Source organism: Zea mays, chromosome 4 (assembly GCF_902167145.1).
Source record: "Zea mays cultivar B73 chromosome 4, Zm-B73-REFERENCE-NAM-5.0, whole genome shotgun sequence".
Classification (NCBI taxonomy): domain Eukaryota; kingdom Viridiplantae; phylum Streptophyta; class Magnoliopsida; order Poales; family Poaceae; genus Zea; species Zea mays.
Window position 1 is genome coordinate 7,046,019 of NC_050099.1, and position 143,743 is coordinate 7,189,761.

Sequence of the window (143,743 nt, forward strand, 5' to 3'; positions counted from 1 at the left end):
CTTATTCGTTGTCGTAGCCTTGATGGCCACACACATGTTGACGCCAGATACACTGGAGCTTGTACTCGCGTGGAATGTGGTGGATTATTCGAGCCCCTGAAGTCACAGCATAGCGCAACCTTCGTAAACAATGTTGTTTAACTCTATATTTTATTTGATTGTTTTGTGTGGCATCATATATTTATTTATATTGGCAAGTGGCCATAACAACTATATCAAGCTCTATAGTGCTTGAATAATCTGGGAAATTAAATTGAAATACAATGAAACACAGATAAGTTAAATCTCTGCTCTCTCCTCGTGCATAAAGTTTTACCCGAAGTAACCTGAAGAAATTCAATATTAGTGCATGAAAGCCTTTTTGGCACAGAAAACATCACAAATTGGGATTCTATTAGTAAGCAAAAGGCCTTACTAAATAATTTAAGACTATAAATTTCAGCCATATATTGCTCAACCAGTTGTTAGCACATTGCTCTCTTTGTCGCTAAATGACATGAAGCAAACTATGAGATAAAAGGACATGTAATCGCCAGCAACACGAAGTTGCGAGTATACCGAGAGGTTATTCTGAGAAAATTTTCACTATGTTGGTGTGAAAACCATAGTGTGTTCCCGTCGAACCACTTTACTCGTTCTATTTAGAACCTCTATGCTTGTGTCGCATACATCTCTCGGAATTGTAAATACTTATAGTCACTGAATTGACTCGGGATAGTCCTTTGACAAGTTTGGTATACACTATAAACTAAATGGTAAAGGTCGGTCCTGAATGGACACATACCTGGGGTTTATGTAGCCGAACTACACTGAATTCCACCCTTTGGCATGCTTACCATTATCTACCTCCGATCTACCAGAAGTGAGAAGAGTAGACAAATAACTATGAAATCCCACATCACCACAAAGCTTGTAGCTAAATTAGACATTAACATATTCTTGGTCCTCGATCCAGAAGAGACATATGTCTTGACCACTAGACTACTAGTGATGATAATTTGTGATAGAAATATGAAGATCTTGTAGAGACCTGTTGTATCCTCTCTACTCCTGATGATTTCTTCGTACGAGAGCAGTACTATCTGGTGTTGAAGATGGATCCTAGGCGGATACCAGTATTGTTTCGTTCTTGCCAAGCAGTTATCATCATTTGCTTCATCAAAAGCTAGTTATATGGTGATTTTCCCAGATAAAATGAATTCTTGGCCTTGTCTGTTCTATTCCAAAGCTTCTCTTTTTGTCGAACAACGAAGAGATCGAAATAATGCTTTATAGAACAAATTGGTATATAATATGAGGAGAAATGTTTGTCCTGCTGGCAGCATCACAAATTATTAACTATTGTTATAAATTCTCTCTCAAAATTATCATACCTAAAAATGTTGCATAAATTGATACCCAATTTCAGATCGGTATGAGTCATTGGGTAAACCATGGGCAATAATAAAACGAGCTGGACTATACATCTCTGCATATAAAAATCTCTGCTTGGCAGCATTGGCCTGATGTCATGCACTTTACTACCAATATAAACACACATTTTCCTATGTGCCTCAAAGCACAATGCAACCAGTGGATGTCTTTGTGAGCGTTAGACCCTGATGGTCATTTTACTTGTTGATCTGAAGTCAACTAATGGCTCCAAATGACGAATGGTATTCATGAGCCCCTGAAGAAGCCTTATGGATAAAATAGTGTTGTGCATGTTAGTCTAAATCTTAATGATTGACTGTGCATTTGGTAATAATAACAATAAGTTTGCAGAACTGTAACCATGAAGCAACTTGTTGTTGTGTGTCTCGCTGGATGTTGAGACTAACCCTTCATGTGAAGGACAAATATGTAGTATTCATGCCACTACATTAATCTAAGTCCAAAGCTCACTGCATAAAACCCCTATCTGTAATGTGCGTAAGATTTCCCAAATAAATCACCACAATAGCATACATTGGCCACAACTAGATGATTGTGGTTGGGGATTTTATATGTATGCTTTTAGAACATCTCGGCATTAGGGGGAGGAATGCCCATATAGTGTAATGCCTCAATATTCTATTAAACACACAAAAGTCAAACTGAATATGTCGTTCGGTGTGTACTCCTGTGTATATGGAGTCTGCAGAAATCGTTGAGGAGTAACCATATTGGTTTGAATGCTTCTACCAGATGTAGATGTGGATATACCCGGGATTAATATCGTATCTACATTTGACTTATTGGTATTTGATCTATTCTCGGGGACGCCTGCGAATATGATCCATCAGCCTTAGTCAAAGCATATGTTCTGATTGCATATTCACGTGGTCTGTGATAACTCTCCTTCGATTAATTCACCCTGATGGTGATTTGCCTCACGAAGAGGTTCATCTTGATGACGAAATTCCTAGCAATGCGCACAATATCATTGTGCTGGGAATACGGAACAATGCATCTTTCGTTTTAGGAAATGACGAAGATCATTATTAAATGTGGGAGACAAATATGTCGACACTTATCTTGCCTCTCTAGATTGCAAAGGGATCCAAAACAAAGTCCTAGGCATGAGTGCTTTAAGCTCTCTTATCGGGTCATTGATAAATGCAATCGAGGCTGAACCAATAATCGCAAAATGAAAGTCGCGAGCTTGAAGTTCGGACATTTATGGGCACTATTGAAATAATGTGTGGTGAATGCGATGGTTCAAGTGGTCTTGTGAGAGACCCATCCCACGTATGTGTTGAATAAACACTGTTCCACTATGTAATATATCTGGCAAATGGCATGAATTAAAATATGCAGTTAATAGGATTCTGAAGATCCGTCATGAGATCCTAGGAGGACTCATATCTTTGAATTATAAATATGCAACATATAAATCTCATACCGAATAATACATTCCTGATGAATGATCACTCTCCTATGTAGGGAGAATATCTCGTAGTTGAGACTATCGTTCCCAGATGGAACCTATCCAGAAGAAACAAAGTCTGTGTTGAACACCAAAGTTTGATAATCCTTATAAAGGGATAAAGACCCATACAGACCCGAAAAGGAATAAGATGAGGTACCAAAGGACTTGAAGTTCACCGAATAAGAACATGTGCATTCCATGAGTTTTACTCATGGTAATTTCCACTAGATGTGGAATTACGGTATCCTCTAAAGCCCTGATGGTAGAAACCTATAAGGTTTAGGTGTTACTGGCAAAATATCCCCATTGTGCCAGAATGACAGACTATAATGATGTATCTGATCGATGAAAAATCCCTGATGGATTACGATCTTAGATGGACTTTTGTGACACCATCATAGATGTTGCAATGGATGAACGACTCGAGCGATGTATCATATTTAGAATATGTACTATTGCAACTATATTATCTCCTAAGTCCTATTGAAGGACATGTTATTTGCTTTGCACAACTATGTATAAATTGTGGTGTAAGATAGAAAATGATAGCACCCCAACCTCATCCATTCTCGTTATTCCAGATGAACAATGAGACATATATCTTGAAGAATATGCTTGAGTTACGAGGGATAACAACTTTAACAGATGTCATCGTCAGGGGGAGCGAATGCTTATATTGATCACAACCGTGAGACAATAAATGGCATATTCTATGCCCTGAAGGCGTGAGCTTGATGATCAATATGTGAACCTTTATGGAACTTTCTATCAAATATATAGATCTAGTCGATCGAACACCATCAGTCAAAGTAGCTTATTTATATTGATACGTGCACTTACCTCGTATATCCTAGAAGTGAGTAGAGGTAAAGTTCCTGAAATAGTCCTTGCAAGGATATGCAATCCGTTTGCTAAATCTTTATGTGCATATACTTCTAGAAGAAGATGTTTTGCCTTATTGATACGGTTTTGCAAGGATCAGGGGGAGCACATTTCTAAAGTTAGCCCTTCTAGAATATTCGATAGAATCTAGATCCCAAAGGATCGGAATCTGTCCTGATGACAGTTGTTGTACTATTTTTCCCTTGGTGAGTTTTCTTGAAGTTTCTCACATGAGGTTTTTAACGAGGCAACAAAGTGCAAATGCAATTTGTATCACCATGCACTCTTTCTCCATATTTTTTCCACTGGGTTTCTCGGAGTTTTAACGAGGCATGTGTTGGTCGCGGTATTCGCCCAAGGGGGAGTGTTAAGTAACCCTAGTTAGGGTTATGTGGGCAAATACCTGCTTTGCCCCTGAGGGGTCTCACATCTCTATATATATAAGGAACATGTACACCCCTCATAAGATAGAGATCAGAAAGAGGCTAGAGGCCCAACCCTATATCCAGTGTCTCGTGTGTTTCCTCTGTCGTGCTTATGGGAAGGGAGACGGGTTCTCTACATCTTATTACGCCTATACTGCTGACGGGAGGGAAGGGAGCGAATCTGGTGATCTGTGGTAACGTAGTTCTCAACATTACTGACTTGTGGGTGTGGGACCCGATGGTCAGCTGCTGGATCCAAAATGTGCGCGCACACTCTCACCTCCGCCCTCTGGCATGCGGGCCCCAGCGCCTGTTCTTCTTCCCCACGGAAGATCTCCACCGAATTTGTGCTTCTGGCCGTAAATCTCGGCAGCCACAAACTCCGCAACAACCTCATGTTGCTCGGCCATTGTAGGACCCTCTCGGTGTATATATATATATCTCCACCGAATTTGTGCTTCTGGCCGTAAATCTCGGCAGCCACAAACTCCGCAACAACCTCATGTTGCTCGGCCATTGTAGGACCCTCTCGGTGTATATATATATATATATATATATATATATATATATATATATATATATATATATATATATATATATATATATATATATATATATATATATATATATATATCGGTCGACGTCATGTGGTTTCGTCCACTCATAGACCAGCAAGAACGAGGGCGCCACTGCGAACCAGGAACCTCACGCCGACGCTGGGGGCACTCACTAGTTGTCGTGCGCTGCTTTGAAAGGGGGGTAGAGGGTTCGTCGTAACACCACGAAGGTAGTCGTGACCCTAGTGTCCGAAGAAGGCCCTCGGAGACCACCCAATTTCTCGTCGGCGACCCTAATTCGCCATAAGACCGCCACCTCACGACGCCTGAGATCTACATAATCCAATAACTGGTAATAACCCCCCTAACCATTATCCTTAATCTCTACAACGTGTAGCATCTAGCCGCGCTTGAAATAGGGTACCGACGTGCGTTACCAGAAACTCCGACCATGGCTGCCGCCGTGCAAGTACTGTGTGTCGCCGTCGTGCGCGGTTGGGTTGGGGGGTGTTCGGTGGCTGTTGATCTCCTATGCAACGGTGTAGATTAAAACTCTGCGCCAGATTGAATGGAACCAATGGGAACCATCCGATCTGGAACGGGTGTGCATCATTAGATCTGGGTATTTACAATCGAAGCCATCGAAACCCAATCCTATGACCGCTATTACGTACCGGTTCAGAATTGGGCGGATTTAATCCGGGCCGCGAGTTTCTGATCGAGTGGCTGCAATCGTGTACCAAATTGGGATCGAATCCGGGCCGTAGGATCTAATCTGATCAGTCAGGAATCATGCTTACCCCTTCGGCCGGTGATATTACAAAAGAGCCCTCGGGTTTATGCCAAATCAACCCGTCGTCCCCCTTTGTGTAAAAGATCACTACACTTAGGTCTTGTTTTAGCACTTTGGCCCCTGGTTGCTTCAGAAATTGGAATTGCAGCCAAAGTTCTCGGTTATTCATAAACTAAATAAAGAAAATGATTTTTAATATGAAAATAATTCCAAAAACTTATTTAATAAATATTTAATTCATTTTAACTTCAAATTGATCCATTCCAGTTGCATTAAATTCATAATAATATTGTTTATCATTTGGTAACCTTAGTTTGTTATGAAACCTAGATTAAAAATTAGGCACTTAGTTCTTTTATATCCAACACATAAATCTTCAGAAAACCATAACTCTTTAACCGTAACTCCGAATTTAGTGGTTCTCGATCATGCGATCTCGTAGCAACGCGTAGATTATTATTATGCAGTTTGTTCTGATGTTTGGTGTGATTTAAATTTTGCCTATACTATGTTTGTTTGTATTGCTACGACTAGTAGTGAGGTTCCGAGAATCTGAAGATCATCCTAGTACCTGGAATCTTGAGTCCCAGGCAAGTTGTGTTCTTGATCACTCCTTTTTACATAATAATGTTCATATTTAATCACTGTGACATGCTCAGGTTAATTTGATGGGACCTAATAGGTTTCCCTAGCATTGTTTATTCCCCACCTTACAAACAGATGAATTATTGGGAAGATTTGTTATTGCTCTACCTGGTTTTGGGAAACTAATGTTTCATTATGATCATGTTCCAATTATGAGGTTGTTTAATCATTGTTCATGATAAAATCATATTATTAATTGGAACATGGAGAACCACCTGGGAAAACAGTGCTACCACAAGGGTGGTATAGGACACCCTTGGCTGACTAATTAAGAAAGCTAGTGGAGGACTACCTTACCCAAAAGGTGCAAGGGCGGTAGGGGAGTGGTCAGTGTAGGGAGGTCCTTGGGTTGATTTTGCTGCGATGGCGGTCAAGCGAGGGATCCCTGCATTGGAGCTTTCTAGAAACTGTAGCGGGTTTTCTGTAGCGGGTTTTCGTAGTGTTACCTTGCCTCGCTTCCTTGGTAGAGGTGTATGGGGTTCATGACCCCTTGGCAGATTGGTAACATGACTTGTGGGTAAAGATGCACAACCTCTACAGAGTGTAAAACTGGTATATCAGTCGTGCTCACGTTCATGAGCGGCTCGGACACTCACATGAGTAATTTATGGAACTAAATTTAATTTGTCATATGCATTGCATCGCGGGTGTTGTTATCAATTTTGATCTATTACTTATTTGGGTTGGTATCTACTTACACTTAGTAACTGCTAATAAAATTTTAACCAACTTTAAAAGCAGAGCTCAGCTTTAGCCATCCTCTTTGGTAAGCCTTACACTTCACATGAGCTCCCACCTTTGGTGAGTTCATGCACATTATTCCCCACAACTTGTTGAGTGATGAACGTATGTGAGCTCACCCTTGCTTTCTCACACCCCCCACAGGTAAAGAACAGGTACCACAGGATGAGGCGCATGGAGGATGCTGTGAAGAGTTCGTGGGAGGTCTAGGTCATCGTCTACTAGTCAACTTTGGGTTGCTGGATCGTTGTCTCCACATGATGTAATTATTTATTTATTTTGTACAGAACTCCTATTATATAGTAAGGATGTGACATTCATTTTTGTACCATGATTCATCATATGTGTGAGACTTGGTCCCAGCACACGTGGTGATTATGTCCACGCCGAGGTCCCTAAAACCCGGGTGTGACACTATATGCCTTCATATTTGCTGTCGACCACTACCTCTGGACTCCACACCTGTGCACCATAAGCCAAGAAACATGTTGCACACAATCACACACTGGTTAGTCTAGAAAACTTAACCCAAGACACTACTCTATCAATAATGACTAGTCCTAAACACGAACCATAAGGGCACATATCACACTTATGTTTGCTGTGTAGCTTGACACCACTTGCAATTAGCTTAAGGATAGAGCGATGAAAAATTTATGCTAAAACTTTTTTCCTTTTTCATTGTCTTTTGATTTGTTTGAGAAATTCATGCACGTCATTAATAAGATGCTTTCACCATCATTATGTTCTTGGTGCATGGGATCAATGTTGTGCATCAGAATCAACACCTTTGCATAAGAAGCTTTCATAGTCCACATATTGATCCAAATCCTGCTGATCCTTTCATTCTGGGAGTTAGAACCAGTTCATTCAACATATCAGCAAAGTCTGCTCCACTTAGAGGCTTTAGCAGTCTCTTTGTGATGATAATATCCTTCATAAAAGTGTTCCTCTCAAATCTATAGTGGTGATTCTAGGGTAATAAATGTCTATGGTAATCAAAGTAAGATATCTTCCCATCAAATTAGACGCAAAAAATAATCAGCGCCTTTACCATATACGGGACACGTTAAATTTCCCTGAACACTTCATCCTAAAAAATACCATATGCCATCATGGAGCAACCACAAATATGCAAAATGAAAGCTAAATTTCTGCTCTTATAACAATCATATGCTTTGACTCAGCTGTTTCAACTCATTGATCAATGGTTTCAACATCACGTTAAGCTACTTCTAGGATGATCTTGACCATGTATAATGAGGCACAAAAAACATAAACTCATATTTAACGCAAAGAGAAGGTTTACAGTGTAGCGTTTTCATTGAAAGGCATAAAGCCATCTATGGCCAACCCGATGCGAACAATTTCTCGCGTATCTAACAATATTTTTGCCCACAAATTTCCCCATTTTCCTGTCAGTATGTATCGTACACAAGTAAATCTGACAAACCCCAGATTAATTACTGAAGCATCACCAATCAATATAAATTGATTACATATCGTAAGAGAAAAGCTAGGCACAACATCATCATATGACACCTTCACGGTGCATGCACAAGGATACACTGGAATTTGAGCTCTAATATAAACATCGTTGCTAGACGACATCCTCAAACAAGACTTTGGAGATGTGATGCTCAAGTGTTTCCGGCGAGCAGAGTGCAACGTAGTAGTAACTCTTGGTCACGTGGAGAAACGTCTGCCTCGTCTCTCTGTCCACGGAGCTGCCGCCGCTGCGGAAAACACATTGAGCCAGTTCTCTCATCTCGAGTCCAACCATCCTGTCCAGGGCATCAACCTTGTCCATGGTTTCTCCATTCTGTTTGAGGACGTTTGATTCGATCTGTAATTAACAAACATCTATCATACGTTGAATACATACGACCCGACCGCCATGCATATGACCGATGAATACAGTATACATACCAGAGCAGGAGCTTCAGTGGCTAGTCTGGAGCATATGCATCTAGTGAGCTGCTGGAGCTTGGAGTAATCCGGCAGACGTAGCTCGAGATCCTGTTCCGTACCACGGAGCCTTCCTGAGCATATCTCGACTGTGCGAGCTAGCAGCAGCGCTGTATCTCCTGCGTGTGACGCTTCTTCCGTCTCCTTTTCAGTCCATGCCATGAGCCATTCCATCCACTGCATGCAATCATAGGAACAGATTAATTCAATTTACTACGTGTGTATGGCTGTATGCGTGTGTGTGTGATGAATGAGCTAGCTAGAGGCATTGGAATTTTTACAGCTCCACGAAGACATTCGGCGACAGCAGCATTCCCGGACGCCTGCAAGTGGACGAGCTCACGAAGAACACCGGCGAGGCTGCTGGCCCCCCATGCTGGTGAATTCGGCTCGTCGTCGTCTCTCCTTGCTGGGTTGTAGTCGTAGTAGTAGCCAGCAACATTGTCACCATTGGTGAATTCCCGGACGAGCCATTCGGCCGTCGTCTTATTACAAGCGCATGTGTCGTTGTTGCTCAACAAGCAGCACGAGATGGCCTTGGCGAGCACCGCGGCGCGTGCCCAAGCCAGGCGCTCTGCTGCTTGGCCCGGCTCGAAGATGCAGGCTGCCGCCAGGAAGTAGGCTCTCAGCGCGCCGCCCGGAGCCACGCCGTACGTTTCAAGGTCGCTCTTGTCACACCACCTGTGGTGTTCTTGAATTCGTCAATAATGCAGATGCAGCATGCATGGTTGAACAAGCTAATAAGGGCATGCATGCTGCATGATGAGTACCTTTTGAGGTCGTGCCACTCTAGTCGGCATAGTCTCTGAAAGTTGCTGAAATCGACTTTCGCCACCTCGAGGTACATGTCGTTGCTCACCATGTTCATTCTGTAGAGAACCTTGCCGATCCATACGTCACGACTTCCACCGTATTGCTCAAGATACATTCTCGTCTCAATACGTGGCAGGCTTGCTCCCCAAGGGAAATCCAGACCATAGCCAACCTGCTGGGAAGAACGTCAAGTGCGTATATGCAGTGGACGTTATTGGATACATAGCCCAACCAAACAACACATGTGTTAGTTACCTCGTCGGGCAAGCCCTCGGAGATGATCCACTTGTCGTTAAGCTGGCCTGAGGCTCGTCTCTGCCGGAGGAACGCACGGCTGTAGCTCCTGGCGCGCCGGAGGACATGGTCGTCGTCGTCACCGGGGAACGAGGCCTGGTCAGCAGCTCGGTACAGGTTGTACATGGCGCTTACCGACTGGCTCGATTGCCTTGCGTAGCACACGAACTGCCCGTCGCCATTCTCGAACCGCTTGAAAACACCTTCATATACATTGTTCATATCAAAACACACGCTTCAGCATATTAAGACATATAGGGGGCTTCATTTTTCAGTTCCATGAGATGACGGATGATGCTCTATCTGCACACAAGTTTGAGTAGTAGCACTTACAAGGAGAGACATGGTCGTAGCCGTGCAGTCGTAGGAGGCGGAAACCCATGGCCGTGTCATCGATGTCCTTCACCAGGCAGCCCTTCGTATAGGCCAACCCTTCCTCACTCCAGTGCCTGTTAATAATAAGGTAAGAAGAAGAATATAATGCTCTACTACTCCTGATGAATATATAACATAAAGGATATGGCCATGGGTTAATGCTTACCTGTAAACATAATCTAAGTAGTCCTCAATTTCGCTCTTGAAATAACCTGATATGCCCAGCCTCTCCAACCGGTCCACAGCCCATAAGCGCCCAAACATCTCCATTGGGTAAACAAAAGGTACTGAAAAGGGTTAACAATGGAGGCACATTCAATTTTGGGTTATCTTGGAATTCAATGCTTTCTCAAGGCACCATTTTAATTAGCTAGGATTGTTTGGAGTTAAAAAAATTTGTCTTTAATTTGAACAACATGTACTATCTTTTATTCGTAATAATCAATGAAATTCTATAATGTGAATATATTTCCTATCTTTTCATGAAATGTGACTAGCTTATTTGTGACGAAAAGGGTACAATATATGAACCATAAATGATATATGTAGGGGGTATGTAGTTATCTTTCTTATTAGATTCTTCATTTTTTTTCATTCATACAACTACTTCATGCAAGCTTAAAAATGTCATGTGTAAAAAGAACACGGGAAGTATAGTTTCTTGTCAGCATTTTATGTGCTCTTCGATCCATACCTCCTCCGTTAAACTTGTCGATCAGTTTATCAAGGAACTCAAAACACTTGGCATCCCCAGTCTGCATTAGAGCATAAGCTGTGGGAGCAGGCGAAGACATGTAGGAGCCATCTGGACACTGGAGCTTACGTAGCCTTTTCCAGTCCAAACCTGGCATCCCTTCTATGCTTAGAAGGAAAGTTGTTGGTTCAGCATGAAGTGCTTCTCTTGGGATCCTACACACATAAATAATTGAAGTATGTAGTACATGTGTTCAAGTTTTAAAGTGATGATATCAGAAAAAATATAGAATGAAGCAGCAAGTATATATATACATACTTGTTTAACTTGAGTTCTCTTTTGGCTCGTATAGCTTCCAACATGGGATCATCCAAAGGTATGTCGATGCCTAGGTGTTTGGCCTTCTCTAGCAACATAGGGAATATAATCTCGAAGCCTGATAGTGCCCAATTCTCATCATCCCTGGTCAACCTCCACATATTTTCAGTGATGAATGATAGACCTGCAACAAGTCAAATTATTATTCATGTCGTCGTCGATGTTCACTAACCGCTACAAAGAATCCTAGCTATATAATAACTTAGCGATGAATGTTGATAAATTAAGTTGGATCATTATTGAAAAGAAAACAATAAATATTTTCCCTCCATTAATTTAACCAACAATGCATCGTTGCTCTATATACATTTGATGTTCAGAATTATATCCTAGAATAATACATGAGCCCTCTATAATAATCATACCTTTTGTGCACGCATCATCGTGGATTTTCCATGATTTCAATGCGATGACGCAGGCTAGGGTGTTGATGATCCGATCTTGGGCTAGGAAGAAGATGTCATGACCCCATGATCCATCGGGAAGCTGGTTTTGAGCAATCCAATCAATGCAAGATGGGAACTCTGGTCCATCATCTCCATTATTATTCAAACTCCTTACAAGTGCAACCCATGCCGTGTCATATGCTGAAATGCTAATCTCACCGTCTCCCATTGAACGAAGGGCTACTCGGATGGCCTCAATCATTTCGGGCATGCCACTTTGTTTATCCTTAATTTAGAAAGATTTCGTACACGCTGAGTTCACTAACACACTTTTTAATGAATAGATGTCAATCAAGTAATATATGTTCACCTTGTGTTGAGGAGTGGCAGGAACAAGTAAATCATGACCGAGTGTTTTTAGTTTTTCACCCTTTGTGGCACCCATGGCGCAACCTAGCTAATAACAAGACATGGTTAAAAGGGTGAGTTTTTTATTTTTTTTAAAAAGTCAGCCTTGTTTGAACATGACATATTTTTATGTCCTGTCCACTCAAATAAACACTGTTCCGCTAGCCTCTACACTCAAACACAGTGTACAATCATTGGTTTCAAAGCCTAGGGGGCATATATAGTGGCCACGTACAATCAACATTGAATACTGTTTTTAGTGTCAGCTCAAATAAGTATGACCCATGATCAGTCATAATTTGGGTCATTATGTGTTGGACTATACAAGTATACATTGATCCAGCTATGAGAGTAGGATATGCCGCCATGATCAGTCATAATTTAGATCCTATATATGGACTAGCTACAGAAGAAATTACAAGGGCCACAATAGGTTTGGGGGTTCTTCCCACGATGATTATTTGGTTCGTTGCGGACAGGACAGAGATGTGGATAGTAACAAACATTTTTACCAACAGTTGGACAGGACAGGCTAATTCTCTGCATCTTTGTTTGAAAAAATAGTTGATGGATCACACACCTGGACGTGGTCTTGGATTTGGAGCATTTAGGTGACTGAACCTGATGGGCGGCAGACGCCTTGTTGCATCTGTTACCTGATGGACGTGTAGTAGTGTTGCAGTCGACGGCATGCACTGCCAAGGACTCATCGTGGTCGTGGCTGTTCCTGTTCCTCCCTAAAAGTCTCCTTCCGCGCCCTCACCTCCACAAGTTGGTAATGTATCGTCTATCCATCGTATTAACCAATCTGAAAGAAATATATATAATCATCTAGCCATATATAATCATCTAGCTAGAGAGGAATGCATCAGCAGGTCAGATTTTTCTTTCTCACCTCCCACGAGACAGGGACTGGTTGTCTGAAAGAAAGACTCGCTATCGCGTGCGACAAAATAAATAAATAAATAAACCACATACATTACCCTTCCACAAAACGTAAAATCCAAAGAACACGAAAGAACCTTTCACTACCGGAATCCGAGTCTTTGCCGAGTGTTGGATTCTTTGCCGAGTGTCTTTTGTTGGGCACTCGGCAAAGAAGGCTTTGCCGAGAGCCGCACTCGGTAAAGTCAGGCTCTCGGCACAGAAACTCTTTACCGAGTGCTGAACACTCAGCAGAGCACAGCACTCGGCAAAGACAGGTTTGCCGAGTGTCAAACACTCGGCAAAGGGGGCTCTCGGCAAAAAGCCGTCAGCAGCCGTCCCAAAGCTGACGGCCGTTAGTCTTTGCCGAGTGTCAACCATTGGCTCTCGGCAAAGAGGCTTCTTTGTCGAGTGCCACGCAGCTGGCACTCGGCAAAGGAAGCTTTGCCGAGTGTCTTATTCAGACACTCGGCAAAATATATTTTCATTTTTTTGATTTTGTCTCCCAAACTTTTTGTGGTATGTTCCTACACTATGTAGACCTACATGTATCATTTGTGGACAATTATAACAGAGTTTTCAATCGTTAGTAGATTTAGTTCGTTTTTTTTGAAATTCTTCGGAAAATTCAAATTTGAACTGCAGGTCACTCGAAACTTGGAAAACCGTGCATGAAAAAATGATATTCATGTTACTTAGCATAAGTTACGACCGATTTCAGAAGCGTACCGGAAACTTCGAGCAACATGCTCACTAAACATGGTCGTCAACTTGGCATCCACATGTTTAAAAATTGTATAAAACACAAACAAAGTCAGAAAATCATGAAACTTGTCCACGTGTCATGATATCATATGTAGAGGCTGTGATAAAAATTTTAGAATGTTTGGAGAAAGTTGTGAGACACTATGTGTAGAAACCTAAGAGATTCACATTGAAACTCTATGATTTCATGTGTAGTCCTCTATGATTTTAGAATGTTTGGCCGTGCCCTCGCGCTCGCCGTGTCGTGCCTGTCGTGCCCGCGCTCGCCGTGCCGTGTTCGCGCTCGCCCTCGCGCTCGCCGCAGCCGCGCCTGCCGTGCCCTCGCGCTCGCGACGCCGCAGCCGCGCCCGCCGTGCCCGCGCTCGTCGTGCCGTGTCCGCGCTCGCCCTCGCGCTCGACATGTCGTGCCCATCGTTTGTCGCGCCCTCGCCCTCGCCCGTCGTGCCCCTCGCCTAACCCCTCGCCCTCGCCCGTGCCCCCGCCGCGCCCCCGCCCACCGCCCCCGCTGCACTCCTCGTCGTGACCCCGCCGTTTCCCCGCCGTGCCCTCGCCCGCCCGGCGCCTCGCCCGCGCCCCGTCGTCTCGCCCACGCCCCGTCGTCTCGCCCGCGACGAAACCTCCAAGGTGATTGCTTGATTTATGTTATACGTGTATGATTTATATGAAATGATTAGTTTTAATATTGAGTTAATTATATACGTGCATGATTAGGTTAATATGTAGTATTGTTGATTGTCGGCCATCGTGCCGTTGAATTATGCGTGGATGTCAGCCATCGTGCTGATAGTTTTATTTGCAGGATTTTGAAACCTCCCCGTGCAGGGGAGGTGCTGCCGAAATTTTCTGTTGCTAGGCTTCTGTTAGAGGATGGAGGACCGTGAGTGGATGTACACGGGCCGTAGAGGAAGGAACGATGTCACCACTGAATGGATTAGAAAGACCGATGATTTCGTGGAACGGGCATATGGCGAAGCTGCTAAAGGGGCGAAGCTAGTCCCATGCCCGTGCAGCAAATGTGACAATCGAAAAAGAAAACCAAAGAAGGCCATGGTAGAACATATTTGGAAGAATGGATTTACGCCGGGCTATACTCGGTGGATATTTCATGGTGAAGCGCATCGTACGAGAGAGGAGGTGTTGAGACAACGTGTCGAGGATTATGACGCGGATGCGGGGGTAGCAGATATGTTGAACGACTATCAGGAGGCACAGTACACGGGAGGATGTATGGATGACGAGCCAGAGCCGACTGCAAAGGCGTTCTACGACATGTTCGACGCGGCACAGAAGCCCCTTCACGGCCAGACAAAGGTTTCTTAACTGGATGCCATTGGGCGTGTAATGGCGTTCAAGTCGCAGTACAGCATGAGTAGAGACGCATTCGATGGCTTGTTGACGGTTATTGGGAGTCTGCTTCCGGATGATCACGTTATGCCAAAGAGCATGTACGAGGCACAAAAACTACTTCGTGCACTCAAGATGACGTATGAGCAGATTCATGCTTGTCCGAAGGGTTGCGTGCTATTTAGGAAAGAATACGCGGAGGCAAAGTACTGTCCCAAGTGTAATTCGTCTAGGTTTATGGAGGTAGACTCTGGTGATGGACAGAAGAGGCAGCTCGACATCCCCTTGACAATCCTACGACACCTTCCGTTCATACCGAGGATCCAGCGTATTTATATGACAGAGGAATCCACGAAACAGATGACATGGCACAAAAATGGAAAACGATACAATCCTGACAAGATGGTGCACGCATCAGATGGTGAAGCATGGAAACACTTTGATGACATTCACCGTGAGAAAGCCGAAGAGGCTCGTAATGTACGTGTTGCGTTGGCCACAGATGGGTTCAATCCCTATGGAATGAGCGTTGCCCCGTACACATGTTGGCCCGTGTTTGTTATCCCAATCAATCTCCCCCCTGGTGTGTGCTTTCAAAGGCAGAATATATTCGTGTCGTTGATAATTCCAGGACACCCGGGCAACAAAATGGGCGTGTACATGGAGCCTTTGATCGATGAATTGGTACGTGCTTGGGAGGAAGAGGTATGGACGTATGACCGAGCTACGAAGACAAACTTCAGAATGCATGTTTGGTACCAGTACTCCATGCATGACTTACCGGCGTATGGGCTATTCTGTGCCTGGTGTGTTCACGGTAAGTTCCCATGCCCAGTTTGTAAGGAAGCTCTTAGGTTCATTTGGTTGAAAAAGGGTGGCAAATATTCGTCCTTCGATAAACATCGACAATTTCTTCCTGCTGACCATCCATTCCGCCTAGACATCAAGAACTTTACGAAAGGTGTCGTAGTGACAGACCGCCCACCTGCAACGATGACTGGTGCCGAAATTCATCAACAGATAGATGGGCTCATGGCCAATACAGAAGGTGGTTTTGTGGGATATGGTGAGCAGCATATGTGGACACATAAGTCTGGCTTGACTCGGCTCCCCTATTATGACGACCTGCTCCTTCCACACAACATTGACGTGATGCACACTGAAAAGAATGTTGTCGAGGCACTGTGGGCAACAATTATGGACATTCCTGATAAGTCAAAGGATAATGTGAAGGCAAGAGTGGATCTGGCAGCGTTATGTGATAGACCAAAACTAGAGATGAAGCCGCCAAGTGGCGGAAAGACATGGAGAAGGCCTAAGGCCGATTTCGTCCTAAGCAGGGCCTAGAGGAAGGAAGTACTTCAGTGGATCAAGATGTTGATGTTCCCTGATGGGTATGCAGCTAACTTGAGTAGGGGGTGAACTTATCAACTATGCGAGTCTTAGGGATGAAGAGTCATGACTTCCACATATGGATTGAACGGATTCTTTTTGCGATGGTTCAAGGCTATGTCCCTGAGCATGTCTGGCTAGCGCTTTCAGAGTTGAGCTATTTCTTCCGTCAGCTTTGTGCAAAAGAGTTATCTCGGACCGTGGTTGCAGACTTGGAAAGATTGGCCCCCGTGTTACTGTGTAAGCTTGAGAAGATATTTCCACCCGGCTTCTTCAATCCAATGCAGCATTTGATTCTTCATCTCCCCTATGAGGCACGAATGGGGGGCCCCGTGCAGGGACGTTGGTGCTATCCAATCGAGAGATGTCTAAAGACTATTCAAAAGAAATGTAGAAATAAATGCAAAATCGAGGCTTCCATTGCAGATGTATACATTCTAGAGGAGGTCTCAAACTTCACAACAACTTATTATGGTGACAAGCTGCCGAGCGTGCATAATCCAACCCCTCGTTACAATGATGGCGACAATGAATCGAACCTTAGCATATTTCGAGGCCAACTCGGAAGCGCAAGTGGCTCGACCACCAAGACCCTGACACATGAAGAGTGGCGACATATCATGCTATACGTATTGACCAACCTTGAAGAGGTGACGCCATACATGGAACAATTTCTTCATGAATTCTGGCGTCGATCAAGGGACCCCACTCCACAGGAATATGACGCTCTTCTTAGAAAGGGTGCGAGAAATGGGTTGCCCGATTTCATTTCCTGGTTCAAACGTAAGGTACGTGTTTAGTTTGTAAAAGAGATACGTCTTTGAACTCAATTTAGCGTCTTTTAACTTGCGAATACTTGCAGGGCCAAAGAGATCCGTCTATGAGTGCCGAGTTGAGACAAGTAGCCAACGGCTTTGCTTATAGGGTCAAGAAATATTCTGGGTATGACGTCAATGGATACCGTTTTCGCACAACACACTACGACAAAAGTCGGCCCAATCGGAAAACAACGTGTTCTGGAGTCTTTACGCCGAGCCTTGACAATGTCGATTATTTTGGACGAATCGAAGAAATATATGAGCTCAATTTTTATGGTTCCAAACCTCTTACTCCAGTGATATTCAAATGTCATTGGTTTGACCCTCAAGTGACGAGACGGACACATTCTAATCTTGGGATAGTCGAAATTCGACAAGATTCCACCTTAGCAGGAGACAATGTCTATATCGTGGCCCAACAGGCCACACAAGTGTATTATCTCCCATATGCGTGTCAAACGAAAGAACATCTTAAGGGTTGGAATGTTGTGTATAAGGTATCGCCGCATGGGAGGTTACCTGTTCCTAACGATGAATATTACAACTTAGATCCGGACACATATGATGGAGAGTTCTTCCAAGAAGATGGGCTAGAAGGGCGATTTGAGATAGACTTAACCGAAGCTATCGGAATGGACGTAGATATTGAAATGGTTGTTGATGAGGAGGATGATGAGGTGCAAAATGATAATGACTTAGTAATCCTTGAAGGCAATGACATTAATGACGAACTTGCGTCTTCCGATGGTGTTGAGATTGAAATGCTTGATAGTGATGATGAGAGTTATGATCCGGCTAACCCCGACACATATGAGGATTATTTTTAATCGATGTAATGTTATATGACTTTTTATTTCGCACCTGTTTTTAAATACATCTTTTTATATGTGCTTATTTGTTTACTCTTAATTGCAGGTTGTTGGACAAATATGGTGGGCGGTTTCCTGAGGAGGAGGAGGGGGAGGAGGAGTAGGACGGCGGACGATGCAGAGCAGGCAGCGCAGTAGGACGAGGTAGAGCAGGCAGCGCAGCAGCAGGCGGCGCCTCAGGATGACGACAACCAGCAGCAGGACGCCTCAGGTTCAGGCGGCTCTAGTTCGAGGAGCATCTACCTGCGAGGCCCCGCGAGTCTCCCGCCGCGTCCCATACTTCAGGACAGACGGCCGCTGATTCGGCCGGAAGGGGAGAGGTATGTAACTTTATGTTCTTCATTCTTGTTCATATTATGTGTTCAAAATCATAATATAAACTAATACTTTTTATTTATCACTTGGACAGGTCTTGGACGGTTTTGGATTATGCTGGGGGTCATCGTCGCCCCCCCCCCCCAATAACATCCTCGGCCTGCTGTGCAGGGAACACTTCCCTGGACTTGTGGAGTACGCCGGAGTGACGGGCCCAGCCTTCACCTTCGACCACTACGCCGTCGCCCCCGATGCAGTAGATCGGGACGGCAGGGAATTCAATAACAAGGCGGAGCGGGTGAAGCAAGAGCTGTGGGTAAGTCTTAGTATAATGTAAAATATGTCGCATTCGTTGCAAATTCTTGAAATAATGTATGGATACATCGTTTTTGTATGCAGGATTTCTTCAGATGCGATGCTGGATACGAGGCTAGGGCGGATGTGGTGGCCACCACGAGCTGTAAGAAGCTCGTCGTGGACATGCACTATGAGGCCCGCATCCATGCCATCATCACCTACCACGGCCCCGTCCTTGGGGAGAAGGTGACCAAACCTCAAGCTCGAACCATGTCGTTGACCCGGGAGCAATACCTGCAGGTAAAGTCATGCATGTTTGGTACCAGTACTCCATGCATGAATTTTATTTTATCTTTTGATATGCACTTTATGTGTTTACTTTGTAGGTGATTCCACATTGGTGCGCCGCACATCCTCTGTGTTGGGAGCAGATGGTGGATAGGTGGTGTTCGGCTGAGTGGGACGAGGCGCACACAGCTAGCCGGGAACGGCGTTTGATGATGCAAGGCCCCTCCCACCACCAAGGCAGCCGGAGCCTGGGCCAATATGCCGAAGCATGGGTGCGCCACCATTTTTATTTAGATATATAGCACTAAGTTAGATATTATTTCTAACTATCTCGTTGGTTTTTGTTGCAGTCGGCGTCACATGGTGGCAGGCCTTGCTCCACCTTCTCGGCCTATGCTATGGCCCATAAGGGTAAGGCGACGTCCGACGTCACCTACAACCCGGATGACGGGCCCGAGGCCTACACCAACCCCGCCGTCTACAGCCGCCTCCATGACTACACCGCCATGGCGCAGGAGGTCCATGGCCCAGACTATGATCCGTGCACCGAGCCAATCGACCCCGATGTGCTGATGAGGGTCAGAGGAGGCAAGAGACATGGGCGGTACTGGATTGCCGACGGGGCAATCGACTCGTCCTCCACTCCCACTCTGTCTCAGGTGAGAGCAAGGAGCAGGGGTTCGAGTCCAGCCATACGACCTCGGCACGACAGCTCACAGCATCGCATACAGCAACTCGAGGTTAGTGCTTATGTAACTCGTCCTTTCTTGAGTTATATACCTTCTCTTTGAGTTACTATAACGTTGGCTTGTAATATTACAGACCCAACTAGAAGAAGAGAGGAGGGAACGTCAAGAGATGGAGGCGAGGATAATGGCGAAGCGGGCAGCGGCTGATCAGAGGATGGCGGAGATGTTCCAGTACATGCAGAGCCTTGGCGCCGCACAGGGCATCGCTTCGCCACCTCCATTGTTCCCCCCAGTTGACCCTACTCTCTTCCACACTCCTGTGAGTATCAAAATTGTAGTTACATGTTTGTAATGCATCTGGTATAACACATGCAATCTATTCTCTGTGCAGGGCCAATCTGGGGCGGCATCCAACAACCCTCCGGAAGGGTTCAGCCCAACGCAGCCCCGGTCAAACCGCCCACCTCCATGAGTGTTGTGTTTTCATTGTTTTAGACTTCAAAACTTATGTATAATACTTATGTCTGTGTTTGATACTTATGTGAGAGCTTGCGACGTTTGAGACTTATGTTTGTGTTTAATACGTGTGTTGAACACTTATGTTTGTGATGGATATTTATGTTTGTGTTGGCTATTTATGTCTGTGATGATATCTGTGATGTATATATATGATATATATATGTGATATCTTCTGTTTGTGTGGATGGAATACAAAAAACAAATAAAAAAGGTATATACTGGTCACTTTGCCGAGTGTTACACTCGGCAAAGAGGCTCTTTGCCGAGTGTCTGGGTCATAACACTCGGCAAAGAGCATAGACCTGGGCACCGGCTTAGGTTCTTTGCCGAGTGTTATGTCGCTGGCACTCGGCAAAGAGGTCGTCTTTGCCGAGTGCCACTTAAGGCACTCGGCAAAGAACCTGACATGGGGACCCTCCCTGGCGGTTTCTTTGCCGAGTGTCTCTTGTGACACTCGGCAAAGAAGTATTCTTTGTCGAGTGCATGCTGCCTGGAAGGCACTCGGCAAAGAATACTTCTTTGCCGAGTGTCACAAGAGACACTCGGCAAAGCTGCCGTCTCCGTCACCCGGCGCCGTAACGGCCACTTTTCTTTGTCGAGTGCTCTCTGGCACTCGGCAAAGAGTTTTGTCGAGTGCCCGACAAAAAGCACTCGGCAAAGGAGGCTTTGCTGATGTACTGTTTGCCGAGCCTTCTTTGCCGAGTGTTACACTCGGCAAAGCCTTTGCCGAGTGTTTTTAAGGCTTCGCCGAGTGCTTCAGGCACTCGGCAAAGCTATTGATTCCGGTAGTGTTTTGATCATATAGATTATTAAGTGATACTTTACCGAATCTAGAATGTTAAAAATTTAATTAGACATTATTAACCATAAGCTCTCCATGATAAAAGAATAAAAAGAAGTACCCAACATAGACCAACGTTATAATTAAGGCTGGTTCCAACCAACAGTTGCACGTACATTGTGCCTTTTTTGTTTTTTTCATTTTAAATCGTAGAACTTCCGAATTTTGTATAAAATCAATGAAAACCCATAAAATTCCAAATCCAATTTCGTTTGACTCGTAAAACAGTATGTTTGTATACAAATAGTATTCCAACATTTCTGATATGACACCTTCGACCATTTCGTGGAAGCAAGAAATCCCACAGGGGTGATGAAACATGTCTCCTCCTCATCTTTCTATTTTATCTCGATCTGGTGATAACTGGAGAACGAAGCAATTAGTGAAAGAGAGATATTAGTTTACAAGTAGCTAAGGCATCAAGAATTGTAGGAATTCTTGAGTGAGGGAAATCGTCATTGGGACAAGATTTTATCGAGGATGGTGAAGTCTACACAAATTCAACATTTTCTACCCTTTTCTTGATGAGTGCCACATTGCACAACCATTAGGGGTATTTTACTGGGCAGATGACTATAGCATGGAGCAATCGCTGAACCTCACCCTTGGCTGCTTGGGATCTTTCATTTGACATATGTTTTGCTAAATTTCTGCTTGATTGGCTGTAGTGATTGGGGTTGAGTTTGATGAGGGGTCCATCAACACCTCCTGCTAGGTCCTCTACCATCCAAGCAAAGATGTTATTATACTAGTAGCTGGCGCGCGCCCTGCGCGCGCAGAGTGATTTAAACATATACATCTAGGCTTCTTGAGGTATCCTAAACTCAGCAACCTCATTCATAACTTCTTTGAACCATTCGAAAGATCCTTGCTCTCTAGTGACCTAGTAGAAGAAGGCCCTCTTGAACCGTTGTACCTGAAGTTGCCTATCTCAGAGCCAATGCTTTTCACCTCATGTTTTACCAACTCAGTCAGTTCTGAGCTATTAATTATCCTGGAGTTTCTTAATGGTATACAAAATGCATTATAAAGGAAAATTACTTTGTTGGATTTTAGGTTGTTCAACATATTCTTCAATACGCTGATGAAAGGAGTTGCTCTTATTGCAAGACCAATAAGCAGAAGAATGTCATATTTCCTGTAATGTTGTGTTGGTGCACGGTTTGGCCCATCTATATAGATCTTATAGGAAACACAACAAAGTTGGCCATGGTAATAATTCTTAAAGTTGCAGGAACTTCTAAAAACGTCGAAGTGTAGGGTATGCAAAAAAGAAGTTAAGCACCTAGAGTCCTCTGTCTGGGCGTCTGCCACAACTATGTCTGTAGTTTAAAGTCTTGCAAGAGCCTCTTGGAAGTTACTTGTGCCAGACAAGCCTGTGAGAATAGTCCATTTTTTATTTGTGGTAGTCCCCATTATTGTGCTACTTTAAGAATAGTATTGCTACTCTTCCAACTCTTAACACTTTTGCTGCCTCAAACTAATCTTCCCAAAGAATTGAAAGTTCGGATGTTCGGTCACCCAGCGTGCGGATATATGCACAATCAAGTAGTTATTTCCTGGTGCCAGAGTTATAGAGAAGAGGTGCCTGCATATATGGGAAAACTATAAGCAAGAACCACAGATAAATTACTTCTTGGATATGTGTGCAATAATTAATAAAAATGATACCAGTCGAAAGGCAAGAGACTTGGTATTTACAAAAAAAAGATGCATTCCACTCTTGTACGTGAAACCCTGTGGCTTCTTCATGTGAATAGAGAGCACATCTCCCAGATAAATTGTTGCCTACATGTATATAATAGCATTTGATTAATAACTGACAATCTGAAACTCTGAATGAGCCAAATCAATATAGTTCAATAGCTTACCTCACAATACTAAATGGTAGTTGTTCTCATGAAATTTCTGATGACTCTTTCACAGGCATAGAAGAGGGCAGGGAAAATCGGGTGCATCCATGTCTGAAACGAACAATTGAGATCATATGTTATTTTGCTCGCGCCTTACAGAGTCTTTTACTGATGCATTTATACGTTCAACAGAGCGTTAACATGAATTATAGAATATAGATTTCCAAAATTTCTATATGCAATAGTAGCAGGAAGGTAGCAAAAAGCTTCCCGTTTGGATGCATCCTATGAAAAAATGGAAGTAAAGAAGAAGGGCAGAGAAGAGAAAAGGGGAGAGGAAAAAAATGAAAAAATGATGTAGTTAGGAAATCTAAATTAGTAGTAACCGATAGCTAAGATACGTACATATATTCTATATCTCTGAATATACAGCCTGTATTCCCCACGAAAACATGAACCATCTATGTCGTTGACATTTTCCTCCTCGTGCTCGGCTCTAGGATAGAGCATGCGAACAATTCCGGCTAACATATATAATGTAGAATTCCAAGATGCACGCATGCACAGACGCCCTTCTCCTATATGTGCATGTGCGGCCTTCCACACAACAGCAACTTTCCTTTGTCCCCACACATCGGCTAGCAAACCCGTCTAGAACCAAAACTGAACCCTAGCAGGAGATTGAAAATGATGGAAGGGAAGGCAACGCAAGGGGGCAGTGGAGGGGGAGCATACCAATCGTGGCTTCCGTGGAGAGTGACGGCATCGCCCGTCTCCTCGGCCACATCGAGGACGCTGTCGCTTTTTCTGTTGGGTGCGCCTTCTAGAATAGCCTTGTTGCTTTATCCGATGGGTTGTATGAGACGTGTCTGTGACCGTTGGATTAGGATCATGCGACTGAAGCCAAAAGCGCAGACGTGGACGCACCTAAGGGTTGATTTGCTCCCGGCTTTAATATATAGAAAAAACTCCTTAAGGAAAGTGATGAGTTTTGCTTTGGTGTCTTTAGCGAGCTTGACATATAGTACGTGTGACTTGTTTATCGAGGTTTCCTTTGAAAATGGAGAGTTTTTTGGTTTATTGTATGGGCTTAGCTTGACTCTTTAGCGACTTTATGTTGTATTGGCAAGATTCACTTGTCTCTTTATTTCTTGCTTTAGAGGCTCTGTACACTTCGTTGACCATGTGCACGTTGCATGGCCCAAGCAGAGGCTTTCTCATTTTTCTTACTTCAGCCGCACACTTCTAGAATAAAAAATGGCAGCTGCATGCACGCAGCTTCTCAAATGAAAAATAACAGTGCTTCTTTTGTACCGGCGACTCCATGATCCAACACGAGCCGGAATCAAGGTATGGGCGAGTCCGCAAGTGTCATACATCGCCGTAGAGTCCTCCGCCGCTGCGGGTTGTCGTCCACGAGAGCGGCGCCACGGATGACCAGCGCGGGGTCCCTTGCCGCGCATGGACTCCTCCATCAAAATTTGCAAGTCAATATCACCAAGTACGTACAGTACAGAGAGCACTAGCTAGCTACTTGAGCTGAATGTCTGAATGGAGTATGAAGACAAAGAGGAACTGATCAGTTGACCCTCTTGTCTTGGGAAAAGCAAAATTTGCTGTCAAGCGCATGTGCTCTTCCGATGTGCAACATTTAGCGCGTAGCAGACAATTCATAGAATAGGAGGAAGAGTCAGCTGTTATGTACACAGTACACCCAACCCCATGTACATCTCATCATTTGAGGAATCAATCAACATCTAGTTTGACTATATTTATAAACAATAGTAAGGTCCTCTTTGGTAGGACTTTTCCTCTCCCAGCTCCAGCTCTGCTAGTTCTGTGACTTCTCTAATAAAACAGTTCATTCCTTATTTTTAGGAAGAGCTATTGAAATAGTACCGTATTTGGTTAGAAATATAGCTTCTCCGATCCTGCAGCTTCTTCTACAATGTAGTGCCGACGAAGAGAAAAAATGTAAGAGGAACCAATAGAAGCTACTTTTTCTGGCTCCCGGCTCCTGTTGGTTTTTTCGAGGAACTACTCTCTCTTTTCTAGAAAGAGCCTATTAAAAAACCTTCTTTTGATAGATTTTTTGAAGTAGCTGTTGGAGGAGCCTACGAGGGCTCACATTTGAAAAAAAATCCATTTTGACGTCATCTAAAAAACATTTTGTATAAACTGATCATGTGGAAGAAGCATAAGCTCAGATAATCAATGTTATCACCATCATCCTAGCTACTCCAAGTCTCCAACCATCCACCCAGATTTTAATTCTGCGCTGGTGTTGGGGGTACCATGTCTAACAACAACAGAGACCGTCACAATATTAGACTAATTGAAAAAAGTATGCACACTTGCTAACGATAAAAGTCAACATCGTCGTCTCATATCTATCTACCAAAAAGTACGCAAGCAAGCCAAGTGCTCACCGTTGATCGATAATGCTAAGCGCGACGGCCCTCCTCCTCTTCTTGCTCCTCCTCGTCTCTGTGATTGCTCTTCTTGTATCATCAAATCATGGCAACCACAATACTGGAACGAAATCAAAGAAGAAGCGCCCTCCTGGCCCATGGCGACTCCCGTTCATCGGAAGCATCCACCACCTGCTCACCTCGCAGCCGCAGGCCACTCTCCGCGACCTGGCCCAGAAGCATGGCCCTGTGATGTACCTCCGGCTGGGCCAAGTGGACACCGTGGTGGTCTCGTCGCCGGCGGTTGCGCAGGTGGTGCTCCGTGACAAAGACATCAACTTCGCGTCGCGGCCGTACCCGTACCTGCTCGCCACGGAGATCATCGGCTACGGCGGCCACGGCTTCGCCTTGGCTCCCTACGGGGCCTACTGGAGGGCGCTGCGCAAGCTGTGCATGCTGGAGCTCCTCAGCGCGCGCAAGGTGAGGCAGCTCGCACCCATCAGGGACAACGAGACCATGTCCCTCGTCAGGGAGATCCGCCACCGTTCCTGTGCTAACTACATCACTGGGCTGGCGACCTTCGGAGACCGCTTCAGCAGCGAGCACAAGGCGAAATTCCTGTCAGTGATGGCGGTCGTGCTGAGCAGCGGCTCCGGTTTCTGCGTCTCCGACCTCTTCCCATCGATGCGGTTCCTGGACGTCGCCACCGGGATGCGACGCCGCCTGCAGGTGGCGCATGAGCAGCTCGACCAGGTGCTGGACCAAATCATCGAGGCGTGCGAGGCGAGGCAGAAGGTCAAGAATGCTGAGGCGGCGGAAGACGACGATATTGTGAGCACCATGCTTAGAATCAAAGATGAGGAGGAGTTCGACTTCCCGTTCAACATCACACACATCAAGGCAGTCATCATTGTAAGTGTTCTTCTCCGATCTGATCCCTTTGAATGGAACCTTATAAATCAAAGATGAACCTCCTAACTCCTATATATGTAGGATTTATTCATAGGAGGCACCGAGACGACTTCGTCTATGGCTGAGTGGGTCATGTCCGAGCTCATGAGGAACCCGGAAGCCATGGACAAGGCCCAAGCAGAGGTTCGGCGAGCACTCGACAGCAAGAACCCAGGCGACCATGAGTCCCTCCTGGGCTGCCTGAGCTACACCGGTATGGTGATCAAGGAGACGATGAGGCTGCACCCATCACTCCCGCTCCTGCTTCCCCGCCTCTGCCGCGAGGACTGCGACGTCGGCGGGTTCGAGGTGCCCAAAGGAACCAGAGTGATCGTCAACTCGTGGGCGATGGCTAGAAGCCCAGAGCTCTGGGACGAAGCCGAGGAGTTCAGGCCCGACAGGTTCGTGGCAAGCACGACGGATTACAAGGGGACGCAGTTTGAGTACTTGCCGTTCGGCAGCGGGAGGAGGATGTGTCCTGGCATGGGCTTCGGACTGGTCACGCTCGAGCTCATCGTGGTGCGCCTCCTCTACTACTTCGACTGGAGCCTTCCAGCTGGGATCCGCGCCGAGGAGCTGGACATGGACACCACGGTTGGAGCGACAGCAAGGAGAACAAGACAGTTGCACCTTGTGGCGATGCCTAACGAGGAAGCCATGGAAATTTGAAGATTGGAGTCCAAACTGCATTTCGTTCTTGGCATTGTGCCCCTGTCAAATAAGATTAAAACAGTCTTACTTACGATAAAAGCTTCCGATCGAGCTTAGTAACGATGTTGGATTCAACTTCTCACTTGAAAATGATGAACAGTTGCTCTGTTAATACTTTGCAATTGCTTAGTCTCTGCGACCTGATGCTCTTCTTAGTTCTGCGTGTCTGTTGGTATACGGATCTTTGGCATGAACCTTGTTGTAAATGACTGAAAACGAGATTTGGGAGGGAAGTGACGGCCACTATTATTGCAAGGGGTATATATATAGAGAGAGAGGGATGTAAGCCAAGGGACTGGCGGGATAATTGTTGCACCTCTTAGGATTGATCACATGCCATATTTTTTAACACTACTTCTTGATCAATTTCAACTTTATTTTATCATCTTTCAGCTGTTCTTCCAAGATCTACGGTTCACTTACAACGATCTACAGTTGGTAGTTAAAAGCGTCTTCATCGATCTACGGTTGGTCACTAAAAAATCTTTAGCGACCCATAAAAATGGCCGTTGTAAGGGTCGTCACTAAAGGCTTTAACGACTGAGATCTTTTTAGCGACCGGAAGCTAGGAGATAAAGAGAGAACAGTTCTCTTGCGTGTATCATAAATCCATAGGTCCCAACCTGATGTTGGGTGTCTAGCTATTCAGTCGTGAAGCCAAGCAAAATGTGGAGCCTGGGCACCGTGGGAGCGGAGGCACAGGACAACGACCTGCAGGCAGCGCAGCAGGCTAGGCATCGTGGCCAGTGCCTGGCCACAAGCACCACATTCAGCAGCAACATGTGCCCTCGCTCAAGTGGGTGCACGCGGCCACGCGGGGCATGGCCTTAGACGCTACTGTACTACTGTAGTGTAAGTCTTGGCAGCAACGTTCTCTAAATTTTATCCTTTCAAGAAATATTTTTTATCTTTTACAGCACACTCTAAAATATTTTGTCATCTATATTTTCTTCATGTCCAATAATTTCTTCTAAATTTCGTTCTCTTTATCTCATTTTCCATAAAACTATGAAACAGTCAACGCTTAACGTCAGCGCAACTGTGGGCCCGATCCATGGGGACTCTCGTCGCCTCCTATTGGCTCCTAGTCTCACGGGTGCATGCACTACAGTAAAAGAGGAAACGTTCGACGGCCACATTATGTCCGACGGCCCCCTAGGCCACCGTCGGACATAAGGTTATGTCCGACGGCCAAAGGCTGCCGTCGAAAATAATAGCAAACAGCCGACGGCTGTCAGGCTGGCCGTCGGACATAAGCTTATCTCCGACGGCCTCCTGGGGCACCGTCGGAAATAAGGAGTTTTAACCGACGCCACCGAGCCCGCATCGTTTCATTCTACCGCGCGCAGCCCATATGCACCCAAGCCGCCGCCACCGCCGCCGTGACTCCGCCACCGCCGCCAGGCACCACCGCCCAAGCACAGCTCGTGCCCGACGACCTCCCCTCCCGCCCCGACGCGCAGCCCGAGCACGACGCCACCGAAGCCACCCCGACGCAGCCCGACGCCACCGGAGCCGCCCCGACGCAGCCCGCGGCCGCCGGAGCCTCTGCCCCCGTCCCCGACGCCACCGGCGCCCGCCCCGACCCCGCCGGAGCTCGCTTCACCGGTTCATCGTCCGGCAAAGTGAGCAATTTTAAAAATTTTAGTATAATTTTGTGTATAAATATATATTGTTTGCTAGTAGCAATGTTTAGTTTTGTTATGTCCGACGGCTTAATTTAATTATGCAATTAAATTAGCTTGTTTTAATTTATTTATTAGTGGCTATATAATTTAAACTTCTAATTTCCGAGGGTAATTATTAAGCCCTCGGAAATAAGGTTGTTTTATTTGATTTAGGGTCCCGTGAAATGATTTTTTGTAGTGCTATTGTATTAGTTTGGTTAATTAGTGGCTATTGTATTAGTGTGGTTAATTAGTAATCATAACTAATTAAGTTAACGTCTCGTATCTAGTATGGAGGAGAATCGTCGATGGATGTATGAAGGTTGGAAGAAAAGAGGTGCTCTATCAAGTGAGTGGGTTGCCAAGACTGATGCTTTTCTCGACCATGATTTTGCTCGGTCAGAGACTGGAACCGATGTTAGGTGCCCTTGTAGCAACTGTCGGAACATTAATTTCCTTGACAGGAGGACTATGTCGATACATATTTGCAAGAATGGTTATATGCCAGGCTATGAGGTGTGGGTGCACCACGGTGAGGATCCACCTCCTCGTATTGTATCGGAAGTTCAGTCACATGAAGAGGAGGACTACGATAGGATGGAAGAGATGCTTGACGATGTACGCCATGAGCTTCTAACCGTCGATTCGGAGAACCCCGGTCAACCCACCGAGTTTGAGGATCCAGCTACACCTGAGGTTCAGAAGTTCTTCGAGCTCCTTAAAGCTGTCGAAGAGCCGTTGCATGAGCACACAAAAGTGACCGTCCTTGTATTTGTGACTCGACTTATGGCTATTAAGTCTAAGTTTGCATTCTCAAACAACTGTTACAAGGAGCTTTTGAACTTGATCAGTGATGTACTTCCGGAGAATCACAAGATGCCAAAGGACATGTATCAGTCTAAAAAGTTGTTATCTGGGCTCAGTATGGACTACGAAAAAATCGATGTCTGTGAAAATAATTGTATGCTTTTCTGGAAGGAGACCGCGGGTGAGAAGAAGTGTACTGTATGTGGTGAGCGTAGATTCGTTGAGGTTGAAAACGACGATGGTTTGACCGTGACTACGAAGATTGCACGTAAGCAGCTTCGTTACATGCCTCTTATACCTCGGTTGAAATGTTTGTTCATCCCCAAGAATATAGCCAGACACATGAGGTGGCACAGAGAAGGGGTACGTGAGAATCCAAATGTCATGGTGCACCCAGCTGATACAGATGCATGGAAGGCACTAGATGCTTTTGATTCCAGCTTTGCTGATGAAGTGCGGAATGTTCACTTCGGTTTGGCAACAGATGGTTTCTCGCCATTCAATCTAACTGCAACGTCCTACTCATGTTGGCCCGTCTTTGCTGTTCCATACAACCTTCCACCAGCTCTTTGCATGAAATATGAATTTATTTTCTTGTGTCTTGTAATACCTGGTCCGGATCATCCTGGAACAAAGATCGATGTGATGATGAGACCCCTGATTGAAGAATTGAAATTTTTGTGGGAAGGAGTCGAGGCGTACGATTGTTACAAGAAACAGAAGTTCAACCTGAGAGTCGCGTTTTTATGGTCTATTCATGATTTTATGGCTTATGGTATCTTTGCTGGATGGAGTTGTCATGGGATTTTGACATGTCCGATATGCGTTGAAGACACTTTATGCTTTCGACTAAAGTTTGGTGGAAAGATATGTTACTTCGATTGCCATAGATGTTTTTTGCCAGAGGATCACCCGTTCAGGTTCGATAGGAACGCTTTTAAAAAGGACACGATTATGACGAGGGGACCACCCAAGCGTCTAAGTGGTCCAGAGATTCTCGCGAGACTTAATGATTTGAAACTAAACGAACATGGAAATCGTTTTGAAGGTTATGGAACCGAGCATAATTGGACTCACAAATGTGGTCTATGGGAACTCCCTTATATGAAAGCCTTGATTCTAATGCATAACATTGATGTCATGCACCAGGAACGAAATATGGGTGAAAGCATTATCAGCACTTGCATGAATATCACTGACAAAACAAAAGACAACCCTAAGGCAAGGAAAGACTTGGCCTTAATCTGTAGAAGACCAACTATGGAGATAGGAGAGAATCAGAAGAAGCCACGTGCTCCTTTCAGTATTAAACCTAAAAGGAAGAAACAATTGATGAAATGGTTGAAAAACTTAAAGTTCCCAGATGGTTACGCCGCGGGCTTTAGAAGGTCTGTGAATTTGAAGACGGGCAAGTTTTCTGGGTTGAAGAGTCATGACTACCACATAATAATGGAAAGACTCCTTCCTGTTATGTTTCGTGGTTTTGTAAAAATGATGTCTGGAAAGCATTAGCGGAGCTAAGCTACTTTTATAGACATCTTTGTGCCAAAGAAATAAAGAAAGAGATGATGGAGAAGCTTGAGCAACAAATACCGATTTTGGTATGCAAACTTGAAAAAATATTTCCACCAGGTTTCTTCAATCCGATGCAACATCTACTTGTTCACCTACCATACGAAGCTAAGGTAGGAGGTCCTGTGCAATATAGATGGATGTATCACATCGAAAGGACACTAAAGAAGCTACGTGCAATGGTTGGTAATAAGAGACGAGTTGAAGGGTGCATCGCTGAAGAATTCAAATACAAAGAGATAGCATTGTTCACGGGCCTGTACTTTGTAGAGGAACACAATGTCAATGCCCATACGTTGCGGTATCATGTCGACGAGCCCCCTATTAGTGATATTGAAATTTTTCAATGGAGGGGCAAAACTGTAGGACCCAGCACAACATACTGTTTCACCAACGACGAATGGAAGATTGCTTTACTCTACATGTATAACAACATGGAAGAGATGAGTCAGTTTCTCCTGTAAGTGTAAACTTTATTTTAGTCATTGCCGCTAGAATTTTTGTTGTGATACTAAAAGGTTTGTTTCCTTGTACTAACAGGGAATTTGATTCTCAAAATTGCATCTCTGGCTGTGAACGTGACCAGATTCGTCGAGAGGGAAAAGATGGGGGACTTAATTTCTTGTGTTGGTTTCGAGATTATGTAGATAAAAATGACAATATACACCCGGACCTTCGACAATTATCCCTAGGAGCAGTAACTGGCAGACGTTATGGTCGGTATGATGTCAATGGTTTTAGATTCCGTTCCACAAGGTTCGAAGATGATCATCCTCTAGCAGCCACGACAAACTTCGGAGTTGTAACTAGAGCTGTCGATGATGAAGGGAAGGTGACTAATTATTATGGAGTCATTAATGATATAATCGAGTACAATTTTTTTGGAGATAAACAACTCAAAGTGGTGTTCTTCGATTGTGATTGGTTTTCTCCAAATACAACGCGAGAAAATCAATATGGCATGGTGGAAGTCAAACACAACGATAGATTAAAAGGCCACGACACTATAATCCTTGCCCACCAATGCGAGCAGGTGTATTATATGACATGTCCATCTAAGAAAAACGGTTTGGTTGATTGGAGGGTAGTGTACAAAGTTAATCCTCGTGAACGACTATATGCTCCTGGTGATGCTGGTTATGTTGAAAGTCAAATCGAGCAGGAAGTGGGGGCTGCTGAGATTTTCCAAGACGAAGAACTTACAAGCACGTTTAATGTACAAACTAAAATGTTGGAAGAATCTTTATTAGGCGATCAAAATGATGTAGAGGTTCCTCCAAAAAGAAAACGAGTGACGAGAAAGAAGAAAGCTACTTGGCGTCCATTAAATCGACGAAAGCAACTAGATCCTGATTTTGATTACGATTGACGAGTATGGATCATGATTTTATTGCATATTTTATGATTTTATTGCATATTTTATTATTTTATTGTCGATTTATGTACTAACTTGTTTTTGTTAAAATAGGATGTCAAAGAAAATGAAGTCTTTTGCTCGTAGTTTGCTTAGGTCGAGGAGTAGCTCGAGGAGCAGCTCGAGGGGTGAGGATAAAGTTTTTCAGGGCACAGGTTCTACCATGAGCAGACGGAGAGCGCTGGCAGAACATTTGCCTCCACAAGATGTAAGTTAGTTGTTAAATTACATTATTTGAGTTACTTAATATTGTATGATGTAAGTTATTTGTTTCATAGGATGCTGAAATTGAGGAACCAGTGGTAGAGGATCATGCAAGAGATGATGTTGAAGATGATGGTGGAGATAATGTGGGAGATGATGCTGGAGACGACGCTGGTGGGGATTCTGGGGATGGGGATTCTGGGGCTGGTGGAGATTCCGCAGCTGGGTCTGGAACTTCTCGAGTTAAGAGAACGAGGAAGCTGCATTTTGTTGGACCACCTCCAGAGCTTCCACCCGAATCTCGGGTTTTGATAAAGCCTAGTGGAAAGTGAGTGACATATCTTTCCTTAAATGTTATTGAAAGTTATGTTTTAATTTCTACATTGTTTTCTGTTTGCAGGACTTGGATCGATGACTCGTTCACAGGCACATGACACTACAGGCTGGTGAACATGGTCCTTGGTAATCTTGTTCGTCTGCACTGGCCTGGTCTTGTGACTTTGCCTACTGGCGAGTCTGTCCCCGCCACCACTTGGGAGCATTATCGCTATGGTGTCTGTAGAACGTTTGGCAACACACAGGCACTAGTTTGGGATGCATTCTGGGTATACTATTTTAGTTATTCCATATATGTTTGCTTTTATGATAACACTATTTTTTTGCAGAAACGGTACAAGTTGCCGGACGATGGATCATATGATATGAACGCTCGTTACGTGTTTGAGTATAACGCGAATGATGTCGTTGCAGATGCAATGTACTATGCACGAATTCAGGCTATAAAGGCATGGTACAGAGCAAATGCTGATGATCGACCGATGCCAAATACCAAGGCCGAGTGGTCATCAATTTACTTGACGGAGGAGCAATACCTAGAGGTAAACAGGTTGTTGCCTCTCATATCGCACGAAGCCATGTATTTGCTTGCTTTATTTAAAAAATTTCATGTAGGTGTCGGTGCCGTGGATGGCCACCCGATCAGACGGTTATCGGGCATTGTGCAGATGGTGGGCTTCCCCTGAGTTTTGTGCCATTTCCGAAAGGAACAGGGGAAAACCGTGGGAGTTGGGACTGAGTCGTTCCACAACTACGGCGGTGATGGTCATGTGCGCTTGGCTAAGCGAATGGTAAGTCACAGTTTGTCGTAACTTTGAATCACATAGAAATGTGTCATTATAACTTTTATGTACAGGAAGTCAAATCCGGTCGTACGCCCACGGATGTGGAGGTGTATATGCAAGGGCATAGGGGTTCTGATCCTCAGAATCCTGATGTGTTATGCACTCAGACGACCACCGACCGTCTAGTGAGTTTTTGATACTCTATTATGTGTTTGATATTGTTTGCAAGGGCATAGGGGTTATGCACTTATATTTGATATTGTTTGCCTCCAGGCTTCGTATGGGCAGGAGATGGTTCAACGCCATGGGGAGGAGTACGATTGGAGGAGCCAGCCAATCGACCCTCAGGCAGCATATGCTAGTGCAGGAGGACAAGCCCATGGATGGTGAGATTATTTTATTTGGTTTTCAAAATTGTCATCATATGCTTGCGATTCAACTGAGCCATGAGTTACTATACTAAGTGCATGGTTCACTCTTGTAGGTTGGGTATTTTTGATTCTACGATTGATTCCATAGAGCTGAGACGTCATGGACGATAATCCACATCGTCGTCTTCACAGTCGTCCCGTTCACGATCATCCGCCCATGAGATAGAGCTTGCAGTGTTGCGTCAACAGGTAGAGTACCATCAATCAGTCTTGAGGGAACAATTGGAGTACCAGAGGCAACAATCTGAATACCAGAGACAAGCAGCCGAGTACCAGAAGAAGAGGGACGAGTATTATGCAAGCCTCCAGGCCCAAAATCAAGCTCTTCTCTCGGTAAGTTGAAGTAACATTTTGTAGCTTATTTTGCAAAACACTTGATGTGTATCTTATTTGCTCAACAATGACTTGTATATAATTTGTAGCAACTAGCCCAACAAGCGGGCGTCCCGATGCCGACATATGGGATGCCGCCTCCGGACTTTGCACTGCCAATGCCAATGTTGGCGCCTCCACCTCCGCCTCCTTCACAATTCCCTATGGTATGTACAAATATGCGTGTGTGACGTGTTCATAGATGTCTTATGTGTTTAAATGAACAACTGAGTGGTTACTATTTCATGTGCTTGTGTTATAGGGATTTCAGACACCACCCGCTTCAGTTGCCGCACCTGGAGATGGGTTTGGTCAAGATGACACAACACATTCGTGGGTGAACAACCTTTTCAACACGCAGAGTCCAGCCGGAGGAGGTGGCTACTCGAACCATCCAGGCGATGGATATGATTGATGTGTCGTGATGTTAATTTATGAAACACTTTGCAACACTTGTTTGTGAGACATAATGTCAGTTTGCAACAACCGTCGGACCTATATGTTGATGTTAAATTTGTGAATGTTAATATTTATGTGAGAATATTTGTGATTGTGAATACTTATTTGAATGTGTATATTTGTGATTGTGAATGTGAATGTGTATATGTGCATGAAATCTGTTTTTGTTTTGTAAATGTCAGATTTTTTAAACAACAGAATTTTGTGTAAATTCTGTAATTTATTATGTCTGACGGCCTAGTGGTAGCCATCGGACATAAGGCCTGGTTATGTCCGACGGTTTTATAAACCGTCGGACATAAGTCCTGGTTATGTAAAACCGTCGGACATAAGTCCTGGTTATGTCCGACGGCCTAGCGCCGGGCCGTCGGACATAAGCCTGTGGGCCCCACAGGCTGACCGGTAAAACAGTTGGTGTTTATTATTTCCGACGGGCAGAGGCGGCCGTCGGAGATAGCTTATGTCCGACGGCGGCCGTCGGACATTACGCTATTTCCGACGAATTACCTCCGACGGCTTAAAACCGTCGGAGATAGGTTAATGCCGTCGGACATTACCTATTTCCGACGGTTTGAACCTTATGTCCGACGGTTTTGGCCGTCGGACGTTGTTCCGTTTACTGTAGTGATGTGGGCGCTCCTCCATGTAGTGTTACCAGTGCACCACAATACCCATGCCGGCCAACAACAATACATAGCGGACACACAGTAGAACACTAGACATAGTGTGCGCGACCAATGTTCGCTACTTTAATGGTTCGTTTACCGTTTGTTGTTAGAGCACATACCGGACTCTGGAACCGCTAAATTTAGAGTTCAGGAGCGTTTAGAGATCCTTGTTGGAGACAACCTTAGCACCAATCGGAGATCACCCCGCCGTGTGTGTGGAAATTAGGCCTGTACGAAATGATCGTGCGCTCGGTTCATGTTCAGCTCGGCTCGAGTCGAATCGGCTCATTTCAATTTTTTTTCACGAGCTGAGCTGACATCTTAGTTTGGTTCGTTAACGAGCCAGCTCGCGAGCTAAACAAGCTACCACATTCCAGCAAAACAAAACTATATGCATATCATTTACAGAATAATTGATGAACATGTTATATGTACGTGAGGTGTCTATGGCCTATGAGTTAAACTAATGATTAATGAACTAGGTCTATGTGTTAAATTGGTATACGTAAATATAAATGAGTTAAACTGATGAACATGTATATGAATTATGAATTAATGAGTGATGAATTGTGCTAATTTGGTGTTACATTGACGTGGTTTGTGAAACTGAGTATAATTATTATTTTATATTGTTAAATTAGTTTGAAATTAATTATTATGTATATATTTTTTTCTGCTTTGATTCGCGAGCTAAACGAGTCAGCTCGAGCTAGTAAACGAGCCGAGCTGACTCTGTGGTTCGTTAAGTTAACGAGCCGAGCTATCTCGTTAACTTAACGAGCCAGCTCGAACTCAGACGAGCCGAGCTGGCTCGTTATCCAGTCCTAGTGAAAATGGAGGTCGCGTGCAGATGGGAGAGGGGCACGCGGGATTAGGAAAATGTTGGTCCAACCGTGCCCAACCCTAAACATATAGGCCCAAACTTTTTTAGAGACCAACCGTATGTCGCTACAGTTATATAGTTTTAGCGATCAATAGGCCGTTGCTACAAATGTCTTTAGCAACCAACTATCCGTCTCAAACATTTAGCAACCAATAGTTGGTGTATAATAAGGGTCGCCGTGGTGTAGTGAAAGCCCATCTTTTGCAGCAAGTAGTCCCATCTCCATCTGACAGTGTCAAAAGCTTTTTGCCTAGTCAATGTTGACAAAAAGAGTCGGAGTTTTGGCTTTGTAGTCCAAGTAATTAAATTAGTTTTGGGTGGCTGGCGCGTGGTTTGGTGGGCTGGTGCGTGGGGGGTTTTTGGTGTCTCTGGCAACTTGCTTGTCGACTTGTCGAGACAGAGCAAAGCAACTAGCTGCGAGCCTGCGACTGCACATGTGTGTATTTGCTTGTCGTCGTCGTCGTCGTAGGGGGACACGCCGGGGCCGGGGGGGCCCTCCATACCTTTGACCCCCGCACCGATCGAGAGCGCTGTTTCTGCGCCGCTTCCGCCTCGATTTAAGGACCTGCAGGTTCCGTGTATGCGGCCGCCTGCCTCCGACGTCGTCGTCGTCGTCGTCTTCTTCTTCTTCAACTCCGGCGGCCGGTTTTTCCTAGCTGCGTGCATGCCCGTGGTGTGCTGCTAGCGATCTGCTCCTCCGTCACCGTCCCCTCCCGTGCGATCGATAGTCGGACGTGCAAATCCTCTGGTGGCGAGGTGAGTCCGTCACTACAACAGCTACAGTCATTTTCGGCGGCCAGAAGCCGCCGAAAATAAGCCAGTTGCCGCCGAAAATAGGCTATTTTCGGCGGCAATTGACTTATTTTCGGCGGCTTCTGGCCGCCAAAAAAACCTGGCCGAAAATAAGGCTTTATTTTCGACGGCCAATGGCTGGCCGCCGAAAATAGCTTATTTTCGGCGGCTGGCTTCCTGGCCGCCGAAAATAGCAGATTATTTTCGGCGGCCAGCCAGTCGCCGCCAGAAATAGCAACTGCCGAAAATAAAACAGCTATTTTCGGCGGCCAGAGGGGCCGCCGAAAATTACTAATTTCAGAGCAAAAAAAATTTGAAAAAAATGCGAAAAATAACAGAATTTCATACAAAATTCATACAATAACAGAAATTCCATACAATCACAGAAAATTTATACTTGAGTTCACAACCTAAAACTTGATTGGTACATGTCTTTAGGCAACTTATTGGGCTTTGGGAGCACATCTCCTAATAACTTTAAAATCTCATTGTAACAATTGTTCGAGAAGAAGTACTTGGACTTAATGGCCATGAGCCGAGTCACAAAAGCGAGTATACTCACATCTGTGTGTTCATGCAACGGCTCTTCAGAGTCTTTTAGTAGTTTAAAAAATCTGGAAACCTCTGGTGTGGCAGGATCCTCGGAGCTTAGGTTGAATTCTGGACGTAGCGAATCTAGCATCTCATGCATCGCATCATTGCCAGCCCAATCATTGTTCTCCTCCTCTTCTACATTCCGGTTGGGTACTACCTCACCATGATGTTCCCACACCTCATATCCGGGCATAAATCCAAACTGACAAAGATCTAGGCTAACTCTTTCCTTATTAAGAAATATACTGTTTTCGTGCCGCCTACAAGGGCATCTGACAGTGCCGGTTAAGGACAAGGCGAATACGTGGTCCACAAAATCTTTGGTCTTGGCTACCCAATCATCAGAATGACGTCCATTCCTACTCCAACCATTATACATCCATGCACGATCGGCAGCCATTCCTGAGACTGTTAAACGGAACCATATCGTGAAAAAATTATTCAACTTCGTCAAGTGTATCGGTCCTACATGTATAGACAGGGATAGGTTCTAAACCCACATGAACCTAGCAGGACCCAAAAAAAATTTGGCAGCATAAATTCGCTGCCACTAAATAATATTACTTACATACAAAACAAACAATGATATAATACTAATCAAATCAAACTAAGTACCACGTACACTAATTATGCAACTATTATACGTACCAATATAATGTACTATTAAAACTAATAATATAATTATTACCACATATTAATATGAAATTAATGCCTAAATACACTATACCTCTAATCACTAAACCACATATACCACTATAATACATTAATGAAATCGAACTAAACAATCATACTAATCACACAACTAATCAAACAAACACAATTATAAATATATACTAATTTCGGCGGCAATTAAATAACGGCCGACGAAAATATGGAATAAAAACGCAAAAAAATACCTTACGATGGGGAAGAGCTTGGCGACGGCGGTGGGGTGGTTCCACGACTTCGGCGGCTCGGGGCTTTGAACGGCGGCGGTCGACGGTGGCGGCTCGGGGCGGCGGCGCGCAGCTCGGGGCGAGGGCGACGGCAGCCTCGGGCGGGCGTCCCAGCGCAGGTGCGGCCGGGGACCGGCGGCGCGGGGCCGGCGGGGCAGCGACGGCGCGTGGTCGGCCGGGGAGCGGCAGCGCGGGGGCGGCAGGGAGCAGCGGCGCGGGTGGGCAGGAGAGCGGCGGCGCGGGCGGGCAGGGAACGAAGACAGAAAGAAAGAGAAGAAGGGCGACCGGGACCGTTTTAAACTTTTAGTTTTCGGCGGCCAGGGCTAGCCGCCGAAAATAACAGCTTATTTTCGGCGGCCAGGGCTAGCCGCCGAAAATAACTGCTTATTTTCGGCGGCTGTGTCAGAAGCCGTCGAAAGTAACGTTATTTTCGGCGGCTGTGTCAGGCCGCCGAAAATAAGCAGTTATTTTCGGCGGCCAACCCCTGGCCGCCGAAAATAACAGTGGCCGCCGAAAATGGTGCACAGTGCTGTTGTGCGTCGTCCTTCACATCTTGTTTTAATTTCTATAAGCGTAGCTAGTAGAAGATGGATGGATCGATAGATGGCGCCGCACACGAACACGTACGACGGGCGCGCGGAGGAGCTAGCTCGGTCGATGATGCCCAGTCCTCCAGCCTCCATGCATCCCGCTCCGATGCCGATGCCGCACGCATGCAGCTTCTTCTTCTTCGAATCTCAGAGCAGGCAAGCTAGGCAGCTCTCGTCGGCCGATGGCAGGCATACAGCTAGTTCTATCTCTTCTTCCTCTGCGGACCTGCTGGATCCACTCGCTCGCTTCAAGCTAAGTGGGCCTCCCGCGAACGCGTGGCCGACCGGTGTCGGTGTCCTCCCTGCCAACCTGTTTGCACTTACACACGCGGACCCCCCATCCAATTAAATATAAACCGAAACTCAAATAAATATATAAATCCAATTAAAGGACGAGCACAACCAACATTTTCTTCTCCCATCCACATCCACGGACGGAGGAATTTTCGCCCGTTCACATCTCTACTGCCTAGACTACTAGTTGCAAGGAGTATTTTATTTTCTTAAGGACTAGTTTAAAAAACTCAAATCCTCTCCAAGAATTCATGAGATTTTTCCCGGAGAGAATTTGAGTTTCTAAACTAACCTAATGCTTTTATCTACTATAAAATCGTCTAATCGTGATAAATTAATATTGGATTATGTGGTGAATATTAACCAAAACACTATTATATAATACAATAATCCAATAATTTACCTAACACCTACTTTTTGGTGATTATGGTATTTTTTTCACTTGAACAATGTCCACCATAACAATCTAGGAATATAAACATTGTTTTGCACCGTACTGGTCGCAGAGTGAAGTTTGCACATGGGTACGTGGATGGGTAAGTTGCTGGAGACAGCTTTATAGTTTGCAATCTAGATTGTAATAATTCCATAATAATCTAGTTGTGCTCAAAAAGACCATTAGACTTTGTTCCAAACCTCTAAAACTAATAGTTAGCCGTTAGAATTAATTAGCCGAGAGGTTTAAAACGGGTCAACTAATAGACCAACTAATTGTTAGTTATACATCTCAAATAGCTATTAGTTGTTAGTTGTTCCAACCCAACAACTTATTAGTTGACTAATAATTAACTCTAGAGGTTTGAAACATGGCCTTAATCATCACTGAGACATATGCAAGGAAAGTATTTTGTCATATACTTCCTCCATTCCATAAAAGAATTCAGTTGTTACTTTGTGAGAACTCAAACAAGTTCAAGTTTAAACTTATTTAGACAAAAAACACAAATATTTATGTTATATAATAAATACATTTAGATTAATTATAAAATATATTGTTACAGTAAATCTAGTTATAAACATAAATGATAACACTATTCATTATAAACTTAGTCAAACTTGAACCAGATTGACTTGCACCAATCTCATATATAGTTTCTTTCATTTTGAGACTTAGGAAGTATACCACACACGTGCGTATGTGATCAGTTATAAATAATATCATATATCTCCTAATATGCCTCAGAAAGGTTAAACATTGCTATATTTGGGGACAAAGGAAGTACTTATTTATTTTATTGTGCACTTAATTCTTAATAAATAGTTAGCAATATATTGGGAAAACATCTATGTATGCCATCAGATTTTATACTCATTTTTTGTGTGCCACTCACTGAATGGCATATAGTTCATTTTTTGTGAGTATATCATGTGGGACCAGTGGCAACGAATGAGTATATTTTCTGATGTCATACAGGGAATTGCCATTTATTATCTTGGAGAGTAGATAATTTTGTAACATGTTGTCTAGAATATATATGGCCCTATTTTACTATAAGGTTTAACTTTCATCTTATTTATTTTGTGTAGCAGAGAAAAACATTTGATATTCTGTAAAGGTACAACAGATAAGAAATGTCCACTCAAGATGATACATATCGCACTCTGGAATGCATGCTATGTGACAAAAAAGGAAAGCCATTGAGTCTTAAGCAACACTTCTTGGAAAGAATAACAAACAACTTCTCCGAGGACAACCTTGTTGGCCGTGGAGGATATGGAGAAGTTTACAAGGTATGCGATAATTTTTCTATCCAGTCACCAACGCATTTCAAAACCTAATAAAAAATGTTTCACTATGCATAGTTGATTTTGTCGGTGTAAAATATTTGTTCAGAAATGGATTGTGAAACCGAGCATCTCCAACAATGCCTCAAACTAGTGCCTCAAATTGAAATATTGGGCTCTACACAACAAAAACTATTCCAACAGTGCCCTATTTCATAAAATTTTGTCAAAAAGCTATAGGGCACCCTCTCAAGTGACTCAAATATACTACACCGTAGTGGGCTGCTCTATAATCTAGATTTGAGGCTTTACTGTTGGAGCGGGGTGTTTTGTTGGTGCCCTAAATTCTATAAAATATACTTATTTTTAAATTATAGGGCATTTTTATATGTCACGTTGTTGGAGATGCTCTTAGAAGGCTGGATTAGGGTCTCTTAAAATTAAGCCAACATTGCACACATAAAAGCCTACGTAAGTCAATAAGTCAGGCCACCTAAGACAGATCTAGACCACACAAATCAAATAGGGGTCAAATAGAGTCGCTTAGGAATTAAGTCACAAGTCACGCGATAAATAACGCGAAAAAACACGCGCGCGCGTGACAGCCTCAATAATCCTTTGTTTGTCTCATGTGAAGAGTAGAGAATACTCCCACATATAAGCTAGTTCTCTGCTACCTAGATGGGCAATATAGGACTAAAGTCTCTGTTGACGCCTTTTCGGAGCGCCAATCACTCAAGAAGAACCGGCGGCGGTGCTCTCTGGTCAGGCGCGGACGGTCCGCGGCCTGGGGCCGGACGGTCCGCGACCTGGTGTGAGGGGGCGGTGCTCCCTGGTCAGACGCGGACGGTCCGCGGCACAGGGCCGGACGGTCCGCGACCTGGTGCAGGAGCCCGGGTTCCCTGCCTGACGGCCGGATGATCCGCGCCCTAGGGCCGGACGGTCCGCGCGTGCGCAGGGGCAGCGGAAGATCGCCGGCGGCGCCTAGATCTCGCTCCCGGGAGGGACCCCGTCGGGGAGGAGAGATCCTGGGAGTTGTCTAGGCTCGGGTCGGCCGACCTAGACTCCCCTAATCGATGTAGAGTCGAGGAGAGGCAGAGAATTTGAGGATTGGAATACTAAACTAGGGCTAAACTAGAACTAGACTAGAACTACTCCTAATGCATAAGGTAAAAATGAGTAATAGACTTGATTTGTTCGATTGTTGGGGGTTCAATCGGCCGTAGCCCTTCATCTATATAAAGGGGGAGGTCTGGATCCATTTCCAACTGTTTCCCGAGTTAATCCCGCGGTTTTAGGTAACAAATCCTGCGAGAAACTAGGAACCCTAACTGACTCTGCGCGCGCGCGGACCGTCCGCGCCACCACCGCGGACCGTCCGGCCTCGGGGCCGGACCGTCCGCACTGCTCTTTTTAGAGCTCAACATATGCCCCTGCCTTTTGGTGAAGGTTGACGAACCAAAAGCATATAAACTAAACCTGATGTAGGTCACCGGCTTTTCGATATGGAGATTATTCAATAAAGCACCAATATAAAGTCCGTTTCGGATTGTATCTTTCTCGGCCATGACCATTTGATCAATTGATCAAAAGGAATAGAATGGAGGTGCCCCCCAGTCTGGATAGACGAAGGGACTATACATGTACCATGGATTCATCATCGTGCCATCCCATGTTTGAACAGGGTAATATACCGACGATGAGTAAATAGGTGGAAAGTACCCTGGTCTCATAGAATGAATAGGCGATGCTTGTTGTGTCGCCTTTCGGGTCATTTTGTTTGACCGTTTTGTTTTAGCAGGTGACCGGGGTTTATTTGTTGACCGATCACGTGGAACAGTCTTTTTGCTAGTATTTTTGGAGAGCAACTGATCAAAAGTAGGATCGACTTTGATCAGCCGATTATATGTGCTTTGACCTTGCGTCTTTTTCCTTGCTTTGTATAGAGGTTGACGCCTTTGGTCATAGGTGGACTGTCCGGCTGAGTTAGCCGGACCGTTTGTCTGAGCACCGGATTGTCCGCACGTAGGTGTCGGACCATCTACGATGCTGGGGCTAGGCTGATGTGTTTGGTTTATTAACTGTGCCTGCCCCCCGACGTCTTCGGACCTTTTAGCCTTCTCGTCCGAAGCCTTTCGAGCAATCTCCTTTTGTGATATATCTGACATGCGAGGATTGCTGATGACGATGCCCTTGCCTTTGCCTTTATCGGCCATTTCGGGCCGAACCAAGACCTTTTTGCATGTGAGTTCTATTGTATTAACAGGAAAGGGTTGTGTGTCTACTTGCATCTCCTGAAAAGCCAATCGACCCTCATTTATGGCCGATTGTATCTGTCGACGAAAAACATTACAATCATTGGTGGCATGAGAAAAGAAATTATGTCACTTACAATAAGCACGCCTCTTTAATTCATCAGGAGGAGGAATAGTATGAGTTAATTTAATGTTGCCTTTTTCAGTAACTCGTCAAATATTTTATCGCATTTGGCAACATTAAAAGTAAACTTAACTTCCTCTTGTCGATTCTTTCGAATCGACTGTAAAGCAGAACACGCTGAAGGTTTAGCCTGTCCTGGCCAAACCAGTTCGGCGGTGTATACATCCGTGGATTCATCGTCCGAATTATCGTATCCCACTAGATGCATCTTATGGCTAGCCGATTTTGATGTTTCCTTACTTCGGCTTTCACAGGTCATAGCCCGCTGGTGTAAGTGCACTAGTGAAAAGAATTGGGTGCCATCTAATTTTTCTTTTAAGTAGGGTCGCAACCCATTGAAAGCTAGCCCTGTCAGTTGTTTTTCTGCGACATGAATCTGAAAGCATCGGTTTCTAGTGTCCCGGAATCTCCGGATATAGTCATTAACCGATTCTTCAGGCCCCTGTCAGACTGAAGCTAAGTCAGCCAATTCTAACTCATGTTCTCCTGAGAAGAAGTGTTCATGAAACTTCTGCTCTAATTCTTCCCAAGAGTTAATAGAGTTTGGTGGCAAAGCTGTGTACCATGCAAATGCAGTATCAGTAAGGGACAACGAGAATAAACGAACACGGTAGGCTTCCCCATCAGCCAATTCCCCCAAGTGTGCTATGAATTGGCTTATATGTTCGTGTGTGCTTTTCCCACTTTCACCAGAAAACTTAGAGAAGTCTGGTATTCTAGTTCCCTGTGGGTATGGCACAGTGTCGAATCGGTGGCTATAAGGCTTCCGATACGATTGCCCTGTACCTGACACACTAACACCGAGTTTGTCCCTGAACATCCCGGCTACCTCATCTCTAACCCTCTCTGCCATGTCTGGCGACCATCCATTGAGTTTGTGGGTGGAGATTTCAGGTTGCCTGACATTACTCTGTCGGCTTTCCTCCCAGGTATGTTTGAGGTGTGTGTTAGGTGTCCTATTAATGTCACCAGCTCCTGCCCTATACCCCTCAGGCTCTCTTGTGGCCGAATAGTATTCAGCCCTATGTCCATGAGGTGGTATGACATGATTATAATGTGTTGCTGGTGGGGCACCATAATGTTGCTGCGATGAATGTGGGAACTGTGCGTATTGCGCAGCTCTCGGCTCTGCGTATGCATATCCGGACGGTCCGGCGTAAGAGGCCGAATGGTCCGCGACCTGGCCAAATGGTCTGAAGGTATATCCGGATTGTCCAGTCGTATATGGTGCTACGTGTGTAGTCTCGTACCCAGACCGTCTGTCGTAAAGAACTGGACGGTCCGCGATCAGGCCGAATGGTCCAGGGCTGTACCCGGATGGATCGACCATATATGGCGTGACTTGGGCAGTCTGCGCATGGACTCGTGTAGAGTCGGATGGTCCAGCGTAATACGTCGGCCGGTTCATGCCATATCCGGACGGTCCGGCGTAAGATGGCGGACGGTCTGCAACATATCCGGACGGTCCGGCGTGATGCATCGGACGGTCCGTGATGGGGCCGAAGTGTTCAGGGTTGTACCCTGATGGTCCGGCCATGTACGGTGCGACCTGAGTGTTTTGTGTGCGGGCTTGCATCTGGTCGGACGGTCCGGCGAAATACGCCGGACGGTCCACGGTATAACCGGACTGTCTGAGATGATGCTTGGACGGTCCGGTCGCGTCCAGTACCTGCCGCGTGCCTAGTGGTTGCGGCTGTGATGGTGACACGAAAGCGTGCATCGGCATACCATATGATGGTTGGGTCAAAGGTGACCCGTTTATAGCCGATGTGTTTGACGTGGGTGGCACTGTATTAGACTCTCGCGATGGAAAATTAGGAGCAACTGATTTCTCGTATGCACGTAAATGCATTTTAATAGATTCATCTACATATTGCTTTAACTGATGTCCTCGTTGATCCATGAAAGTCGTAAGAGATAGATCTGGAGTACTTACAGCGGGACCCTGCAGTGGAGGTAGGAGAGATTCCATATCGATCTCCCCTTGACGGACGATCTTCTGGTGTCGATCCACCGTGAAGTGTGACAAGTACTTGTCCGCCGCCTCCTTGCGCCGTTCGGAGAGTTTATGCAGCAGTTCCGCCTCTTCCTTGTCGCGTTGTTCGTTCCATTGCCGCATCACCTCTTTCTCATCGCGTATTACGAGGTCTTCAAAGGGCCTTTGGTCATCAGCCGGGAGCGCCTCCATGGCCGGCTTGATGATGTTGGTAGTGGAGATCTTGGTGTGATCCTTAGAACCGGCCATTTATGGGCCAATTTTTAGCAGATCTAGACACCTATTCCCCAGCGGAGTCGCCAAAAAGTATGTTGACGCCTTTTCGGAGCGCCAATCACTCAAGAAGAACCGACGGCGGTGCTCTCTGGTCAGGCGCGGACGGTCCGCGGCCTGGGGCCGGACGGTCCGCGACCTGGTGTGAGGCGGCGGTGCTCCCTGGTCAGACGCGGACGGTCCGCGGCACAGGGCCGGACGGTCCGCGACCTGGTGCAGGAGCCCGGGTTCCCTGCCTGACGGCCGGACGATCCGCGCCCTAGGGCCGGACGGTCCGCGCGTGCGTAGGGGCGGCGGAAGATCGCCGGCGGCGCCTGGATCTCGCTCCCGGGAGGGACCCCGTCGGGGAGGAGAGATCCTGGGAGTTGTCTAGGCTTGCGCCGGCCGACCTAGACTCCCCTAATCGACGTAGAGTCGAGGAGAGGCAGAGAATTTGAGGATTGGAATACTAAACTAGGGTTAAACTAGAACTAGACTAGAACTACTCCTAATGCATAAGGTAAAAATAAGTAATAGACTTGATTTGTTCGATTGTTGGGGGTTCAATCGGCCGTAGTCCTTCATCTATATAAAGGGGAGGTCTGGATCCGTTTCCAACTGTTTCCCGAGTTAATCCCGCGGTTTTAGGTAACAAATCATGCGAGAAACTAGGAACCCTAACTGACTCTGCGCGCGCGCGGACCGTCCGCGTCACCACCGCGGACAGTCCGGACCGCGGACCGTCCGGCCTCGGGGCCGGACCGTCCGCACTGCTCTTTTTAGAGCTCAACAGTCTCATATCATCTCTACACACCACCTTGGTTTACTTATTGAATTGGGCCACACACAAGTAGGGCTAATTCCAACATGTGTTAGTCGAGAGCAAGCAGCAGCGCCATATCTCCTGCGCGCGTTACGCTTCTTCCGTCTCCTTTTCAGTCCATGTCATGAGCCATTCCATTCACTGCATGCGATCATAGGAACAGATTAAATCAATTTACTACGTGTGTACGTATGCGTGTGTGTGATGAATGAGTTAATTAATTAATTCTTGAATGAGTCCAGTGAGGCGACGTAGGCTCGGACGTCCACGTCACCTCTTTTAATTTCAGTCACACGTTTCTCCATCAATGTTTACGAACGCATGCAGCTCTTTTAGGTTATGGCCGTCCGAATCCGATTTTATGAGCCAAACGCTTCGCTTTTTGACCCACTTTCTGTGAGAATCGTTTTTGTAAAAGTTGTATAAACCAACGTATGAATATAGAAACCACCGACTTTCTATGAGAATCGTTTTTGTAAAAATCGTACAAACCAACGTGAATGTAGAAACCTCCGAATCATTGTGATGGAACAAATCCGCCGCTTTCTAGATCATATACCTTTTAGATCCATTCATTTTTTTATACGTAAGTACTCGTGATATTTAAATTCTCGTGACATTTAAATTATCCATGAGGTTGTTTATTTAAGATTATAAATTCTCGTGACATTTAAATTATCCATGAGGTTGTTTATTTAAGATTATAATCTATTCTGGTTATATAATTTAACTTTTTTAAACTAAACGTTAGTTTAAAATAAGTTAGATTATGTAATTTGGGTACACTATAATCTCAAACAAATAGGAATCCAGATTTTTAGAAAAGGAACCCGTGCGCTGGCCCCCGTTCGCCGCCCTCCCCGCCGTGGGGTCCGGTCCGCCGCCCTCCGGCCCATCCGCCGCCGGTTCCCGTCCAGCCGCACGCGCCTTCTTCCTCCCCCGGCGCCTTCTCGGTGAACCAGACCCGTCCCTCACCCGTGCGACTCCCGCAGCGCCCGCCCCTCCGTCACCTCCGCATCCTCCCCGTCCTTGCGGCCATATCCGTCGTCTCCGCATCCTCCTTCCTACGCTCTGTCGGCGTGGCCTCCCCATCCCGGTGTTCTCCGATTTTGGGGGGCGTCCCTTTGCCCGCTCCGGTCTGCTCCTCCAGAGTCCGGTCCAGCGGAGCGCACTACGACACAGATCGGCAGCCGTCCATCCCTTTCCAGCTCTCCAGAGCCTCCGCCGGCGCATCCGGCGACTGATTTGCAGGTACTCACGGACTTGTATGCGCAGATAATGAGATAACTGCATAAGGTCGAGCTCATACAAAATGGTTCTATGCCAGGGCGTATGTGTTGGAAATGCTCAGCTGCTAGTTTTTCCTGGTAGATCATCAAGTCTTGAGAGCAGTTAAAACAAACCAATTTTTCCTGCAAGAGCTCTACGTGCTATGGAGACAGCAAATACATTTTCCTTTGGTTCACTTCAATTTTGACGTACATAATCTTTTATTTTCATTGCCAACATTGTTTTCTTGATTTTCTGCCTTTATATCTTCTTGATTAAAACTTTTTGATCGATAATTCTAGTTCTAGACAAAATATGAAGCTAGTTATTTTCCTATGAACTGAATGTTTATTCTGATACCCAAAGACCTCCCTTCAAACATAGTCTGTCTTAAACTATTCCACTTTATTCATGCATGTTGCTTGTGCTCAGACAGTACTATTGCCATGAAGCAAAGTCTGTCTTAAATTATTCCACTTTATTCATGCATGTTGCTTGTGCTCAGACAGTACTATTGGTATAGTGACTAGCCGTCTAGCACTATATTAATTTATTCTTTTCTGAAGACAATCTAAGCACACGGGTGCCCTACCCGGTGCTACATTCGGTACATGGCATCCGGTGTACACCGTAGTATCCACTATCCAGTGCTATCTGCTGTGATGTTTTTCCTTACAATATCAAGGATATCATTTCTATTATTTTGTTTTCATTCAGCTCTCTAATGAGACAAAAATAGTTCAGGGGCAGATATGTCATTTTACATGCCAAGACAGAGAATCCATTTAAAAAATCAGGATTGCCAAACATTCAGCTTTTCTAGACAACAAATTCTCTGGAAAGCGTCTTCTCAGGAAATCAGGCTTTTCAGATAAGCGTTTCTCAGAAAAGTGGATCCAAACAGGGCCTAAATTAGTGTATCTACATGCAGCTCAATCAAAAACTGGATCTTGGATTTAAAATCCATTATTCACTTCTCAAAATTAGCAAATTTAACTAAGTTTTACTATAGATGGTTCAGTGACAGTAAGCTAATTGATGCAAATAAGTGAGTCTAGATGTATGTGCGGACCCATGTTCAAACCGCGCACCTGCAACTAAACATCACATTCCCACAATGTGCTGTTGAATGGAATCCCAGAAGAAGCCACATTTCATAGGTGTGACCTTTGGCAGGGTGATCCCTTATCACCTATGTTATTTATTCTGATTATAGACGCTTTGGTTTATTTGGTTAAAAAGGCTGAAGAGGATGGGCTGCTTCAGCCCCTGTCTTCAAAGGTTCTTCAACACCAGATTTCTCTATATGCAGATGATGTTGTTATCTTCCTCAAGCCGGCTACTAGTGATATGCTTTCATCATGGATGTGCTTCACTTGTTTGGGGGAGGCTTCTGGTCTTAAAAACAATGTGCAAAAAACTAGTGATTTTCCTATAAGGTGTGAAGATTAATACTTGATGGTCATTCAAGGCCTTCTGCCATGCAACATCTTGAGCTTGATAGGATTGCCAATTAGCTACAGAGGTGGAAGGCTAACTTAATAACAAGGGCTAGCAGGAGGGTTTGAGTTTAGTTTGTGCTCATAGGAATGTTGATCTACTTTGCTATGACTACTGACATTCCTCCTTGGGTTTTCAAAGCAATTGATAAAATCAGACAAAGATTTCTATGGAGGAGAAGGAAGGATGCCAAAGGCGGGCACTGCCTCGTGGCGTGGGGAAAGGTTTGTCACCCCCTTGAGCTTGGCGGCCTTGGTATTTCAAGTCTTCTAGAGCTATCTTGGGCACTCCGCATGAGATGGCTTTGGCTCCAAAAAACTGAGTCAAATAAACCATGGGCTGATTTACCTATCCAAGTCCTAGCCAAAGCCTAGGTGCTTTTTTCTATTGCTCTGATTTCTAAGGTTGGGGACGGCACATCCACCCTATTCTGGACTAATCGTTGGTTGATGGGGCAAAATATCATGGAAGTGGCACCAAGGTTGTTTGCTGCTTGTTCCTAAGAGAATTACAAGAAGGAGAATTGTTCTTGAAGCCCTCACTAATCATCACTGGATTTTGGATGTTCAAGTTGCTTTAACAATTCAAGTAATTGTGGATTATATCTAGATTCGGGACTGTCTCAGTCAGGTGGAGTTACAGCAGGGGGTGGCTGATTCTCACATCCAGTTCTCGCGTAATGGAAGATATTCAGCCAAAATGGCATATGCGGGTTTTTTTGTTGGCTCGGTTCCTTTTGAACCTTATGAGAAGATTTGATGTTCATGGCCCCTTCCTAAATATAAATGTTTTCTGTGGTTGGTGACGCACAACAGATACTGGATGGCAGGCAGGCTGGCTTGTAGAGGCCTCCCGGTGCCTGCTGTGTGACTAGGAAGATGAAACAGTCAGCCATGTGCTTCTTTCTTGTATGTTTGCGTGAGAATTTTGGTTCAAAATCCTAAGGCCTTATGGCCTGCAGACCCTTGCACCATAATCTGAAGGTAGGAGTTTCTTTCTCTGGTGGACGCAGGCTGAAGAGAGAACTAAGGGGTTGACAAGAAAAGGTTTCAACTCCCTCGTCATCCTGGGAGCTTGAACTCTGTGGAAGATACGAAATGGATGTCTTTGAAGGCCTCTCCCCATCATATGATTTCAGCTTCTGCTCACTTTGGTGAAGAAATAGATTTATGGATGATGGCTCACGCCAAAGGATTGGTGTTCCTTTCAGCCGTGGCTGAGGATTAGTGGTAGTTGGTCTGCTATAATCTATGCCTATGAATAATCCTTTCTTGTATAAGAGGTTTTGGCCACCATGAGCTAGCCATTTGAGTTTTGTAAGGCCTTTATACGTTTCTTCTTAGTATAATGATACGTAGTTCTCCTGCGTCTTTGAGAAAAAAAGTTCTAACGAAATTCACTAGAATTTATTTGATGTGGCACATTTTGATATCAGGTACTTCTTGAAGATTATATATAGCTCATTTAAATGTGTGATCCATGTCAAAAGGTGGACCTGATTAACTGATTTTGAAAACATTATATTCACACCTTAAATTATTAAATTTGTTTCAAGGCCAAGTAGCAATGTATATACACCCAAATGCGTCTCTACCAAATTTGAAATGTCTTATCATAAAATTCAAGCTCTAGGTCCATATAGATCTCATTCTCTAAAAATTGATCCATATAGATCTATCCCTACATGTAAACAAAACCTAGTCATGCATACCTATGATTTATTCCAACAAGGCGCCCACAAAAATAAATGATCAAATATTTTATCAGAATTTACATATCATTTCTTTTTTCTAGTCATTGTAATCTGTACTATTCAATAGACACATGTTTGTGAAAATTATAGAGATGCAAGGCAGGTTATCCGTAAACCCGTAAATAGACTAAATTTTTACGAGTTACCCACAAATTTGCAAAAGATTAGCCTATTTGTGGGTTTATGGACAACCCGACTTGCATCCCTCAAATATTACATAAAAAAACTGAGGGTGGTTGAAAACATACAGGGAGTGCTTGAAGATGGCTTTGTTGCCGTCAAGAAGTTATACTCGTATATTGCAATTGAAGACGAACCATTTCATCGTGAGGTTGATTGTCTAATGAATATTAGGCACCACAACATAGTCTTGTTTGTTGGTTACTGTGCTGAAACACAGGAAGTGGTTGTGCGTCAAGAAGGGAAACATATTTTTGCGGAAAAACGAGAAAGATTACTTTGCTTCGAGTATTTGCATAATGGAAGCCTTCACAAGCATCTGACAGGTATGATTGTGGAATAAATTAAACATGTGCTCTAGTTACTCGAAATGGATGGGATTTTCTTTCTGAGTACTCCATTGAATCCAAAACACTTTCCCCCTTTTGATTTAGCATGGTCTTCCATGTGTTTGAAATATGTAATGAATTTATGAGATTATGGTTGCACTTTCCAAGAAAAATGCACACATATAACTGGTTTTCGAGTAGATATCTTAAAGTTTTACAGCACACTACAGTAAGGTTTCGTTCACAAGACACTTGACTAATCGCTTTTGCCTACATGACTGCACAAATAAGTAGCTTTTGTCCACGAGACGGGGAACATGGAAAAACACCATTATAAATGTTTCTTCTCCCCATGCATAGGAAACTTAGCACATTATAGAATACGCCATTATGTATATTCTGTTTTCCCTCTATGTATTTATTTTTTATAGGCCCCTCTGTGTTTATTGAAGTTTTGGATTGTTTTGGTGGAATTTTGGATTTTTCCCATCCTAAAATGTTTCTGGAAAACCAAACATTCCAAAAAATATTACAAGGTTCCCATGCTCACTAGTATGGTGATTTTTTTTCTTGAACGCACAAGAGAGTTGCACATCATTAAATTAAGAGAAGAAAAGAGTCCAAAGTGGACCAAAGTACAATGCCCAAAAGGCAGAACAAACAGACCCACCAACCCTCCTGCTGTGCACAGTGCCCCAACCTCCTTCTGCGCATGAAAAACAGCAAGAAACAAAAGGAGGCAAACAGCAAACGTGCCAGCAGGCTCCACACACACACCTGCACTAGTCACCAGAAGCTCCCTGGACCTAATAATGGCAACACTTAGGCCTAAGCCCTCAAGATGCTTGGCACCGGCTAGACCCCCAAGGCCCCAACATTCTAACTCTTCCAAGAAAACTCTCTTAATTCTGCTTATGGAAGGTTTAACACCATCGGAAACCGCTTTATTACGATGAAGCCATAAACACCAAGCCCCCATGATGATGACACTATTAATGCCTCTTCTTTTGGATTTGTGCACTTGCTTACACACCTTCCTCCACCACTCAGCAAAAGATATCTCATTAGAAGCAGGAGAAAGATTAGCGAGCCCCAACGGTGATAGAATGCAATGCCAAAACTGTCTAGCAAAAATACAACTGCAAAGGAGATGTTGGATATTCTCCGGCTCCTGATCACATAAAGGAGGATGATCCAACCCTCTCTTCTGCAGTCTATCAGCTGTCCAACATTTATTCCGTATTGCCAACCATAGAAAAAATTTGCATTTGGGTGGAGCCCAAGATTTCCATAACCTCTTCCCTGGTTCAAAGGTAATCAAACCCATGAAAAAAGCCTTATAACAAGATTTAGAAGAGAATTGCCCAGAGTAAGTATGGATCCACATATGTCTATCAACCTCTTGTGTAAGCACCACTCCTCTTAAAACGTCCAATAGCTGCAGGTACTGATGCAGCCCAAGCAAAGAAAGAGGGGTCTCTATGTCGCTGACCCACTGCCCGTTCTCCAGAGCATGGGCCACAATTCTGGATGAACTAGCCCTTTCCCCAACATTAGCAACTACAGCAGGGGCAAGATCCTTGATACAAGATCCGTCCAACCACCTATCTGTCCAAAAAGAGTATTAGACCCATCTCCAACCAAGGTAATAACTGAAGAAGCAAAGAATGTCCTGACATGTTGCCTGAATAGGGAATTTCAGCCCAACCCAAGGCCTATTCCGATCTGTTTTTTCCAACCAGAACCATTTAGTCTGTAGCGCCCAACTTTGGTAAAGCAAGTTAGAAATCCCAAGGCCACCAAGATTTAAAGGCCTTTTAATTATATCCCAAGGGACAAGACAACTACCTCCAGATACCTTCTTTCTTCCTTTCCAAAGAAATCCTCTTCGAATCTTGTCTATAGATTTAATCACCCACTTGGAAATATTCATGGCAATGAGAAGGCATACCGGGATGGCCGAAAGCACGAAGCGCACCAAAGTTGTCCTACCAGCAAGATTAAGCAGCCGAGCCTTCCAATTACAATGCCGATTGACAATTTTGTTGACCCAAACCATGAGATTATTCCTTCTAAGCTTCTTGTCTGAAATTGGCAAACCCAAATAAGTGCATGGGAAAGAGGATGAAGAGCACTAAAGGATATTGCAGCCCACCTGGACCGCTTGCTCATTACACCTAATTGGAATAACATAGTTTTTTTTTGCAAATTAGACACCAACCTTGTTATGGTCGCTAGATCGGTGAGGGATTAGAGAGGTGTATCGATGGGTAGGAACGTCGGCTGGGGGCCTCTGCCCACGGCCGAGCAAGAGGAGGGTTTCTCCCTTCTAATTCTGGCCTGCTTTATTTCTTATCCATTGATTACATAAATAGGCCGGCTGGCCGCCCCTATCTAGCTAGAGATCCTTATCTCCTTAAAACTCTCCTAAAAACGCTCAACAAACTACTAACTGATAACCTTCCTAGATAATCTCAACTAATCTCCTAAATAATCTCAACTAATCTTCTAATCTTATCTCTAACTATCCTTATCTAATCCCCCTTGGAGGGCCCATGGTTGCTGCTGCCGCAGCCCCTCTGTGGGCCTCCTTAGGCCCTGACACTACACCCCTCCTGGACAAGCAACTCGTCCTCGAGCTGCAGCATGATGAGGCTGAACCAAAGCAATCCAAAATTGTTTTTACACAGTGAAGATCTTCCTCAAAAGGCTGAACAAAAAGGACTACATCATCAGCATAAATGGACAGCCTATTTCGAATATTAGCGCCCTCCAATCTATGTAGCAGCCCCCTGTTTTCTGCCAGCTTAAATAAACTGTTGAGTACATCCATAACCAAGATGAACAACATAGGAGAAAGAGGATCCCCTTGGCGAAGCCCTCTCCGGTTCCTAATAGGAATTACCAGTAGACCCATTCAAAAGCACCTGAGTAGAGGAGGCCAGCAGATTTGAAATCATATTTCGCCACACTGGACCAAAACCAAGATGTGAAAGCACTTCAATAAAAAAAGCCCAAGAGACCGAATCAAAGGCTTTGGAGGTATCCAACTTCAAGAACAAACTAGAGACTTTCTTCTTGTGGAGAGATTTAATTGAATGCTGCAGCAACATGAAGTTGTCATGAATCGATCTTCCTCTCACAAAAGCACTTTGGTTAGCTGCCACCAACTCCTGTAGGTGAGGACCCAACCTATTAGCAAGCATTTTGGTGACCAACTTAGCAAAACTATGAATTAATCTAATTGGTCTAAAATCCCTTGCTATCAAGGCGTCAACTTTCTTAGGAAGAAGAGCTATAAAAGCAGAATTCAGCACCCCGGACTTGTGAGCATTTCCTTGATGAAGCGAATTCATGGCTGCCAACAAATCTGACTTAATAATATGCCAACAACATTTATAAAACCTCCCTGTGACCCATCAGGACCAGGACCCTTATCAAAAGGGAGAGCTCCAATCGTGTCTCGACGAACCTCCTTTTCCGAGAAAGGAGTCTCCAAGAGACTCAGATCAATAGCACCTCTATGGCAACTAACCAGATCAAGAGTAAAAGGCCTCTGGACAATAGAACCCAAAAGGTTGGAAAAGAAATCATCCAGAACTTCCTGCATTTGCTCATGGCTGGTGACTATCCTTCCCTCATCCTCCAAATGGGAGATAAAATTCCTCTTCTTGCGGTAGTGAGCCTGCAAGTGGAAAAATTTAGTGTTGGCATCTCCTTCCCTCAAATAATGGACCCGGGATCTTAAACGTGCAACTGTCCTTTCCAAAGAAGCAAGGACAATGCAATGCTGCTTCAATTTGCGCAGCAGCCACACTTCCTCAGACGACAACACCCTGCTATCCTGGGCCATCTCCATCCTGTGCAGCACCTTACGAGCCAGCCCAGCCGAGAACTGACATTGCCGACCGCTTTATGCCCCCAAGATTGTGACCTTCTCGCTAATCTTTTAAACTTCATCGACACCCTCTCAATAGGGCAAGAAGCCTGAATCGGCTGGTCCCAAGAAACAACAACCTCTTCCATAAAACCCGGGAGCTTAGGCCAAAAGCTCTCGAAATGAAATCCACACTTCCCTTTAAGATCCATACTGAGCTTAAGGATCAGAGGACAATTGTTAGAAGTTTCAGAATTCAGATGCACTGCTATAAAGAAAACAATCAGGGAAAGCCTCCTCCCAACAAGTAGAACAAACAACATGATCCAACATAACAAGAGTGGGATTCTCCCTCTGGTTTGACAGACGAGGAAAGAAAAAGATGGGAGTTTGCTGGAGCCAAAGGTTTATCCTTTTTGGCAGCCAGTATATAGGCTATTGTAGTTTTGTGTGTGTTTATGGATCCTTTTGTGTATGCTTGTGTGTGGCCTCCGTAAGACGGACCTCTAGTGGCTGGGCCTGACCTCCAAAGAGTTAATCAAATCTCTGAAATTAGCATGGTGACTCAAGGGTAGTCCCAGCCTCCCGGGGGTCCGTCTTGGCCCAGTAGTAGTGGGTACCCCAATCTTGAGGTACCGACAGAGTTATTCTTGTCTTTTAACTTGTAAAACTGATTAAAATCACCAGCAACGATCCACGGGCCTACACATGCATAGAGCATTATATTCGGAGACATTTCATTTTGTAAACTGAAGAAAAAAATGCATAATTATATTTTCCTTTTCCCCAGTGTCTTGCCAATAAAAGGCACTTGCTACATATAAAATCGATGAACCCATTCTCCTGTGAATAAAAAATTACACGTTTGTGTTATGTTGTAGACAAATTTCCAAAAAAAAAGTGGTACAAGCTCTAGTCATCAGGGTCAGCCACTGGGCTAGGACGGACCACCATTAGCATGGTGACTCAAGGGTAGTCCCAGCCTCCCGGGGGGTCCGTCTTGGCCCAGTAGTAGTGGGTACCCCAATCTTGAGGTACCGACAGAGTTATTCTTGTCTTCTAACTTGTAAATCTGATTAAAATCACCAGCAACGATCCACGGGCCTACACATGCATAGAGCATTATATTCAGAGACATTTCATTTTGTAAACTGAAGAAAAAAAATGCATAATTATATTTTCCTTTTCCCCAGTGTCTTGCCAATAAAAGGCACTTGCTGCATATAAAATCGATGAACCCATTCTCCTGTAGATAAAAAATTACACGTTTGTGTTATGTTGTAGACAAATTTCCAAAAAAAAATGTGGTACAAGCTCTAGTCATCAGGGTCATAGACAAACATGGTAGCAATCAGTTACCAACACAGTATCATATCGGCCATCTGTTTTAAATTATAGTTTACTTTAGTTTTTCCAAGGTCAAACTTCTCTAATTTTGATCAAGACTGTAGGAAATATTTGAAGTATGGCTTGCTAGTGTATTTATCTGAACTTGTACTCAAATGTTCAGTTAGAGAAGAGAAGTTTGAAGATAAATCTAAAGTGAATTATAATTTGGAACGGTGGGAGTAATGTAGACCTATGTTTCCTTATATTGAAATTGTAATGTGCATGTTATGCCAAAACAACAAGGTCGAAATTTGTTTGCAAACTTATAGATGTTAATATATATTATTTTCTAAAACCTTGATAAAATTTAGGGAAGGCTTGGTTTTGGACAAAGCAAACTATAGCTTGGAACAAAAGAGTGTATATGAAGTTTTAAGAGAATGCATTTTTATGTACTTTGTTGATTTGAGGATCTTTTTTTCTTTATTATTGTTGACGTACATTGAGTGATATGCATGCTTTTCAGCCGAACCATGTGGGCTTCCATGGCACATTTGTTACCAAATAATAAAAGGGATTTGCCTGGGCTTGCACTACCTACATGACAAGAACATAATTCATCTAGATCTGAAACCGGACAATATATTGCTTGATGATGACATGGTGCCCAAAATCACGGACTTCGGTTTGTCAAGACTCTTGGGTAATGGAAAAAGCCACACCATTACACAAACAAGAATAGGAACATGGTGAGCTAAATTTGTAGTCAATAATGAGGGGTATTATCCCCATAGGTCATTTTTAAATCAATGATATCCAGATGTTTTCTTTTTTCTGGTGTCAGCTAGCCGTCAGCGACATTACCGGTGTTCATGTGCTTGCAGGGGTTACATGGCACCCGAGTACTTGGATGATGGAGTGATCACAATGAAGACAGACATCTATAGCTTGGGTGTGATAATCAGACACATGGTGAAGGGACGTAACTCGGCAGACACCACTGATGAAGAAGTATGTTGAAGAAGGAAGAAATAAATAAAAAGTTTTTTTGTGTGTATATTCTTGTAGTAACAAGGAGATATACATTATTGTTAGCCAGGTACTGGCAAACTGGTTGATTAGGCTGGAAAAGGATCCATCACAGATGATGAGGCAGCAGACGACCCGATTATTATTTGAAACAGAGTACAAAGAGCAAATAAAAGCGTGCATGGATATATCATGGAGGTGCACGCTGCGTAAACCAATGGACAGGCCAACGACGCAGCACATCCTACTTACACTGGAGGAAACAGAAGCAAAGATCAAATCGGTCGTTGGGCCTACTCCACCAAATGCCGGGCAGGTATGTACATTTCTATATGGTAGTGTCAGTTAGTCTTAATTTTTTTCAGTTTACGTATTTAATTTTAATCTTAATTGGTGCGTCACAGCTTCAGATTGCCAAATTTGGGCCGTGGGGTGGAGATGGAGGGAAGACGCGAGACATAAGAATGACGCCTTGCCATTTGCATAGCGTAACAATTAGCAGTGGAACTATTATCGATTCTATCGGGTTTTCATTCACTGATCACTATGGTCAGCACCACACAACAGGGCCTTGGGGCGGTAAGGAGGGTACGAATAAGGTGAGCATCAAAGAATAACACTTTCTGTACTTTAAATATAAATAATGTTATTTAGACGTGTGCAACACAAACTTAAATTTGCATTTGTGAATGTTATCATTGTTTAAGCTTGGGGGACTACATCCAAATACATTCCAGCATAGCATGCACATCCAAATACGGGTAGCCAGCATGATGGTATGTGACTAGCTCCAAATTACTAAGAAAGAATAACATACCATGATAGTACTACTACAATGGTATATCATTCCCTATTTTATAAAGCATGTCATCTTTGGAGAACTTGCTATGGAATAATGGTGGTAACAATTGGACTCATATATATATATATATATACAATTATATATAAAAGAATAAGTAAACAAGGGGTTCTTGAAGACATTCCTAAGTTACAATTTGAAGTACTAAAATTTGGTACTCGAGATGCCGATTTTCACATGCTTCTTATGCTTTAGTAACGGTAATTAAATCTTGATTTCTCTCCAAGGCGGTAGGGCTCAAAGTCACTACCGTCTGACTGCTCATGACTGTCTTTACAGGAGGATATTTGTATGTGAAATAGAAATACTGTTTCTCTTTCTCTTTCTCTTTCTCTTGCAGATTGAACTAGGCCCTTCGGAGTTTCTTACAGGAGTATCTGGAACAAGCGGCCCATTCAAAAATCTAACAAATGTTGTAACGTCACTTACGTTTGTCACCAATACTCGTAGTTACGGACCCTTTGGAAAAGGGCGAGGAACACCGTTCCACATCCAAACGCAGAACAACGGCAGGATCGTTGGCTTCTTTGGCCGTTCTGGCCAGTATCTCTATGCGATTGGGGTCTACACGAACCAAGATGTGCTGCAAATCTAGCTAGTCCATACTAGTTTTATCGATCTTATTTAATATTTATGTTTTCATTCAAACATTTGCTTATTAGTCCGGTTCACTTCCAGGCTAGGGTCGCAAGGATCGGGCGACCTTTGGGTGGAGATGAAGGGGTTCTTCATGGCATCACAGTAAAACCACATTGCATGTTAAGAATGGCAGTTTTTAATGGAACTATAAATTTCATGAGTTCACTGTTGAGTCTTCATCCAGGACCTCAGTGGGCAGCAGCGCAGCAGAGGTGGAGGTCCATCGGGAGAATGTGGAGACAGCGACGACGAGGTGAGCATTTTTTTTCTCGAACACGCAGGAGAACTGCGCGTCATTATATTAAGAGGAAAAAGGTCCCAAGTGGACTAAGAAAACAAAGTGCCCGAGAAGGCAGCAAACGAGAAGAGGGGGACAAAAAGAAAAAAAGAAAGAAACCAAAATAAAAGAAAGAAAAACTAGAAACTAGAAACAAGGGGGGGGGGGGTGCACCCCCCACCACCCCACTTAAATTAAGGCCACAATTGTCTAATATCTTTTGCTCCTGCCATTCCCCAAAGCTTAACCTCCTCATGAATCTCTTGCAACATGCTGCGGATACTCGGGGATACCCCATCAAACACACAAGCATTCCTTTGTTTCCACAACCTCCAAGACACCAAGATAACTAGGGAATTAAACCCCTTTCTTTTACTATTTGGCATCGGGATGACATCTAGCTCTCGACTCTTCCCTTGGTTCTAGTCTTAAGTTAATTCCGTCCTGTTCCTCAGCCCAACGGTGATTTCGCCAAATTCGGCCCGTGGGGCGGCGACGGAGGACAGCCGCAGGACATCGGAACACTACCCTGCCGTCTAGACAGGATCAAGATCAGCAGTGGGCTTATCATCGACTCGATCGAGTTCTCGTACGCTGGCCCTGACAGCCAGTACCGCACCGCAGGCCCTTGGGGTGGTCATGGAGGAGACAACAGCTCTGTGAGTGTGATGAACATTTAAAAAAACAAACTATCCACCGAGAACGTGGTATTCAAAATTGTCCCGAGGGACAATGAAGTATAACTTCTCTTTGATTTCCTTACAGTTTCAGCTAGCTGGTTCAGAGTTCCTTACAGGTGTGTCTGGGTCAATCGGCACATTCAACGGCCATGCAAACGTCATAACGTCTCTGACGTTCGTCACCAACGCTCGTAGCTACGGGCCGTTTGGAAGAGGGCGAGGCACATCCTTCCACATCCCAGTGCAGGGCAATGGCTGCATCGTCGGTTTCTTTGGGCGCTCCGGACGGTACCTCAACGCGATCGGTGTCTACACGGCGCCGAAACCCGAACCAAAAGCAGTTGGGAAACAAGATGTGTGCTGTGCTAATTTATTTTAGTTATAATTTGTGTTTGTGTTTTTTTTTGTTGGTTTGTTCTGTCCTTGTTTTGTTTGACTCAAACTGGTTTTTGTTACTCGCACAGGGTGGTGATGAGGCCGTCGTCGCCAGGATTGGGCCTTGGGGCGGGGTTGGAAATGCTCTCCATGACATCGCAGAGAGGCCGCATCGCCTGCACAGAGTGACGATCTTCAGCGGGACGATCGTAAACTCGCTGGAGTATCTGTACAGCGATGGCGACGGGCAGCAGCACACCACCGGTCCGTGGGGCGGCTGCGGAGGAACTGGTCGAAAGGTGAGCCTCATCAGTCAGTCGAGTATGGAAGCTAACTGCTGGATGCCCAGATTTCTTACTGCTCTCTCTTTCTACATGTTCCTTTTTGCAGATTCATCTTGCCCCTGAAGAGTTCATAGTGGAAGTTACTGGGACATTCCATCCATGCGCGTGGGACAGAACAATACCCAGTGTCGTGTCCTCTCTGACGCTCGTGACCAGCACGGGCAAAACACACGGGCCTTTCGGAACGCAGCTGGGAGCCGCGTTCCAGGTTCCGGTGCAGAGCGACAGCAGGATCGTTGGCTTCTTCGCCCACGGAGACAATTACATCGAAGCAATTGGCGCCTACGTGAAGAAATTGACAGAATCCAGCAACCGTTAACTCTTGGAACAACTTGCAGCTGTTCACACTGTTTCTTGGGCCATTGCTCCTTAAATTTAGTCCAGATGGCCAAGGAGCAACCAAACAGAAATCGCTATGGCAGGGAAGATGGACTAAACTGGACTGTGGCACCTCCAGCATAGCCTGCTCTTAGATTAGTGACCAGACATCATCGAGATATTTCGATATTATAATAAATGAGGAACCCATCTCAGATGTTTATGTTAGCTCCTCAGTTTTTGCTTCTGAATGATTAATTTAGATCTTCCTTATTTTTGCAATAAATGAGGATTCTTTTCTGTCTCTTCTGAATGGATACGAATCATGCATCACGTATCAGTGCACCTATTGCAGTGAGGAGATGAGGACAAGGTGCTGACGAACTTATTGTCCTGAGCTCCCACTTGAGTTTCTGATTGCTGCTTTACAACTTTGGTCTATACGTGTTGTTCCATCACTAGCCTAGTGAAGCCTGAAAACGTGTCTGCATGCTTTAGAAAAAGACTGCTTCCATCCTTACAATTTCCAGGATATATCCTTACAAATTCCCAAACTGGGTGACGTCGAAAAGGTGATCTATAGCATGACGTTTTGCAGTGCCTGTCAGAGGCAAAAAAAAAAAAAAATCAGGAGCGTTGAAACTGACAGAATCCGGATGTATTCAGATAAGATTGCAGGTCCGTTGAACAGATTCATGGACATGGTAAATATGGATGTGTGGACATCGCCGACAGGCGACAGCAACTCACCACCACATTGAGTTCCATCCACGCAAACTCAGTCACCACTACATTTTCAACAGCTCATTTGGAAGCTTCTGAAATCTTTCCATCTTCTGCCCTTGTTTTCAGATAGCAACTTGGACTGATGAGAATCTATTCTCACGAGCAGAAAACCCTAGTAGGGACCACGACCTACACTTATTATGTAGCAGTAGAGCTCTGCCCTAATGACCTATATTCCTATTGTCGGTGTTTCTTTAGAGATCATTGCACTGCAGAACAGGACCTCGTAAGCTGCTTCTGAAATTTGCTTTGCTTTCAGAAGCATATAATATATTCTTCCTGAACCTGTCACCGCCTCTTGGTTTTGTGAGCAATGGAATCCAGTGTGTAGTGTGTTCCCACGACAGAACAGCTAACAGCAACAATTGGAGGGACCATGGACATGGATAGTACTGGATAGGACGGCTTCATCTCTGTACTACTGACTAACTGACCTCTCAAATCCATCTCTGCTGTCCAGTGTTGTGATTTTTTTTAAAGTGAAGGTACTGTAGGGGGGCCTACAGTAATTTATTGTTTCAAAAAGCTAAGTCAAAGAGTGCAACTTATAGAAAAAAAGAAAGGAAAAAAGGATTACAGTACAATATTCTGCAACCAAATACTAATTTTCTCCTTCAGAGAAGGCTTAACTCGATGAAGGCTTAACTCGATGGCGCATCAGACTCATTTCTTTTTTAAACATTTCCTTGTACTCATTGGTTGTGGTGGAGTCTAGTTGAAAATCCAATTGTTTTTGCTTTTCCAAATGCACCAAGTCATAATGATGATGCTTTCCAATCGCCATGGAACGTGCCATCTCATTCTAATCCTTAGCAGGGTATGGAGTAGATCAGTTGTTCGTGGCGGACGGATGTCCAAGAGTAGCCAACATCTCCGAGCAAAGTTGCATCTGAAAAAAAGATGGAGAGTCGTCTCTTCCAGTTGAAGAATACAGTTGTCGCAAGTGAAAGAGTCCAATGACATTGAACGCTGCCTGAGGAAAGAGCGGGTATTCAATCTATCTTTGAGCAGCAGCCAGAAAAACACCTTGTGTTTGGGTTGACATTTGGATTTCCACAACCAGGAAAAAATGGGGTGGGTCGGTTGGTTACTGGTCATGTGGGAATAGGCCTTCTGAGAAGAAAACAAACTAGAGGAGGCATTGGAGAGCCATTTTTCTTTCTGATCATGTAACTGGAGGTTTGTCAAAATGTCTTGTAAAGCAAGAAGCTGATCAAACGCTTCAGCGGACAGAGGAGTGTGAAACATCTCATTCGGCGAAACCAGCCTTGCTTGATGAATGGTGATGTTTTTGAAGGAGGCAAAAGACCAGAGTTCTGGGAAACTTGCAGATTTGCACAAACCATTCCAATTGTCATGCCACAGGAGTGTAGTTTTTCCATCTCCAATCTCCACCCGGGCTAACTCCTTATATGCGCCTTGAATTTTAAGGATATCTTTCCAACAGAAGGAACCAACGGGTTTAACTGAAGGTAGCGAAGTGCCGTAGTGGTTGGCCCAAATAATGTTGACCCACAGAATGTCAGCTCTATTATAGAATTTGTGAAGGCATTTCATAAGAAGGGCTTTGTTTTGTAAATCAAGATTTATGACACCTAGCCCCCTGAGCTTTTGGTTTGTAGACTGTTTTCCAAGCAACTTGAGGTGGTTTTTTGCATTTATATATGATCCTCTCCAAAGGCAGTGCCGTCTGAATTTATCAATCTGCTTAATCACCGTGTTTGGGAGCTTGAGGGTGCACATGTAATAAGTTGGGAGAGAGGAAAATACCGCATTAACCATTTGCAGTCTGCCAGCCTGAGATAAAAAGACAGAAGTCGACGCAAGTCTTCTTTCGATCTTCTGAATGAGAGGGAGAAACGCTCCCAGGTTGGGGTTTTTAAGTCCCAAGGGAAGCCCAAGATTGGTGAAAGGCATAGCTCCAACCTTGCAGTGGAACGTATTTGCTAAAATTGCCAATTTCTGGTCTGAGACATTGATGGGATAAATATTAGACTTGTGATAGTTCACATGGAGGCCTGTAGATTCTGCAAATGAGTTAAGCATTGCCTTAAGGAAGAATAGTTGTTTAGGGCAAGCCTCCAAGATCAAGATAGTGTCATCTGCATATTGAATAACCGGGAAGTCAGTCCCACATGCATTCGGAAGTGGTAGCCTGAGGATGCCACAGTCTCTAGCCTTGTTAACAATTGACTGAAGGAGATCTGCTGCCAGGACAAAGAGAAGGGGGACAGGGGGTCCCCTTGTCTGACGCCGCGCCTATAGTGAAAGCGTCTTCCAGGGACACCATTTAAAAGCACTTGGGATGTACCAGAGCCTAAAATCAATGAGATCCAGTGAATCCATTTGGCCCCAAACCCCTTATGCCTCAACATGCCAATGATAGCTGCATGTTCTAATTTATCAAAAGCTTTTTCAAAATCCAACTTTAGAATTACCATTTCTTTCCCGACTTATGACAAAGAGAGATGTATTCAAAATCCCAGGCTAAACAATCTTGAATTGTCCTTGCCTTTAGAAAGCCATATTGATTCTGGTGGACTAACTTGGTAATCACCAGCTGCAGTCGGTTAGCAAGAAGTTTTGTCAGCACCTTTACACTTGTGTTGAGGAGGGAGATCGGCCTGTAGTCGCCCACCGAAGCAGGAGAGCTGTGCTTGGGGATGAGAGTCACATAGGAGTCATTGATACTATCCATGCAGATTGAACCTTCATAAAATTTGTCACAAAGCTCATAGAAATCTAAAGCAATCATTGGCCAACATTTGCGCACAAAATCCATGTTAAAAGCATCTGGGCCTGGCGAATTATTTGTAAGCAAGTTTTTGTTGATCTGGTCTATCTCAGTATGTGAAAAGGGCATCTCCAGCTCTGACAGGTTGCTAATTGGCTGAATCAGTGAAGATAAGTTGAATACCATAGACGTTTGTTGAGAGGTCCCCAGTCTATCTTTGAAGGCTTGGAAAAGCACAACTTCTTTCTCTGCGTGAGAGATAGCAATGGTGCCATTAGCATCTTCGAGAGACAAAATAAGGTTATGACGATGCTTGATAGTGGCATTCACATGGAAGAATTTTGTTCCAGCATCCCCCAAGGTGGCCCATTTGATTTGGCCTCTTTGTTTCCAGTATGTTCTCTGCTTGGATAGTAGGTCATGCAAATGGTGAACAAGAACATCTTTAAGATTCTATTCTTGAATCATTAAGTCTCTGCTCTCCTCAATGAAGTCCATAGGCTGAATGATCATTTTGACCTTGTCGATCAACTTAGCTAGATTAGGGAGGGATTTGAGCCAACCTTGGATCACTTTTCTTGCCCTTTTGAACTTAGCCATGAGCCGTTTCGCTGGGTCCAGCTGAAACAACGTTTGAGTCCAAGAGTCTTGAAAAGTTGAGTGAAAGTCTTCGAGATGTAACCAATAATTTTCAAACCTGAAAATGGGCGGTTTGGGAACGTTAATTTGGACGTTGATCACCCAAGGGACGTGGTCCGAAGCACCCCTAGCCAGAGAATGGGCAGAAGTAGCAGGAAAGTTGGAAGACCAAGCCTGTGAGACAAAACACCAATCCAGCTTTTCAAGCAAAGGGTGACGTTGCATATTTGACCAAGTGAAGGTTTGCCCTTTGAGAGGAATTTCTTGTAAGCTCAACTGGCTGATTGCCAAATTAAAATTGAGCATTCTAGTAGGGTCTCTTCCCAGTTTGTTGCGGTTTTCAGGAAATCTAATCATATTGAAATCGCCAAGAAAGATCCAAAGCATGTCATCATCAACTTCAAGGTTAGAGAACCAAGATAGGAAGGCCTCTCGCCCTTGAGGAGAGCATGGGGCATAAATGTTGGTTAGCCACCAGACCTAACTTGTTAATTTAGACCAGAAAAGAATCATGTGCCCAAACAAATTCTGCTCAATTACCTCAGCATCAAAATGAGCTCCTTTCCAAATTGTAATAAAACCTCCATAAGCTCCAATAGAAGGACCAAAAGCGAACTTATCTAAAGATCTGTTGCAAAAATAACGAATATACGAGTCATTGAAGGACTCCTTTTTTGTCTCCTCGATACATATAATGTCACAATTGGTTTCCATAATGCTATTTCGCAGCGAGTTCCACTTGGTGTTAGAGTTAATTCCTCTAATGTTGTGAGACAGAATTTTTAGGGACCAGTGCATATTCTGAGGAGGATTAGCCATAGGGAACAACAATCATTTCGTTAAAATCCACAAGTACGCATAGCATACACTGGCAGAGGTCCAAGAAGAAATATGATCGAAGACAGGTATACCTAGAAGACCAGCTAAGATTCGAAGATTGCATGAAAAAGCTCCCCAAGAGAATCAAACGTGAAGTTTCCCATAAAAACCATAAGAACATACCACATAAATCCCACACATTATAAATATCCATGCCGACAACCCAAGAGCCATAAGCTCGAACAGAGGTTGTTGTGGCAGACAAAAAGGGCGCCACAAGCGCATCACCAGAAAGAGTTGTTTTGTTGTTATACATAAGTTTGCACCAAAGGTTTTCCACCATCACTGGCACGGTTAAAACTGCCAGGCCCAAGAGAAAAGGCAAAAGCCTTACTTCCTAGCCGGGGCACGTGACCCCGCATCATCTTCAGCGTTAGAATCATCCCTCTGAACTTCAGGCTTCCTTTGCATATCAGTCCTGCTGCTAGAGGAAGCTCTTGGCCTCTGAATGGCAGTGCTGGAAGTCCTGGAGCTGTTCAGAGCATCAGGGCATAACTTTGAAGGATCAACTTTGCAGAATTCAGCTCCCATCTTCTTGATAATCTTATGAGAAATGGAGGGTGGAGAGATCCTGAAAGTCGCCTAGAGGGGGGGTGAATAGGGCGAAAACTGAAATTTACAAATATAAACACAACTACAAGCCGGGGTTAGCGTTAGCAAAAATAAATGAGTCCACAAGAGAGAGCGTAAAACAAATCGCAAGCAAATAAGGAGAGTGACACGCGGATTTGTACCGAGGTTCGGTTCTTGCAAACCTACTCCCCGTTGAGGAGGCCACAAAGGCCGGGTCTCTTTCAACCCTTCCCTCTCTCAAACGGTCCCTCCGACCGAGTGAGCTTTCCTTCTTCTCAATCAACCGGGAACAAAACTTCCCCGCAAGGGCCACCACACAATCGGTGCCTCTTGCCTCGGTTACAACTGAGTGTTGATCACAAGAGCAAAAGAGAAAGAAAGAATGCGATCCAAGCGCAAGAGCTCAAAAGAACACGGCAAATCACTCTCTCTAGTCACTAGGGTTTTGTGTGGAATTGGAGAGGATTTGATCTCTTTGAATGTGTCTAGAATTGAATGCCTAGCTCTTGTAAGTGGTTGAGAAGTGGGAAAACTTGGATGGCAATGAATGTGGGGTGGTTGGGGTATTTATAGCCCCAAACACCAAATGTGGCCGTTGGGGAGCCAGTCTGCTCGATGGCGCACCGGACAGTCCGGTGCACACCGGACATGTCCGGTGCCCCTGCCACGTCATCAGTGCCGTTGGAATCTGACCGTTGGAGTTCTGACTTGTGGGCCACCCCTGATGTCCGGTGGCGCACCGGACAGCTCCTGTTCATTGTCCGGTGCGCCAGTATGGGCACACCTGACGTCTGCGCGCGCTGCGGCGCATTTAATGCCTCTGCAGGTAGCCGTTGGCGCGGGATAGCCGTTGTGCTGGAGTCACACCGGACAGTCCGGTGCACACCGGACATGTCCGGTGAATTATAGCGGACGAGCCGTTGGCTTTTCCCGAAGCTGAAGAGTTCCTGGGGCCGCTTCTCCATGGCGCACCGGACACTGTCCGGTGTACACCGGACAGTCCGGTGAATTATAGCGCGAGAGCCCCTGGAAATTCCCGAAGGTGGCGAGTTCGAGCTGGAGTCCCCTGGTGCACCGGACACTGTCCGGTGGTGCACCGGACACTGTCCGGTGGCACACCGGACAGTCCGGTGCGCCCAGACCAGAGGGCCTTCGGTTGGCTCTTTGCCCTTTTGTTGAACCCAACACTTGGTCATTTTATTGGCTATGTTGTGAACCTTTGACACCTGTATGACTTATACACTAGAACAAACTAGTCAGTCCAATATTTGTGTTGGGCAATTCAACCACCAAAATTATTTAGGAAGTAGGTGTAAGCCTAATTCCCTTTCAATCTCCCCCTTTTTGGTGATTGATGCCAACACAAACCAAAGCAAATGTAGAAATACATAATTGAACTAGTTTGCATAATGTAAGTGAAAAGGTTACTTGTAATTGAGCCAATATAACTACTTACAAGATATGCATGGAATGTTTCTTTCTTATTTAACATTTTGGACCACGTTTGCACCACACGTTTTGTTTTTGCAAATTCTTTTTGTAAATCCATTTCAAAAGATCTTTTGCAAATAGTCAAAGGTACATAAATAAGAGTTTGCAAAAGCATTTTCAAGATTTGAACTTTTTCTCCCCCTGTTTCAAATGCTTTTCCTTTGACTAAACAAAACTCCCCCTAAAGGAGATCCACCTCTTAGTGTTCAAGAGGGTTTTGATATACCATTTTTGAAATACTACTTTCTCCCCTTTTGAACACAATAGGATACCAAATGATAAAGACTTTTGGAAAGCACTAAGTTTTTGAATTTGGTGGTGGTGGTGCGGTCCTTTTGCTTTGGGCTCATTTCTCCCCCTTTTTGGCATGAATCGCCAAAAACGGAATCATTAGAGCCCTCGAAGTGCAAACTTCCCCTTTGGTCATAAATAAGTGAGTTAAGATTATACCAAAGACGAAGTCCCTTTGCGTTTGAGCTTTTACTCTCTCCCCCAAGGATGAAGTCCTTTTCCTTGATGCTCATTTCTCCCCCAAAGACGAGAGAGTTGCTCGGAGTGATGGCGAAGCATGAGTTACGGAGTGGAAGCCTTTGTCTTCGCCGATGACTCCAATTCCCTTTCAATATACCTATGACTTGGTTTGAAATCGACTCGAAAACACATTAGTCATAGCATATAAAAGAGATATGATCAAAGGTATTCAAAAGAGCTGTGTGTGCAAGCTTAGCAAAAGAAGTTTCTAGAATCAAGAATATTGAGCTCATGCCTAAGTCTGGTAAAAGATTGTTCATCAAGTGGCTTGGTAAAGATATCGGCTAATTGATCTTTAGTATTAATGTAAGAAATCTCGATATCCCCCTTTTGTTGGTGATCCCTAAGAAAATGATACCGAATGGCTATGTGCTTAGTGCGGCTATGCTCGACGGGATTGTCGGCCATCTTAATTGCACTCTCATTATCACATAGCAAAGGGACTTTGGTTAATTTGTAACCGTAGTCCCGCAGGGTTTGCCTCATCCAAAGCAATTGTGCGCAACAATGTCCTGCGGCAATGTACTCGGCTTCGGCGGTGGAAAGAGCGACCGAATTTTGCTTCTTTGAAGCCCAAGACACCAAGGATCTTCCCAAGAACTGGCAAGTCCCCGATGTGCTCTTCCTATTGATTTTGCACCCCGCCCAATCGGCATCCGAATAACCAATTAAATCAAACGTGGATCCCCTAGGGTACCAAAGCCCAAACTTAGGAGTGTAAGCCAAATATCTCAAGATTCGTTTTACGGCCGTAAGGTGTGATTCCTTAGGGTCGGATTGGAATCTTGCACACATGCATACGGAAAGCATAATATCCGGTCGAGATGCACATAAATAAAGCAATGAACCAATCATTGACCGGTATACCTTTTGATCCACGGACTTACCTCCCGTGTCGAGGTCGAGATGCCCATTAGTTCCCATGGGTGTCTTGATGGGTTTGGCATCCTTCATCCCAAACTTAGCAAGAATGTCTTGAGTGTACTTCGTTTGGCTAATGAAGGTGCCCTCTTGGAGTTGCTTGACTTGGAATCCTAGAAAATACTTCAACTCCCCCATCATTGACATCTCGAATTTCTGTGTCATGATCCTACTAAACTCTTCACATGTAGACTTGTTAGTAGACCCAAATATAATATCATCAACATAAATTTGGCATACAAACAAGTCATTTTCAAGAGTTTTAGTAAAGAGTGTAGGATCGGCCTTGCCGACTTTGAAGCCATTAGCAATAAGGAAATCTCTAAGGCATTCATACCATGCTCTTGGGGCTTGCTTGAGCCCATAAAGCGCCTTAGAGAGCCTATAGACATGATTAGGATACTCACTGTCTTCAAAGCCGGGAGGTTGCTCAACATAGACCTCTTCCTTGATCGGTCCATTGAGGAAGGCACTTTTCACGTCCATTTGATAGAGCTTAAAGCCATGGTAAGTAGCATAGGCCAATAATATGCGAATTGACTCAAGCCTAGCTACGGGTGCATAGGTTTCACCGAAATCCAAACCTTCGACTTGTGAATACCCTTTGGCTACGAGTCGAGCTTTGTTCCTTGTCACCACACCATGCTCATCTTGCTTGTTGCGGAAGACCCATTTGGTTCCTACAACATTTTGGTTAGGACGTGGAACTAAATGCCAGACCTCATTCCTCGTGAAATTGTTGAGCTCCTCTTGCATCGCCACCACCCAATCCGAATCTTGGAGAGCTTCCTCTACCCTGTGTGGCTCAATAGAGGAAACAAAAGAGTAATGTTCACAAAAATGAGCAACCCGAGATCGAGTAGTTACCCCCTTATGAATGTCGCCGAGGATGGTGTCGACGGGGTGATCTCGTTGGATTGCTTGGTGGACTCTTGGGTGTGGCGGCCTTTGCTCTTCTTCCTCCTTGTCTTCCTCATTTGCATCTCCCCCTTGATCACTGCCATCATCTTGAGGTGGCTCATTTGCTTGATCTACTACTTCATCAACTTGAGCTTCATCCTCATTTTGAGTCGGTGGAGATGCTTGCATTGAGGAGGATGGTTGATCTTGTGCATTTGGAGGCTCTTCGGATTCCTTAGGACACACATCCCCAATGGACATGTTCCTTAGCGCGATGCATGGAGCCTCTTCTTCACCTATCTCATCAAGATCAACTTGCTCTACTTGAGAGCCGTTAGTTTCATCAAACACAACGTCACATGAGACTTCAACTAGTCCAGTGGACTTGTTAAAGACCCTATATGCCCTTGTGTTTGAGTCATAACCAAGTAAAAAGCCTTCTACAGTCTTAGGGGCAAATTTAGATTTTCTACCTCTTTTAACAAGAATAAAGCATTTGCTACCAAAGACTCTAAAATATGAAATGTTGGGCTTTTTACCGGTTAGGAGTTCATATGATGTCTTTTTGAGGATTCGGTGAAGATACAACCGGTTGATGGCGTAGCAGGCGGTGTTGACTGCCTCCGCCCAAAACCGATCCGAAGTCTTGTACTCATCAAGCATGGTCCTTGCCATGTCCAATAGAGTTCGATTCTTCCTCTCCACTACACCATTTTGTTGAGGTGTGTAGGGAGAAGAGAACTCATGCTTGATCCCCTCCTCCTCAAGGAAGCCTTCTATTTGAGAGTTCTTGAACTCCGTCCCATTGTCGCTTCTTATTTTCTTGATCCTTAAGCCGAACTCATTTTGAGCCCGTCTCAAGAATCCCTTTAAAGTATCTTGGGTTTGAGATTTTTCCTGTAAAAAGAATACCCAAGTGAAGCGAGAATAATCATCCACTATTACAAGACAATACTTACTCCCGCCGATGCTTATGTAAGCAATCGGGCCGAATAGATCCATGTGGAGTAGCTCAAGCGGCCTGTCGGTCGTCATGATGTTCTTGTGTGGATGATGGACTCCAACTTGCTTCCCTGCCTGGCATGCGCTACAAATCCTGTCTTTCTCAAAATGAACGTTAGTTAATCCTAAAATGTGTTCACCCTTTAGAAGTTTGTGAAGATTCTTCATCCCAACATGGGCTAGTCGACGGTGCCAGAGCCAACCCATGTTAGTCTTAGCAATCAAGCATGTGTCGAGCTCAGCTCTATCAAAATCTACTAAGTATAGCTGACCCTCTAACACACCTTTAAATGCTATTGAATCATCACTTCTTCTAAAGACAGTGACACCAATATCAGTAAAAAGACAGTTGTAGCCCATTTGACATAATTGAGAAACAGAAAGCAAGTTGTAATCTAAAGAGTCAACAAGAAAAACATTGGAAATAGTATGGTCAGGTGATATAGCAATTTTACCCAAACCTTTGACCAAACCTTGATTTCCATCCCCGAATGTGATAGCTCGTTGGGAATCTTGGTTTTTCTCATATGAGGAGAACATCCTTTTCTCCCCGGTCATGTGGTTTGTGCACCCGCTGTCGAGTATCCAACTTGAGCCCCCGGATGCATAAACCTACAAAACCACTTTAGTTCTTGACTTTAGGTACCCAAACTGTTTTGGGTCCTTTGGCATTAGAAACAAGAACTTTGGGTACCCAAACACAAGTCTTGGAGCCCTTGTGTTTGCCCCCAACAAATTTGGCAACTACCTTGCCGGATTTGCTTGTAAGCACATAAGAAGCATCAAAAGTTTTAAATGAAATAACATGATCATTTGATGCAATAGGAGTTTTCTTTCTAGGCAACTTGGCACGGGTTGGTTGCCTAGAGCTAGATGTCTCACCCTTATACATAAAAGCATGATTAGGGCCAGAGTGAGACTTCCTAGAATGAATTTTCCTAATTTTGTCCTCGGGATAGCCGGCAGGGTATAAAATGTAACCCTCGTTATCCTGAGGCATGGGAGCCTTACCCTTTACAAAATTTGACAATCTTTTAGGAGGGGTACTAAGTTTGACATTGTCTCCCCTTTGGTAGCCAATGCCATCCTTAATCCCAGGGCGTCTCCCATTATAAAGCATGCTACGAGCAAATTTAAATTTCTCATTTTCTAAGTTGTGCTCGGCAATTTTAGCATCTAGTTTAGCTATATGATCATTTTGTTGCTTAATTAAAATCATGTGATCATGAATAGCATCAACATTAATGTCTCTACATCTAGTACAAATAGTAACATGCTCAATGGTAGATGTAGAGGGTTTGCAAGAATTAAGTTCAACGATCTTAGCATGAAGTATGTCATTCTTATCTCTAAGATCGGCAATTGTAACTTTGCAAACATCAAAATCTTTAGCCTTAGCAATCAAATTTTCATTCTCTAATCTAAGGCTAGCAAGAGAAATGTTTAATTCTTCAATCCTAGCAAGCAACTCATCATTATTATCTCTAGAATTGGGAATTGAAACATTACAAACATGAGAATCAACCTTAGCATTTAAACTAGCATTTTCATTTCTAAGGTTGTCAATCATCTCACGGCAAGTGCTTAGCTCACTAGATAATTTTTCACATTTCTCAATTTCTAGAGCATAAGCCTTTTTCACCTTAACATGTTTCTTGTTTTCTTTAATTAGACAATCCTCTTGGGAATCCAAAAGGTCATCCTTTTCATGAATAGCACTAACTAATTCATTTAATTTTTCCTTTTGAGCCTTGTTAAGGTTGGCAAAAAGGGAACGCAAGCTATCTTCCTCATCACTAGCATTGTCATCACTAGAAGATTCATATTTAGTGGAGGAGTTGGATTTAACCTTCTTCTTTTTGCCGTCCTTTGCCATGAGGCACTTGTGGCCGACGTTGGGGAAGAGGAGTCCCTTGGTGACGGCGATGTTGGCGGCGTCCTCGTCGTCGGAGGAGTCGCTTGAGCTTTCGTCGGAATCCCATTCCCGACAAACATGGGCATCGCCGCCCTTTTTCTTGTAGTACCTTTTCTTCTCCTTTCTTCTCCCCTTCTTGTCGTCGCCTCGGTCACTGTCACTAGATATAGGACATTTAGCAATAAAATGACCGGGCTTACCACACTTGTAGCAAACCTTCTTGGAGCGGGACTTGTAGTCCTTCCCCCTCCTTTGCTTTAGGATTTGGCGGAAGCTCTTGATGACGAGCGCCATTTCCTCATTGTCGAGCTTGGAGGCATCTATTGGTTGTCTACTTGGTGTAGACTCCTCCTTCTTCTCCTCCGTTGCCTTGAATGCAACGGGTTGGGCTTCGGATGGGTCGCCAAGCTCGTTGATTTTCCTCGAGCCTTCTATCATGCACTCAAAACTTACAAAATGCCCGATAACTTCCTCGGGGGTCATTTTAGTATATCTAGGATTACCACGAATCAATTGAACTTGAGTGGGATTAAGAAAAATGAGAGATCTTAAAATAACATTTACCACTTCGTGGTCGTCCCACTTCTTGCTCCCGAGGTTGCGCACTTGGTTCACCAAAGTCTTGAGCCGGTTGTACATGTGTTGTGGCTCCTCCCCTTTGTTAAGCCGGAACCGACCGAGCTCCCCCTCGATCGTTTCCCGCTTGGTGATCTTGGTGAGCTCATCTCCTTCGTGCGCGGTTTTGAGTACATCCCAAACCTCCTTGGCGTTCTTCAACCCTTGTACTTTGTTATATTCCTCTTTACTTAGTGAGGCGAGGAGGATTGTTGTGGCTTGTGAGTTGAAGTGCTCGATTTGGGCTACCTCATCCTCATCATAGTTCTCATCCCCTATTGATGGTACCTGCGCACCAAACTCAACAACATCCCATATGCTTTTGTGGAGCGAGATTAGATGAAATCGCATTAAATCGCTCCACCTAGCGTAATCTTCACCATCAAAAGTTGGTGGTTTGCCTAGTGGGACGGAAAGTAAAGGTGTATGTTTGGAAATGCGAGGGTAGCGTAGGGGGATCTTACTATACTTCTTGCGCTCTTGGCGCTTAGAAGTGACGGAGGGGGCATCGGAGTCGGAGGTAGAAGTTGATGAAGTGTCGGTCTCGTAGTAGACCACCTTCCTCATCCTCTTGTGCTTGTCGCCTTTCCGATGCGGCTTGTGGGAAGAAGATTTTTCCTTCTTCTCTTTGTGATGAGAAGAAGATTTCTTCTCCTTCCCTTTGTTGGAGGAGCTCTTCTTCTTCTCCCTCCTTTTGGTGCGGGACTCTTCCGATGAAGTGCTCCCGTGGCTTGTAGTGGGCTTTTCGCCGGTCTCCATCTCCTTCTTGGCGTGATCTCCCGACATCACTTCGAGCGGTTAGGCTCTAATGAAGCACCGAGCTCTGATACCAATTGAAAGTCGCCTAGAGGGGGGGTGAATAGGGCGAAAACTGAAATTTACAAATATAAACACAACTACAAGCCGGGGTTAGCGTTAGCAAAAATAAATGAGTCCACAAGAGAGAGCGTAAAACAAATCGCAAGCAAATAAGGAGAGTGACACGCGGATTTGTACCGAGGTTCGGTTCTTGCAAACCTACTCCCCGTTGAGGAGGCCACAAAGGCCGGGTCTCTTTCAACCCTTCCCTCTCTCAAACGGTCCCTCCGACCGAGTGAGCTTTCCTTCTTCTCAATCAACCGGGAACAAAACTTCCCCGCAAGGGCCACCACACAATCGGTGCCTCTTGCCTCGGTTACAACTGAGTGTTGATCACAAGAGCAAAAGAGAAAGAAAGAATGCGATCCAAGCGCAAGAGCTCAAAAGAACACGGCAAATCACTCTCTCTAGTCACTAGGGTTTTGTGTGGAATTGGAGAGGATTTGATCTCTTTGAATGTGTCTAGAATTGAATGCCTAGCTCTTGTAAGTGGTTGAGAAGTGGGAAAACTTGGATGGCAATGAATGTGGGGTGGTTGGGGTATTTATAGCCCCAAACACCAAATGTGGCCGTTGGGGAGCCAGTCTGCTCGATGGCGCACCGGACAGTCCGGTGCACACCGGACATGTCCGGTGCCCCTGCCACGTCATCAGTGCCGTTGGAATCTGACCGTTGGAGTTCTGACTTGTGGGCCACCCCTGATGTCCGGTGGCGCACCGGACAGCTCCTGTTCATTGTCCGGTGCGCCAGTATGGGCACACCTGACGTCTGCGCGCGCTGCGGCGCATTTAATGCCTCTGCAGGTAGCCGTTGGCGCGGGATAGCCGTTGTGCTGGAGTCACACCGGACAGTCCGGTGCACACCGGACATGTCCGGTGAATTATAGCGGACGAGCCGTTGGCTTTTCCCGAAGCTGAAGAGTTCCTGGGGCCGCTTCTCCATGGCGCACCGGACACTGTCCGGTGTACACCGGACAGTCCGGTGAATTATAGCGCGAGAGCCCCTGGAAATTCCCGAAGGTGGCGAGTTCGAGCTGGAGTCCCCTGGTGCACCGGACACTGTCCGGTGGTGCACCGGACACTGTCCGGTGGCACACCGGACAGTCCGGTGCGCCCAGACCAGAGGGCCTTCGGTTGGCTCTTTGCCCTTTTGTTGAACCCAACACTTGGTCATTTTATTGGCTATGTTGTGAACCTTTGACACCTGTATGACTTATACACTAGAACAAACTAGTCAGTCCAATATTTGTGTTGGGCAATTCAACCACCAAAATTATTTAGGAAGTAGGTGTAAGCCTAATTCCCTTTCAGATCCGAGCACAACAATAGCATTTTTTCCCAATCCTAGAGCATATTTTAAAACCCCTAGCCTTCTCCCGAAGTCTGGCACTCCTTCTGACCTCAGTGTCGACCAAGATTGACTATTTCTTCCTGTTGATGGATTCAGCAAGCAAGGGGGACTGAGGTTCCACATGGGAGTCCTGACTAGGAGGGGGTAGGCACTTGGAGGGAATCTTGATCGAGATAGTTTCCATGCTGGGCTCAACGAAGGCAGAGATAACACTGGACAATAAAAATTTCTTGGCCCATTCAAAAGAATCCGGCCGCAATAGTAGGCCCATGAAGAAAGCAGCCCACACCTTTGGAACAGGAACTAATTCTGAGTTGGTGGGGAACAAGTCAGCCCAAGAAGAAAGGCGTTTTCTAGCCAAGTAATCTTCATATGCAGGATCATGGTTGGGCTGCTCCAAGTGTTGCATGAAGCCCACATTGATGTTTTCTTCCACTTGCATGTTCTCCTCTCCCTGGTCGTTGTTTCCCTCCAAAAGCATACCCGCTGGGGGAAAGGCTCGCAAAGCAAGAACTGCATCCACAGGTTTTGGAGCTTCCACCTGAGGGAAGTGGACCTCTTGTGGGATAATGATGTCATTGAAGAGACCCACAAATTCATCAGAGGGCATATCTTCAAGGCCTGAGAGCTGATAACTGAATTGGTCCTCCACAATATTATCATTTGGCACTGGCGCAGGAGGTTGAACTTGTTGAACTGGCCAGGCATCCCGGCCATCATCAGCATTATTAGCATTGACTTCTTCCTCTTCAATCCCTCCCATGGGGGGATATTAAGATCAAATTGAAAGTTGGCCACAGGCTGCCCCATCCCAAAGTACTCCACAGGAAGCTGATGACCATCATGAGGATAAGGGGGCATAGGGTCTTCATCTTGTGGTTCAGCACCAAGCATAAACTGCTGGACAATGTCACACTGAACTGTCCAGGAGACTCCCTGAAAACCTTTAGCAACTGAAAAGACAATAAATTGGGGAACTTCTTGAAGAGACGTCACTCTGGCCCTAACAAGCAATCTAGTCACATTAGATGGGTCAGGGTCCCACATGAGCACCCTACCAAAAGACCCGACTGCATTCTGGATATGCTCATGGGTCCAGAAATATAAAGGGAAACCGAGTAGGAGAAGCCAACACTCATGGTTAAAGTACAACGCACGCTGATTCCAAGCCTAATTGTGCCTAATAACAGTGAAAGAAAAACCTAGGGCTTGCTGCGGACCCATAGCCACAAGATTATCTCTGTCGAAAGCAAATCTGAATCTCACAAGGGCCTGGCCCAAATGGGAGCGTTGAATGCTCCTGACCTAAACGTGTCGAACCCCCACAAGGTACTCACGAATAATGTCATCAAATATGTGAAAATTAACCTCGTGTTCTGGTAGCGACTGCACAAGAACGATGCCCCAATCTTCATGAGTGGAGGGCTGAGGATGGGTGATAGTGCGTACCATGATTTCCCGGTGATCAACTTGTTGCGCCACAAAACCGTGAGGGAGGAATGGAGCGGGATCAACTTTGTGGAACACCATTTCTTCAGAGACTTCGTGAGGAGGGGGTCGCGGGCGCGAAGAACACTCCCCGCGCAGATGAGGGCTTGAAGGCGACAGGTTCTTCCACGGTAGTGAAGAGGAAGAGGGTTATATAAACAGTGCAAGTTCCGTGGAAGGCGAGGGGCCACTTCTCGTAAGAACCGCCTACACGAACTCACCAAAATTATTAAAAAAGGGCGGGGGAGAAGGCCCACCAGCAGACGCGTGACGAGCAGCCCTAAACCACATTCGCTGAGAGTACTCCTAGGAAACATTCTCAAACTTACTAGGGAAGGAAAGAAAATCCCTCCTGCAATTCTGACCAGAAAATCCGAATAATTGACGATTATTGCCTGAAATAGAATTTCCCCAGGAAAAACGAGTCAATCATCACAGGGTCGGGAGTGCCATTAATGCTGGAGACAAACTTATGCCCAGAAATCTCCTGGTGTTGCTTCAATATCTTCTTGGGCCACCAAATTAAATTCTGCGAAGCCCAAGGCCGAACACGGGAACCCCTTAATGAAGACCGAATGTTAAGCCTCACAAAGCGGCCGTTACTGGAGTTTGAATAATTTTGAAATTATGAACGCCTAGCAAACTTCGCAGAAGAATTTGAACGAAAAGCCAACCGGTCGACGGAGTGATGAACAGGGTAAGAAATTCGATTGAACCAAAGATCTCTACCGCAAACCTGAGGAAGAAGGCCTGGTCCTGACCGGACAGCCCAGAGGAACCAAATTTGCTCTAGACAAAGCTGGCTTTTGAACAACATCAGCAAACAAGGCCTGCAGATTACGGCAATGGGAAACCAATTTCCAAGAACTTGATTCTTCATCAGAGTAGAGCTGCCATTCTTTGATCCAATTAGGGCCACCAAAATTCCAAAGATGAAGGTACGCTTTGAACGATGAACAAATATAAGAGTGACGTCTATAGACTACGAAACTAACATCCTTGCAGGAAAGCGAGAAATGAAAAACCCGGTCCGACAAAGGAAGAACTCTGAATAGCTCCGCTGATCGACCAATGAAGGATTGAAGAAGAAAGCCCACTGACTCTGCGCACAGGCGCAAGGAACACCTGCCGAAAAAGATGACTAAAAAGAACTTATGACGATCGAATTTACCCGAGAGAAGATTGATCAGGCAGTTGAACTAGCAAAGAATCCAATCTTGAAAGCGAAGGCCATCGGAGAAATCCAGGGCAGATGGACCAGAGCCAACCGAGGGGCCCCCATGGCCAAGAGCTGGGGGCACTACGCCGGACAACGAGGGCAGCCTAGCCGGAGCCTTGTTGTGATTTTTTCATGTACCTTTCTCTTCCATATGGGCATGTTGATCGAAAATGTGAGGCAAGTCGTCATTTTTTAACAGCTATTTTGTTCCTTTAGCCCATCAATGAGTAAACGTAATCTAGAAAGATGATTTCACTGAAGTCATGAGCATATTTTGTGACAACAAAAGGGTTAAAAGTTTGCGGTGCCTATATTTAGTATGATGGTAATTAATGTTTGTTTGGTTTTTATTGTAGTCTGCATAGGTCCATTGTGAAGTGACATCACAACAATAATATAATATGTATAATTTCGGTCGGCTAGAGGTCGACGAAAATTAGAGTTTACCGATGAAAATTAGCTAATTCTATCGCCTTGGACTAACTTCTACTGGTTTTCGACCAACACACATTAGGCGATGAAAATTATTAGCTTCCATCAGCTATAAGCTAGCAACCAATGTAAATTACCTCTGGCCTTGTTAACTTTTATCGGGTAGACGCGGGCCAACGAAAATCAGCTAACATCTGAAAGACCAGAGAGGCGACCAGATGGGATAAATTGAAGTCAATCAAATTTTGTTGTTAATAAGAACAGAAATTGAGCACTTAACTTTATTAACTTTATTTGAGATGAAGAAAGCGCCCAAACCAAAAGCACATCAGAAAATCAGTGATATCATGATTTCAAAATGTTCATAAGACTCACACGAGACCAATAAAACCAGCGGATCCCAAATCGGATATCGAAAAGTCCGAATCGGCCCAAACCGTGTCGCTATCTAGTGTTGTTTTCAGCAGCTCGAATGTGAAACTGATCTAAATGGACTCTGATTGAACTAAAATTTTACACACACCTTTACAAAGAAGTTTTGAAGGTCTCCACAAATTTTGAATTCAATCGGATTTGTCAATCAATTGCAGATCAGAAAACACAAATTAGATTGGGGTTTAGTTGAAGTTTTCAAAACGAGTTTACATTGGATCACAACCACAACCTTCTCAAACCAAATGATTGCAGTGGTCTAAAGAGTGATATTTATCTCAAGGCAATCCCCAAAACAGTTCCCAACTCAAGAAATAAAGGATTCTTCCAAAATCTAAAGGACGGAGACAAACTCGAATCAAAACTGCAGCACAAATAAAACTGATTACACGATTCAAACTACTATGTGGATCGATCAGGACACTCTTCCTTTAGATACAGAGTTGAAGATTACAAGCACACAAATGAGAGCAAAACACATCTCCGTTAAACTAGGGAATGACAAACTAGGGTATTCTAATAGCTATTTTGTTTTTTAGCCCATCAATGAGTAAATGTAATCTAAAAAGATGATTTCACTGAAGTTATGAACATAGTTTGCGACAACAAAAAGGTTAAAAGTCTGTGGTGCATATATTTTTAGTATGATAGTAATTAATGTTTGTTTGGTTTTTATTGCAGCATGTATATGTCCATTGTAAAGTGACATCACGAGAGTAATCTATAATTTCTGTCGGTCAGAGAGGTCGGCGAAAATTAGAGTTTACTGATGAAAATTAGCTAGTTCCGTCGGCTTGGACTAACTTCTGCTAGTTCTCGACTAACGGCCGTTAGACGATGAAAGTTATTAGCTTCCATCGGATATAAGCTAGCAACCAAAGAAAATTAGCTCTGGCCTTGCTAACTTTTTACCGGGTAGACGCAGGGCGACGAAAATCAGCTAACATCCATCGGCAGTAATGCATCCCGCAGAAGTTATCTTGGTTAGCTTCCATTGGGCGTCCATTTAATTAGCGGAAGTTAATGGTTTCAATAGCCAAAAATAGATGGTTTTTATTTATTTTCCACATAAATCATATAAAATCCATCCATTCACAGCCCACAAAATAATTCAAGTAACATTTTATTCATGACTCATAACATCAACATAAACAACCACAAATATTCATAGTTCAAACATCTTACCATTCACATATCTCACAAATGTCTTATCAACATGGTCTTTTGCATATTTCCAACTTGCTCCTAGGTAACTAGATATCTCACAAATATCTTACCATTCATAGTTTTTCACGACTTTGCTTCACATTAATGAAAGCTTTTATGATGATGCCACATGCCGCATCTAGTTCCTGCTGAAACTCTATCCTAGTTTTGAGACCCAAACCCGGAAATCGTTCACCTGTGGTTTTGGGGCCCAAATCATCAAAACATCCATGGTTAGCGTACTTCATATGCTAGCCCCCATGATCTCGATATGGGTGACCTCTGGTCCTTGACCTCTCGGTCGCCATGTCCTATACAACACCTCGCTTTTGACTTGATCAACCGCCGTATTGACCCGATCAACACGATCTAGTCCTCCATGTCATCTTGCACTTGTCGATGACCACATGTGTCAGCCACACCTACGGTTGATCCTCCGGCCACCACTCAGTTTAAGACCGTCGTTCGTCCTTCACCGCTTCAGTCCATCGACATGAAAACACATGAGTGTCACATTTGTCGTTTGACTACCACCTCTTTGCTAGCAGCATAAACCAAGCTGAGCACCATAAACCAAGAGACATGTTGCATAACATCTTAGCACACACTAAAAAAAGAATGTTTAAAGAAAAAAAGCAGAATCTTAACTAATAGATGATCAGCACTAATAGTTTGAAAAGAAAAAGGCAGTGGGTTTACCATTATTGCACCATGAGGAAAAGGACATCGATCCCTAGGCACTTGAATTCACCGTGTGCTGGAGGGCAGCTCGATGGAGACTGCTTCGTGCACCAACAATTCCATTATTTCGCTCGATCTAGTGAATTAATGTGTGAACGAAGGAAATTAAATTGTTCTATCGGATAAATATGTACTTGCTTGCGCACCCCCTGGATCGGAGTGCTGTATGCATGGGGGAAGAACATCTATATATAATTAATTTCAAGTGTGCTCAAATAATAAAAGAGGATTCGTTCGTGTGTTGCTTCGGCAACTATTATATGATCCTCACAGCCGTCCCAAATAAGACTGTCACTGTCGTGCATGCAAGACTGATGAGCGGCACGCTGAACGTGTGCGATGGGCTGCTTGCCTGCTCAATCTCGATCTGCATGCCGGTCCCCGGCCCTTTCGATCTGCTAGCTCGTCTCTCTGCCAAAGAGCATCAGGAACAAGCTCTCACTTTGTGTTTGTTTTTGCCATGGACGAAGTTTGTTCGGAAGAAGAAACCAATGGACATGGAATTGGAATATATATATATATATATATATATATATATATATATATATATATATATATATACTCAAGTGAGCAGTAGTAGGCCAGCCATGGATGATTGCTTCCATACATGCGAGGGGATGATCATCGAGGACGTACGGCTTAGTTAATTTGGAGCAACGTGAGGCACGGCTAGCGTAAGCTTGATGAAGAGAATATATGCGTCCGCCGGCCCCCAACACCGGCCGCCACACACTGCAATACACTAGATTTCATCTGTAGGCGAGCTTTGGATTTCGTTGGTCATTGTTTATATATGCTGCGACGGTGATACATCACTGTCTCTCTGCGGTGTAAGAGAGATCAATGCACTCCATACTTTTTGGTTGGCAGTTTGTTTCAACTTTTAATTATGTACTGTAATGATCTCTAATTAGAGGCTAAGATTGAATCTTTGAGCTGTGTAGGGATCGGACACCTGTTTGATCCCTTTTTTTGGGGGAACAGTTCTCTCTTTCTAGTTTAATTAATATAATGCCGAAACGTTTCTTATTCGTGTTGTGAATCATATTCTTATTCCACACTTGCTGCACGTATAGTATATATAGCCTTTTTCTTTGCTATACCAAACTAAATCAAATTATACTTTAGGCACATGCATGCGTGTCTCTTCGATTCCCTTTTTTTTTCACTTTGATCGTACATGAGGCTATGAAGCGCTGGACCATCGGCCGCGCCTATCCTATGCAACCTAGCAATTTTGCGAAACATGCGTGTATTTCAAAAGGCCTGTTTAATTTGAGGATAGATTTGGTGCTTAGAACTAATAAAAAATTACGGTCGTTGTTGCGCGTGCGCGCTCTCTGTACTATCGACCTTTTTGTTTGTTTTTCGAGCACAATAATACTCCTGTAAAAGCTGTAAAAATTACGGTCGTTGTAGCTGTGTGAAATGGAACAAAATGGGGGACGATGGCAAACTAAAGAAGATTCTTCTTTTTTTATTTTCTCTCGAGAGTGTGGTGGGAGAACAACATTTTTCTCGATCGGTTTATTAGAGCATCCGCATGCAGTAAGAGTTTTCAAAACCCACTAGCAAGCAATCTTGATTTCTGAAAACACCGCGCCTCTGAAGAGAGAAATTAAGCAACAAATACTAAAAGTACTGGCGCTTGAGGTGATGATTTGCAGCAGATATAGCAGTCCCCTATTTCTGACGGTAAAAATGATTGGAGAAAGCCGATAAACATGCTCTCTCTACTTTTTTTAGCGTATTCATTCTTGAAAAACTTAATGATTTACTGGTTATATTTTTTTTCCCCAAGAACAGTTGAAGATGCTCTTTTACGCTGAGATAGGGGGAGAAAAATGTTAGGAACAGAAGTGGCACGGAATGGATTAACTTTGGCAGTAATCGATAGAACATTTTCAACTGATACAGCGAGGAGTAGCCTTTGATACTCGGTAATACTTATAGCAGTATCATTCTTCATACTAATATCTCACTGTCAGTCTAATTAATCGTCCAGAAAGAAAACTGAGGGGAAAAAAAAGCAGCAGTACAGTATGCTTGACATATGTTGAAGTTTCAGTGAAAGCTCTCTGATGGACAGGCCGGGTTTCAGAGAGGGTCAAAAGCACTCTTTGTCTATACTATGTGTGTGTATTATATTATGCAGCACGGAACGTCGCAACCATAGGTCGCTACTTGTTTACTTGGGCAATTTGCGGTTGCTAAAAACTGTACACCCAACACCCTTTAGTGCCAGGAGCAGAAGAAGACTGACGACGACCTGTAATCTGTCATATCCACACGTATCCGTATCGTTGTTGTTTTCAGTGAAGAATAATGATGAGCTAGCTAACATCAGCAGCAGGTAGACTGACAGTGTCGCTAGCTACTCGCTAGTTTTTCTTCAAGAAATATATATATATATATATATATATATATATATATATATATATATATATATATATATATATATATATATATATATATATATATATATATATATATATATATATATCTAGCACGCAGGCAGCTTAGTTCACTTGCTCCACTGATTCTAAGCCGTGTTAAACAAAAAACTTCTTCTGCCATGGTTGAATCCACGTCGGCATGCCCATTAGCTAGTCAATGGGGAGGGGAAGCATTAGAGATGGCAATGGGTAAATACCCACCGGGTATTACTACCCCATACCCATACCCACGACACAAAAATAACCTCACCGGGTTACCCATATACGCTGGCGGGTATGGATTTACCCCCATACCCATACCCATGTGGGTATGGGTTACCCATCGGGTCACCCGTACCCACAAAAATTAAACAACTATCAAAATATTATACTATACAAATAGCAAGTATATCCATATAAATACCATTACAAAATTTTCTAGCATCATTTAACCATCCATTCAACACACCAAAGATAATTGGATAAAGTAGTAACACTGTGATAGTACTACATAGCACATTACATGGTCATTAAATTGTTGTTAAATAGTAAAAAAGTTGGATGACTGAAGTCCAAGTTCATGCTTCAGATAAGTTTATATTGGGTATTTTATACCCACGGGTTAACGGGTATGGGTGAAGGCAGAACGTTCTAATACCCGTTTACCCATTGGGTGAAGATTTTTGCCCAATAACAGACCCACGGGTAGAATATTTAGCCCACATACATACCCTAATGGAGTAAATACCCATCGGGTATCGGGTCGCGGGTACCCATTGCCATCTCTAGGAAGCATAGTCGTCTTAAACAATTTACTCAGCCACCCCCCCTGTTTTCTGAATAGTGTACTCAACTTGCTCTGTTTTTTTTGCTAACAAGTCTTGCGCTCAAAAGATGGCACTTTCTCCGTTCAAAAGCATTTGATCTTGTACCATTCAAACTCTGTCCCAGAACAGTGTGATCATCCTCACCTCCTTTCTTTCCTTCTAGTAATTTTACTGCAAAAACAGATCAAAATACCTATCTATCGATACTAATTATGTACTATAAATATTAGTATTTTCTTATGTATATTTAGTCAAAGTTAAAAATGATTGACTCCTCGAAAAAGTGAGAACAGATGGTGTAAGAGCATGTATAACCCTAACACTGCTGCACGGTACTCCAAGTATAAGGCACAACTAAAACACAATATAATACAGTGAGCGTGTCTAAAACATATGTCTTGCTATATTCATTGCACCAATCAGAGCATTCAATACATTAAATTGACTGATCAGCTAGTCTCTTGTCTCGAACATAGAGCCAAGACACAGTGTCTTTGTTAAGATACGTGTCTTGAGTTTTTTTTTACGTTTTTTTACATTTACTCTCTTAGATACACTCGAAGATATAGCTCAAGACATATATTGTATGTACCCCTAATATGGAAAGGAGGGTGTAGGGCCATGTTATGATATTAGAAGACCTACTAGTGGGCTAATTTAGTATGCTAAAGATAGATCTCCGTGCTGATATGGGTACGTGAGCCTCAGCATCGACAGCCCTAGGATTACAAGCGGACGGTTCAGATATATCAATCAAGTGGATGGAGAATCTGTACTGCACGGCAGCCAATCCAAGCCGTTCGCGCGCGATCCAGTGAGCGCTCCGATAAATTTTGACCATTCCATTGTCTTCACACCCTCTCAGTCTCTCAGTGCTGATACTTCTCTCCACTCTCCTCTTTCTTTCCCTGTCCCGACAGAGTTCGAGGAAGCTGGGGTGGGCCTGATGCTTCTCCTTCTCTTGGTAAGTTCTAGCTTGCCGGTCTTCCCTGCTGTGTGCTTGCTCGGCTTCTTCTCTTCTCTGAGCATCTGTTCGCTTCACTGCTGCTGCTGGTGCTGGATTGCCAGTTCTTCCTTGCCGCAACCGCAAGCTCAGTTGCTTTGCTCACGTACAATTATTGCCTCGTTGACTTCTTCTCGTCACCGTCGTCTTCGTCTTCCCAGTATCTGTTTGCTTGACTCTTGATTGCTTGCTCGCCATTAGAGCGGTTCCCCCCACCCCTGTGCTTCTGGCCTTATTGCCGCCTGTGCTTCTTGCTTGCTTGCCTTTTGTGGCGAAACCAATGGAAGCATAGCTGCAAACAACAAGCTTTGTTTCAGCCCAAACACTACTCCGAACAGGAGAACGCTGCCTCTAGCGACCCCAAGTTTCTTTCCACCTGCATAGCAAAACGGACAGTAAATGAGTGAGAAAGTTCCACCTGCACCGCATAGCATGATCCCTAGTTCTTGAAACAGAGTAGGAACTGACCTTTCGGAAGTTGCTACGTAGGCGCTAAAAAAAGGAGTAGACAGAAACATGCTTACTGGACTTTGATGCTCTCTGGCACAACTGGCAGCGACTCCACTTCGCTGCACATTTCCACTTCGGTGATTACTAAATAATAAAAAAAAGGAGGGGAGGCTTTTGTCATGTACTATGGAAATATAGGGGCTGGCTGTAGTAATCCACAAGGTCTGTAGGGTCATTAGGTCCCATTTAGATAAGGATAACCTCACTCGATCCGGATCCTGTACTCACAGCCTATTTAGGTGCCGAATGAAGTTTCCTTTTAATTTGTGAGAAATGCATGGGAGGAAACTTCTGGATACTATTGAGCACCACACAAAAGACTCATTTCACACATACAAACCTTTTTTTTTTTTTGGAACCATGCCGAATGAAGTCTCCTTTGTGTGTTTTGAACCATTCTTCTATGTTTGCTGTCCTCTTACACGCTCTGTTTCCTTGGTGCAGCAGTCTAGCGTCCATTCCACTTCGCAAGGGCTTTTCTTTCTGTTTTAAGTAAAACGGATCCAGCAACGCACCAGTTCCTGAAACAGAAACGTGATGATGGATTCAGTAAGCATGAAGCTGTTAGCTTTTGTGTTCCTTCTGTTGCGATGCCAGCGGGCATCGCTTGCTCTTGCTGTCGACTTCCAAGGTATGGCCATGGCTTTAACGTTTCCACCAAATAAGGTGCCCTTTATTAATTAGATAAGCAATTTATATATGTGTATTTATAAACTGAAACTTTGATTATGACTGACAAGCTTTCATCAGAGCCATACAAATTATTTGGTATTATGGACTAGATTATCTCTACTTCAAAGGATTTATCATCCGAATGAGGAGTGAGAGCCTGCAGCCCAGCCCTTCGCAACAGATTAAACCAAAACCCTCGAGCGAAGACACACTCCAACAATAGGTGGTTAATGGTTTCCTCCGCTTGACCACAGTCTGGACAGCTTGTAGGATGTGGGAGATTTCTTTTTGCTAATTGATCAGCTGTCCAACACCTATACCGAATTACCAGCCACACAAAGAACCGACATTTACCAGGAGGCCAAAGATTTCCAAATCCTTTCCCATGATCTGAAGATCACCCTTCCCTGAAATAGATTTCATAAGCCGATTTTGCGGAGTACTAGCCATCACAAGACAACCCTCCAAACATGGACATCATCAATCCCAGGCTGTAACACCAACTCGGAGAGCAAATCCCAGAGACTAAGAAACTCATTAATAACTCCAAAAGTTAGAGCTCCCTAGATATCCATCACCCAAGAGTGATCAGTAAGAGCTTCATGTACTGTCCTTTTGCTAATTCTCATCTTGGGAACTGTTGCAAAGACTTGTGGTGCAAGGTCAGCAATTCTCTGACCCTGAATCCATCTATCCGACCAAAACAGGGTTGCTGCCCCATTGCCCACCTCTGAAACCACTGCTATGGAGAAGAAAGCTTGTGCACATTTATGTACAGGTATATGAAAACGAGACCAGCGAAAATTAGGATCTGTTTTCTTCAACCAAAGTCACCTCTCCTAAGAGCCGAACTAAGATTTTGAAGATTGGAGATCCGCAGGCCACCTAATTCTTTAGGGAGGCACAATTTAGTCCATGCCACAAGACAATGGCCACCTTTTGCATCTGTCTTTCCTTGCCAGAGGAAACCTCTCCTTATTTTGCCATTTGCCTTAATGGTCCATGAAGGGAGGTCGATGGCCATTACCAAATACACCAGCATCAGGGTTAACACATGTTGCACTAAAATCATGTGGCCTTCCTTAGTTAGTAGGTCAGGCCTTCCAACCTGACAGCCGCCCAGCCAAGCGTCAATATATGGTTGCAATTGAAGCCTTTGTTAACTTTTTTCAAAGATAGCCAGATTCCCAGATGTTTACAGGAGAAATTCCAATTGGTCACAAGAGTGCATGTATGTTAGCTGTGTCCAAATCTGAGCATTGTATTGGGAATATATTAACTGCTACAGAGATTCCAGATTGCATGTGAAAGCACTGACTAGATTCAGTAGGAAGTATTTCACCACTTTTTGAGAACTTGAGCCTACCTTGGGACCCCACAAATAAGACTGTTTTGTCTGCAGTCGAAGCATTGGTTGAAATGAGGACGCAACTTGGTGACAAACGTGGTGTCCTTAGTGATTGGAAGGATAATCAAATGAGCCCCTGCTACTGGGCCAATGTTAATTGCCAAGATAACAAAGTCACAACAATGTAAGTTCAGCCCATTCATCTCAACTTTCTACACTTTGAACTGAATTACTGCCAAAAAGGTAGAAAATTCACATTATGCCATTATGGTCATTGAACAGAAGGAAATCTTCAATTCTAACAGTTGACTATGTCCAAAGTGATTAAACCCCACCATTTGTAAAGGAGAAGAGATTTCGTTTGAATTGAATAGTTTCATGCTCTATTTTTTCCTAGTTTGCCTACTATTATAAGCTTGTGATGCTGTGTACTTGACTACTTGTGTTCACAAAACTATTTGCTTAGTTTCTCATTATGAGTTTGCAGAATTTTGAGCTCGTCAGGGTTAACAGGATCCTTATCACCCAGCATTGCAAAGCTAACAACTTTACAGCAGCTGTAAGTTCCCCATGTATTCTTTTGAGTGCCCAACATTTGGTGCCCCTGAAAATATGTCCAATAGTACAAAACATTATGTCCCCATACTAGATGAATAAATTTGCTGCTTGCTACATAACTATGGTTTCAGGATACTGGATAACAACAACATTACTGGAGGGATTCCTCCGGAGTTTGGAAACCTATCAGGTTTGACAATTCTAAACCTTGGAAGAAATAATTTAAATGGGTCAATACCGGACTCCCTTGGACAACTTTCTAAACTCCAAAATCTGTAAGTCAGCCATTACTCATATTATCATGACTGATAAAATAAATCTGAGTGGGTGATGACTGATAACTTGTACAGGGATCTAAGCCATAATTATTTGACCGGAAATATCCCAAGCTCTTTCTCAAATCTTCTGTCATTGAGTGATATGTAAGTTTTTTACCCCATGGCGACAAGATGTAAAATTAAAACCTGTCAAATTTTACCGATGTCATACTTGCTAGTGCCATTATATTTAGTTCATTCAAGGGAGTGAATAGTCGTTCAACAATCATGTAGCATAACTCAATTTTTTTGCAGTAATCTGGCATATAATAATATAAGAGGTGCAATCCCACAACATCTACTTCAGGTGGCCCAATACAAGTATGTCATTTATCTGTAGCAAAGCATATTACAGAAACAAAATTCATCATTTCATGTGTGCTACTTTACAGTATCCTTAGTAAATGATTTTGTCTTCCCAGCTATGCAGGCAACCACTTGAATTGTGGCCAAAATTTATCTGCATGTGAACGAGGCAGCACATTGACAGGTAATTACCAAAAACTGGCAAACCATAGTGACAAATTGGAAAGTAAATTTGGAGTGAAACTGAGGGTATTTATCTCAGAATGAATGTTTGCTAATACATTCAGGTGGATCCAAAAATTTCAAGCTAAACGTGGTTATTGGAAGCATTGCTGGAGCAGTCACATTTTCTGTAACTGTAGTTCTAGTTTTGCTATGGTGGCAAAGAATGCGTTACCGGCCTGAAATCTTCATTGACGTGTCAGGTCTGTCCAGCAGCATAACTGTGTTTGTTTAATAATTACCATAGTGATAATTTTCAATGAGGAAAACATATTTCTATGGATTGAAATGGCTCAATAAATTAAGCATTCTCAAAGAAAATATCTAACTTCTTTTATCTGATAGAAATTAAACATGTTCTAACAATTCCAGGTCAGAATGATCATATGCTTGAGTTTGGGCAAATAAAGCGGTTCTCATGGCGGGAGCTTCAGATTGCAACCAGCAATTTCAGTGAACAGAATGTTCTTGGCAAGGGTGGTTTTGGTAAGGTGTATAAAGGAGTTCTTCCAGGTCCAAACAGTATAAAGATTGCAGTGAAACGACTACTGAACGTGGACAGTCGTGATGGGGAAATGGCTTTCCTCAGAGAAGTTGAATTGATAAGCATTGCTGTACACAAGAACATATTAAGGTTGATAGGATTCTGTACAACACCAACAGAGAGGCTTTTGGTCTACCCTTTCATGGAGAATCTTAGTGTTGCTTCCCGTTTAAGAGGTACAACTAAGCTATGATCATCACTTCCTTATTATATATCATTAATTCATACTAAGGCCATGGGCCATGGCTTTGTCTTTTGGTTGTCCTTCACTCAGAATCATCCATTGAAGCATTTAGTTGTGTTAATGAGTTACATATTGTCAAAGACTAGTGAATGCGGTAAATGATTGATGCTGAAAGGGCGTACCCAGTGCCGTAGGCTTCCCGCACTGTGCGGGGTCTGGGGAAGGGTATCTTTAAGCGTCAAGCCTTACCCGCATAATATGCAGAGGCTGGGGCTCGAACCCGGGACCTTCCGGATACAGACGGTAGGCTCTACCGCTGTACCAGGCCCGCCCTTCTAAATGATTGATGCTGAAACTATGCAACATTAAAAAAAAGGATGGATTGTTGAACTTCCTCTAGCTTTTGTTCAGCTCAGCTTCAGCATTATATAAAAGTTTCAAACAACTTAGCTAACATAGTAAATTTTGTTGAGTTTGTGATCCAAATTCTGAAGAAAACGGCCAAGTTGGCATCGCTACGCTCCGGCCCGTTCCCTACTCACATTAGGGTTTCACCTCTATAAATTCACTTGTAATCCGCAGGAGATCGGCACCTCATTGTAAATCTCATGCGATCTATAACCACCCGAAAAATAGTGATATTGTTGCTGGCCGGCACCCGTGGTTTTTCCCCCTTCGCCTGGAGGGGTTTTCCACGTTAAATATGTGTCTTCTCTGTGTTTGATCTACTTCGTGTCGTATTGATTCCTAATAATTTTCCCAGTATCTTTCATCTTCTCAAATACGTTAATAATGATTGCATTGCAGATATAAAACTAAACGAACCAGCATTAGATTGGTCTACAAGAATGCGAATTGCTCTTGGCGCTGCCTGTGGTTTGGAGTACCTTCATGAGCACTGCAATCCCAAGATCATCCACCGTGATGTCAAGGCTGCAAATGTCCTGCTTGATGGGAACTTTGAAGCAGTGGTAGGAGATTTTGGGCTGGCGAAGATGGTAGACATAGGGAGGAATACAGTAACAACAGGGGTTCGTGGAACTATGGGCCACGTAGCTCCTGAGTACATAAAGACAGGAAGGCCATCAGTGAAGACAGATATCTTTGGTTATGGTGTCATGCTGTTAGAGATTGTGACAGGAGAGCGTGCAATTGCATTCCATCCTGACCGTATAGAAGAAGCAGGCGAGATCCTGCTCACTGATCAGGTAAGAAAATTACATGATCCTATTGGTATGAGTAAATCGCTATATATCAGGTGCATAGTGTTACTGAGAGGTCAAGAAAAACTAAGAATGTGAGGTCTAAACATATTTTTTGCAAACCATAGTAATCTAAAATCAACTATCAGTAGCAACTAGGTATAACCATGCAATTATCTTACATTTTCTGGTCAAATATTGGTTCACATAGTTGTCCCTTCTAAGGGAACAATACCACAATTCATGAGTTGATTCAAATGACTGCGAATGTGAAGGTCAAGCTATGGATGGAAGAAGGGCGACTACTCGACCTAGTGGATCGCAATCTAGGTGGCGTCTACAACCTTGAAGAGCTGGAGAAGGTTACCCAGATAGCACTTCTCTGCACTCACATGGATCCTGAACAACGCCCTACAATGTCTGAGGTGGTGCAGATGCTGGAAGGAGAGATTGTCCCAGCAGAGCGGTGGGAGGAGTGGCAGCTGGCTGAGCTCCAACGACGACAACAGCATGAGATGAGGCAACAGGGCAAACTATTCAACTTCAGTGAAGAGTCTCAAAACATCCAGGAAGCCATTGAGTTGTCAGCTGGCAGATGAGCTGTCATAAGAAAGTGACATGATTTTCACTTGTTCCTTAAATAGAAAGGCTATAAGAGAAATATTGACTATTAGGAATAGTCTATAAGGTCCTGGACTCCTGGTGTAATATCTTGCACAAGTAACTCCGTCCATATGCTGTTAATACAACGATAGGACCACACCTAGCTCAGACCATGTGTATATCAAGAATAGACTGTTCTACATTTTAATTGCATTCTGTATTACTGGATAACTCTGAAATTCTCTGTTGTGTGTGTGTAGAACTTGAAGCCTTGAATTCAAACTTTAGCTTAAAAGCCAAAAATTTCGGCAGTAATATAATGAGAACTTTACTCACGGCATGCTGTGTTGCAGTTCTTATAACAATGGAATAGATCCATCAGTAGTAAGTATGGCAGGCCCAGTGGAATAGAACCTTGTCCAGATTGACACTATACATATAAAATACAAGAAACAAATGATGATCATATGGAGGTTTCAGAAAATAAACATGTGGAGCTTAGAATCAAACATATTCAATAAGGACCCATAAAAGGAGCTAAAACATAAGACATTCAATTAAGAATTAACAAACGTGGAGAAATCCCACAATCAATAATCACTGTTTTTGTGTAGACAGCATCGGTTCAATACCGGCAATCACAGAGATTTATCTAATTGGGGATGAAGAATATTTAAAACTATTAAAGACTGGCACCACAAACGAGGTTCTATGAGAGAATGAAATGCTAATGCATTGATAGTGGACTGCAGTATTACATATACTCTAACCTTAATGGACTAGGCTCTAGGCCCATAACACACAAACACACACATACAATCTAACACCCCCACAATGAAAACTCTAGCCACGACAAATGTTGAGAGTGGATCGAAACTTCGAGAACACCGAGGATGGAAGATCCTTAGTGAAGATGTCTGCAAACTGCGCACTCGTCAGAACGTGATGAACACAAACATCCCCAACAACAACGCGCTCACGGATGAAGTAAAGATAGATCTCAACATGCTTCGTGTGCTTGTGCTGAACCGAGTTGACAGAGAGGTAGGCGGCGTTGACATTGTCACAGTAGACAAGAGTACTTATCGTGAAGGGATTGTGGAGCTCCCGAAGGACCTGGCAGCGTCAGCTCACTTTAGCCACACCATTGGCAACAACGCGGTACTCAGCCTCAGCCCTCAGCGCTGGAGCAGGAGACCACGAGCTGACGCTTGGGGAACCAGAAGACGAGGTTATCCCCAACGAACATGGTGTAGCCAGAGATGGACCACCGGGTGTCCGAGCAACATGTCTAGTCAATGTTGGTGTGGACGATCAGCTATGTGCCTTAAGAGCTTTATTTGGATGATTTCTCTATGAAGGCGCTGACTAGAGCTCAACATAGTTTTTATCTCTCCAAACTCAGTGTGTTTGACCCACCATGAGTTTGAGGGGCTGTTAAATGCCTATGCATGTGTCCTTGTTGTATTTGGCCTCATATATAGAGTCCTTATTGCACACAGTCTCGATCCTATATCAGTGTATATATTCAGGCCTAGTGCTCTCATATTGATTATCAGTGCTATTGCTCTCATATTGATTATCAGTGCTATTCATAACACAATTTCAATTACGGGGCGTTTGGATCCCTTCATTTCAGAGGAATTGGAATTCACTCAATAAAGTAACTTATTTAGTTTGGAATTTAACATTCCACCACTTTCCAAAGTTCAGATATAAGCCTATCTCAAATTCATGGGGTGGATGATGGGAAATGATTTTATGCATTAGGAGAATTCGTTTCTACTTTGTAACTTACATGACACACTTCGTCTCACTCCTCTATAGTAAAAATGTAGCACATAAATATCTCCGACGTCTTGCTAATAATAGTATACAAATATATTTTGTATAAAAACGAATTATCTTAATTGATATATGCCTAAATTACTATTATTAGAATGAAATTCAATTCCAGTGATCCAAACGGGGCGTTAGTGTAATATCAAAAACATTTTTCAGAACAAGATGCCATGGGTAAACTAACCTTAACTCCATCATATAGGATGCAAATCATATAACATTGATATCTTCATAGCATTTAAGAAAGAGTTGTTTCCTTGTAGAAACAAAAGGATTCACAAGAGTTGCATCAAACAAATGAAAATAAGCCTCAAATGAAATACTACTATGGCCCTGAGGATATATCAATTTGTGTGCCCATATGAACAACTTATTTTCTTTCTATTCACATGGTTTATGCAAAAACAGACCCCATACAAATCCTCAATCAGCTCTTATCCACTACTCAATATCCGGTCATGTTGAGCAAAAAAATTGACAAAGTAATACTAAAAACACTTCATATTATAGTTTTTTTAAAGTAAGGCAGGAGCTTTGTCAATCATTTAAGTGGAAAAAGGTTATATATACAAGGTGGCAGTAAGGCCAGAAACTGTCGCAAGGTCAGAGCAGCAGCACAAAAGCCACAAAACATAAGTTGCCCAAACCCAATAGAGAGCTAAGTGTGTGCATTGGCAAAGGCCCTTCTATACTGCTCTAGGTCCTCCTTAGCTCGCCCGGACACCTGAATAGCTATGGAGTATTTGTTGTCAAAAAATCTAAGATCATGTTCCTTCCACAAGTTCAACATGATATAAATGGCTATTCCATTGAATGCCCATCTTTTCCCTTTCAGGATCATGGGCGAGATCAATTCCCACCAGTCGACTAAGGACTCATGCTAGTCTGAAGGGCAGTCTGCAGACTTCCAAAGTTTTCCCAGGGCGCCACCTTGCTCCAAACCTCCTGTGCAAAGGGGCAGCGAAGACAAGTGCCCATTTTCAAGCAGGCCATTGCATAAGATACAATCGTCCTGGTGAAGCCACCCTCTGATGGTGAGGTTGTAATTGTATGTTGTTAGTATTTTATTTTGACTGGGGATCCAGGCAAAGAGTTTACACTTGTTCACCGCGTGTGCTCACCAAATGATGTCGGTTTTGAACCTCCAGTAAGGTAGGCTGATTTAGTGGTGTATTACCCATCACTGGTCCATTTCCATGTGATTTGGACATTTGGTCATCTAAATCTGACTGCAGTTGTATGTCCTGAATGCGGATTCAGAGAGAGAGAAATTGATAGGCATACCATTTACAGCCAATTGATAGGCATAGACGTTGTGCTAAAAAGGAACATCGAACACAACTGTCAGGTTCCTAAGCTGCAAGAATGGGAGAAATTTTGATTGCTCTTGCAAATCAAGCAATAACTGCAGTATCCTTTTTCTTAAAGCCAGAAATCCGCTTTGAGATCTTTTCAGATATTTCAGAAGCTAGAGCATATCTATTGCTTTCATAGCATGAATTGATAAAGCTTGTATAAGTTGCATGGTCAACAGCATAATGCTTGTCCAGAACATTTTTAAGGAAAAGACTAGCAGCATCCAAATTGCCAACAGTACTGAGCTTTCTAACTAGTGCATCTGCTGTATGAGCCTGTTGCCGTTTGTCCAGTCTATCCAAGAATGATACAGCAATGGTTATCTTGTCCCTCCTGCAATATTCGTAAGCTAAAGTGACACGAGTTACATCACATGGCACCAAATGTTTATCAAGCATGGTCTCAAATAATGCCCTTGCTTCCTCTAGTCTTGATTCCTTGCATAAGCTACTTATTAGTGCCCCATAAGTTATAGAGTCAGGTAGGCATCCATGTTGAACCATCCTCTCAAAGACCTTGAGAGCCGAGGTCAATTTGCCAAGTCTACAGTATCCTGCAATCATCGAGGTATAAGTTTGCTTGGTTGGCACTAATCCTATGGAAAGACATTTGTCAAAGAGCTGCTGACTTTGTTCCATTTGCCTCTGCTGACAATACATAGCAATGATGGTGGTGTATGTGTGTATATCAGGATGGCAACTTTTTTCTGCCATCTGCTTGAACAAATCAAGAGCACAAGTTATGTGGCCCTGTTTGCAGTGTTCAGTTATCAGTATAGTGTATGTCACCTTATCAAGATGCAGCCCCTGACTAGTGGCCATTCGGAGCACCTTGTAAGCCTCTTGAATCTTTCCCTTCTTGCAAAAGCCCCCAATAATGGCATTATATGTGTAAATATTGGGCAGGAAACCTTCCAGCTTCATCTTATTCATCAGCTCAAAGGCTCGATCGAAGCTGCCTCCTTTGCAGTGCCCATGGATCAGCGTAGTGTATGTGTTTGTATTCGGGGCAAGTCCCTGCTCAACCATCCGCCCCAACAGCATCTCGGCTCGAGCAAGCTTGCCCTCTTTGCAGTACCCTCCAATCATCACAGTGTAGGTGTGCACGTTCGGCTTGTAGGAGCTACTCTTAACAAGCTTCAAGAACAGACGGAACGCCCGCTCCATCCACCCAATCTTGCATAGCCCATCAATCAGCGACGTATGTGTGTACACATTCGGCTTCAACCCCTTCCCCACCATCTCCTCCAGCACATGGAACGCCTGCTTGACATAGCCTCTTTCGCACAGACCATCGATCCACGCACTGTAATTCACCATGTTCGGCGGCGTGCCCATCTCCGACATCCTCCTGAACAGGTCAGTCACGTTCCTGAACCGTCCCTGCCGGCAGAACGCGCGCACGACCACCGTGCACGTGGCGCTGTCCAGGCAGAACCCCTGCGCCCACATCGCCGCCAGCAGGGCGTCGGCCTCCTCGAACCGCCCCTCCCGGCAGCACCCGAGGACGAGCGCCCGGAAGCTGCGGTGGTCGGGGCGCACGCCGCCGGCGGCGCGTGCCATTCCGTCGAACGCCTCGCGCGCGTGGGCGAAGCAGCCCGGGTGCCGCAGCCCGACGCGGAGCACCCAGTTGGCCGTCTCGACGACGAGCGGGAGCCCGTGGCTCCGCAGCTCTAGCAGCATGTCCGCGGCCTCCCGCAGGCGCCCGGCCTCCGCGAAGGCGGCGACCATCGCGCGCGCGGCCTCGTGCGCCATGGGCAGGTTCCCGCGCGCGACGAAGGCGGTGGCGGCCGTGGCGTAGAGCCGCATGAGGCGGCGCATGTCCGGGCGGGACGACAGGCGGCGGAAGAGCGCCAGCGCCGCCGCGGAGCCCTCGGAGTCCGCGACTGACGGGAGCAACGCGATGGCGTCGTCGGGGGCGAGCGCGGTCGGGTCGAGGAAGGAGCCGGGGGCGGCGGAGAAGAAGGGAGCGGAGTCGGTAGGTGGGAAGGCCGTGGTGGCGCTGGTGGACATAGGCCGGAGCCTCGGAAGGAGGAGGAGGCGGCAGACATGGCCATGCCGGGGGAGCATCTCTGTCAGTCTGAAACTCTGAAGAGAGATGGCGCACCTCTCCCATAGTCCCATTAGCTTCATCTGAAGAAGCGGAGGGCCGGAGGCATATATTATAAGAGAAATTTGCAATTTTGTCTGTCATGCTATGACCGGTATCTGTTGTGGATCCGATGACATGAAGCTCACAAATGTTAATGATAAAATTATTAAATATTTCTTTTAATACATAGAAATTGGAACCTCTATAAAACTTAAAATTTTAAATAAATTACCACTGCTCCAAGAGCTCCTAATATATTTTCAAAAATTGTTCAGCTCTCATCAGCGTTGGTCGAGACAAAAGTCACAGAACACGTTAAGTTCCTAGGCGCAATACGCAATATATGACCAATTGACCACTTCAGGGCGGCACTAGTGCTACATGGTCATCAACATTATTAACATATAACATCAATACTTTTGATCAAATAAAACATCATTGTAGAATTCCATGTTTAACACATGCAATACTTATGAATACTCAATGACAAGGAATAAGATACAAATCAAGCTATAGCAAACCACCACTGCATTTTACTTGCCTTCGCCGAGAATTTGGAATGACACTAGGTACGATCCGGAGCCCCACCACCTGTTGTAGGAATTAAACTGAATACAAACATTCACATAGCATTTGCTAATAATCAACACCGCTCCTACGCACAACCCCAACACTGACGTGAACAACCACTGCTCCCTACCACCCGCCAACAGCAGCAGCGCTACTTGTTAATTTTGTATCTTTAAAATAATTACGGCAGTGCTATCAAACAAAATATCTGGAAGCATCTATATAAAATACTCTACAACTTCGGTATTTGATGGATAATTAAATTTTGCCATCTATAAGTTCTAAAACATCTGACAAGATAACCGACCGAATCTGTTTTAGACAGCAGCATAGTTAACTTCAAAGTTCGATATCTCCTAAGCTACTCATCCAAAAATTATGACCTTTTGTTGGCCGTAAGTAATTTTATCTCTTTACAAAAGTCTCCATAGTTGGAAGAGCCAATTCGGCCATTTACTATATAAAACCCACCAGTGAACAGACCTGCTCGGTTTGCCACGCAAACAGATACAACCACCGTAAAACAAACATAACTAGAGTTTCAAACTTCATATGAATACACTCTTTATCAATTTGGAAAGCTTATGAAATTATCTACAACTTCTCTCACTAACTCAAAGTTTAATTATGTTGATAGAATTGACTAAATCTTAGGAGAACAGATTCTACACAGAATTATGAGACTGAAAAACTGTTATCATCAAACTTCAATTACTCTATGATCTGATGTCGATTGAGGTGTTCTTTGTGGCCATAGAAAGATCTACAAATTATCTACGACTCATAGATATACTTTTTATTTTTTTGAGACCACTAAGACCATGGAAAACTGACATGAACAGAAACTATCGAATCTGCCACTCTACAGGGACTAATTTCGAGATCAAAATCTAATCCCCCATCTAATCCAACCAAGAAAGGCTAATTGCAGGGCCTAAAACTCATCCAAAACAAGGGAAAGCATTCATCAAGTGGAGAAGAGAGAGAGAGAAAAGGAAATTCAACCAATTCTTGGAGAGGAATGACAATGATGGGCGATGGTATGCCCTGATCTCCCCTCTCTTCTCTCCCTTGTTCTTCCTCTCTTCTCTTGGGGCAATGCACAAAAGGATGATGGCTGCTAGGGGTGGGAGGACGTGGCTTCTAGGGTTAGAGAGGTATAAATAGAAGAAAACTTCCACAATCCTAATATCCAATGGCTCAGATCAACCGGCACTCGAAAAGACTCATCTGGACTCCAAACAAGGCAAACTAGTAATTGATCGGAATCATCTCGATGAGATCTATACATCTATAGCCTTCGATCATCCATAGGACACACCATATTTGGATTATAAACATGGTTTAATTTTTAGGGCATTATAGGAGGATATGCTACAACTTGACCCTTTGAGACTAATATGTTTGCTTGAGCTGTGTTGATGTAATCTCAAAGGTGGATTGAAAGGGAAATAGTGGACTTGGACAAAGAAAAAGGCTTCCACTACATAAATGTATCATTGTATTTTGTTCCAAGTTACCATTGCTTTGTCATTGCCTTTTGCTCCTAAATTGCTATTTTTGGTGAGGCAATGAGGTTTGAGGCCACTAGTTTCTCCGTTTTGGTGCTTAATGCCAAAGGGGAGAAATTAAGGCCAAAGCAACTGGATCAACCACCACTTAGAGTCTTTTAAAGTTTTTGAGTTCTAAACTTGTATTTTTTATCAAACCCTTCTTGATTGCAAAGAGGTTCTCTCTTATTGCAAAACTATTCTCTTATGGGGGATAAAACTTTCTTATGGGAAAAGGGGGAGTTTTTGGTATTTGATCAAAACAAGTTTCTAAAATGGTTTGAGTTGCAAAACTAAAGAGTTTTGACTTAGAAGTGAGAAAATTGAGTTTGATTGCAAAATTCAAAACGAGTGGTGGCAAAATGATCCAAATATGCCAAATCTTATGAATCTTCAATTGGTTTTTTAGTTTGACTTCAATTTGCAAAAGTTGGCTCATATTTAGTTAAATTAGTATATTTTGAGTTGCTTTAAGTGTGTTGGCATAAATCACCAAAAAGGGGGAGATTGAAAGGGAAATGTGCCATTGGGTCATTTCTAAGGTGTTCTGATGATTAACTGCCCAACACACCACTTTGAACCAACCTTCTTCATATATGCACGTGCACATGTTTTTGGGGGCATGGTGCTTATGGCTTCTTCGAAACAAAGTTGTTTTTGATTGAGTAAACCCTTCCTTGAGCTCTGTTAAAAGTTTGCTTCTAGATGAGCTGAGTTGCTGGGATAGAGTTGGTGCTAAATAGTAAGCAAGTCTTGGTCTACCTGCTGCTATTAGTAGGGTCTAGGCTATTTTCCAATCTGGTCTAGTTGTTAAGCTTGCCCACTGGGCATTGTACTTTGATCCTCTTTGGACCTTTTTTCCTCTCTTAATATATTGACGTGCAGTTCTCCTGCTCATTCGAGAAAAAAGCACGAGCACATGTTTAGATCAAGCAAATTAGAGATGAGAAATCCAAATGAGCTGGATTGGAAGACCAAAAAGTGCAACTTTGGGTAAAACTACAAAATAGAAGGTTTAAGTATTTAAATAAATTGCACTTACATTACACTATTTGTTTTACTACTAACTCTTTTGTGCAAGAAAGGTGGCATTTGTACTTAGTTCGCACATATTGCAAATCTTTTTGAAAAGAGATGAAAAAGGTATGGTTCTCTCACTTAGTCAATTGTTTGTGTTGCTAACTATGTTTGTCTAAGTGCTAGGGATCATCCCAAAGAGAGTAAAAAAGAAGTAAAGGAGTTTGGCTCAAAAGAGACAAACTTGGGCCATACTGGGCTTCAACGGACAGCCGGTGTACACCGAACATGTCCGGTGCTGGCCTGGTCAACTGGCCGCTGTCGGGTTTTGGCTGGCTCTCTGGCTAAAAAATCATCAGACGGTACGGTGAGCACCGGACATGTCCGGTGTGCCAGTAGGCCAACGGCTCCCAAGTGGTGCAACGACCGGCTCGCCAGCCACGTCAGAGCGCCAACAGTCAGAAGGGGTCACCGAACAGTCTGGTGTGCTACCGGATAGTTTGGTTCCCACTCGAAAAGGAAGGCAGCCAATCAAATGATTCTATGACCGTTGAAGACAAGGATGTCCGGTGTGCACCGGACTATCCGGTGCACCATGGACAGAAGGCAATCTTTAGTTTCTAAAGGAAGGAGCAATGACTCCTTAGCCCCTTGGGGATATAAAAGATGCCCCTAAGTGCCTCTACCAGTAGACCAAGCATTCTAAGAGCACACTACCACTCAAAGACTTCGCGAACACACCTTCGAAGTGTTTGCGAGTGATTTAAGCGCGTTTATGAGCTATCACTGTGTCGATTTGTTCTTGTGCTCTCTTCCTTGCTTGTGTGCGTGTTGTTGCTGCAATTGTGCTCTTGTGCGCGCGTTGTTACTCCCTCCCTTACTTCGGTTTTGATTGTGATAATTTGTGTAAGGAGTGAGAGACTACAACTTGTGGAGAATCCTCATAAACGGGATCAAGATATAAGGAAGACATATGTGGCACTCAAGTTTGATCTTTGGATCACTTGAGAGGGGTTGAGTGCAACCCTTTACCAAAGGTTGTCACCACAACGTGGAATAGGCATTGGTCGAACCACGGAAAAAATCGTTGTGTCTCCTGTCCACTTTACTTTATTGTGATTCTTGTCTTTCTTAGTTCTCATATTCACTTGTGATATTGCTCCTAGTTTAATACTTGTGAAGAGTTTCTATCTTCTTTTCTCATCCAAACTTGGCTTTAATTCACTCTAACTCATTTATTAGACCAAGTTTGTGTTGTTTGTGAAAGTTCCCTATGCCCGGGAATAGGATCTGGATGTTGCCTAGAGGGGGGGGGGGTGAATAGGCGAATAATAATTATCACTTTAAAACTGGAAATTCTTAATCTATTCGAAGGCTGGATCGCAGTGGAATGAAATACCCTTCGAATAGGTTACAACGGAATAGAAGTTCCTGTCTTAAAATACCCTGCACTTCGAAGACAGCTTGAACCACATAAAAATATTGAAGTGCAAGTATAAACAGCAAATAAGACAGAGAAACAGCACACAACATAGAGCAAAGCACACATACACAAGGATTTATCCCGAGGTTCGGCCAAGCCTGAAATGCTTGCCTAGTCCTCGTTGGAGTTAGGCACACCTTGGCTTGGAGTCTATTTCAACTCCTTCCTCCATTTGCTCAGATCTGTCAGTGCGACAGATAGAGCCTTCAACTATGTTGATATCAGTTACTACGATGCCGTGACTGCTTACAATCTTCTTGACAGCACTCCAGCAGAGTAACAATGCGCTCAAGATTTTGCTCTAGCTCTCAGCAACACTTCCCCTCTCTCTAAAGGCTTATAACTTCACCTCTACACAAACTAGAGAGATACATAAGAGAGGGAGAGAGAGAATTGATCCAAATGATGTATGCAGTTGTTGGCTGCTCTTGTGTACTTGTTTGAGGTGCCTAGGGGTCCCTTTTATAGCCCCAAAGGGCCTAGGAGCCGTTGGAGCTTCATTAGGAAGCTCCCAGCATTCCCTGGTTGCGGGTGCACCGGACTGTCTGGTGGCGCACCGGACAGTGAACAGTAACGAATCTGATTGACAGTTTCCTTCTCTGGAACAGCTAGCCGTTGGTGCACCGGACAGGTTACTATTCACTGTCCTGTGCACCAAACAGGTCACTATTCACTGTCCTGTGCACTGGACAGAGTGACTATTCACTGTCCTATGCACCAGACATGTCACTATTCACTGACCTGTGCACCGGACATCTACTATTCAATGTCCTGTGCACCAGCCAACAACACACTAAGTGCTTTTTCATCCGTTCTTTTTCCGTTTGACTTCAACTTTTGGGAGGATTTTCCTGAGACTTAAACAAACACATTTAGAGTATAATCCAATTGATTTAGTCCTAGAAACTTACCTCTTTCTTGTTCTTCTCCTAGCTTTTCTGTTTCTCCTCAAACAGAGATTAGAATGGCACTTTCTCTACAGAAAGAGTTAGAGAGCAAACCAAGGCACCAAACTTGTAGTAAGAGGTGTATGCAAAATGGTTGAACACTCAAACCTTACATACTTAACCTTTTTCATCATTTTACCCAATTTGGCATGTTTGAGGTCGATGTTGGACTCTATACCATCAAGTCAACTTGATCTAGATTGACATATCTGAGCTCCAACCCCCTTGTTTACTTCCTGAGCTTGATCTTGAGCCTTATGACTTACACCACATAACTGTAGACGTTGCCTCATTGGTTGTAAGTCATGTCCTTATTTAGTGATCCTTGATGCACCATAACTCTTCTTAACTCGATCAACCTTGACTTTGCAAGTCTTCTTCTTCACCCCTGTCTTTGGGTTCCTGGTCTCCTTGACCTTCTCCCGTGCACTCGGTACCTCGAAGCTTTTCTTGCCTCCATCCTTGGCTTGATCGGTTGTCTCTGAGTTACGCACATCGAGTCTCACTTAAGCAATGACCATCTTACTTGTGATGTCCATTATCTATAGATAATCTAGTCTTTGGACCATCACACTTGTTCACTTGTGTTGAACCCTGTTAGCTTTGCATTAAGCACCTGTTCAACACTTAGCACACTTGTTAGTCCTTTAATTGGGTTGTCATCTAAACACCAAAACCCACAAGAGAGCTTTCAATCTCCCCCTTTTTGGTGATTGATGGCAACACAATTAAAGCTTACACAAGAATAAGATTTAAATCACAAATTTTGAATTCTAAGTTTATAGAATGCTCCCCCTAAATATGTGCTTACATTAAAATCTCAACTTTGGCCTTATATGCCAAATTGCACATACTTAGGCTAATTCGAAGCATAACTACACCTTAGCACCTGTGGGATGCATTGTGTCAAGAATTAAACTGTGATGCATATAACACACAAATGCACAGGATAAGAGTTAAACACCAATTAAATGGATATACCATAGGAATATCAACCTACCACTATTCACCATTAAGATACCAATTTAAAGCACAAGAACCACATGAATATCTATTGCAAGACAAACACAATAGATACCAATTGATTCATATCAACGGAAGCACTAATTATGCATTATCACCATATAATACAACAAGAAGCATATGATAAGTATTATCAACAAAACTAACACATTCTTCCTTAAGATCAAGGAAACCCCTTTGAGTCCTTTAGCACACAAAAAATTAATCTTCAACCTCTTCACACTTAAGATAAACTTTCCTGAGAGCACCTAGAGGGGGGGGTGAATAGGTGACCCTATAGAAATCAAATACTTGTAGCCACAAAAATTTGGTTAAGAGTTAGTGCAATAGGACCAAGTGGCTAAGAACCGAGCTTTTGTGAAACACAATGGTCACAAGAAAGACAACACAAAAGGCACGGTGATTTATCCCGTGGTTCGGCCAAGTATGACACTTGCCTACTCCACATTGTGGCGTCCCAATGGATGAGGGTTGCGCTCAACCCCTTTCAAGTGATCCAATGATCAACTTGAATACCACGGTGTTTTTCTTCCTTATACTTTCTCCCGTTTGCGAGGAATCTTCACAACTTGGAGCCTCTCGCCCTTACAATTGATGATCACAAAGATGCACAGAAGTAAGGGAGGGGAGAGCAACACACACAAGACCCAAAACAAGAGCACAATCACGCACACAAGCCACAACTTGAGCTCACAACACAACTCGAGGAGTTCTCTACTCAAATGGGGCTCAAGTCACTATCTCAAAGAATCGAATGTGTGAGAATGGAGACTTGGTGCTTAGGAATGATCAAGGAATGCTTGGGTGACTCCTCCATGCGCCTAGGGGTCCCTTTTATAGCCCCAAGGTAGCTAGGAGCCGTTGGAGGAAATCTTGGAAGGCCAAAGTTGCCTTCTGTCGGGTGGCACACCGGACAGTCCGGTGTGCCATCGAACAACCACTGTTCATGTCCGGTGCTTGATTCCCTTCCAAATCGGGCGCAACCGACCGTTGTAGATTGGTGGCAGTTGGCGCACCGGACACTGTCCGGTGCACACCGGACAGTCCGGTGCCCCCTGCCGACCGTTGGAGCAGGCCACGTGTCGCCCGCGGATTTGGCGGCCGACCGTTGCGCTGGCGGCCGTTGGCTCACCGGACAGTCCGGTGCACCACCGGATAGTCCGGTGAATTATAGCCGTACGCCGCCAAAGTTTCCCGAGAGCGGCCAGTTTGCCGGAAGCCAGTCTGGCACACCGGACACTGTCCGGTGCACCACCGGATAGTCTGGTACACCCAGACCGAGAAGTAGTTGGCTGTACACAGCCAACTCTTTTCCAATCCTTTTTCCTCTGTTTCTATCACTTAGATACAATGCATTAGTACCCAAATCAATGTACTAAGTCTTAGTGTCGGCGTTTCGGACCCGGGGGGTCCGCAAGCCAACCAGTAAATTTGTCGCTGCGTGCCCCTGCCCAGATGGGTTGGCGCGAGATGGAACACAAGGGGAAAACGCGGCTCGTATTATCTCGCACCAGGGGTGTGTGCTCGTAGTAGGGGTTACAAGCGTTCGCGAGAGAGAGAGTGAGCCTGTTCGTTTGCTCGTCCCTCCGCGTGACCCCCTTTTCGACCCTCTCGCAGGAAGGGCCTTGACCTCCCTTTTATAGATGCAAGGAGAGGGTCCAGGTGTACAATGGGGGGTGTAACTTATGCACTAACGTGTCTGGCAGAGAGGTTCCTGAGCCCTGTGTACATGCCAATGTGGCTGTCGGAGAGGTGCTAGAGCTCTGCGTATGCGATAACGTGGCCGTCGGAGAAGTGCGTGAGCCCTATAGAAGCGCAGCTGACGGTGCTGCTGGGATCCTGCTGACGTCTCCTTGCTTCCGTAGGGGGCTGAGATCCACCATCGTCATGGACGCACGCGGGGAGCCATCATTGCCTGTTACCGGGACGAGCCAGATGGGACGCCTGTCTTGTTCCCTCGTAGCTTGAGCTAGCTAGGGGTAGGGTAATGATGTATCCCCTGTGGTGCGGTCGGTCCGAGCCCGATGTCGGGCGAGGCGGAGACTTCTCCTGAGGCTGAGGCCGGGATCGGGCGAGGACGTGATTCCTCCCGAGGCCGAGGCTGAGGCCGAGTCTTGGGGTCGGGCGAGGCGGAGACCTCCTCCCGAGGCCGAGGCCCAAGGTCGGGCGAGGCGGAGCTTCCTGTCGCGCCCGAGGCTGAACTTGCTGTTGTCAGGCTTGCCCGGGTGGCTGGCACAACAATCGGAGCGGGGTGAGCGGAGCTGTTTTCCTGTCAGATTGGTCAGTGGAAGGGCGAAGTGACTACGGTCACTTCGACCTTGCCGACTGAGGCGCACGTGTCAGGATAAGGTGTCAGACGATCCTCGCATTGAATGCGCCTGCGATATGGTCGGTTGGTGGGGCGATTTGGCCAAGGTTGCTTCTCGACGAAGCCTGCCCGAGCTGGGCCTCAGGTGAGTTGAGGGTGTGCCCGCTGCCTGAGGAGACCCTTGGGCGAGGCGTGAATTCGTCTGGGACTTACAGTCCCGGCCCGAGGCTGGGCTCGGGCGAGATCGCGTCCCTTGGGTAGACGAAGCCTTGACTTGAACCGCGCCCATCAGTTTTTGCAGCTTATGCTGATGGTGGTTACCAGCCGTGTTTAGGAGTGTTGGGGGTACCCCTAATTACGGTACCCGACAGTAGCCCCCGAGCCTCAATGGGAGTGTTGGTACTCGCTTGGAGGCTTTGCCGCACTTTTTTGCGAGGGGACCGGCCTTCCTCGGTTATACTTTGTTTCGGTGGGTGCGCGCGAGCGCACCCGCCGGGTGTAGCCCCCAAGGCCTTCGGAGGAGTGGTTTGACTCCTCTGAGGTCTTAACGCTTTTCGTGATGCTTTGGCCGGCCTTGTTGTTCCCTCATGCGGCCTGGTCGTAGCCCGGGTGCATGGTCAGGTTCCAAGTTTTTAGGCTGGTTCGTTGACGCTGTCAACGGTTTGGCTGTAGCCGAGTTTGCGAGAGCAGCCCTCGAGCCTCTGCGCGGAGCGAGAGGACGATCAAGGACTGTCTCGACTTTTATTATACGCCCCTTCGTCGCCTTTCCGCAAGGAGGAGGGGGGGAAGCGCCATGTTGCCCTCGGAGGGCGCCAAACATGGTGTTTCCAGTGAGTTGCTAACGGGTGATCCGAGTGGACGTCCGTGCCCCGTTCGATAAGGGTCGGCTAGTGGCCCAGAGGCGCGCTCCAAAAGTACATGTAGGTGATCTGCCGGACCCGGACCCATTCGATAGGGTCCGAGGGCTCGATGCCTCCCTCTGGTGGGATTCCGTTACAAAATCGCTCCTGCTGGTCTCGAAAATGTCCTAGGGTACCTCGGGAGCATAGCCCGAGCCTCGGCCATGTAACGGAAGTACCCAGAGTCATCCCTCGCTCTGTGTGCTCGGGGGCGACTGTCGAACCCTTCCGAGGGGCCAGCCTTCGAACCCCTGATCAGTAGTGGGCGCGGAGCCCGAGTGCTCTGGGGTGGTTGTCGAACCCTTCCAAGGGGCCAGCCTTCGAACCCCTGATCAGTAATGAGCTTGGAGCCCGAGTGCTCTGGGGCGGCTGTCGAATCCTTCCGAGGGGCTAGCCTTCGAACCCCTGATCAGTAGGAGGGCTTGGGGCCCACTTCCTTCGCGGAGAAGGATCCCTTTCGAAGTATCCCCTTTCCTGGTCCCTGTTGGCAAGAGAGAGAAAGGGGAAGAGGAAAAGGATATGAATTAAAATAGTGTGGCGCACCTTATTTGACGCAGTCATCATGGCGGAGGCGAAACGACGCCCGCTTCGCCTGTATAAGGTGTCACTTGCCCTGCCGAGGAGTTAATGCGACGGGACGGGCGATTCGCGGGGCGGCCGTTGCGCGTGCGCGAGTCGTTCGAGGAACGGGCGTTTTGCCTTCGAGTTTGAATTTCGCGGCGGGTTCAGGCGAAGTTTTGAATGGATCTCGCTCGGGCCTTTATATACCTGGAAGAGGGGCCGGTGGTGGTTCTTTACTCTGCCATTTGCGCTTGCCTTCTGCTTTGGTTTCCGCAACCTAAGAGAATAGCCAGAGAAAAGAAAACAGCGCACCTTGTCCCCTCCGCCTCCACCCCCTTCGTTCAGCGATGGCCGACAAGGTGACCGTCGTTCCGCCGCGCGACCCGTGGCCTTTCTCCACCGTCACGGTGGACGATCTGGAGGCCCTCGTTGCCGATGGTTTGCTCCGTCCCCTCTTTGGTGACCCGCAGCCGGAGTGGATGGCCCCTGCGAGCGAGGCCGACCCGACTCCGCCGCAGGGGTATATGGTTAGTTTCGTCTCCTTCCACGAGTGGGGGTTCGGAGTGCCAGCGAGCCGTTTCATGCGAGCGCTCCTGCACTACTACAGGGTGGAGCTGCACAACTTCAACCCCAACTCCATTGCGCAAGCAACCATCTTCGCGGCGGTTTGCGAGGGTTTTTTGGGGATTGACCCCCACTGGGATCTGTGGACCCATCTCTTCTCCGCGGAGCTCTTCGCCTTGACGACGGGGGAAAAGAAGGTCCGCATGGCGGTGCAGGCCGGTGGCTGCACCCTCCAGTTGAGGCAGGGGCACGTGCAGCAGTACATCCCCGCCACCCTTGTGTCTTCGAACAAGGGGTGGCAGCGCCTGTGGTTTTACCTCCGGAACGACGACGGGAGGCTCCTGTCGTTTTCTCAACGAGTGGTGACCGCCGCCGACAGCAACTGGCGCTGGGGGGCCACGCGCGAGAAACAGGAGAAGCTCCAGCCTCTTCTGGAGGCCTTGCAGAGATTACGAGATGGGGGTCTTACCGCCGCGGGGGTTGTCGCCGCTACCCATCGCCGGAGGGTGCTTCCTTTGGCGGAGCGGCAGTTGCCGCTTTCGGAGATGAAGGCGGGGGTCGATTTGGAGGGCTCGCAGATGTCCTCGGCTTCCCTCCCCGTTGATGACCTCCGCAGGCAGGTAGCGGGTACGGTAGGGAGGCTGGATGCCGGCGCCCTTACCCAGCCCGCGATGCATCCCGACCACGGGTACGTTTCTCTGGTAAGTGCCCGATCCTTCTTCTGTTTTGCACCGAGTCGCCTTTGATTCTTACTGTTGGGGCTTTTGTTCGTCCTTAGGGGTTGAGGTTTTACAAACTCTCCTTGCCACCGGTCCCGGAGGACGCGGTGGACCGAGCCGCACGGAGGACCGCTGCGGAGAAGAAAAAGGAGAAGAAGGACACGAAAAAGGCACGGGCCCGCGAGCGGATGCGGGCTCGGGCAACCTTGGAGAAGCGTTGTCGGAGGCAGGAGAGGGACGGGCTCCCGAGGGAGCCGTCGCCGGAGACGCCTGCCGATGATGACGATGATGACGAGGGCGACGACATGGCGGCCCGCCTTGGTCTCAGCCCGGATCTGAGGCTGGGCCACGGGTCGCCGAGCCAGCCAAGTGGGCTGGCGCCATCAGCATCTAGGGCCGGAACATCAAGGTCCCGGTCCGAGGAGCGGAGGCAGGACGGAGGGGTACTTGACCCCTTGGCCGAGGTAATTGAGGTGACTCCGGGGAATCAGGTCGGTCCGCTCGTTTCCCAAGAGCAAGCGCCCACGCCAGCTGTACAGGAGGTTGATCCTCGGGCCGTCGTGACGACGCCTGGGCAGGCCGTCTCTTCAGCGCCTCGGGTGCCCGAGGCGAGAGCGGGGCCGGAGCCAGCAGCGGGGCAATCTTCGTCAGCGCCTGTAGGGACCGAGGCCCGAGGGGCCTCCCTGCAGGCGCGATTGGCCTTGGTCCGGAGCGGGTAAGTATCTGAGGATACCTCTGTTTTGGCTCTTTCTTCGTGCGCCCTGATCTTGCTTTATCTCTTCCCTTCAGTAAACGGAGGCAGGGCTCGGCCGGTCTGGCCCCCCGGAAGGCCCTTAAGACAGTGCCGGCTTCTGCAGCCGGTGCCGCGGCACACTGTGCCGGTTGGCTGGCCTCCGCACAAGACGCCCTCGAGCGGGGGGCCCAGGCGGCACGAGTTGCCATGGGGCAAGCCTCCCAGGCTGACCCCTCCATCGGGGCGGCCATCGTGCCAGGGGAGGCTGCTGACGTGGCCACGGCCCCGAGCCCGCCTGACGTGTTGCCGACGCCGACATCAACTCCTGCCGAGGCCGTCGTTGATTTGCCCGTGGAGCCGCCCGTCGCCGCTGATGTTGGGATGGCTGAGGCGCCGCTGCTCAAGGTCGTCCTCGACCTCCCCAGTCTCGGCCATAAGGAGAGGGCGGCCGCCGTTGCCGAGGTTGGTGATTGGAGGCTCGCCTCCTTAGCCGAGGCGAGGCCCAGCACGTTGACAGCGATGGTACCCGAAACGTCGACTGCAGGGGGACCCGATGCCTTGGAGGAGGGGCGCGCAGAACCGCGGCCCGTCTTGGGGAGCAGCGACCTTATCCCTGCGCGGCGCAACCCCAATGAGTGGTGTGGGCAGGCGCTCCGGTTCTGGAGCCGCGGTGCCTCGGAACCCCTCTTCCTCCTCAATGATGAGCGGGAGGAGCAGTCTCGGGATGAGCTCCGTGAGTATGCCGAGGCGGCGATGGGGTCGCTTCGGTCGACCATGGAGATCCTTTCCAGGGACATCCCAGGGTCCTCCAGGTAAGGATTTCAGGCATACACCTTGCGTGACCAGGGCATTCTTTGTAATACCCTGTTTTCCTTCCTCAGGAACTAGCGGATGTGAGCACCGCCAAGTCGCTGTTCATCCGCCGCGAGAGCGGCGTCTGGGGTTCGCTGCGGTCCTAGAGGGTCGCGCTTACCGAGGCTAATGAACGCCTCGCCCAACGGAGCACCGAGGTGGCGGACCTTCGGCTGCTCTGTGATGAGCTGAAGGCGGAGGCGGCGACGACGTGGGAAGAGGCGGCGGCGGCGCGGGCAGAGGCGCGGCAGTGGCAGCTGGAGCTTGGCCAGGTCATTGGCGAGCGGGACCAATCTCGGAGCTAGGCTGCCGAGGCTGTGGGCCGGGCTGAGGCCCTTGGGGGTCAGCTGGCCGAGGTGTCTGCTCGGGCCGGGGCCCTTGCGGAGGACCTGGCCGTGGCCGTCGGGTCTGCTCAGTCCGCCCAAGCCGTAGCCTCAGAGCAGCGTGCCCGGGCCGAAGGTACGTTTCGACCACTTTGTGACTTCGATTCAGCTTCATTCTTCAACTCGTGTCTGAAGAATTTTGTTCGGCTGTCTACAGAGTTCGAGACGGCTCTTAACGAGTCCGTCAAGGCGCTTGCCCAGGCGGCTGAGCAGAAGGAGGCCGACCACGTGGCCATGTCTGAGGCCATCTCGGCCTTTTGCCAGGCCTTTGACCTCGATGTCGTCCCCTCGGGTAGCTCCCCCTAGAGTCGCCTGCGGGCCTTGGGCGGCCATGTGCGCAGCAGACTCCGCGGGGCGCTGCACCACAGCGTTAGGCGGGCCTTCGCCATGCTCGCTTCCCACTACGACGTGGATCTGGAGCGGGTCAACGAGGGGTACTGCCTACCCGACGAAGACGAGGCTGCCTTAGACGAGGTCCAGAGGCTTGACGCGGCCGTCGCAAGCCCAAGCGCGGTGCTGGCGTCCTCCTTCGAGGTGGAGATCCTTCCGCTCGCATCGCCGTCTAGGGCCGGGCCAGATCTTGCCGAGGGTGGAGACGACGCCGAGGGTGCCGCTCCTCCCCCTGACGATGTCTGATTCTGCCGGAGCTGTTTGTTTGGAGTATGCATGTGTTTTTCGCGGCCGCCGAGGCCTAAACATCTTATTGTTGTGTTATAAAGCTGCATTTCCTTTCCTCTCGTTTCGAGTATCAGGACTTGTTCGTCGGTAGCAGAATCGCTTATCCGAGCGAGAGTTACTTTTCGCGGAAGGTGATGAGTGAGGTATCCATATCCCGGAGGCGTAGGAGTCCCTCGGCTCGGTCGGCCTTGCCGCTTACGTGCACTCTTACTCGTTTGTAGGATTCTGCTATCGATATAGTCAAGAAGGCACAAAAGTCGTTTTGGTAGAAAACCTTTTTTGGTAGAAAACTTTTCCGAGGAAAATTTTGACGCAGAAGGGGTTCCCCCCTTCTAGCCCCCGAGGGAGGGTCGGGCTTTGCCGAGGCAAGGCTGATCCTTCCTTGACGGTTAGACTTTATTTATGCATGTAAAGAAAACAAGGTATATGAACGACTTGAAACATCTTAAGGGTAGAAGCGACGTAGCTGTTGGATGTTCCAAGCGTTGCTGTAGACCTCGCCTCGATCGTTGGCCAGCTTGTATGTTCCGGGCTTCAAAATCTTGGCGATGATGAATGGCCCTTCCCAGGGAGGGGTAAGCTTGTGGCGCCCTCGGGCGTCTTGCCGCAGCCGAAGTACCAAGTCTCCCACCTGGAAGCCTCGGGGCCGAACCCTTCGGGCGTGGTAGCGTCGCAGAGACTGCTGATACCTCGCCGAGTGTAGTAAGGCCACGTCCCGAGCTTCTTCGAGCTGGTCCAATGAATCTTCTCGGCTAGTCTGGTTGCTTCGGTCGTCGTACACCTTTGTCCTCGGGGAACCGTATTCTAAGTCTGTGGGTAAGATAGCCTCGGCCCCATAGACTAGAAAGAACGACGAGAAACCCGTGGCTCGGCTCGGCGTCATCCTCAGACTCCAGACCACCGAGGGTAGCTCTTTCATCCACCGCTTGCCGAACTTGTTGAGGTCATTGTAGATCCTCAGTTTAAGTCCCTGCAAAATCATACCGTTGGCACGCTCCACCTGCCCATTCATCATGTGGTGAGCTACGGCGGCCCAGTCCACACGGATGTGGTGGTCCTCGCAGAAGTCCAGGAACTTCTTCCCAGTGAACTGCGTGCCGTTGTCGGTGATGATGGAGTTCGGGACCCCAAAGCGATGGATGATGTTTGTGAAGAACGCCACCGCCTGCTCAGACCTGATGCTGGTTAGGGGTCAGACCTCGATCCACTTGGAGAATTTGTCGATGGTGACCAGCAGGTGCGAGAAGCCCCTGGGTGCCTTCTGCAAGGGACCGACGAGGTCCAGACCCCACACAGCAAATGGCCTGGTGATGGGTATTGTCTGTAGGGCCTGAGCGGGCAGGTGCGTCTGTCTCGCGTAGAATTGACACCCTTGGCAGGAGCGTACAATCCTAGTAGCGTCGGGCACCGCGGTCGGCCAGTAGAAACCTTGTCGGAAAGCGTTTCCCACGAGGGCTCGAGGTGCTGCGTGGTGACCGCAAGCCCCCGAGTGTATCTCTTGCAACAGCTCTTGTCCTTCGGCGACGGATATGCATCGTTGGAGAATGCCCGAGGGGCTGCGGTGGTAGAGCTCCTTTTCATCCTCCAGTAAGACGAACGACTTGGCGCGCCGCGCCAGTCGCCGAGCTTCGGCCTTGTCGAGGGGTAGCTCTCCTCGGTGGAGATATTGCAGGTACAGGGTCTGCCAGTTCGGGTTTGGCATGACCCCATTCTGCTCCCCCTCGACACGCAGGGCCTCACCTTCAGCGGCTGAGGGTACCTCGGGCTGGGCCGAGGCCTCCTCGGGCTCGGGCGTGTCGTCGACCTTGACGGAGGGTTGATGTATGTCTCTGGAGAAGACGTCCGGGGAACCGTTGTCCGCCCCGAGGCTATTTTTGCCAGCTCGTCCGCAGTCTCATTGTACAGTCGTGCGATGTGGTTGAGCTCAACCCCGTAGAACTTGTCTTCCAGGCGCCGAACTTCGTCGCAGTAGGCCTCCATCTTCGAGTCGCGGCAGTGGGAGTTCTTCATGACTTGGTCGATGACAAGCTGCGAGTCGCCACGAGCATCGAGGCGCCAAACGCCTAGCTCGACGGCAATGCACAGCCCGTTAAACAAAGCCTCGTACTCAGCCACGTTGTTTGACGCCGGAAAATGGAGGCGCAGCACGTAGCGCACATGTTTCCCGAGGGGTGAGATGAAGAGCAGGTCTGTACCGGCTCCTGTTTTCATCAGCGACCCATCGAAGTACATGGTGCAAAGCTCGGGTTGGATCGGAGCTGTAGGCAATTGGGTGTTGACCCATTCAGCCACGAAGTCCACCAAGACTTGGGATTTCATGGCCTTCTGAGGAGCGAACGAGATTGTCTTGCCCATGAGTTCCACCGCCCACTTTGCTATCCTACCCGAGGCCTCTCGGCACTGGATGATCTCCCCTAGGGGGAAGGATGACACCATAGTCACCGGATGAGACTCGAAGTAGTGTCGCAATTTTCGCCGCGTCAGAATTACTGCGTATAGTAGCTTCTGGATTTGTGGGTAGCAGATCTTGGTCTCGGATAGCACCTCACTGATGAAGTAGACCGGCCTCTGGACGAGCAGTGCATGCCCTTCTTCTCGTCTCTTGACTACGATCGCGGAGCTGACCACCTAAGTGGTTGCGGCTACGTAGATCAAGAGGGCTTCTCCCGCAGCGGGGGGCACCAAGATGGGTGCATTTGTAAGGAGCGCCTTTAAGTTTCCGAGGGCTTCCTCGGCCTCGGGGGTCCAAGTGAAGCGCTCGACCTTCCTTAAGAGGCGGTACAAGGGTAGGCCTTTTTCGCCGAGGCGCGAGATGAAGTGGCTCAGAGCCGCAAGGCATCCCATGACCCTTTGTACTCCTTTCAAATCTTTGATAGGCCCCATGTTGGTGATGGCCGCGATTTTTTCTGGGTTGGCCTCGATGCCCCGCTCGGAGACGATGAACCCCAGGAGCATGCCTCGGGGGACTCCGAAGACACACTTCTCGGGATTGAGTTTCACGCCTTTCGCTCTCGGACACTTTAATGTCGTTTCAAGGTCGGAGAGGAGGTCGGAGGCTTTCCTCGTCTTGACAACGATGTCATCGACATAAGCCTAGACCGTCCGGCTGATGTGCTCTCCGAACACGTGGTTCATGCACCTTTGGTATGTTGCACCTGCATTCCTCAAGCCAAATGGCATAGTAGTATAACAATACATGCCAAAAGGTGTGATGAAAGAAGTCGCGAGCTGGATAGACTCTTTCATCTTGATTTGATGATAACCTGAATAGGCGTCGAGGAATGACATGTTTTCGCACCCAGCAGTGGAGTCCACAATTTGATCGATGCGAGGTAGAGGGTAGGGAACCTTTGGACATGCTTTGTTTAGACCAGTGTAGTCTACGCACATCCTCCATTTCCCACCTTTCTTTTTTACAAGCATAGGATTAGATAACCATTCGGGATGGAATACCTCTTTGATGAACCCTGCAGCCATCAGCTTGTGGATCTCCTCGCCTATGGCTCTGCTCTTTTCTTCGTCGAAACGGTGCAGGCTGCTTCACGGGTCGGGCACCGGCTCGGATATCCAGTGAGTGCTCGGCGACATCCCTCGGTATGCCGGGCATGTCCATGGGTCTCCACGCAAAAACTTTGGCGTTTGCGTGGAGAAAGTCGACGAGCACTGCTTCCTATTTGGGGTCGAGCTCGGAGCCGATCCGGACTTGCTTGCAGGCATCATTGCTGGGGTCGAGGGTGACAGACTTAACCGCCTCAGCCGATCAATGTTGCCGGCATGGCGCTTCGCATCAGGCACCTCCTTGGAGAGGCACTCCAGGTCGGCGATGAGGGCCTCGGACTCGGCGAGGGCCTCAGCGTACTCCACGCACTCCACGTCGCATTCGTACGCGTGTCGGTACATGGATCCGACGGTGATGACCCCGTTGGGGCCTGACATCTTGAGCTTGAGGTACATGTAGTTGGGGACGGCCATGAACTTGGCGTAGCATGGTCTCCCCAGCGCCGCGTGGTAGGTCCCTCGGAACCCGACCACCTCGAACGTGAGGGTTTCCCTGCGGAAGTTGGAGGGAGTTCCGAAGCAGACGTGCAAATCGAGTTGCCCAAGGGGCAGGACGCGCTTTCCGGGGACGATCCCGTGAAAAGGCGCCGCACCGGCCCAGATCGTGGACAGGTCGATCTCCAAGAGCCCGAGGGTCTCGGCGTAGATGATGTTGAGGCTGCTGCCTCCGTCCATGAGGACCTTGGTGAGCCTGGCGTTGCCGATGACAGGATCGACAACGAGCGGGTACCTTCCTGGGCTCGGCACGCAGTCGGGGTGGTCGCCCTGGTCGAAGGTGATGGGCTTGTCGGACTAGTCTAGGAGACTGGCGCCGCCACCTTCACCGAGCAGACCTCCCGCCGCTCCTGCTTGCGGTACCGAGTCGAGGCGTTCGCCACTCGCCCACCGTAGATCATGAAGCAGCCGTGGACCTCGGGGAACTCCTCTTCTTTGTCGCCCTCTTTCTTGTTGTCGTCTCGGCCTTTGCCATCTCCCGCCAGGGGCCCGACCTTATGGAAGTAGCGCCGAAGCATGACACATTCCTCAAGGGTGTGCTTGACGGGACCCTGGTGGTAGGGGCACGACTCCTTGAGCATCTTGTCGAACAGGTTGGCCCCTCCGGGAGGCTTCCGAGGGTTCCTGTGTTCGACAGCGGCGACGAGATCCACGTCAGCGGCATCGTGCTTTGCTTGCGCCTTCTTCTTGGCCTTCTTCTTCGTGCCACGCTGGGCGGACGCCTCGGGGACGTCTTCCTGCTGCCTTCCCTGAGGCTGCTTGTCCTTCCGGAAGATGGCCTCGACTGCCTCCTGACCAGAGGAGAACTTGGTGGCGATGTCCATCAATTCACTAGCCTTGGTGGGGGTCTTGCGCCCCAGTTTGTTCACCAGGTCTCGGCAGGTGGTGCCGGCGAGGAACGCCCCGATGACATCCGAGTCGGTGATGTTGGGAAGCTCGGTGCATTGCTTTGAAAATCGTCGGATGTACTCTCGCAGGGATTCCCCTGGCTGCTGGCGGCAGCTTCGGAGATCCCACGAGTTCCCAGGGCGCACGTACGTGCCCTGGAAGTTTCCAGCGAAGGCCCTGACCAGGTCGTCCCAGTTGGAGATCTGCGCGGGAGGCAGATGCTCCAGCCAGTCCTGGGCAGCGTCGGAGAGGAACAGGGGGAGGTTGCGGATGATGAGGTTGTAGTCGTTCGTCCCTCCCAACTGGCATGCCAGCCGGTAGTCCGCAAGCCACAACTCCGGCCTTGTCTCCCCCGAGTACTTGGTGATGGTAGTCGGGGCCCGGAACCGAGCCGGGAACGGCGCCCGTCGTATGGCCCGGCTGAAGGCTTGCGGACCTGGTGGATCGGGTGAGGGACTCCAATCCTCCTCGATGTCGTAGCGTCCTCCGCGCCTGGGGTGGTAGCCTCGGCGCACCCTCTCGTCGAGGCGGGCTCGATGGCTGCGATGGTGTGGCTCGTCGCCGAGGCGACCCGGGGCTGCAGGCGTCCCGTCTCGCGTGCGCCTGGTGTGGACCGAGGCCTCCCACATGAGTTGGGAAGTCGTTGCGCGATGCTTCGGGGGCACCCTTGCCTTCGGGAGGCAGAGCTTTCGGCCCGTCGGACCGCAACATCTTCCAGGAGATTCTTGAGTTCTCCTTGGATACGCTGCCCCTCGGTGGTGGATGGCTCCGGCATTGCTCGGAGTAATATTGCCGCTACAGCTAGGTTCTGGCCGACCCCACTGGAGGCCAGGGGCAGCCTTGCCCTGGCATCGTCAACGATACGGTGTTGGACGTCCCGGGCCCGATGACACGCTTCTCCGGCGAGTGCTCGGCCTGCCCACTCCTGCTCGATGTTTTGCCGGAGCTGCACAAGTTGCCCTGCTTCCTCGTCGAGCTTGGTCTGCATCTCGCGGATTTGCTCGAGCTGTGTGTCCTGACCCCCCGCAGGGATTGGGACCACAACTAGCTCCCGTAGGATGTCAACGCGAGGCGCAGGCCTAGGGGGATCGTCATCCTCCGACATACCGAGGTGGTTGCTTTTGTCGTGACCCCCTAGATCGACGTGGAAACATTCGCGACTTGGGACACAACCCTCGTCGCCAAGGCTATGGCCGTCATCGGAGCAATCAGAGAGGCAGTAGTCACATGCGGTCATGATGTCTTGCATGGCACTCGGATTACTGAGCCCGGAGAAATCCCAACCGGAGTCGAGACTGTCCTCTTCCTTGGAACTCGCGGGCCCGTAGGTTGAGACGGCCGTCAGTCGGTCCTAGGTTGTACACATATGGTACCCCGGAAGGTTAGGATATGCCTTTATGAAAGCGCTCACCGAAGCGGGGTCGCTTGGTGGATCGAAACTGAATCTGAAAGGCACAGGGTGGAAAACGGACGGTACCTCTTGATCGATGGGCGGTGGCGAAGTCGAGTCGGGGATGGAATGCACCGTCATCTCAGGTACAAGGTTGACATCCAGCAAGTCCTTCGCGAGAGTGCTAGCGTCATCAGTCCGCTTGGGGTTGGCATGTTGCGGGGAAGCGACGCCCGTCGTTGTCTCAGGCGCGAGGACAACGCCCGACATGTCCCCCGCTGGGGTGCCAGTGTCGTCGACTCGCTCTGGAGCGACAACCGACGAGGTGCTGCCTCCTGCCTGGCCATAGTTGCCCCGCCTCCTCCTCATGCGGTGAGGAGGGTGGCGAGGCAAACCCGGATGCTGCTCTTCCGCCACGGGGGGAAGACGTCGTCGAGTTCGCCGCCGCCGGGCGAGCTGACGGCTATCGTTGTCGCTGTCTCGCTGCGGGGGGAGGAGTACCATGTCGTAGCTGCCGTCGAGGGACATGAACTCGAGACTCCCGAAGCGGAGCAGCGTCCCGGGCTGAAGAGGTTGCTGGAGACTACCCATCTGGAACTCAACGGGAAGGTGTTCGTTAACACGCAGCAGGCCCCTACCTGGCGCGCCAACTATCGACGTTTCAGACCCGGGGGGTCTGCAAGCCAACCAGTAAATTTGTCGCTGCGTGCCCCTGCCCAGATGGGTTGGCGCGAGATGGAACACAAGGGGGAAAACGCGGCTCGTATTATCTCGCACCAGGGGTGTGTGCTCGTAGTAGGGGTTACAAGCGTTCGCGCGAGAGAGAGAGAGAGAGAGAGAGTGAGCCTGTTCGGTTGCTCGTCCCTCCGCGCGACCCCCTTTTCGACCCTCTCGCGGGAAGGGCCTGGACCTCCCTTTTATAGATGCAAGGAGAGGGTCCATGTGTACAATGGGGGGTGTAGCTTATGCGCTAACGTGTCTGGCAGAGAGGTGCCTGAGCCCTGTGTACATGCCAACGTGGCTGTCGGAGAGGTGCTAGAGCTCTGCGTATGCGATAATGTGGCCGTCGGAGAAGTGCCTGAGCCCTGTAGAAGCGCAGCTGACGGTGCTGCTAGGATCCTGCTGACGTCTCCTTGCTTCCGTAGGGGGCTGAGATCCACCATCGTCATGGACGCACGCGGGGAGCCATCATTGCCTGTTACCGGGACGAGCCAGATGGGACGCCGGTGTTGTTCCCTCGTAGCCTGAGCTAGCTAGGGGTAGGGTAATGATGTATCACCTGTGGCGCGGTCGGTCCGAGCCCGAGGTCGGGCGAGGCGGAGACTTCTCCTGAGGCCGAGGCCGGGATCGGGCGAGGACGTGATTCCTCCCGAGGCCGAGGCTGAGGCCGAGTCTTGGGGTCGGGCGAGGCGGAGACCTCCTCCCGAGGCCGAGGCCCAAGGTTGGGCGAGGCGGAGCTTCCTGTCGCGCCCGAGGCTGAACTTGCTGTTGTCAGCCTTGCCCGGGTGGCTGGCACAACAGTCGGAGCGGGGTGAGCGGCGTTGTTTTCCTGTCAGATCGGTCAGTGGAAGGGCGAAGTGACTGCGGTCACTTCGACCTTGCCGACTGAGGCGCGTGTGTTAGGATAAGGTGTCAGGCGATCCTCGCATTGAATGCGCCTGCAATACGGTCGGTTGGTGGGGCGATTTGGCCAAGGTTGCTTCTCGACGAAGCCTGCCCGAGCTGGGCCTCGGGCGAGCCGAGGGTGCGCCCGCTGCCTGAGGAGACCCTCGGGCGAGGTGTGAATTCGTCTGGGACTACAGTCCCGGCCCGAGGCTGGGCTCGGGCGAGATCGCGTCCCTTGGGTAGACGAAGCCTTGACTTGAACCGCGCCCATCAGTTTTTGCAGCTTGTGCTGATGGTGGTTACCAGCCGTGTTTCAGAGTGTTGGGGGTACCCCTAATTACGGTACCCGACACTTAGAACATACCTTCTTGTTGATTTGTACTTCATTCATCATTTGGCATATAATAACCCACTTAATGTGTGTTGGACACTTAATCACCAAAATATACTAGAAATGGCCCAAGGGCACATTTCCCTTTCAATCTCCCCCTTTTTGGTGATTTATGCCAACACAACAAAAAGCAACAAATAGAAGTGCAACATCGATGCAATTTAGAACAAAAATAGTCTTTGACAAGATTTGACATATTTGGATCGTTCTTTGCCACCACTTGGTTTGTTTTTGCAAATCAAATTCATTTTCCTATCTCTAAGTCAAACACACTTGTTTGGGCATAAAGAGAGATAATCTAAGAGGAAAAATGATTAAGAGCCAAAAACTTCCCTTTTCCCATAATCAAACATTCTCCCCACAAGAGACCAAATTTTGATAGTAAGAGTATTTTGACAAATCAAAGTATTTTGACAAATCAAAATTTCTACTCTACTCTTTTTAAACTTTTCACAAGTGGTACCTGATCCATTTGCTTTGGCCTTATTTTCTCCCCCTTTGGCATGAAGCACCAAAACGGGATCATTCTTGGCCCTTTAACCCCATTGCCTCACAAAAATAGTCAATTAAGAGCAAAAACGGCAATAAGAGCTTAAGAATGAACTTGGAGGTTTGTACACTAATACCGGAGTGCAGTGGAAGTCTTTGCATGGTCCAAGTTCACCTTTCCCTTTCAATTCACCTTTCAGACTACATCAAGTAAACTCAAGCACAAATGTTAGTCTCAAAGGGTCAAGTTGTAGCACTTCTCCCCCTAAATATGTGCACTATTCACACATGGACTTGTGAGGTCCGGGGATCCCTTGCATAACTTGAGCACCATAAATAAACAATAAATCTCATAAATGCATAAAGTAACTTGATGAAAGGCATAAGACACATGTATGCTACAGATCAATCCAAGTTACGCGAATCTAAGACATTTAGCTCACTACGCAGCCTGCAAAAGGTCTTCTCATCTAAAGGCTTGGTAAAGATATCGGCTAGCTGGTTCTCGGTGCTAACATAAAATACTTCAATATCTCCCTTTTGCTGGTGGTCTCTCAAAAAGTGATGCCGGATGTCTATGTGCTTAGTGCGGCTGTGTTCAACAGGATTATCTGCCATGCGGATTGCACTCTCATTGTCACATAGGAGTGGGACTTCGCTCAGATTGTAGCCAAAGTCCCGGAGGGTTTGCCTCATCCAAAGTAGTTGCGCGCAACACTGTCCTATGGCAACATACTCGGCCTCAGCGGTGGATAGGGCAACAGAGGTTTGTTTCTTAGAACTCCAAGACACCAGGGACCTTCCTAGGAATTGGCACGTCCCTGATGTAATCTTCCTATCAACCTTGCATCTAGCATAATCGGAGTCTGAGTATCCAATCAAGTCAAAGGTAGACCCCTTTGGATACTAGATCCCAAAACAAGGCGTAGCAACTAAATATCTAAGAATTCGCTTAACGGCCACAAGGTGACACTCCCTTGGATCGGATTGAAATCTAGCACACATGCATACGCTAAGCATAATATCCGGTCTACTAGCACATAAATAAAGCAAGAAACCTATGAAAGTTCCCTTTGCCCGGGAATATGATCTGGATGTCGCCTAGAGGGGGGGGTGAATAGGCGAATAAAAATTATCACTTTAAAACTTTAAATCTTACTCTACTCGAAGACAGGATCGCAGCGGAGTGAAGAACCCTTCGAGTAGGTTGCAACGGAATTGAAGTTCCTGTCTTAAGAATATCCTGCACTTCAAAGAAAGCTAGTACCACAAGTAAGCAGTGAAGTGCAGAAGTAAGAACTGAATAAGACAGAGAATCAGCACATAACACAGAGCAGAGCACGTGGACACATGAATTTATCCCGAGGTTCGGCCAAGCCTAAAATGCTTGCCTAGTCCTCGTTGGAGTTAGCCACACATGGGCTTGGAGTCTATTTCAACTCCTTCCTCCGTTTGCTCAGATTTGTCAGTCAGACAGATAGAGCCTTCCACTATGTTGAGGTAGTTACAACAGAGTCGCGGCTGCTTACAATCTTCTTGTCAGCACTCCGGCAGAGTAACAATATGCTCAAGACTATGCTCTAGCTCTTAGCAGCACTTCTCCACTCTCTAGAGGCTTATAGCTTTGCCTCTACACAAACTAGAGAGATATACACGAGAGGGAGAGAGAGAATTGATCCAAGTGATGTCTACACTTGTTGGCTGCACTTCTTTTTAATGGAGGCGCCTAGGAGTCCCTTTAATAGGCACAAGGGGCCTAGGAGCCGTTGGAAGCAATCCAGGAAGGCAAATCTTGCCCTCAGTCGGGTGGCGCACCGGACACTGTCCGGTGCCCGATTTCTTTCCAAAAATGGCGCAGTTGACCGTTGCAGTCTTGGAGCCGTTGGCACACCGGACAGTCCGGTGCCTCCATCTGACCGTTGGCTCGGCCACGCGTCACGCGCGGATTGCGCGGCCGACCGTTGGCTCACCGGACAGTCTGGTGCACCACCGGACAGTCCGGTGAATTATAGCCATACGTCGCCAGACTTCTCCCGAGAGCGGCCTATTCACCAGAGTTCAGCCTGGCGCACCGGACACTGTCCGGTGCACCACCGGACAGTCCGGTGTGCCAGACTGAGCTGAGTCTTGGCTGTACACAGCCAAGCCTTTTGCATCTCTTTTCTTTTCTTCTTTTCTCTGTTTCTAACACTTAGATAAATACGTTAGTACACAAAAAACAATGTACTAAGTCTAGAATTATACCTTCTCTTGGATTTTCACCTCTCTATCATTTGACATGCTTAAGATTGATGTTGGACTCATAAATCATCAAGTTAGCTTAACTTGATCTAGACTAACATTTCTGAGCTCCAACATCCTGCAAGGTCACATAGAATATCTCCAAACATAGGAACAACCCAAACTAAAGATCAGAGTGCACTTAGCTCTTTTAGGCTGCTTCCAGTTCTTATTTTGACATTTGTTCTCCTTCTAGTGACTTTGTTCCCTTCTTAGAGCTTGATCTTGAGCTTTATGACTTACACCACATAACTAGAGATGTTTCCTCATTGGTTGTAAATCACGTCCTTATTTAGTGATCCTTGATGTGCCATAGCTCTTCTCAACTTGATCACCCTTGACTTTGCAAGTCTTCTTCTTCACCCTTGGCTTTGGGTTCCTCAGCCTCGTTGACTTTCTCCCGTGCACTTGGTACCTCGAAGCTCTTCTTGCCTCCATCCTTGGCTTGATCAGTTGTCTCCGAGCTATGCACCCGAGTCTCACTTTATGCAATGTCCATCTTACTTGTGATGCCAATTATCTATCCATCATCTAGTCCTTGGACCATCACACTTGTTCACTTGTGTTGAAGTTTGTCAGATTTACATTAATCCCTGTTCAACACTTAACACACTTGTTAGTCCTTTAATTGGGTTGTCATCCAAACACCAAAACTCACACGAGAGCTTTCAATCTCCCCTTTTTGGTGATTGATGGCAACACAATTAAAGCTTACATAAGAATAAGATTTGAAGCACAAATTTTGAATTCTAAGTTTATAGAATGCTCCCCCTAAATATGTGCTTACTTCAAAAACATAATTTTGACCTCATACGCCAATTTGCACATACTTAGGCAATTCGAAACATTTCTATACCTTAGCACTTTTTGGGATGCATTGTGTCAAGAATCAAACCATGATGCTATAGCACACAAATGCACAGAATCAGAGTTAAACACCATTCGATTGAGTGGATATAACACAGGAATATCAACCTACCACTATTCACCATTAACATACCAATTTAAACTAAGATACCAATTTAAAGCAATCTTAAAGCACCATTAAGCTTGAAGCACCATTAATCTCATGAATATCTATTCGCAACAGAAGCACTAGTCCATATGATGCAACACATATAATACTGCAAGAAGCATATGATAAGAATTATCAATAACACAATAACACTACCAATTTAAACTAACACTAACACATCACCCCTTAGGATAAGCCTTCCTCTCAGGTTGAGATAAGCTTTAATGCACAACTTCTCCCCCTTTGACATCAAACACCTGTTGGGGGCCTTCGGCTTACGAAGGTCCTCAAAAACAGGATTTGACAGTATTTCTGGAGTATAATGTGTGAGCAGGTATCTTCGGACTCAAGTCGGTATCGCGGCAGAAGAAGACCAGAATAATACGAAGGTCGATACAACGCCGAAGATGTGAGCAGGAAAGCTTCGGCATGGTAGCAGAAAATGAAACCGACTTAGAGATGAAAAGGCCATTCAGACCTCGACAGACCACTATAGAGTTATTATCAAATGTAAAGGGTATGAATGTAATTTTGTATGGGCTGTGTCCCGTGCCTATAAATAGGTGAACAGTACCCCCGTACTGGACACGCTGACTTGGCATTCGCTTTTTGCGTCACGCTTGTACCATCATCTCCTTCAAGTTGAAGGTACATTTGTAATTCAACGATGTTTCTATTTATACATGATAATAATATATAATTGTTTATGTTGTCTTTTATATTCCTCACAATTCATCCTTCGTCACTGTGTAATGAATTTATGAAGGTACGTCCTTCATAACCTTCGTCCGAAAACCATTATATCCTAAGGGAAATAATGCTTCGAAGGACGAAGGACTTTAACGATTAACATTTTCTATGTTGCCTTGTTCTTGACTCATAGCATTTGAGAACAAGTCCCCAACATTGGCGCCCACCTCCGGTGAACTCACTTCCACACTCTGAGTTTTCTGAACACCTTCGGCGATCATAAACCTTCGTTATGGCGCCGAAGAAAGCTTCAGCAACTGGCACTGCAGCTCTTCAACCGCTGGACCACAATCAGGAGACTGTCTCTCTTCGGGAGGCCCGAAGCCAGAAAAGGAAGGCTGTCAGCCCGACACCACCAGAGGACGAGATAGATCAAGAAATCAGAGACATGGAGATGCTTCATCAACAGGTGCAGAGGAAGAAAGAAAAGATGGCCAGGCTAGCTGAACTGCAAAGGCAGATAGACGAAGCCTCTGAAGAAGTTCGTCATCTTGCTCAGGATGAGCAGCACCGAAGGCCTCAGCACCAAGACCTTCATCAGGAGGGTTTCCTCAACGAAGATGACTGGTATGATAATTTCCATCATGGGAATTTTGTTTTCGATGATGCTTCTCCTCTGTCCGCTGAGCTACAGGCTACACCTTGGCCCCCGTCCTACAAACCGCCTCAGCTTCCTGTATTCGATGGCCACTCAGACCCGAAGCAGTTTTTGATGAGCTACGAAGCAACAGTGTCTTCGTATGGTGGCAATGCTGCAGTCATGGCCAAATCTTTTGTTATGGCTGTCAGGAGTGTTGCCCAAACCTGGTATTCCTCTCTCCGACCAGGAACAATCACTTCATGGCAGAAGCTGAAAGACTTGCTGTTAACTAGCTTCCAAGGGTTTCAGACGAAGCCGGTCACTGCTCAAGCTCTATTCCAGTGCACCCAGGATCACGAAGAATACCTTCAGGCGTACGTCTGGAGGTTCTTACGTTTGAGGGCACAGGCACCAACGGTGCCCAATGAAATTGTCATTGAGGCCATGATCAAGGGGCTTCGGCCAGGACCGTCAGCTCAGTACTTCGCTAGGAAGCCTCCTCAAACTTTGGAGAAGCTGCTCCAGAAGATGGACGAGTACATTCGGGCCGATAATGATTTTCGCCAAAGAAGGGAGGAGGCTTTCAGGTTTTCTGAGATGACCAGGGGCTTCGGAGGGAGGTTCTATCCAAGGCATGTCAGATCAATTCATAACTCTACACAAAATGATGATAGAGGGAGCCAACAGCAAAGGCCACAATGTTCTTCACAGGCTTCGGGGCAACAGCAAGGCTCCTTCCGACCACCAGCCCCAAGAGGCAGAGGCGCCAGGGGCTTCGGCGGAAGATTCGGAGATCAGCCAAGAAGAATCTTTTGCTTGTTTTGCGGTGAGAACAAAGGCCATACCACCAGAATGTGCCATGTCACCATTCAGAAGCAAAAGGAAATAGCCGAAGCCGCAGCACAACAAGCTCAGCCGAAGCAGGTCATGCATACTGCTTCGTATCATTCACCTTACATCCCAGAATATGTGGGCAATCACCCTGCAGTTTCTGTGGCTTCGGCGAGTCAACCTCAAGCTTCCTGGCAGCAGCCTCCGCCTCCACCTCCGCTGCAACAAGGCCAGCAGCCAGAAGGGAGCCAGTATGCTCCACACCAGAGGGACTTCAGAGAACAGTCCGAAGCTCGCACAGCCAACAGCACTGTGCCAGAGTCAAAGCACATCTATTGACAAATATCCTACCTTAATAGCAGTCTTTCTTATTCAGTCTTCTTTTCTGTGTAATAAAGGACATTGTTTAGATTTCATGTAAATAGTTTCGTTGTTTGCCACAAGGAAAATATATTTTCTTCACAGGCCTAAGTTGTTGAAGTATTAAAGATTTATGATAACAAAGAGGACCTTCGGATTATCGAAAATTCTTCGAAGCAACAAAAAGTCGTTCTAAGGAACGCAGAGTAAGTTTGCCGAAGTCACAAAAAGCCGCTCCAGAGGGAGCGCAGTGTAAGTTTTCTGCTCCAAAGTCGTTCCAAAGGGAATGCAGAGCATACAGCGAAAAGTCAACGCTGGTACCGCCTAAGTAAAAGGCGAAGCGCGAAAAGTCAACGCGAATACCGCTGAAAGTAAAAGGCGAAGAAGCTCCTAAGGGAGGCTTACAGCGAAAAATAAACGCTGATTCCGCTGAAGTAAAAGGCGAAGAAGCTCCTAAGGGAGGCTTATAAAAGATTATGTGTTTTATTGCAGGGATGCGTGTGCATCTTCGGAATAAGCATCACCTCACATAACATAACATCATCGCATCATTTCGCATAGCATAAGCATCATACATCATGTTGCATATGGCACAAGAGGTGGACACAATATTAATCTACAGAAGAACGTTTTGAAAAAAGGGAAAAATCATAATGTCACAAGGAGATATATTATTGATCTTCGGAGGTGTAGCTTCGGAAAATATCTTCACGAAGCCTGGATATTATTCATCAAAACACTGGATATTGTTGAAAAATTCTTCTTCACGAAGCATGAAAAGAAGGGAAGGTGTTTTTTCGTCAAAGACTCAAAAGCGGTATGTGTAAAGTTTCATGCATCGTAAAGAATTGAGCAATAAAAACAGGTATATTACATTCAGGGTTACAAAATGTTACAATATATTACATTTCAGAAGTTTTTACAATAATACTTAATCCTCTCTCAAAACGACTTCTGCAGCCTCGTTCAGGAGCCGATTGACGACTTCGTCCATAATAGCTTCAGCCATCTTTTTTATTTCGTCGTCTCCTTTCGGCTGAGGGCCCGAAGACGCTTTAGCAGAATCTGAAGTAGGACAGGATATGGCTACATTGCTATTACAAATTGCAAACGAATCTTAAAACCTAAAATTACAACACAATAAAAACTATTAGATAATACCTAATTGACCTTCGGGCCCTGTGCTCTTCTCAGCAGCCTCAGCTACTTCTCTAGCATCGTGAATGCCCTTTTCGCTTTTCTGAATAATTTCTCGGGCCATTTCTCGGCCGCCATTATCCCAGATATCGGTGAAAAATTTCCCACCAACCATGCTAGCTTCGGCCGATGGATCCCTTGCATCTTCGAAGGACAAAGCACCTTCGGATTGCGCTAAAATCTTTACATGTTCGCAACCTTTTTTCTCTAAAATGGTGGCAATTCCTCTGGCACCCGAGAAAGCACATATATCTCCACGGCTATTTAAAATTTCTTCGAAGGCCTCAGCTTCGTGGTCGATCCATTCGATGGGACCTTCAGGATTGCCTCTTGTAAAGTTTTCCTCGCTAGAGAATGCGCCGACCCTGGCGAAGCTAGCCTTTAACTTCTTAACACACTCTATAGATTTGTTATAGCATCTCTTCTTGGACGACCGAAGCTCTTCAACAGTTCTTTCTAAGTGATCTGCCCATTGGTCGCTGAGTTCTCGCTTTGTTTCTTCAAGTATGCGTTCTTCCTTGGCTCTGGCCAGTTGTTTCCGAAGATCTTCAATTTCGCGCTTCTGAGCTTCAGCTTGATCTTTAAAAGCAGCTTCGTCTTCCTTTATTTTATTTATCAATGAGTGTAATATTTTATCTTTTTCGAGACCTTCGTTCCTCAGTTCAATTACTTCGGAACGAAGGTTGCTCAGGGCTATAGTACACCCTTCGTCTTCAGCATCTTTCTGTGCCCTGAGGGCATTGCTAAGTATCAGGCCCTGCAAAAAGAAATATGTGTGCGTCAATAGGTTTAAACAAACAAAAAATTTTGGTCTCAACAAAAAATGCAAAGATCCCATTTGTTGCACCTTCAAACTATTATATGCCAGGCTGTCGGCCAAATCATTTTTCGATAGCACTGAGAGCCCGTCTTCCAGTGTTGGGAATCCGAAGCTCTTGCTCATCTCCCGACAGACAGAAATCTCTTTGCTGTCAGGGAGACAATACAAAAAGTCTTCTTCTCCACTGCCATTGAATATTAATGCCCCCTTTGGATACTTCAGTTTTTGGGCGTAAAATTGGGCCTCTTGTTTTTCTTTTTCTGATAATTGTTTCCCCGAAGCATGGCGAATAATATAATCAAGGACTTTGGGGGATGCTTCGGGGGCAGCAGCACTGATTTTTTCAACAAAAGTTGGCTCTGTTATTATTTCTTCCTCAAATTCCAGGGATTTTATCTTCGTGGGTTCTGAGGACCCAGCTTCGGCTTCAGTTTCTTGCTTTGGAGCTTTAGTATCAGAGACTTCAGTTTTTTCTTCGGGGATGACAACAGTCTCCTTCGGAGGTGTGCTTGAAGATTTAATTGTCTCCAGAACATCTAGCACATTGACCATTCTCTTCCTTTTCGGAGTCACCACTGGCACCTTTTGGTTTTTTACTGTCTCAATATTTGATGCAGGACTCAAAACTTCTGATGTTTTTGATCCCTCAATTGCTTCTTTTACTTCTTCCATTTTTTCTGTGGATGGCGCTTCGGCCTTCTCTTTCGTTTCTGATAACAAAATCTTTGGTTCTTCCAATTCTATCTTTGTTGACACTTCGGCCGTTTCTGTGATTTCTGACAGCAAGGTTGGCTCGGTTGGTTTTTCACCTTCGGTGGCCGAAGAGGTTTCCCAGTAAACTCAGGCACCGAAGCTGGTTCAATATAGCGCGGCCGATGTGTCAGGACCTTTATCCTCTTTCTTTTCGGTTCTGGCTCGCTAGGAGCAGTTGCAGCTTCTTCTTTCGCAGAGGTTGTGTTTTTTCTTTTCTGCCTTCGAATGGGATAACGGTAATCAGGGTAGACAAACCCGATTGCATCAAACACCCGATTCAGTCTTTTCTTTTTTCGGCCTCCGAAGGCTGCTGACAGTGCAGTATCTTCGGCCTTCGAATAAGCCCCAAGCAGTTCATCACTTAAATTTTCAATGCTTTTTAACCAGTCATCATCTGGTTCAACGAATTTATCTCCAAATTTAAAAGTGTACTTCAACCTGATAAGTCCACCTTCGTCGGCCTCTTTTATGGTTTCTTGTGGCATTTCCCATTTCTCCGCAAGCGGCCATACCCTGAAGGCAATATGCTCTTGTACTAAATCTCTTATTCCAATAAAAGAACAGATAACGCCGAAGGCCCTCTGGCATTCTTCGGCAGCTTCATTCATTTCAACCTTCGGCCTCCGAAGGCCGAAGCTTTGCCAAATAGGGCGCATAATTATACCCTTAATATCTTCTCGTACTGTCAGGTCATTCTTCACATAAAACCATTCTGTCATCCAGTCGCCGGGCCATCTCTTCCGAAAGGTTGGCACGGGACAGCTTGACCCGGACCGAGAAACGAAACTGTAGCAGCCAAAATTATTGTGATACTGTTCCTTACCCCAAGGTTTTGTTTCGTATGATAGTTCGTGTATATTGCAGAAGCTTTTTGCATCAGGCTTCAGACCTTGGCTTCTCACGGCCCACACGAAGATATTCAGCCTTATGATCGCCTCGGGGGTAAGTTGGTGAAGATAGACTTCGAAGATTTTCAGTACCTCCACGACGAAGCTGCTCAAGGGAAATCGCAGCCCAGCTTTCAAAAAGCTTGGGTACACTACGACTTCATCTTCTTCAGGGTGTGGACAAGTCTTCTCCCCTTCGTCGGCCCTCACAACGGACAAATACCGGAAATACCTTCCTCTCATGTTGACAAGATGATTCTCTTTGATAGTTGATTTACCATAAACTGAATGGCTTGGTCGCCAGGGGCGATCTTCGGAGTCTTCACCACCGCTGTCCACATCATAACTGTCGCTGTCACCAGTATCCTCAGACAAACCTTCTAGAATCTCCTTGGTGATTTTTTCTGTGTTGGTCTTCGACATCGCTATAAGAAACCCCAAGTTTTTCTCTTCGTCAAGACTCAGCTTCATCTCAGCAGCAGCCTTCTTATCTGCAGACATCTTCGGAAACACTAAAAAACTGTTTTCAAAGCCGAAGCTTCAAAACTAAAAGCTCAGCAAATCTTAGTGCACAAAAGCTAAAAATTGAGTGAGCGAGAGCAGTTGGCAAGAGAGCGTACCAAATGAGTTTGCGGTATGGCTGTATTTATACGCCCAGTGCGTTGAAAATTGAAAGACCCCGCTTGTCAGTGAATGTTGCTATTCTAGCAAAGGGAAGGTGTTTTTTCGGACCTTCGGCGTAAAGCCTTCGTCCATGTCGCAATCTAAATTTATTATTTTAAACAAATTAATATTGCGAGGGGCTACTGTTGGGGGCCTTCGGCTTACGAAGGTCCTCAAAAACAGGATTTGACAGTATTTCTGGAGTATAATGTGTGAGCAGGTATCTTCGGACTCAAGTCGGTATCGCGGCAGAAGAAGACCAGAATAATACGAAGGTCGATACAACGCCGAAGATGTGAGCAGGAAAGCTTCGGCATGGTAGCAGAAAATGAAACCGACTTAGAGATGAAAAGGCCATTCAGACCTCGACAGACCACTATAGAGTTATTATCAAATGTAAAGGGTATGAATGTAATTTTGTATGGGCTGTGTCCCGTGCCTATAAATAGGTGAACAGTACCCCCGTACTTGACACGCTGACTTGGCATTCGCTTTTTGCGTCACGCTTGTACCATCATCTCCTTCAAGTTGAAGGTACATTTGTAATTCAACGATGTTTCTGTTTATACATGATAATAATATATAATTGTTTATGTTGTCTTTTATATTCCTCACAATTCATCCTTCGTCACTGTGTAATGAATTTATGAAGGTACGTCCTTCATAACCTTCGTCCGAAAACCATTATATCCTAAGGGAAATAATGCTTCGAAGGACGAAGGACTTTAACGATTAACATTTTCTATGTTGCCTTGTTCTTGACTCATAGCATTTGAGAACAAGTCCCCAACAACACCAAAAACCATACTCAAGCAAGAACATAGGATGATGTCAAGGGACAGCAGGGTGTTAAGGAGGAAAACACACTATCAAAACTCCCCCTTATTCATTAAACATATGCACCAGAGATATTAGGATACATTTACGCAAAATATCAATACTTCCTTTTGTACCTTTACCATGTTGTGATGTACTTCCCATCTTGAAAGTATTAATCTCTCGGGAGCTTCTCCACACTTGTGCCTAATCCTTTATCCTAACCTTTTCTTGTTGCTAAGACACCAAGCTTAGAGCAAGTTATAGTATTGGCACAAGATGAAGCTACTATTCTAGTGATTATCAAAAGATGTCAATTGAAGCAAACTATCACAGCTACCAATTGAAAGGTCATTTATTATCATAGCTCCATGATATTTAAGGATAAGCATATAGTATCACCAAATATTATAGAGCATGAGCAATCTAAAAATATGCAATTACTCACGACTTAATATACCAATTTCTTGACTTACAGAGGTACCCAAGTCCTGATTGCTCCATTTCTTGCTCATCTTCTCTTTTCCCCTTGAGACTATACAAGATCGCTCAAGAAACAATTAGTTTCAAAAGACACAAGTTATGTGCGCTCCCCTAAACTTGTGCATCAAGTATTTGAATAACTTGCACTTTGCACATTCTAGCTTTCTCAGAACTAGAGGGGATCACAACATCTCTTGGTCAAGGCATACTCTATCAATTTCACCACAAAGATATACCAATTGAATACCAAATGAAAGGTTGACTTAATACAATTATGCATGCCTTAAGAAGTATAACAACCTAGGCATGCCTCATACATGATAATTATTTCACCATATATGCCAATTGAAAACGACCAGATCATGCAAATAAAGCATAATGTCTAATCACATCAAGATTAAGAAAAATTTTCTTAGGTACACCAAGAGAAACAACATTTTAGGCATAAGTCACCTAAGCCAAGATACTACCAATGAAATGCAAGAACATAGCTATGATCACAATCAACGAAACATCAAGATATTCAATGAAATTGTATAGTTCCATCCTTCATACCTTTGCCTTTTACCTGAATGCCATGAGATTCATTCTTTTAGGTAGTGTGTAGCGAGAGCACCTGTTGTCACCAATTTAGGGCTCCTTTTGCTCATGCACCTCATAGCTCGAGAGGGTGCATTAGAGACACAACATGGATTTCTTGTTTTGGTATACACAGAGTACCAAGACAAAGTAATCATGTGAACATGGACTAAACAAAACTATCATGCTTGCACATAGGTTAATCATTAAAAACCACATAGCATGACTTACAAAAAAAGATATATGTTTATCCACATACACCAAGAGAGTTAATCATGGTGGATATATCAAATGAAAAGCTACCCATTGAATGGTTCAAGAGATATAACCTATAAAGCACACAGTGACGATTAAGCAAGCAGAATTATGATCTTGGAAATCATGGATCATTAATTGAAAGATATTCAACACAAGCAATCTCAAAAGCATAACTACTCTAAGGATAGGTATAGCACGAAAATCCAACTTAAAAGCAATGCTGATTAGAAATAATGCACTTAAGATACACGGGTACCGTCCCTTGGAGAGCAAGTTGCAGATTCTCATCAAAGTCCTTTGCTTGATTCACCAATAATGATTAAGGACCTCTACAACTTATTTAACTCGAGATGAACATGGGATTAGTATTGCACAATAATTCAACCTTGGGTCAATAAATAGACAATAAAATTGACAGCTTAAGCATATAGTTTGAATTAACCATGTTAAGCTCTTCCAGGGTCTCCAGTCCATCTCGAGGCACCTGCATGGTCTAGTTGACACGGTTTGGTACCCATCTCGGGATGGGTCCATAACGATCATCCAAAAGAGCCTTTGGTACCCAAATAGCAATTGTGCTAGTTCTAGGTGATCTCATTACTGATCTAGCACAAGTGTATGGTTTGGGTCTTCTAAGCGAATAAGATTGAGACAAATTTACTTGCTTAGGAACCTTACCTTTATTACATACCTCAGGTGGATGACCATGCTCACCACACATATAGCAGAAACATCGCTCAACCTGACATGACGCTTGCTGTTTATCATTTTCCTTGGTGAGGGTCATGTTGGAGGGTGCATGTCCTTGATTCTTTATGACCGGACATGAGGTGATCATGTGGTCCTTTTCATTGCATCCAAAACATCTCCTTATCCCTTCGTCCTTGTCTTTGTATGGACAAGAAGCAATGAGGTGACCTAATCTCTTGCACTTGAAGCACCTCCTTTTTCCTCTTCTCTTTTTGCTTTTGGATGACATAGAGAGATTATTAGTGCAAATAACATGACTAATTGAATCATTACCTTTTTCTTGTCTCTTGTTGATTGCTTCACTTATTGCTTTAGGAACATCTTTCTCAAGGAGTTTGACCCTTGCTGTGGTTTCTCCTTCCTCAAGCTTCTTCACCACGTGTTCGTAGATATCTTGAGGAAGTCGAGCAAGGCATCTTCTCCTTAATTGTCTTTGTTTCTTGTTTCCAAGCAATTTCCTTTTTGACCCTACAACTTGTTGCTCATTCAAACATTCGCTTCCTTTTGAGCGACAGGGGTTAGCACATGGTGATATATTATCCAAATGTGCACTTGTGCAAGAATGAGGTTCACATGAATTTAAGTTTGTAATTACAACCTCATGAGCAACATCAAGCATGATATGGTCATCAACTAGTTTACTATGAGAATATGACAACATATCATACTTTTCACCTAGAGCAAGTTTTTCTAAACTTATCATTTCTACTTGACTCCTAAGCATAGAATTTTCAGTTTTAAGTTGAGCAACATTAGATAAAACATCATCATTATTTCTTTGCTCAAGTAAAACTGAATCATACCGTTGGACCAAATCATCATGAGAGCACTTTAGCTCCTCATGTTCTTTGGTCATCTTCTCCAGGCTGTCGTTGGTTTTGATGAGAGTCTCCTCTAGCCTAAGAAGCGTCTCGCCTTGTTCCTTGTTCCTTCTCAATAGCTTAACCAAGAGCGCTTTGTCTTCTTTGTTGAGATGAGTGTAGAAACGGCGAATCTCCTCTTCTTCTACATCGTCGATCTCATTTTCCCTGTCACTATTGTCAGTGGAAGCAAAATAGGAAAATGTACCTTGTGATGATGTAGACTCCTCATCCTCGTATTCCTCCTCATGATTGCTTTCATCTCCATTCTCATCGTTAGCAACAAGACATGTATAACAAGTGGGAGATGAACCTGTCGGTGAGATGTATCCATCGCTTGGTGTCCATCTCTCTCGTTCTTCTCCCTTGGACAAGTTAGTACTACCAACAATAGAGGGAGCAGAAGCAGTGCATATGGACTTAAAAAATTTTAACTTAATTGTGGTCCATAGATCATGAGCATCAACAAATAAATCACTATCACTACTCATGATTGCAAAATAGGCGCTTCTAAAAAGTGAGTCAACTAAGATGTTGCAAGCATGGTGATTGAGAGACAGACATCTTAGTTCATCATTAGAAGGATTTTGACTAAAATTGGAGGGAAAATACTTCTACTAAAGATCTGTCTCAAATCAGGATCAACACGCATGAAGGCATTATAAATAGAGATAGACCAAGATTTATAATTAGAGCCATCGCCTAGAAGAAGTTCTACAGTTACCTCTTGTGACGACATCATCATCTCCGGACGGCTAAGCCCACACTGGAGAGGCCTAGTTCTGATACCAATTGAAAGTTCCCTTTGCCCGGGAACAGGATCTGGATGTCGCCTAGAGGGGGGTGAATAGGCGAATAAAAATTATCACTTTAAAACTTTAAATCTTACTCTACTCGAAGATAGGATCGCAGCGGAGTGAAGAACCCTTCGAGTAGGTTGCAACGAAATTGAAGTTCCTGTCTTAAGAATATCCTGCACTTCAAAGAAAGCTAGTACCACAAGTAAGCAGTGAAGTGTAGAAGTAAGAACTGAATAAGACAGAGAATCAGCACATAACACAGAGCAGAGCACGTGGACACAGGAATTTATCCCGAGGTTCGGCCAAGCCTGAAATGCTTGCCTAGTCCTCGTTGGAGTTAGCCACACCTGGGCTTGGAGTCTATTTCAACTCCTTCCTCCGATTGCTCAGATCTGTCAGTCAGACAGATAGAGCCTTCCACTATGTTGAGGTAGTTACAACAGAGCCGCGGCTGCTTACAATCTTCTTGTCAGCACTCCGACAGAGTAACAATATGCTCAAGACTATGCTCTAGCTCTTAGCAGCACTTCTCCACTCTCTAGAGGCTTATAGCTTTGCCTCTACACAAACTAGAGAGATATACACGAGAGGGAGAGAGAGAATTGATCCAAGTGATGTCTACACTTGTTGGCTGCACTTCTTTTTAATGGAGGCGCCTAGGAGTCCCTTTTATAGGCACAAGGGGCCTAGGAGCCATTGGAAGCAATCCAGGAAGGCAAATCTTGCCCTCAGTCGGGTGGCGCACCGGACAGTCCGGTGCACCACCGGACACTGTCTGGTGCCCGATTTCCTTCCAAAAATGGCGCAGTTGACCGTTGCAGTCTTGGAGCTGTTGGCGCACCGGACACTGTCCGGTGCACACCGGACAGTCCGGTGCCTCCATCTGACCGTTGGCTCGGCCACGCGTCACGCGCGGATTGCGCGGCCGACCGTTGGCCCAGCCGACCGTTGGCTCACCGGACAGTCCGGTGCACCACCGGACAGTCCGGTGAATTATAGCCGTACGTCGCCAGACTTCTCCCGAGAGCGGCCTGTTCACCAGAGTTCAGCCTGGCGCATCGGACATTGTCCGGTACACCACCGGACAGTCCGGTGAATTATAGCCGTACGTCGCCAGACTTCTCCCGAGAGCGGCCTGTTCACCAGAGTTCAGCCTGGCGCACCGGACATTGTCGGGTGCACCACCGGACAGTCCGGTGTGCCGGACTGAGCTGAGTCTTGGCTGTACACAGCCAAGCCTTTTGCATCTCTTTTCTTTTCTTCTTTTCTCTGTTTCTAACACTTAGACAAATACGTTAGTACACAAAAAACAATGTACTAAGTCTAGAATTATACCTTCTCTTGGATTTTCACCTCTCTATCATTTGACATGCTTAAGATTGATGTTGGACTCATAAATCATCAAGTTAGCTTAACTTGATCTAGACTAACATTTCTGAGCTCCAACATCCTGCAAGGTCACATAGAATATCTCCAAACATAGGAACAACCCAAACTAAAGATCAGAGTGCACTTAGCTCTTTTAGGCTGCTTCCAGTTCTTATTTTGACATTTGTTCTCCTTCTAGTGACTTTGTTCCCTTCTTAGAGCTTGATCTTGAGCTTTATGACTTACACCACATAACTAGAGATGTTTCCTCATTGGTTGTAAGTCACGTCCTTATTTAGTGATCCTTGATGTGCCATAACTCTTCTCAACTCGATCACCCTTGACTTTGCAAGTCTTCTTCTTCACCCTTGGCTTTGGGTTCCTCAGCCTCGTTGACTTTCTCTCGTGCACTTGGTACCTCGAAGCTCTTCTTGCCTCCATCCTGGGCTTGATCAGTTGTCTCCGAGCTATGCACCCGAGTCTCACTTTATGCAATGTCCATCTTATTTGTGATGCCAATTATCTATCCATCATCTAGTCCTTGGACCATCACACTTGTTCACTTGTGTTGAAGTTTGTCAGCTTTACATTAATCCATGTTCAACACTTAACACACTTGTTAGTCCTTTAATTGGGTTGTCATCCAAACACCAAAACTCACACGAGAGCTTTCAACCTATCATAGACCGGTATGCCTTTTGATCAACGGACTTACCTCCTTTGTTGAGGTCGACGTGTCCGTCGGTTCCCATTGGTGTCTTTGCGGGCTTGGCGTCCTTCATCCCAAACCGCTTGAGAAGATCTTGCGTATACTTCATTTGTGAGATGAAGGTGCCATCCTTGAGTTGCTTCACTTGGAACCCGAGGAAGTAGTTCAACTCGCCCATCATCGACATCTCAAATTTCTGTGTCATCACCCTGCTAAACTCCTCACAAAACTTTTGATTAGTAGAACCAAATATTATGTCATCGACATAAATTTGGCACACAAATAGGTCACCATCACAAGTCTTAGTGAAAAGAGTTGGATCGGCTTTCCCAACCTCAAAAGCATTAGCAATTAGGAAATCTCTAAGGCATTCATACCATGCTCTTGGGGCTTGCTTAAGTCCATAGAGTGCCTTAGAGAGCTTACACACATGGTCGGGGTACCGTTCATCCTCAAAGCCAGGGGGTTGTTCCACATACTCCTCCTCCTTGATTGGCCCATTGAGGAAAGCGCTCTTCACATCCATTTGAAACAACCAGAAAGAGTGGTGAGCGGCATAGGCTAATAACATTCTAATGGACTCTAGCCTAGCCACAGGAGCAAAAGTTTCCTCGAAATCCAAACCTGCAACTTGGGCATAACCTTTTGCCACAAGTCGAGCCTTGTTTCTTGTCACCACCCCGTGCTTGTCTTGCTTGTTGCGGAACACCCACTTGGTTCCCACAACGTTTTGCTTTGGACGTGGCACTAGGGTCCAAACTTCATTTCGCTTGAAATTGTTGAGCTCTTCCTGCATGGCCAACACCAAGTTCGGATCTAGCAAGGCCTCTTCTACCTTGAAAGGCTCAATAGAAGAGACAAACGAGTAATGCTCACAAAAAATAGCTAATCTAGAGAGAGTGGTTACTCCCTTGCTTATATCACCCAAAATCTGGTTGACGGGATGATTCCTTTGAATCGTCGCTCGGACTTGAGTTGGAGGGGCCAGTGGTGCTTCTTCCTCCATAACTTGTTCTTCTTGTGCTCCCCCTCGATCACACGCCTCCTCTTGAGGAACCTGTTCATCATCTTGAGTTGGGGGATGCACCATGGTTGAGGAAGAAGGTTGATCTTGTTTTTGTTGTTCCTGTGGTCGCACATCTCCTATTGCCATGGTGCGTATTGCGGCTGTTGGAACATCATCTTCACCTACATCATCAAGATCAACTTGCTCTCTTGGAGAGCCATTAGTCTCATCAAATACAACGTCGCTAGAGACTTCAACCAAACCCGATGATTTGTTGAAGACTCTATACGCCTTTGTATTCGAGTCATAACCTAATAAAAAACCTTCTACAACTTTGGGAGCAAATTTAGAATTTCTACCTTTCTTCACTAGAATGTAACATTTACTCCCAAATACACGAAAGTATGAAACGTGGAGTTTGTTACCAGTCAGTAGTTCATACGAGGTCTTCTTGAGGAGGCGATGGAGATAGAGCCGATTTATGGCATGGCAAGCTGTGTTCACAGCTTCCGACCAAAACCGCTCGGGCGTCTTGAACTCTCCAAGCATCGTCTTTGACATGTCAATAAGTGTCCTGTTCTTCCTCTCTACCACACCATTTTGCTGTGGTGTGTAGGGAGCGGATAACTCGTGCTTGATCCCTTCCTCCTCAAGGTATTCCTCCACTTGAAGATTCTTGAACTCGGACCTGTTGTCGCTTCTAATCTTTTTCACCTTGAGCTCAAATTCGTTTTGAGCTCGCCTTAGAAAGCGCTTGAGGGTCCCTTGGGTTTCTATTTTATCCTACAAAGAGAATACCCAAGTGAAGCGGGAATCAACAATAACAAGACCATACTTACTTCCCCCGATGCTAAGGTAGGCGACGGGTCCGAAGAGGTCCATATGTAGTAACTCTAGTGGTCTTGATGTAGTCATCACATTCTTGTTGTGATGAGTGCTTCCCACCTGTTTTCCTGCCTGACAAGCTGCACAAGGTCTATCCTTTTCGAAGCATACATTGGTTAGTCCTAACACATGCTCTCCCTTTGGAAGTTTGTGAAGGTTCTTCATCCCAACATGTGCTAGACGGCGATGCCACAGCCAGCCCATACTAGTCTTAGCGATTAAGCATGCATCTAGATCGGCCTCCTCTTTCGAAAAATCAACTAAGTAGAGTTTGCCATCTAGTACACCCTTAAATGCTAATGAACCATCACTCCTTCTAAAGACAGATACATCAACATTTGTAAACAAACAATTGTAGCTCATGTGGCACAATTGACTAACAGACAGGAGATTATAACCTAGCGACTCTACTAAAAATACATTAGAGATAGAGTGCTCATTTGTGATGGCTATTTTGCCCAAGCCTTTGACCTTGCCTTGGTTACCATCTCCAAAGATAATCGTATCCTGGGAATCCTTGTTCTTGACGTAGGAGGTGAACATTTTTTCCCCCGTCGTGTGGTTTGTGCATCCGCTGTCGATAATCCAGCTTGAGCCCCCAGATGCATAAACCTTTTTCTCCTTTGCCATTAGGCAGGTGTGGCGTTCGTTGGGGAAGAAAGAGGACTTGTTGAAGTCTGAGGCAGCGAGTCCTTCGTCGTCGGAATCAGAAGATGAGCAGTCCGAGTCCCATTCCTTTCCGATGTGTGCCTCGCCCTTTGCCTTCCTATAGCTCTTTTTCTTCTCTTTCTTCCCGCCCTTTCCTTGTTCCTGATCACTAGAGTTATCGGGACAATTTGCTATAAAATGACCAGTCTTACCGCACTTGAAGCAGGAGCGCTTTCCCTTTGCCTTATTCTTATTAGGGTACTCCTTGCATCCTTTCAATGCGGTCTTGAAGCGCTTTATGATTAGGGCCATCTCATCCTCGGTTAGCCCGGCTGCCTCAACTTGTGCCACCTTGCTAGGTAGCGCCTCCCTGCTGCTTGTTGCTTTGAGAGTAACCGGTTGAGACTCGTAGACGGGTAGAGAGCCATTGAGAGCATCATCAACGTATCGCGCTTCCTTCACCATCATCCGCCCACTCACAAATTTCCCAAGAATCTCCTCGGGAGTCATCTTTGTGTACTTGGGATTTTCACGGATGAGTTTCACAAGATGAGGATCAATAACAGTAAAAGACCTGAGCATAAGTCGGACGACATCGTGGTCCGCCCATCTCGTGCTTCCATAGCTCCTGATCTTGTTGACCAGGGTCTTGAGCCTGTTGTACGTTTGCGTTGGCTCCTCTCCCCTGATCATGGCAAACCTTCCTGGCTCGCCTTCCACCAACTCCATTTTGGTGATCATGGTGGCGTCGTTCCCCTCATGAGAAATCTTGAGGGTGTCCCAGATTTGCTTGGCGTTGTCCAAGCCGCTCACCTTATTGTACTCGTCCCTGCACAAGGATGCTAGCAAAACAGTGGTAGCTTGTGCATTTTTATGGATTTGCTCATTAATGAAAACGGGGTTGTGAGTACTATCAAAATGCATTCCGTTCTCAACTACTTCCCAAATACTAGGATGAAGAGAGAAAATGTGACTACACATTTTGTGACTCCAAAAAGCGTAGTCCTCTCCATCAAAGTGTGGAGGTTTACCAAGAGGAATAGAGAGCAAATGGGCATTGGAATTATACGGAATACGAGAATAATCAAATGAAAAGTTTGAGTTAACCGGTTTCTTTTTCTCGTCGTAGTCATCGTCCCTTGGGGAAGAAGAGGACTCGTCGCTGTCGTAGTAGACAATCTTCTTGATGTGCCTCTTCTTCTTCCCATCCTTCTTCTTGTGACTCGAGCCAGAGTCAGTGGGCTTATCGTCTCTTGGCTCGTTGAAGATAGACTCCTTCTCCTTATCGTTGACCACCATCCCCTTTCCCTTAGGATCCATCTCTTCGGACGATTAGTCCCTTTCGTGAAGAGAACGGCTCCGATACCAATTGAGAGCACCTAGAGGGGGGGGTGAATATGTGATCCTGTAGAAATCAAATACTTGTAGCCACAAAAACTTGGTTAAGAGTTAGTGCAATAGGACCAAGTGGCTAAGAACCGAGCTTTTGTGAAACACAATGGTCACAAGAAAGACAACACAAAAGGCACGGTGATTTATCCCGTGGTTCGGCCAAGTATGACACTTGCCTACTCCACGTTGTGGCGTCCCAATGGACGAGGGTTGCACTCAACCCCTTTCAAGTGATCCAATGATCATCTTGAATACCACGGTGTTTTTCTTCATTATACTTTCTCCCGTTTGCGAGGAATCTCCACAACTTGGAGCCTCTCGCCCTTACAATTGATGATCACAAAGAAGCACGGAAGTAAGGGAGAGGAGAGCAACACACACAAGACTCAAAACAAGAGCACAATCACGCACACAAGCCACAACTTGAGCTCACAACACAACTTGAGGAGTTCTCTACTCAAATGGGGCTCAAGTCACTATCTCAAAGAATCGAATGTGTGAGAATGGAGTCTTGGTGCTTAGGAATGATCAAGGAATGCTTGGGTGACTCCTCCATGCGCCTAGGGGTCCCTTTTATAGCCCCAAGGTAGCTAGGAGCCGTTGGAGGCAATCTTGGAAGGCCAAAGTTGCCTTCTGTTGGGTGGCGCACCAGACAGTCCGGTGTGCCACCGGACAGCCACTGTTCATGTCCGGTGCCCGATTCCCTTCTAAATCGGGCGCAACCGACCGTTGCAGATTGGTGGCAGTTGGCGCACCAGATACTGTCTGGTGCCCCTGCCGACCGTTGGAGCAGGCCACGCGTCGCCCGCGGATTTGGCGGCCGACCGTTGCGCTGGCGGCCGTTAGCTCACCGGACAGTCCGGTGCACCACCGGACTATCCGGTGAATTATAGCCGTACGCCACCAAAGTTTCCCGAGAGCGGCCAGTTCGCCGGAAGCCAGTCTGGCACACCGGACACTGTCCGGTGCACCCAGACCGAGCAACAGTTGGCTGTACACAGCCAACTCTTTTCCAATCCTTTTTCCTTTGTTTCTATCACTTAGATACAATGCATTAGTACCCAAATCAATGTACTAAGTCTTAGAAACATACCTTCTTGTTGATTTGTACTTCATTCATCTGTACAGCCAACTCTTTTCCAATCCTTTTTCCTTTGTTTCTATCACTTAGATACAATGCATTAGT

At 45.7% G+C, this 143,743-nt stretch overlaps 5 protein-coding genes and 2 long non-coding RNA genes across 40 annotated transcripts; 4 read left to right on the top strand and 3 right to left on the bottom strand.

Annotated features, from left to right (window-relative positions):
• Positions 1-8,232: 8,232 nt before the first annotated feature.
• LOC103655056 (ent-copalyl diphosphate synthase 2) lies at positions 8,233-13,039 on the bottom strand. Of its 3 annotated transcripts, XM_008681868.2 has the most exons (13): positions 12,830-13,039; positions 12,212-12,294; positions 12,061-12,127; positions 11,821-11,979; positions 11,396-11,579; positions 11,078-11,292; positions 10,550-10,670; positions 10,342-10,457; positions 9,970-10,211; positions 9,672-9,886; positions 9,183-9,582; positions 8,863-9,078; positions 8,233-8,779 (listed from the first exon to the last, which is right to left on the bottom strand). In XM_008681868.2, the coding sequence occupies exons 1-13, from the start codon at positions 12,957-12,959 to the stop codon at positions 8,534-8,536; spliced, it is 2,394 nt and encodes a 797-aa protein (XP_008680090.1). In that variant the 5' UTR covers positions 12,960-13,039; the 3' UTR covers positions 8,233-8,533. The 3 variants fall into 3 exon arrangements, with proteins under 3 accessions (XP_008680090.1, XP_020408032.1, XP_020408033.1); XM_020552443.1 differs by having other exon boundaries at positions 11,821-12,127; XM_020552444.1 differs by having other exon boundaries at positions 11,821-12,127; positions 12,212-12,298.
• Positions 13,040-25,588: 12,549 nt separating this feature from the next.
• LOC100384011 (putative cytochrome P450 superfamily protein) lies at positions 25,589-27,322 on the top strand. The gene is made up of 2 exons (NM_001176622.2): positions 25,589-26,486; positions 26,568-27,322. Exons 1-2 carry the CDS (start codon positions 25,605-25,607, stop codon positions 27,192-27,194), a joined length of 1,509 nt encoding a protein of 502 aa, NP_001170093.2. The 5' UTR covers positions 25,589-25,604; the 3' UTR covers positions 27,195-27,322.
• Positions 27,323-37,361: 10,039 nt separating this feature from the next.
• Positions 37,362-62,337, top strand: LOC103652791 (uncharacterized). 28 transcript variants are annotated; one of them, XM_020552447.3, is made up of 15 exons: positions 37,362-37,590; positions 41,570-41,770; positions 52,047-52,302; positions 58,038-58,260; positions 58,396-58,522; positions 58,611-58,856; positions 58,945-59,139; positions 59,248-59,316; positions 59,740-59,979; positions 60,078-60,140; positions 60,223-60,291; positions 60,771-60,974; positions 61,081-61,350; positions 61,460-61,669; positions 61,761-62,337. In XM_020552447.3, the coding sequence occupies exons 2-15, from the start codon at positions 41,612-41,614 to the stop codon at positions 62,031-62,033; spliced, it is 2,604 nt and encodes an 867-aa protein (XP_020408036.1). In that variant the 5' UTR covers positions 37,362-37,590; positions 41,570-41,611; the 3' UTR covers positions 62,034-62,337. The 28 variants fall into 28 exon arrangements, 27 of the variants coding, with proteins under 27 accessions (XP_020408036.1, XP_008677991.2, XP_008677990.2 ...); XM_008679769.4 differs by having other exon boundaries at positions 61,081-61,335; XM_008679768.4 differs by having other exon boundaries at positions 58,951-59,139.
• LOC100383442 (uncharacterized) lies at positions 48,120-51,399 on the top strand. Its single transcript, NM_001176092.1, has 2 exons — positions 48,120-48,525; positions 49,856-51,399. The coding sequence occupies exon 2, from the start codon at positions 50,133-50,135 to the stop codon at positions 50,415-50,417; it is 285 nt and encodes a 94-aa protein (NP_001169563.1). The 5' UTR covers positions 48,120-48,525; positions 49,856-50,132; the 3' UTR covers positions 50,418-51,399.
• Positions 62,338-82,056: 19,719 nt separating the features above from the next.
• Positions 82,057-83,138, bottom strand: LOC100304096 (uncharacterized). Its single transcript, XR_565070.2, has 2 exons — positions 82,703-83,138; positions 82,057-82,562 (listed from the first exon to the last, which is right to left on the bottom strand). It is a non-coding gene; the product is annotated as an uncharacterized lncRNA (long non-coding RNA).
• Positions 83,139-86,704: 3,566 nt separating this feature from the next.
• On the bottom strand, positions 86,705-87,967 carry LOC118476862 (uncharacterized). Its single transcript, XR_004857668.1, has 2 exons — positions 87,478-87,967; positions 86,705-87,385 (listed from the first exon to the last, which is right to left on the bottom strand). It is a non-coding gene; the product is annotated as an uncharacterized lncRNA (long non-coding RNA).
• LOC100280511 (BRASSINOSTEROID INSENSITIVE 1-associated receptor kinase 1) lies at positions 86,862-93,743 on the top strand. Of its 5 annotated transcripts, none has more exons than XM_008678945.4 (12): positions 86,862-86,970; positions 87,967-88,150; positions 89,594-89,723; positions 90,027-90,098; positions 90,229-90,372; positions 90,448-90,519; positions 90,670-90,735; positions 90,837-90,904; positions 91,008-91,145; positions 91,315-91,662; positions 92,478-92,878; positions 93,148-93,743. In XM_008678945.4, the coding sequence occupies exons 2-12, from the start codon at positions 88,057-88,059 to the stop codon at positions 93,469-93,471; spliced, it is 1,857 nt and encodes a 618-aa protein (XP_008677167.1). In that variant the 5' UTR covers positions 86,862-86,970; positions 87,967-88,056; the 3' UTR covers positions 93,472-93,743. The 5 variants fall into 5 exon arrangements, with proteins under 5 accessions (XP_008677167.1, NP_001146903.2, XP_008677168.1 ...); NM_001153431.2 differs by having other exon boundaries at positions 87,964-88,150; positions 93,148-93,643; XM_008678946.3 differs by lacking the exon at positions 89,594-89,723 and having other exon boundaries at positions 87,964-88,150.
• The last annotated feature ends 50,000 nt before the right edge of the window (positions 93,744-143,743 follow it).

Bases quoted from the DNA above. Each gene is read 5' to 3' on its own strand.
- LOC100280511 (XM_008678945.4), top strand. From the start codon at position 88,057: ATGATGGATTCAGTAAGCATGAAGCTGTTAGCTTTTGTGTTCCTTCTG. The intron at 90,520-90,669 runs GTAAGTTTTTTA...ATTTTTTTGCAG, and splicing joins CTTCTGTCATTGAGTGATAT to TAATCTGGCATATAATAATA. The intron at 92,879-93,147 runs GTAAGAAAATTA...GCGAATGTGAAG, and splicing joins AGATCCTGCTCACTGATCAG to GTCAAGCTATGGATGGAAGA.
- LOC100383442 (NM_001176092.1), top strand. From the start codon at position 50,133: ATGTTGATCTACTTTGCTATGACTACTGACATTCCTCCTTGGGTTTTC.
- LOC103655056 (XM_020552443.1), bottom strand. From the start codon at position 12,959: ATGAGTCCTTGGCAGTGCATGCCGTCGACTGCAACACTACTACACGTC. The intron at 12,128-12,211 runs GTGAACATATAT...TTCTAAATTAAG, and splicing joins CTGCCACTCCTCAACACAAG to GATAAACAAAGTGGCATGCC. The intron at 11,580-11,820 runs GTATGATTATTA...GACTTGTTGCAG, and splicing joins CGATGATGCGTGCACAAAAG to GTCTATCATTCATCACTGAA.
- LOC100384011 (NM_001176622.2), top strand. From the start codon at position 25,605: ATGCTAAGCGCGACGGCCCTCCTCCTCTTCTTGCTCCTCCTCGTCTCT. The intron at 26,487-26,567 runs GTAAGTGTTCTT...CTATATATGTAG, and splicing joins ACATCAAGGCAGTCATCATT to GATTTATTCATAGGAGGCAC.
- LOC103652791 (XM_020552447.3), top strand. From the start codon at position 41,612: ATGTCCACTCAAGATGATACATATCGCACTCTGGAATGCATGCTATGT. The intron at 60,292-60,770 runs GTGAGCATTTTT...CCTGTTCCTCAG, and splicing joins GTGGAGACAGCGACGACGAG to CCCAACGGTGATTTCGCCAA. The intron at 60,975-61,080 runs GTGAGTGTGATG...ATTTCCTTACAG, and splicing joins ATGGAGGAGACAACAGCTCT to TTTCAGCTAGCTGGTTCAGA.